Below are 135877 nucleotides of genomic sequence, written 5' to 3'. Positions count from 1 at the left end.
CCAAGTGAAAAATGGGCCAAACAAAAGAAGCAACAGCTCACAAAATGTGTGATACACAGAAGAAAAAGATGAATCTTACAAATAAGCAGATGCCTCCAAAATTAGCAAGGATTTAACAAATAATACTATTAACAGCAGTCAGGTGACTGATTTGATCCACTGATGAGTGGAGTGTGAATTTGAATAGCTTCATTGGAAAAGTATCCAGATAAAGCCCTGACCCGACAGACCCTCTGCTTTTTATAACACGGGGCTGCCACCTGCTCCAGCTGTCTTGATCAGGTGACCAGAGAATCCAAGGAAATAGTGAAAGTACAGAGGTGACATAGAAAATGCTATTCAAACCGAATGCTATTCAAACAATCAAAACATGGATTGGATATTGCCACGGTTGCCGTGTAGGAATCTGAGATTCCTACCTTTTCACACTCCTAAACCAGGACAAATCATCATTTTCTAGCATGGCTTAGAACTGCTTCTGTTTGGAACCGGGTGCCACGCAGAATCCCTCCCTCTACACTTCATGCCTTACACCTGTTCCGTTCCCAGCGGGGAAGATCCAGTCAGCCCACCGCAGCTGGCACGGCCGGCATGTGCCCTGGTTGTTTGGAGTCTGTTGTGTGCCCGTTATTACATAATTTGATGATTGTTCCTACCTCCAGGTACTGTGCCAGAATGCAGGCTACCTCGACACCGGGGTGTGACAGGTGTGTCCTGGGAAAGGTAGAGTCAGGTCAGACTGGGGCTGGCCTTGAGTACTTGTATACCGATTTTTCTTCTGCGGCTGCCGTGAGCCACGCAGGTGTTTGGGCTGGAAGTGGTCCAGCTCATATACAGAAGGTGGTTTCAAGATGGGATGAGGAGGCGAATACGGGAACCAACTCAAGAGCCCAGAGGACAGAGGGCTGCAGCGATCCGGGTGAGGGTGAGGGAGTTGGAGCTCTTTAGGAGACAGGGCCCAAAGCGATTTGGGGTGGGGAATAAGGAAAGGGAGGGTATGGGATGACTCAGGATTCCTGCCCGGTTTGTGGTGGCCCGAGGGGTTGCCATCCGCCAAGACAGAGAACGAAATAAGAACAGGGTCAAGTGGGAGAAAATAATGAGCAGGTTGCTTTTTCAATACTTTTTCCTCATTGGAAAAGTAATATATATTTAGAAAACATAGAATTTTAAAAAGAATATTGTAAGTCACCTGGAGTTCTTTTAGAAATAACTTCTCTGACTTTTTGGTGCATTTTTTGTTTCAGTCTTTGGTCGCTCTCTCTTTTTTACCCTTCCTTCAATTTTTTTTTTTAAGCTGAAGTATAGTTGATTTACAGTGTTGTGTTAGTTTCTGGTATACAGCAAAGTGATCCAGTTATACATATATATAAAACTAAATATATATATATATAACTGAATATATATATATATATAACTGTGTGTATATATATATATATATATATATATATATTCTTTTTCAGATTCTTTTCCATTATAGGTTAATATAAGATACTGAGTATAGTTCCCTGTGCTATACAGTAGGTCCTTGTTGGTTATCTATTTTATATACAGTAGTGTGTATCTATTAATCCCAAACTCCTAATTTATCCCTCACCCCCCTTCCCCTTTGGTAACGATCAGTTTGTTTTCTATGTCTGTGAGTCTATTTCCGTTTTGTAAATAAGTTCACTTGTATCATTTTTTTTTTAGATTCCACAAGTAAGTGATACCATATATTTTCTGTATGTGTTTGTGTGTGCGTTTCTGTAAATGTAGGTGTGCATTTAAAATTATTGATCTCACTGCATAGACAGTTTATTTTGTTTTTTCTTTTAATATAATGTAATCATTTCCTGACCTTTAAATTATTAAAATGCAGGCAGACGTTTTATTGCACTTCATAGATATTGTGTTTTTTTACAAAGTGAATGTTTGTGGCAACACTGCATCAAGCAAGTCTGTTGGCACCATTTTTCCAATAGCATTTGCCAACATCATGTCTCTGGGTCGCATTTTGATAATTTTCACAACATTTCAAACTTTTTCATTAATATTATATTAGTCGTGGTGATCTGTGATCAGTGATCTTTGATGTTACTACTACAACTCACTGCAGGCTCAGATGATGGTTAGCATTTTTTAGCAATAAAGTATTTTTTAATTAAGGCAGGTATATTTTTTAGAGACATATGTTGTACATTTAATAAACTACAGTATAGTGTAAACATAACTTTTACATGCACTGGGAAGCCAGAAATTTTGTGTGACTCGCTTTATTGTGATATTTGCTTTGTTGTGGTGGTTTGGAACCAAACCTGTTAACATCTCCAAAGTCTGCCTGTATATTTTTAATGGTTGCTGGGTATTCCACCCTATGAATGTGTAATAGTTACTCTATTTCTTTCCTGTTGGACTCGTAGATCACTTCCATTTTTTCCACCTTGAATAACACAGCAATAAATATATTTGTATTAAATCTTTACCCAAGTTTCAATAAAAAAGTTTAAAAACATTTAAATAACCAAACTCAACATTCCTGTAGAAAAAACAAACAAGCAAACAAAAACCTTAAATGGTATCAAAATATATACAATGACAATGGAAGATTGGGGAATTCCCTGGTTAGGACTCCATGCTTCTAATGCAGAGGGCACGGGTTCAACTCCTGGTCAGGAAACTAAGATCCCACATGCAGTGTGGTGCAACCAAAGGAAAAAAAAAAAAAAGAAAAAAAAAAACCTGGGAAGACCAGACATCTAGTATGAACATGGGCATGTTAGATAGCAACCCTCCCTGCTTCTCTCAGAAGTCACAGAAGAGAAACCAGAAAAATGAAACAAAAAATGAACTTCATGCCCTGAACCCTGCATTTTCAGTGTAAGTAGGAGGGAGAGAGAAGCTGCAGATGGAAACAATGTGTAGAAGCTGCCAGAAGTAGCTGAGAGAGGGCAGAGGCCATGGGGAAGGAATGAAGTGATAAAGAATGGGCAGTGATGACAGGTTCCAGCAGCACCCAGCCTCAGAAGGCACCAGAAAACATTCATTTCCCCACACGAGGGGCTCACACTGAAGTGTGAAACCTGTTCCTTCTTTTCAACAAGGGAAAAGGGAAGGAGAGGGACCAGGGCTGTTGGCACTCCTGGGAGAATCAGAAGAACCAGGGCTGTGAAACTGCAAACACACGTTCCACATTTCCAGAAAACAGTCCACTTATTTGGCAGCTGAGAAAGAGAGAATATTAGAATTGTGAGACTCTGAGTTTGGATGAAACCTACACTTGCTGCTCCATTGGAACCTCCAGCAAGTAGCTGTTCTACAATTCCATGGTGAGTGAGTGAGTGTCTGATCTAAAAAAGCAACTCAAGCATAATTATGAGCAGGTGTTATTTTTTTTTTAAAGTGTGAAAAAGAGGAACAAAACTTACCATCAAATGAAGAACACTCACCAGAAAAAGGTCTTCAGAAAGCAGGTAAAGAACAGAAGCATGTGTTTCATCACAAATTAAAAAAAAAAAAAAAAACAGGCTTCCCTGGTGGCACAGTGGTTGGGAGTCCACCTGCCAATGCAGGGAACGTGGGTTCGTGCCCCGGTCCGGGAGGATCCCACGTGCCGCGGAGCGGCTGGGCCCGTGGGCCACGGCCGCTGAGCCTGCGCGTCCGGAGCCTGTGCTCCGCAACGGGAGAGGCTGCGGTGGTGAGAGGCCCGCGTACCACAAAAAACAAAAAAACAAAACAAAACAAAACAAAACAAAAAAACCCCAAAAACAACTCATTGAAGCAATTCCTTCCATGAAGGAGGCCTATATGAAGATGTACAAAGATTAGGGGAAATAGCAAAATCACTGGAGGAGATAAAATTCAAGCTGACCAAACTCAAGAAAGACCTGGGAGAAAAAGGTGAAGTCACTCAGAGAAGCCCCAGAGAAAATAAATGCTTATGAAAACCTAGTAGGAACACAGTAGACAGAAATGAGGCAAGTGATAAAGGAGTCAAGATGTTGGAGGACTAGGAGGATGTGCAGTTCATCTCCCCACAAACGCATCAAGAATATATCCACAAATGGAACAGTTCTCACAAAGCACTGCCTGAACACTAGCAGAGAACCTCGGACACCTAAAAGATCCCTGCATAACCAGGTAGGACAAAGGAAAGAAGAAGGGAAAAAGAAGAGGAGAGGAAGTGGAACAGGACCTGCGCCCCTGGTGGGAGGGAGCTGAAGGAGAGGAGAGATTCTGCATCTGGGGAAGACCCTCTCCAGCGGGGAGATCAGTTGGGACAGAAGGGGAGCTTCGGCGGCAGTCGGAGGAGAGTGCAGCAACTGGTCTGTGGCAGGCAGGACACAGTGAGACCTACCCAGATGGTCCTGCCACAGCCCTGTGAGCCCCAGCCTGAGATGGGTGTCCGCTGGTGTGCACAGGTGCTGGGTGCTGGAACGTGGGGTTTGGAGGGCAGACCCAGGGAGAGGACTGCTGTTGGCTGCAAGGAGACAGCCTGAGGGGACAAGAGTGAGGAGCTCTGCAACCAGGAATGCGTGTGTAGGAAACCCAGACTGCCATAGAAGTGAAGCGCCTTTGTTGAATGATGTGCAAGGGGTGGGACCGCCACTGCAGCCTCTCCCCACACACCGGCTGCTGCCTCCCCAGGCACTAGGAAGGGCTCCCGCCAGGGCCTGCTCTCTTGTGCCCATGGCTGCAGGCTCCCCTGCATGACCCATCCCCACCGGGGCTCCCACGACCCCAGCTGCTGCCACCTCCTCCTCTGCAGTCTGTCCCCACCACAGTGGGCACTCTCACAGCCCAGCCACCGTCACCTCCATGTCCCCTCCTTGCCAGGGAGGAATTGCGTGCTCCGTGGCAGCCTCGGGAACAGAGCCCTGTAGGTGGCCCCCATTCAGAGGTGGGGCTGAAACCACAGCTGAGCCCCAGGGGCCGTGCGACTAAGGAGGAAAAGCTGAAGTCTCTCCTCGCAGCTGGGCAAACCGCAAATTGACACACAAAGCTGTGAGCAGCTTTGTAAACCCAGCACTTACAGAACATCTGAATGGACAATGAGTGCTCCCATAGCCAAGATGGGTCTAGCTTTAGCAGCTGTAGACTTTGTGGGCACGCACACATGAGGGTTGGGCCAGGCCAGAGTCTGAGATGCTCCCATCGTGCCCACGGTGGGTCCAGATCCATGATTACTGCAATCCTGGGACCCGACTTCAGTGGAGCTGTGCTGGTGGCCTGGTGAAAGCAACGTCTGCGAGATGCCAGGGCCAATTGCTGGCATGCCCATGGTTAAGGTGGGGCTGAGAGCAGGCCAACAACAGTGTAATCTGAGAGCTTGCACAATGGTTGAAAGGTGATACAACAGAGCACACCCACAGGTGAACAGTGCTTCTCTCCCAGTGGGAGTGCTCCAATCCCAACTACCTTGTACCACAGATCAGAAACACAGCTAAGAAACAGATCTGAGGACCTCTACTCCAATAGCTAGGGAGCAGACCCTGCCCCTGACAGGCAGGGACAACCACAGAGCAAAGGAGAGGCCCTGTTCAATATCCAGCGTAGGCTCTGGTCACCACAACGTCAGTCACACCTCCTATCAGAGGGGATAATGGCCAGCATACACGGAGGAAAGAGGTGGCAGACATCTATACTAAAAACAACCCTCACACCAAAAAATATTAGATCCACGCAGGCTACACAGGGACACTCCCACAGAAAAATAGCCCTCCAGGACAGTCTGAGGGTCTGGCATTGGGTGGAAGAACCCCCAGAGCATTTAGCTTGAAGGTCAGCAGGGCCTAAGGGAAAGAGATCCTCAGGGCCGGTGGGGGGGGAAAAGAAACTCCACTCTTGGAGGGTGCACACAAGGTCTCACGTGCACTGGGACCTAGCACAAAGCAGTACCTCCATAGGAACCTGGGCTACACCTACCTAGGGAGAGTCTCCTGGGGAGGCAAAGGTTGACTATAGCTCACTGTTGGGGCAAGGACACTGATAGCGGAAGCCCCAGGGCATACTGATTGGAGTGAGCTCTCCTGAAGGTCCACACTTCAGCACCAAGACCCGGCCCCACCCAACAACCTGCAGGATCCACTGCTGGAAAGCCTCAGGCCAAACAACACAGCACCACCCATCAGAAGACAAGCTGCATAAAGTCGTACTGGGTTCACAGCCACCTCAGAACACACCCCTTGACACGGCCCTGAGCATCAGAGGGACAAGACCCAGCTCCATCCACCAGAGGGCAGGCACCAGTCCATCCCACCAGGAAGCCTGCACAAGCCTCTGGACCAACCTCACCAACGAGGAGGCAGACACCAGAAGCAAGAGGAACTACAATCCTGCAGCCTGTGGAAAGGAGACCACAAGCACAGAAAGCTGGACAAAATGAGACAGAGAAATATGTTGCAAACGAAGGAATAAGATAAAAACCCAGAAGAACAACTGAACAAAGAGGAGATAGGCGATCTACCTGAAAAAGATTTCAGAGTAATGATAGTAAAGAAGATCCAAAATCTTATAAGAAGAATGGACACACAGACCAGGAAGACACAAGAAATGTTTAACAAAGAGCGGGAAGATTTAAAGAACACAGAGATGAATAATACAACAACTGAAATGAAAAATACCCTAGAAGGAATCAATAACAATAACTGAGGCAGAAGAACGAATAAGTGAGCTGGAAGACAGAGTGGTGGAAATCAATGCCAGAAAACAGAATAAAGAAAAGAGAAAAAAGAATGAAAAGAAATGAGGAAAGTCTCAAGAGACCTCTGGGACAACATTAAATGCACCGACATTCTCATTATAGGGGTCCCAGCAGGAGAAGAGAAAGAGAAAGGGCCTGAGAAAATATTTGAAAATATTATAGCCCCAAACTTCCCTAACATGAGAAAGGAAACGCTCACTCAAGTCCAGGAAGCTCAGAGAGTCCCATATAGGATGAACCCAAGGAGGAACATGCTGAGACACATATTAATCAAACTGACAAAAATTAAAGACAAAGAAAAAATATTAAAAACAACAAGAGAAAAGCAACAGATAACATACAAGAGAATCCCCATAAGGTTATCCACTGATTTTTCAGCGGAAACTCTGCAGGCCAGAAGGGAATGGCACAATATATTTCAAGTGATAAAAGGGAAAAACTACAACAAAGAATACTTTACCCACCAAGGCTCTCATGCAGATTCTACGGAGAAATCAAAAGCTTTACAGACAAGCAAAAGCTAAGAGAATTCAGCACCACCAAACCAGCTTTACAACAAATGCTGGAACTTCTCTAGGCAGCAAAGAGACCAGCAACTTAAAGCAACCTTGTACATATATAGACTGCTATATCAAAACTTCATAGGAACAGCAAACCCCAAAACTGCAATAGATACACACGCGTGAAAGGAAAAGCAACCCAAACACAAGACTAAAGATGGTCATCAAACCACAAGAGAAGAGAACAAGAGGCAGGGCAGAAAAAAGACTTACAAAAACAAACCCAAAACACTTAAGAAAATGGCAATAGGAACATACATATTGATAATTACCTTGAATGTAACTGTATTAAATGCTGCAACCAAAAGACATAGACTGGCTGAATGGATACAAAAACAAGACCCATATATATGCTGTCTACAAGAGACCAACTTCAGATCTAGGGACACATACAGACTGAAAGTGAGGAGATGGTAAAAAATATTCCATGAAAATGGAAATCAAAAGAAAGCTGGAGTAGCAATTCTCATATCAGATAAAATAGACTTTAAAATACTGTTACAAGAGACAAGGAAGGACACTACATAATGATCAAGGGATCAATTCAAGAAGATAGAACAATTGTAAATATGTATGCACCAAACATAGGAGCACCTCAATAAGGCAAATGCTAACAGCCATAAAAGGGGAAATCAACAGTAATAGTGGGGGACTTTAACACCCCACTTACACCAATGGACAGATCATCAAGACAGAAAATTAATAAGGAAACACAAGCCATAAATGACACATTAGACCAGATAGACTTAATTGATATTTATAGGACATTCCATCCAAAAGCAGCAGAATACAATTTCTTCTCAAGTGCACATGGAACATTCTCCAGGAATAGATCACTTTTTGGGCCACAAATCAAGCTTCGGTATATTAAGAAAATTGAAATCATATCAAGCATCTTTTCTGACCACAATGCTATGAGATTAGAAATCAATTAGAGGGAAAAAAAAACTGTAAAAAACACAAACACATGGAGGCTAAACAATATGTTACTAAACAACCAATTGATCACTGAAGAAATCAAAGAAGAAATTAAAAAATACCTAGAGACAAATGACAATGAAAACACCACGATCCAAAAACCTATGGGATGCAGCAAAAGCTGTTCTAAGAGGGAAGTTTATAGCAATACAATCTTACCTCAGGAAACAAGAAAAATCTCAAATAAAGACCAATCACAAGTACTGAAATTGAAACTGTGATTAAAAAACTTCCAACAAGCAAAAGTTCAGGACCAGAAGGCCTAGCAGGTGAATTCTATCCAACATTTAGAGAAGAGTTAACACCCATCCTTCTCAAACTATTCCAAAAAATTGCAGACGAAGGAACACTCCCAAGCTCATTCTACAAGGCCACCATCACCTTGATACCAAAGCCAAAGATATCACAAAAAAAGAAAATTACAGGCCAATATCATTGATGAACATACACAAAAATCCTCAATAAAATACTAGCAAACCGAATCCAACAACATATTAAAATGATCATACAACATGATCAAGTGGGATTTATACCATGGATGCAAGGATTCCTCAATATACATAAATCAATCAATGTGATACCTCACATTAACAAACTGAAGAATAAAAACCATATGATCATTTCAATAGATGCTGAAAAATTCAACACCCACTTATGATAAAAACTCTCCAGAAAGTGCCCATAGAGGGAATATACCTCAAAATAATAAAGGCCATATATGACAAACCCACAGCAAACATCATTCTCAGGGGTGAAAAACTAAAAGCATTTTCTCTTAAGATCAGGAACAAGACAAGGATTTCCACTCTCACTGCTTTTATTCAATATAATTTTGGAAGTCCGAGCCATGGCATTCAGAGAAGAAAAAGAAATAAAAGGAATCCAAACTGGAAAAGAAGAAGTGAAACTGTCGCTGTTTGCAGATGACATGATACTATACATAGAAAATCCTAAAGATGTTACCAGAAAACTACTAGAGCTCATCAAAGAGTTTGGTAAACCTGCAGGATACAAAATTAATGCACAGAAATCTCTTGCATTCCTATATACTATCAATGAAAGACCAGAAAGAGAAATTAAGGAAGCGATCCCATTTACCATTGCATCAAAAAGAAAAATATACCTCGGAATAAACTTACCTAAGGAGGCAAAAGACCTGAACTCAGAAAATTATAAGATACTGATGAAAGAAATCAAAGATGTCACAAATGGATGGAGAGATATACCACGTTCCTGGATTGGAAGAATCAATATTGTCAAAATGGCTATACTACACAAAGTAATCTATAGATTTGATGCAATCCCTATCAAATTACCAATAGCATTTTCACAGAATTCGAACAATTTGTATGGAAATGCAAAAGACCCTGAATGGCCAAAGCAATCTTGAGAAAGAAAAACAGAGCCGAAGGAATCAGGCTTCCTGACTTCAGACTGTACTACAAAGCTACAGTAATCAAAACAGTATGTTTCTGGCACAAAAACAGAGATACAGATCAATGGAACAGAATAGAAAGTCCAGAGATAAACTCATGCACCTATGGTCACACTAATGTATGACAAAGGAGGCAAGAATATACAATGGAGAAAAGACAGTCTCTTCAGTAAGTGGTGCTGGGAAAACTGGACAGCTACATGTAAAAGAATAAAATTAGAACATTCTCTAACACCATTCAAAAAAGTAAACTCAAATTGGATTAAAGACCTCGATGTAAGACTGGATACTATAAACCTCTTAAAGGAAAACATAGGCAGAACACTCTCTGACATAAATCACAGCAAGATCTTTTTGATCCACCATCTTAGAGAAATGAAAATAAAAACAAAAATAAACAAGTGGGACATAATTAAGCTTAAAAGCCTTTGCACAGCAAAGGGAACCATAAACAAAACGAAAAGACAACTCACAGAATGGGAGAAAATATTTGCAAATGAAGCAACCAACAAGGGATTAATCTCCAAAATATACAAACAGATCATGTAGCTCAATATCAAAAAAACAAACAACCCAATCAAAAAATGGGCAGAAGATCTAAGTAGACATTTCTCCAAAGAAGACATACAGAAGGCCAAAAATCATATGAAAAGAGGCTCACCATTGCTAATTATTAGAGAAATGCAAATCAAAACTACAATGAGATATCACCTCACAAGAGTCAGAATAGCCATCATCAAAAAATCTACAAACAATAAATGCTGGAGAGGGTGTGGAGAAAAGGGAACCCTTCTACACTGTTGGTGGGAATGTAAATTGGTGCAGCCACTATGGAGAACAGCATGGAGGTTCCTTAAAAAACTAAAAATAGAGCTACTATATGATCCAGCAATCTCACTCCTGGGCATATATCTGGAGAAAAACGTGGTTCAAAAGGATACATGCACCCCAATGTTCACTGCAGCACTGTTTACAGTAGCCAAGACATGGAAGCAGCCTAAATGACCATCGACAGATGAATGGATAAAGAAGATGTGGTACATATATACAAAGGAATATTACTCAGCCATTAAAAAGAATGAAATAATGCCAGTTGCAGCAACATGGATGGACCTGGAGATTATCATACTAAGTGAAGTGAGTCAGACAGAGAAAGACAAATATCATATGATATCACTTATACGTGGACTCTGAAAAAAATGATACAAATGAACTTATTTACAGAACAGAAACAGACTCAGAGACTTAGAAAACAAACTAATGGTTACCAAGAGGAAGTGGGGGGAAGGATAAACTGGGAGATTGGGACTGACATATACACACTACTATATATGAAATAGATAACTAATAAGGACCTAGCGTATAGCACAAGGAACTCTACTCAACACTCTAATGACCTATATGAGAAAAGAATCTAAAAAAGTGGATATATGTATATGTATAACTGATTCACTTTGCTGTACACCTGAAGCTAACACAACATTGTAAATCAACTATACTCCAATAAAAATTAATTAAAAATATAAAACAATGAAAATTTAAAAAAGAAATGAGGCAAGTAAAAATGTATGGAAATAAAGGAATATTTGAAAATCCTATAATAATGATAGCTAGAGAATGCAGTCAAAGCTGATCTAACATGTAAAATTTAAGTCCACATAAAGAGTGAGGGGCTAAAGCCATGGATCAGAAGAAAGAGTGAACTTTCCTTGTGCCAGGAAATTTGACCCCAAATGGTCAGCATAAGTCACATCCTTGAGTTACAGGGCTTTAAAGATAAAAAAAAATCTTTTGGGCAGCTGGGAAAAAAAATTAAATCACTTAAAAGAGGAGGTGGTAGGGAAGGGATGTAAAGCTGGCCTCAGTTCCCCCCGAACATTGTATAAAGCCAGAAGGCAGTGATGCCAGGCCACAGGCTGCTCAAGACAAGGAAGGGCCAGATGAAGCTTTTATACGTGGCCAAATAATTTTCACCAGCAAGGATTCAGGAAATACTGTTTCTCTAAGTCCTTTCTGAGGAAACAGAAGAAAACTTTAACCAATCAAGAGGCAAGTGGTGACACTTAGCCCAGTATTTTGTAATGATAACACCCAGAGTGTGGGTTAGGGTTAGGGAGACAGAACAGAATGTAGCTTTTATGTGTCCTGGACAAGGCAGAAACAATAAAACTAACAAAACTCTCAAGTGAGCAGGAAGGAAGGCAAGAGGTGGAATAAACTCATTGATTCTCATCTACAATGGCTGAGAGCCAAAAGACATCAAATAGAGCCACAAGTCAATCAAAAGTAGTGTACACATACACCACAGTACAAAGATGAATATTAAGACTGGCAAAATCAGGTGATGGCAGGGGTAGGGGAGCAGGAAAGAAATGCTCATCTGATCATTGCCCACGGAGGGGAGCTAAGTGTCCATCGACAGAGGAATGGATAAAGAAGATGTGGTACATATATACAATGGAAAATTACTCAGCCATAAGAAGGAACAAAATTGTGCCATTTGCAGAGATGTGGATGGATCTAGAGACTGTCACACAGGGTGAAGTAAGTCAGAAAGAGGAAAACGAATATCATGTATTAACACATATATGTGGAATCTAGAAAAATGGTACAAATGAATCTATTTGCAAAGCAGAAATGGAGACACAGACGTGGAGAACAAATGTATGGACACCAAGCGGGGGAGGGGGTCGGATGAATCGGGAGATTGGGACTGACATATATACACTACTATGTATGAAGTAGATAACTAATGAGAACCTTCTGTATAGCACAGGGAACACTACTCAGTGCTCTGTGGTGACCTATACGGGAAGGAAATCCAAAAAGGAGGGGATATATGGATACATACAGCTGATTCACTTTCCCGTACAGCAGAAACTAACACAACATTGTAAAACAACTATACTCCAATAAAAAAAAAAAAAGTAAGACTAAGGGACTCTCTCTCTGCCATCATATAAGCCATAAGTATAAAAGTAACCACCATACTAAAAGCACACGCTTTCCTGGATAAAAGAACTACACACACACACACACACACACACACACACACACATATCCCTCAAACAAAACAAAACAAAGAAAACACATAGAGAAAAAGAAAAAAATGATACGAATTGAACATAAAACATAATAGTAAGACAGATACAAGATGACTGTCACGAGAATGAACGTAAATGGAATTAGCTTATCTATTTTAAAGATTTCTTGAACGGATAGACAGAAAAACTCCACTTTGTGGGTGATTCGGAAAGGTTGGAAATAAGAGTTGGGCACCTCCCAGGAGGCTTATGCAAGCAGTAACATGAGGTCTGCGGTCTTAATACCAGTCAAGGAGGAATTTAAGCCAAAAGGCATTAAATGATATAAAAGGAAGCACTTTGCCTTATTTGTTAAAGGGACAATTCCTAATGAATATATAATATCATACCTATGGACAAAGTAAGACAGTAGCAACGTTTCTAGAACAGATTAGATGAGCTCTATGGAAACAGATAGGAGACTTCAAGTCCTCCTGTATTAGTTTGCTGGGGCCGCCAGAACGAAATATCACAGGCTGGGGGGCTTAAACAACAGAAGTTTATTTTCTCACAGTTTTGGAGGCCAGAAGTCCCAGATCAAGGTGGCAGCAGAGTTGGGTTCTCCTGAGGCTGCTCTCCTTGTGTCTTGCAGACGGCCACCCTCCTGCTGCCTCTGTACATGGTCGTCCGTCTGCACACGGGGGCCTTTGGGGTCTCTTCCTCTTCTTGTAAGGATGCCGGTCATTTTGGGTCAGGGCCCTTCCAGGGGTCTCATCTTGCTGTAATCACTTCCGTAAAGGCCTTATCTCCAAATATGGGTACATTCTGAGGTGCTGGGGGCTGGGATTTCAACATATGAATTTTGGTGGGGAGGGGACCACAGTTCAGCCCGTAACACCTTCTCTTAAAAAGGAAAGATGTGAAAACCCACATAGCTTAGTAAAGTAGAATTGATGGATGTAGTTCAAATTGTTTGCCATGAGGGAAAACAAGCATCGTCTTTTCGAGCACCCATAGAACATGGAAACTGGCCTGCATTAAACCACAAAGAAAATCTCAGTCAGTTCCAAAGGCTGGACATGTTACAGGTAAAACTGACTGATCACAGAGCAACCAGAGGGGAAACTATTAGAAAGCAAAAAGCCAATTCCACGGGAAAATTTCAAAAAAAAAATCTCTCTGACTCCCTTTGGTGAAAGAGGAAATAAACCGAAAAATTATAGAGTTTTTAGAAAATAATGATAATAACACTATATGTCAGAATGTCTGAAATATAATTAAGTCAGCACTCAGAGGAATATTTATTGCCATAACTGCTTATTATATCAAGGAAACTGAATGAAAACAAATTATCAATCAAAAACTAAGAGGGAGAGATTAATAAAATTAAAAGTGGAAATAAATAAGAGCAGTAAACAGTAGAACTAATCAATGAAAACTTATTTAAAAATAAATCCTTAGAATAAACAATAAAATGGATAGGGCATGAGCTACCTGATGCATATTACAAAAGCACACATATACGCAACATAGGAAATAAGGGGAAAATAACCACAAAACAGGAGACATGGGGAAAAGAATCCATCGTAAGACTGTGGGGCTTTAAATAAAATTTGGAAACTTGGATTATAGTGGATAATTTTATATGAAATATAATTTATCAAAACATTTTAGTAGAGAGAGAAAATCTAAACAGAGTATTTCCCCAGAAGACAGAGAAAGTTGTCAAGATTCCAGCTCCTCAAAGAACACTATGCCTAGGGAACTTCTTAAGAGAATTCTACCAAACTCTTAAAGAGCAGCTACTCCATTTCTGTACAGAAGCTCTTCCTGAGCACAGGAAAAAGGGTAAACATCAAATTTCTTTTTAAGAAGTGAATGCGGCATTGATAATAACACCTGACAAACTGCAGAAAAAGGAAACTACAGACCCACTACACTTGTGAATATGGCTAGAAAATGCTAAGTAAAATATGATCACACAGAATATAAAAGCATGTTAAAGCAATAATACATCATGATCAAATAAAGATGATTCCAGAAGCACAAATGGTTTAATATTAGGAAGTCTCATAATATAACTCACAATGTTGTTAAATCTAAGGAGATAAAACATGATATCCTCCACAGAAGATGAAAAGGCACCTAACAAAATTGTAAGATTTATGATAAAGTGCTCAAGAAAATAGGAAGAGATGGTACGTGAGTCAGGGTTCTTCAGAGAACCAACAGGACACAGATTTATTTTCAGGAATTGGCTCCCATGATTGTAGAGGCTGGCAAGTCCAAAATCGACAGGGCAGGCCAGCAGCCTGGAGACCCAGGGAAAAGTTGATGTTGCAGCTCAAGTCCGAAGGCAGTCTGGAGGCAGAGTTCTCTCTTTCTGCAGGGACCTCAGTCTTTTTCTCTTAAGACCTTCAACTGATTGGATGAGGTCCACCCAATCACATTACAGAGGGTAATGTGCTTTACCCAGCATTCACTGATTTAAATGTTAATATCACCTGAAAATACCTTCATAGAAACACTGACACATAAAATTAACCATCAGAGATAAATACTTCCTCAACATAATAAAGTGTATCTTTCTCAGCCATTAGTGTCAGTTTTTAAAATTGGGAACAAAGTAAGGATACGCTTTACTGTTTAGCTCTCTACTAAAGGTACTGGACAATGTAGTCAGACAAGACAAGGGAAATAGAGGTAGAAAACTGGAAAGAATGATATGATACTATCACTAATTGTATACCTGCAAACCCCCAAATACTCACCTGAAAAGCTCAGACAAAAGAATTCATGAAGATAGCATGATACAAAATTGATACACATAAACCATCAGGTTTCATATTCACAAAAAATTAACCAGTTAGAAGATTTAATGGGAGAAAAGATCTCTTGCAATAACAAAAAAGATTAAATGCCTAGAAATAAATTTAATAAGAAATTGGCAAGACCTATGTCAAGGAAGTTTAAAAATGTTCTGAAGGAACAAAAATGATGTAATTAACAAATAGAAACACATTTCCTCTTCTTGGATAGGCTATCTCAAGATCAGAAAGGTGTCACCTCTCCCTAAGATAAATTATGTGTGATCCCCGCCAAATCCTAATGTGTATTTGGGCGGGGGGGCATCTATATAAGCTGATTCAAGTGTTGATATGAAAAAATAACTTTGAAAAAGAAGGGTAATGTGAATGAAGTAGCCATGATGACTATTAAAACTGTTAAAGGTTTAAAGTTTTAACACCTGAAACAGCAGAGTTCCAGCAAGTGATGGGACAGACCAATGGAGAAGAAATATAAATGGAAGAAGAAAGTTCAGAAACAGACCCAAATACACACAACAATTAAGTATGTGATGCCATTTTAAAGCAGTGGAAATGAACTATTTAATAGATAGTGTTGACATAACTGGGTAAACCATCCAACAGAAAAACCATACCCCACATCTTGCACGAGCATATATTCCAAATGGATTAAAGATGAAATGTTTTAAAAAACAAGCCATAAACACACTAGAAGAAAACATGTTTATAAGTTCCTTTATAAAGTTGGAGTTGGGTAGCCTTTTCTAACAGACTCAAATCCAGAAGACTCAGTAAAAAGTGTTTAGTAAATTTGAATATGTGTGTGTATACACCTTTCTCAAAGGCAAAAACAAAACCAAGAAAACCCCAAAACCAACATAAGCAAAGCCAGAGGACATGACAAACTGGAAACAAAAACTGCAACTGATAATCATACCCCTTAAAATAATTAATCATCACATACGGTTCTTCTGATGTGATAGGCATTGAACTAAGCACTTAAAAAGATCAGCTCAGTTAAACTGCACACCAACCCTGAGAATTATTACTAACCTCATTTCACAACTGGGAAATTCAAGCAGGAAAGGTTAAGTAATTTACTGAGGTCAGAGAGCTAGTACAAAGAGACCTTCATATATGAACCCTGTAACATGTACACCAATATATAGGATTCCCTAGAAATTGACCAACAGCCCAATAGAAAAGTGGGCAAGAGATTCGAAGAGTTCATAAAAAAAGAACTCCAATTGGCTCTTACGTATATGAAGACGTCTAAATTTGCTCATAATAAAAGATATGCAAATTAGAACTTCACTAAAATATCATTTTCCACCTATTAGCTTGGCAAACGTTCAAAAGCTCAATACTCAACTTCCTGATGAGAAAACAGGGAAAAAGGCTCAGTCATCGATTACTTGTAGGAGTGTCAACTGGACCAATCCCTAGAAAGGCAATTGGACAACAGTTCCCTTCCTGGAAATGAATCCTACAGATGGAGCTGCACACATAATGATGTTTGTATAAGGTTATTCATTGCAGCAACGTTTGTGGGAGCAAAGATGGGAAACCCAGATGTTGTCAACATGGGACTGGTTAAACAGAGAATAATGCACCTGGAAAAATGTATGGAGCAATCTCCAAGGTAAACTACGTGAATTTTTTCTTCCTTTTGAAAGAAAGCAGCCCAGCATACATAGTTCGCCACCTTTTATGGAAAAAAGAGGGAAATAAGAATATATGCCAATCAGTGCCTAAAGATATATTGAAAGTCTACATGACAAACTCATAACAGGTCACCTTGGTAGAGGTTGGGGGGAAGGGGTTGAAACTAGATAGATGAGGGGTCAGTAGTGGGAATGAGATTTTTCACCACATGTTGTTTTGATTTTTGAACTTTGTGAATGTATAACCTATTATAAATTAAGTTAAAAAAACTGGCTTAAACAGCGTGCTATATGCCAGGATAGGCATTAAAAAAAGAAGAAAGGAACAGAAAATAAAAGGTGCACATATTACAAAGGAGATAAGATTACCATCATTTGCAGATGACATCATTTTCTTCTTGGAAACCCCCAGAAAATAAAAGCAGGGAAAAAAACTTGTTAGAAACAATAGTTTACTAACATTAACCTTATTTTCTATGTTCAGTTACAGGACACAGAAAAATAGGTACTTTCAGATATATGAGCAATAACCAATTTTAAAATGTTATAGAAAAAAAATACCCCACCCGTAGTGACAACAGAAAACTCAAAACCCTTGGGAATTAAATGATCAAGAAATAGGTATGGATCTACATGAAATAAACTTTACTGAGGGATGTGATAGATGACAGATATAGATAGAACTACACCATTCCATTGAATTCGAAGGCTCTGTTTTGCACAATGTAGATTCTCCCTAAATTCATCCATGAATTTAGCATGATTCCAAAACAGATCCCCACAGGATGATTTTAGAAACATTACCCAATATTTTTAAAGGACATCTAGGAGACTAAGTATATGATAATACTATGTGAGATGACTAACTGCAGGATATAACATATTAATCCTATTTCAATATTAATTAATTATATTTTTCCTCCTATGCATTAAAACCACATCAACAGTGACAGTAACTCAAACACTGTTGGCAATTACTCAATCAACAGAATCAAGTCTGTTGGCCGATCACGTAGCAAACACAGCATGAACACGTCGTTTAGAAACATGGAAGTTAAGTACCAGGGCAAACAGGACTGAAGGCTGCCTCTGCAAGTAGCATCTAAAGGTGGGTAGGGGTGAGGCAGGTGACCACTTTTTTTTTTGTGATAAGCCTCTCTTGAGATTATCTGAATTTTTAATAATGACGTAAATGTGTTACTTGAATTAAAATAAAAATTAATTAAAAAAACCCTAAGCCATCCCTTTCCATTCATGATCCCCACTTGTTGGGGTAACAGGTTAGTGTGAATTTCATAGACTCCCTAGACTCATAGTTTATACCCTCACATTCCCATTAATATATTTCTCTTCAAAAATGGACGCCGTATTAGCATATTTTTCAGCAAATTGCTTTCCTCGCTCTACACTATTTCCTTGTCTGTCCACATTTGTTTCTTTAGAATAGATTTCTAAAAGAAGTATTGATTCAGCCATGACTTGGACATTTTAGGGCTCTCTCAAATGATTTTTCCAATTCACACTTCTCATCAGCAAAAGAGGAGATCGCTGACCACTAAGGCAGCTTCTTTGTCATGGAAAACTTTGCTCATTTGACTTTTAGCTACTTAACCATTTATCCTTAAGACTGGACGCTTGCAGGTTTCTCGACCATATTTGTCAGCTCTTGTTCATAGCCTTTGCATGGTTCTCTCCCGGCCTCTCATGTTCTTTTTCTTTGGTGATGAAGGGTACCTTGGTTTTGCTTTAACGAGCTAAGACACGTGGCAGCGGAAATGACTGTCACGAAGGAAGAAGTTTGTTTCACTCACAGATCCCTAGAGACAGGAGGCACAGCGTCCCGTGTGGGCCACCCAGGGAAGCACCAGGCCAAGGGGGCATGCGGAAGGGGGAGGAGGGGAGACAGCAAGAGCATTTCTTGTAGTTTCCACAGGAAGCAGTGGGCAAGGCAGGGTAAATAGGTTTAGGACTGCCCAGACTGAATCATTTCAGCAGGCTCTGGGGCATGGGGGCTGTCCTTAATCATCTGGTACCGGACCCTGGGGTGATTAGGGCAGTTGATGGTGGCCCAGAGTGTGACGGTCCATAAAGGGCAAAGGAGATCTTAGGGATGCAGGCTCTGGATTGGTTGCTCTGTATTTGAGAGACACACACCCAGGTGAGTAGTTTGCTTGCAGGGGAGTTGCTTGCTCTCTCTGGGAGTTGGCCAGCCCTGGGAGTCCCATCTCTCCAGGGTCAGCAAGGAACCGGATTTCAAAGCACCAGAATATTTAGATTATTTGTATGCAATTTTTACATGCGAAGGACCTTTTCAGTTTTGTTTTATTTATTTACCACGATGACACACTGGGTTGAGACCTTCCTTTCTCTGTACCCTTCGATTTCTCTGAGTCTGTGATCTCTGGGTTCCCTGCCTACAATATTTTGTAGTAATAATGTGTACCTGATGGGGCGTCCTGAGGATGAAATGTCATAATGCATCTAAGATGCCAGAATTGGCTGTTCAATAAATGTTAGCTTCTCTCCTTGTATTTGTGACAAATATTTTCCCCAGTATTTTCCTTGATAGCATTTTTTCTTAGCATACATCTTAATTTTTAAAAATAACTTTCCTTTCAATTTCCAATTTTTAACCTTACCAAGACAGTATCTTAATGGTTGACATCATAGGTCGGGTAATCAGACAGGCTGGTTTTTCCAGTCTGGACTCTGCCACCACACGTGGTGACTTTTCCGCATCTCCCTAACTCGGTGTACTTCTCTGTAACAGAGCCAAGTTCTCCCGCCACGGCAGGAGATGCGTCTTTGGGGACTGCCTCCAAGATTTACTGCACATCTGGCCAGTATATTTGGCAGAGTCTACTTTGGAGAAAAATGGAGTGGATACTCTTGATAGTTGCTGGATGTAGTTTAATTACAGACACAGTGGATAAAAGTTGTCTGTGAAACCACACAGGATGAAAGAAATAAAGGCACAAACGTCATTCCGCAAAGTTTCACAACAGCACCACCTAGTGGCAAGCATGGAAAATGACATTTGCAACGCCACCCGCAAGACTGGTGAACCTGGGAATGTAGCATAGAGAAAAGTGAAAACTGAAATCAATAATCTCCTTTATTATTAGAAATTATACCTCCTATTCTGTTTCTCCAGTAACTATTGCTTCCCCTCCTAATGGTCTGACCCTCTTTTTTTTTTTTTTTTTTCCTTGCGTGGGTATTGTCAACCCCAAAGTGTCTAGTCCCTGAAAGAAGTGTACTTTTCAAGTGTTGCTCCTGGCTCAGGGATGATGTCTGTCTCCATAAAGTATTTCTGCTTCGCCTGAGTTGGCGCACACCCCTCTTTAGAGACTGACCCATCGGCTGGATCCTGAGGCTTCTGGAAGGTGTGATTTAGCACGGCACCTGGGCGGGAGAGTGTCGTGCAGTCCTGGAAGCTTTGCTTTTGCAGGTGGACGAAGCTGGGTCCATTCCCAGGGCAAACCCTTTGCCTGCGTCTTCCTGGGCATGTGACTTGGAGCTGGTTTCTCATCTGTAGAATTTGGAGAATGCCATCTCCTTGCTGGGTGACTGTGGCAGTGGGTCCGGAGCATATTCCCAATCCGGCCGTCTTCAGTCCCCGTATGACAGCCCTGTTAAATTCCTGACTGTTTAGATGTGCTTATTTGGGGGGCTTTTCTATAGGCGGGTTCTCTCCACTCCTCCCCGGGACGGTTCTCTTCTCCCATTTCCAGCCTATTGTATACCTTAACGGCTGGACTTGGCCCCTGCCTTCATTCGGTTTTCTCTTGGATACTTTCCAGGAACCCACATTAAAGTAGGGGAGGTAAGCAGAGCGTGACACGTCACCGACAGTAATTTCAGAAGTGTGGCTTGACCCAAGTATTTAAAAAAATCCCAAGCCCAACAAGTTGGAAGTATTATTTATTCAAACAGACCAAACTCTTTTATTTCCTTTTCAATGGTACATATCTCAAATTGGAACAGACAGGTAGAAAAATAAGATTATTGTAGAAAATTCCACTTTTGAGGCGCATAACAGTTTGGATACCGGTCAGTCGCTAAGATAGCATCTTCTCAGCATGAATACCTCTGTAGTCCAGCTCCTGGTCCTATCACGATTTTGATTTAAATCAACATGATATACTAAAAATAGAGGAAAATTTCAAAAGGGAAATGTAAAATAACCTGAAGCATTTTCAGAAATACGAGTTACACTTACGCATTGTGTATTAAAGGATGTAAATGTGAGATACACACATACGTACATTTTCTAAAGCACTACTTTCAGCACTTTTTTTTTAGAATACAACGCTTGCAGCTCTTCAGCCAAAAGAGAAACACTGCTGGTGCAGAAAAGTCACCCTTTTTGAGAAGAAAAAATGAGTGGCTGCTTTAAGTGACTGAACATAGGGATTTTACATTTTAAGTATATTTAACGGTGCGAATTAACAGATATAGCAGGAAATACATCATTCTAGATTACAAAAATTCATCTCATATTAGCACATGGTAAATCTCATTCATTCTTTTCCCTCTCGTTATGCTAATTCCAACCCTAACCAGAATTTCCAGCCTCACTGGTAAGAATGTGTAACATTACATCCACAATTAGGAAATGAGAAAAAACAATTCCAAGTTGTTAATACTAGCAGCAAAGGACACAAAACTGTAAAAGAAACTGGGGTTATGGAACTTTATTTTTGGTGATTTTCATTATAAGTGAACAAATCCTTAATTAGCTTTGCTTATTTTTTATCTCACAGAGATAATTTTTGGAGGTTTTCTTAGCTCGCACTCAGAAGTGTTGACTAGCAGCAGGACGTGAGGCGCAGGTGAAATGAAGCTGAAACCTTAGTTATATTAGGAAACGTTCAACTACCCTCACATGGAGCGTGTAAAAAGAAGAAAAAAAAGCCCTCTTGGAGACACTTGCCTTCTCATGCGATTCTGATCCACGCGTGCTTCATGAATAAAAACACAGTTATTCCAACCAAAAGGAAGGAAGTTGTATGTAAAAACATCAGTGTCAACTTAGGCTAGGTTTCAAAGATTTTTAAGACCTCAAATCTCCTTTCAGTGATATCATTAGTAATGACAGCTGTGCTTGTATTCAAACTCTATTTAATAAATCTGTAATTTATAGTCATATAATTTATAAATCTACACTGGCAAAAAATATTCTATTCAGGCTGATACGTGTGGGGTACACCTGTGTGTTACGTGCAATTTAAACTTTACCCAGGTGATCCTCTGCAGGTAACTCTCCACCTGCAAAAAGAACTGCCCGCTTCTCACTGCTGCTCCCAGGGTACCGGCAAGCCCTGACCAGCCGATATCTAGAGGTGAGACAGATATTTTACCACCACACCCTCTCCTGTACCCTGAGATGCTAGCTGGACACATCCAGAATCCACGCTGTGCCGGTGGTGTCCCAACAAGTACCCGAAGGCTGTATGGGACACGTGGAGGCCTTTGAGCACCAGAGATCAGGTGCTGTGGAGTCCCTTGTGCTGCGGGCTGTATCTGAGTTTACCGGGAACCTTCATGTGCCTCTGGCCAGCCTGTAGGTACCGGGTGCCCTTTAAGAGCACGTGTGCTGTGAGGTCACACAGTACAATGCAGTTTAGAAACACTGGACGTCTGTATGCAATATCTGATTATAAGAAACCCAGAGAAAGCTGAGAGATGGGGGGCGGGGGGGAACACTGTACTGATTGGTCACATCTTGTCCTTGAGACACTCCTACTCGATCCTACTAACGAGAGGTTTCGCAGACACACTGCATCACCAGGAGGCCCGGCTTTGCTCTCACGACCACATCTCACAAGGTTGCTGACCTGGCGCATCGGGCTGTTCCCACCCGCCACCCCCGCCAGGGAAGGCATTCTCACCGAGTCTCCCAGGGAGCCCGGAGCCGCACGGATTCTGACGCGGACTGGCGCGCACTCGAGGATGCTGGTGCCCAGGCTCCGCGGGGACAACAGTGCCCCAAGGGGGTCTTCTGCTGCCCTCAAGCCCTTCTTTCTGGAAGTGTACCTGACAGCAGGCGTCCCCAGAGGAGCATGGTCAAGAAGCTGCAGGACTCTTTCTGAGTCGGTGGGCTGGCCAGCAGGGCTGGGTGGACATGGCCGTGTCTGAGTTTTCTGGCTTCCAGTGCAACTACCAGGGTCGCTGCAGCCAGGAGGCCTGCCCACACGCTCAGATCCCAAACTCTGCCAACCTCCCTCTGGCTCCAGACCCTTGACCCTGCCCTATGAACTTCCCAGTGCACAACTGCGAACCTACAGCCTAAGGACAGGGTCCTGCTTGGGAGTTCAGGTGTCTCTAGTTTTGTGAGAACACAGGTGATGGCTGCAAAGCAAGTTTCTCTTTGACAAATTATGCATCCTGAGGGAACGGTTCCTTTGGAAAATTCCTGAAAAATGTAGGCCGTGCCAAACACGCAGGGAAATGAGTTTCCTGCGACATCCTGTGTTGTTTTTAGTTAGTGCAGACCTTTGCAGTCATCTGCTGACCAAGGGATACGACTTCTTACCCCACCACCCTTCCCAGGTTCTAGAATTTTCCCAGTCCCAACCATCACCTACTCTGTACTCCTTGGATGCCCCAATCTTCACCTGGATCCGTGTTAAGTGTAAGGGGCCACCTTTTCTCACTGTTTCCGTGCTGACACCTGACACACGACTCCAGCTTGAATGTTCTTGAAGTTTGGGGTTTGCGGCTGTGTGAACTAAATCACATCTCCAACTGCTTCAAGCAGCTTTAAGGGTAAAAGAAATCTGAGGATTCCTGGAATTGAAGCTACTTTTCCAAAAGAGCTATTCTGCTTATGTTGTTAGCATACTTTCGATTATATTTTTATGTTTCCCTCCCCACTCTCAAAATGTATTTTTCCATCTTGCTGTTTAATTGGTGAACTGCCGTAAGTTCGAATCTGAAATTCTTAAAACCCACTAGAAATGCACACAATAACTTCTGTTGTGTGGAGCTTTCTTTGCACTAGAAATCTAGTATCCCTCTTGGCAGAACCCATAATTTTACATTTTATGGTGTTTAGTTTTTTTTTTTTTTTTTCTAGTGGCAAGTTTTCCCTCTGAACAGTTCAGTAATAAATTCTAGTAAGTTTGTGCAAGAGAAAAATGCACTGGAATTCCACTCAATTATTTGGTTTCTACTAATAAGGATAAAGTCTATGAAACTCAATTATTGTTGTTTATGGAAACAGGCTGTCGGGCAGTGATTTATTTCCAATGACATCAAGTGGCACTAGGCCAGAACTTGGAACTGAACCATGCCTGGCGACCCCCCCGGTGGGACTTGGTAAGATGGATTTAACAAATTTCCATTTGAGAGGAGAACTTATTAAATAAAGAAATAATCCTTCCTCTCCTCTTAAAGGAGATGACAGAATCCCCAAATCAAAACTGCTTTGCAAAATCTACTACCCAAAGCTCTGTGAAGTTGTTAATGCTGCATTACTGTGAGTTACTTTCATAGTTTTGCACTGTAATTGACCCCAAATTTATCTCTGACCTAAGCATCGGCATTACACAGAATCAGGTAAAAAAAAAAAAAAATCCTTACAAAAGTTTGGGAGTGGACTGCGTTCAGGGAGACCTTCCCTGTTGTCACACACAAGGAACCTGTTTCTTTAATGCCAGGTACTTGTTTTTTGGTTCACGAGAAATACAAAATTGTTCACCATGGTAAATGCCATAGTGATCAGACACCAATCACTTGTGGTTCTTTTAAATTCCAGAGGAAGAGAATAGAATCAATCCCCATCCATTACTAGTTTTCATAAACAGTTTCAGTTTCTGAAGACAGGATTTCATTTCAGGCTTCTGAATAACTTATCAAGAATATAAAGCATCAGCCTATTAAAAAACAACATTGTTCGTGTAGAAGCATCCATTTTCCATCAGGGAGTTGACAAGATTTTGACAAAAACCTAATGCTAATTTTCGTCTTTCAGGAGAGGACCGTCGTCCATAACCTTCCACAGTATGCTGTGAAGTAAAAATGACACCCCCAAAGGATTGCTACCCCCTTGCCTGTTCAAAGCGAGCCTCCTTGAAGGTTTGCCAAGCTAAGTATCAATTTACATAACTGGAGGAGTTGAGTGTCACTAACAGGGTTTTGACTCAAAGTCCGATTTTCAGCAGCAAGGTATGCCAGGAGAATGTCCTACTTTCAGTTGTCTATTTCATTCTTGTTGCTAAGTTATGCTTTTGTAATTTAAGCATTTCCATTAAAATGTCACATCCAATGACATCTCAGATGAAAAGGTAGAGAAATCTGATAGGAAATACAGAGCATTACAACAAACTTCATTCAAATACCCGAGCTTGAAATCTAACTTGCCGTTATCAAGTGTTCTGGGAACAGTGCCTGCGAGTCTGCAGCTAGAGAAATGGTCCCCAGCTCGGAAACAGAACATGGGAAAATGAAACAGAAGATGCCTGAGTGAAGAAATAAGTAGCAAAACTAACCGGGTCATACTTGCAATTCCCTCCTTTTATTTCAGGGGTTTGGATTTTTCACACCAAGGGGAAGGCACTGTCTAGGGTTGTTACCTTCACATCTAGGTAAAGTGGCCCACAAAATAGGAACCCATGAAAAAGCCAAGAGGGCAAAAAGAGCATTGGAATTCCAGATTCCTATCTCTGAAATGTATTTTGAAACTATTACCTCTCAACTAGCTGAGAGTGGAAATGATAATGAGCTTCTGATAACAGAATCTCCTATCATCCCATTTCAAGAGGGCATCGTTCCCACCACGGCTATGCCTGAATGAATCTTGAAGAACACAGAAGATCCCTGTTCTAAGACACAACTCAAACCTTCTTCACAAGAATCCCACAGATTCTCGTGGCTTCTGGAGAGTCTGTGAGGACACCAAGGCATGTATAAGTGGCTCCACATCTCTTTGCCATGGTCACCTATTTCTCAGTATGGAGGTGACCTGGGGAGACAGTGTGCAGGGCAGGTGGCTGAAACATCCACAGGAAACCTATTTTGAACACACATAACACTCCAGCCAGAGGAGATACTTCAGTTAGTCCTTCCAATGGGGTTGTAGTATATATCCAACCCATCCCAATAGCAATGCAAAGGGAGCCCTGAACTTGGCACACAGTGACAGAAGGGATATTGGCTTTAAACCCTTCTTCTAATGACATCACATTAAAGTCATCTGCTTTTCTTTTGCCAAAGCCCTCAAATACATGACAGCAAGCGTGGATTGCCCCAAATAAGGAGACCACTGCACACCCAACTCATCACCAAAGACTGAACACGCCAAAGGGAAGACGCACGTAGGTCAACTGTTGACGGACTTGGTTAAGCTGTTTCGGTGGGTGTGCTCGAGCCTAGGGAGTCCTGCAAAGAGAAGCATGTGGTTCCAAAGCACAGGAAAAAGTAGAAATTCCCTAGCATCTTTTGCATGTCTTGTGCCTTCCTTCCGCGGAGAGCTGGTCAGGAGTACGGGTATTTAGCCATTTCTCTATTTCCCAAAAGAATAATCAGCAACCTACCTTCAGAGGAGAACTGGAAAAAGAAACAATTAAGCTAGTGAAAGAGAATTTGTTTTTCTCCTTAATACAGTGTTTGTTCATTTTAAGTAAGAGTAAGCTTATGTGATGGTAACCAGCTTGGTGACAGAACGTCTCCAGGTTGACATGTGGTTCAGCACCTATTACGTCTCGCCTGCTGGAAAGAGGATTCTTTAGGTGAGGGCAGCGGCTGGAATCAGGCTGCCTGTACCCCCATCAGGCTCAGGACCCTGGGAGAAAGTCTCAACAGAGGTAGTTTTTACTTTTATACCCACAATACTATGGAAGTATTGAGTACAAAGAGTAGGTTTCCTTCCCACTCGAAGGCCTTCCATCTTCAGAAGAGGCTGGTGAAGACTTGAGTGATCATCTCTCCCTAGTAGAGTCCAGCTCCCGTTCAGAGCACAGAGAGACCCAGAAAAGGGGCTGCTGCTCTTTTTCCAACTCGGAAGCAGGCAGGATGGTTATACCATCCGGCCCCAGACTTCTTCTGCTGTCATACCATGAGCCTTCTTGTACCACGCTGACGCAGGCCAAGCCTGGTACAAATTACCCTCAAATGTGATTAATACAAAAAGCTTCCCATTAGCTAAGAAGAGTTATAAACTATATGCACTTATTTCTCCAGAGATAGGAGGGAGGAGAGAATAAGCCAAACAAGCAAGGCTCTTGGTTTTCTTTTCTTTTCTTTTCTTTTTTTTTTGGCGGGGTTGGGGGGGGTGGCACACCTAGATAGTTTGGCATAGCCAGCTACATAAAGCCTGAAGCCCAATTCACTCTGTTTTGATTATGAATGAGGTGTCTTTTATTATCATTTTCCTTGGAAGTAGGAGAGTAGGAGGAAGCTTTTAAATCAAGAATCAAAATACAGTGAATCTGGAAGGCATCTGGGAGCAGAACAGAGACTTAAGACTAATGGACACAGGAAGAAACCTTGCCTTATAACCCCTGCCTGCTGCCCCTTGAATTGTCGTAATCCTTGAGTTCAAGGTTGCTAGAGTTTAGGCTTTTCTCTTCATTTCCAGCGATGCCGGACGAGAGAGGACTCATCGTTGACGACCCCGGGATCCGGGGGTAGATGCCGGCACCGGAACGGAAGTAGCAGCAGGACGATTAAGATAAGAAGGACGGCTCCACACACGCTCATGAGAGCATAGGACACGATCCACAAAATGGGCTCATTCAAAGGCAGGGCAGGGACGCAGTTGCTGGCTATGTCCTCCGTTGAGAAAGGCCCAGAAATTTCAGACACTGGAGCACCTGCGATTTCTGAGGAGACAGAAGGGGGAAAATCCACAGCTATGAAATGAGCAGTCCATCTCTATCACCTGACAAAGGAGAGAACCCCGTGCTTTACCAGCCCACGTCAAGTCACATGGGCACTCAGGTTCCAAGGGCCCAGGCATCTGAGCACGCACCGAGGGAGGTCTCGGTGGCCACATCCCTTCGGAGGGTCCAGTCCCCTTCGCACTGGAACGACAGCAGGTTTCAAGGTCTGCAGGTGTTGGACCCACACGGTGGGGAGCAGAGGGCCCATGCGGAAGCGCCAGGTGATTCGCGGAGGCTGGCAAGGCTGGAGCGCCATGCAGGTGAGCGTGTGTCAGTCAGAGCCCGTTAGGAGCTGTGTGGCTGTGCTTCCTCAGTGGAGATGAGCAAGGAAGAGTAGGGCAAGGAAGTAGGAAGAGAGGTAGCGTCTAGAACAGAAAACTCAGCCGTACCCGCCAGAATCACAGGGATTTTCCCCTGTGGAGTCAACCCGAGTGCGTGCTCCGTGGTGGATTCCCCAGTAGGTAACGTGCTCACATCAGCGTGACCCACATTGGTTCCAAGACCAGCTGGGTAAGCCTGGCCCAGGAGACCCTTCCCCATTGCACTCTTGTCCTATGTCACATCTCCAGTGTACACAGGACCCAGAATCAAGAGTGGTTAGTGAGTGCAACAGCAGATTCAGGGCATAACTGGTAACCAAGAAAAAACACAGCTACAATTCATCCCGTGACTTTTGCAAACTGACTCTTGAAAAATGTTCTTCCTGGAGAAGGAAGTTGAAGTGATTTCCTGAAGCACGTTCGGGATTTGCCAGTATTTCATTTGTCTCTACACTAGCCTGATCCGCTCCTTTCAGAAGCATAGAATTTGCTTGGCATCTCAAGTTTTACCTGGAAAAAGAAAAAGGCCTCATGACCCATTTACCTGTATTTAACTGCAGAAATGAATATTTAGGTGCCAGAAAATAACACTGCTAAGCATTAGTTTTCCTGTAAGTAAAGCCTCAAGATCCTAAGACCGGCCAAGTAAGATCTTTTTTTTTTACTGAGGAAAGAAAACGTCAAAATAACAGTGAAATAATAGTTAAAAGTATGGTTTAAAATGTGGGAAAAGACAAACTCAAATAGTTTGCAAAGAGGTTACATTTTCTTGGTACAAATGTGGATTCTGTTAATGTGGATCCATGGCTTTTTCTAAATGTGCTGGGAGAGAAGAGCAAGGAACAGAGCCTGCAAATACCTATGAACAGAGGGATGCTGGCCTTCAGTTAATCTAGACACCCAAATGCCTATAGCATCTTCAGCTACCGGCAGCCGGCCAGGTCCTTTTGAAAAAAATCAAGTTTTGTTGGAACACAGCCACTTTCATTCATTTATGTATTGTCCATGGTTATTTTTGTGCTGAAACAGGAGAGTGGGACAGTTGTCACAGAGACCATCTGGCTCATAAACCTAAAATATTTACTATCTGCCTCTTCGTGGAAAAAGTTTGCCAATACCTGGCCTATAGCACTTAACAAACATTTTAAATAACAAAAAATAACTCCACTCTTCTTATTACAAAGGCGATACATACATACAGTAGAAGATTTGAAAATATAAGTAAATAAGGAAATAAAAACTCATAAATTCACCACTCAGAAACGTCAATATTCACAGTTTAGAGTATAATCATGGGCATCAATTTTTTAAACAAAGGTGGGATCATGTAACACACGCTGTTTCATACACTGTGTGTTCACATTACATGTGATAAAAATCTTTCGATATCACTTAATTTTCCACAATGCTATTTTTATGACTACGCAAAAAACCCAACTATAGATGTATCGAATTTGCTTATCAATCCCTATCTGTGACTATTTAAGTGGTTTTCCATATTTCCACCATTATAAACACTGATATATGAAACATACTGTACCTAAATCTTTGCCCATATTCTTATTATGTTTCAGAATGAATAAATAAAGTAAAATATGGGTCAAGGTAGGCTCAATTTTAGGCATCTGCATATATGCTGACAACGTGCCCACAAGAAAGGCTGAGCCACTGTGCACACATGCCCACCAGCATAGGATGGGGGTGCTACTTCCCACTCTTGCACCAGCATCTATAAGAAGGAAGAACGATGGTCCTCGATCCAAGCTCATACTGTTTACAATTCTTTGATTACTAGTGGGGGGACCATTTGAAAAATACACTCACTGGCCATTTCTATTTCTACTATAATTTCTATCTTTTTCTCATGGATCAGTAAGAGTCGTTTATATGGTAAAAAAACTTTTTTTTTTTTTTTGCTGCAGATGTCTTTCCACAGTAGGTCATTTGTCTTTTCAAAGATTTATTTACTTTGTAAATAGAGAAGCTTTAACAAATGCAATTATGAGAGTGAAACAGGCTTAGTGCAAAGAAAATATCTTAATAGAGCAAAGCACAAAGAAATGAAAAATCACTTGAAACCACTTCTGCTTCTAGACAAGATGGAAGAGGAACCAGATTTACCCCCCCGCCTGAAACAACTAAAATAGACCCCCCAAAAAAAACAACATGAAAAAAAAAGACTCTGAAGATATTAAAACTTGAACAAGGAGAGACAGTAAATCCTGAGAGATGGGAAACAGATGGTGTGAGCCGCACAGGTGCCCTTCTTACTACTGCCTGGAGAGAGTTTCCGGGTTGTGGCACAGAGAAGGGTGACACTGGAGGAGTATGGTGACCTCCCCAAGTTGGGGAGACAGGGGCAGAAATCCAGAGAAGCAAAGGCTGTTAGAGTTTGCAGGGAGAGGGACGCAGAGGAGACAGCTACGCGGAGAAATGCCACACATCTCCAGAGGGCCACCCCTGAGCCTCCAGCTGAGTGCTGACCGTACAATGAATGAAGGCCAGTGAAAGAACTACTTGGAAGGATTAAAAGAAACAGTGCTTGGAGTTCACACAGGGCTGAGAATAATGCCTATTGCCAGTTACTTCCTGTTCACTCTGTTTCCCACAGTGAAAAAAACAAACAAAAACAAACAAAAGCCCAGAAAAACTCACTCAATTCACAGGGTACTTAGAGTACTAAGGGTCTTTCCTCTGTAATAGGAAAGATTAATCATAGACTAAACACTGCTCTGATCCTTCTGATAAAGCTTAAAAGCAAGACAAAAAAGGATCAAGCTCTTTCTAAGGAACTTAACTGTGACCCAGAACAAATCTCAAGAGTATTTTAGAGAATACAGACATATTCAGTGCCCAACAAGGTAAAATTCACAATGTCTGGCATCCAATACAAAATTACCAAGATGCAAGGAAAGAGGAAAACACAATACGTGGCAGGGGAAAACTAATCAACTAAAACTTAGCAAGAAATGACACAGGTGACAGAGTTATTAGACAGGATATTAAGACAGTTATTATAACTCTATTCCACTCAGGAAACTAGAGGAAGTATTAGCCATGTTAAACAGAGACATACAAACTGTATATAAAAAAAAGACCTATGTCAAGCTTCTAGAGATTAAAAACTGCATTACGTGAGATGAAAAATACACTGAATGGTGTTAATAGCAGATAATACACTGCAGTAAAAAGACAAGTGAACTTGGGCTTCCCTGGTGGCGCAGCGGTTGAGAGTCCGCCTGCCGATGCAGGAGACACGGGTTCGTGCCCTGGTCCGGGAAGATCCCACATGCCGCGGAGCAACTAAGCCCGTGAGCCATGGCCACTGGGCCTGCGCGTCCGGAGCCTGTGCTCCGCAACCGGAGAGGCCACAACAGTGAGAGGCCCGCATACCGCAAAAAAAAAAAAAAAAAAAAAAAAAGACAAGTGAACTTGAAAACATACCAATAGGAACTATCGAAATGAAACAAAGAAAGAGCAAAACACTGAAAAAAATAGAAAATCAGTAAACCATGGGACCACCTAAATGAGAGGAGAGGATGGGAGACAAAAAATATTTGAAGAAATAGTAAACAAAAATTTTCCAAATTTGATAGTATAAACCCGCAGATCCAGGAGGCTCAGAGAACCCCAAGTATAAGAAACATGAATACACCAGTGAATTGCTAAAAACCGGTGATAAAGAAAAAAATCTTTAAAGCAGAGAGAAAAAGAAATATTATGTACAAAGGAACAAAGAAAAGGATTACAGAAGATTTCATGTCAGAAATAATACAAGCTACAAGATAGTGGAGCAACATCTTTAGAATACCAGGGGGAGAAACCCTGCCAGCCTAGAATTCTATACAAAGCAAAAATATTTTTCAAAAGTGAAGATAAAAAAGATGTTTTCAGACATAACACGAGCGGAAAGAATTTATCATAGGCAGACACGCGCGTGCACAAACACACACACATATATGCATAATGAAGTATTATTCAGTCTTAAAAAATAAGGATATCTTGCCATTTGTGTAACATGGATGAGCCTGGAGGACATTATGCTAAATGGAATTAGCCAGACACAGAATGACAAATACTGCATGATCCACTTGCATGTGAAATCTAAAAAAGTCAAACTCATAGATTCAGAGAGTAGAATGGTGGTTGCTGGGGGCTGGGGGGTGGGAATATGGGGAGGTGTTAAGGCACACAAAGTTGCAGTTATGCAAGAAGATTAAGTCTGGGATCTAATGTACAGCATGGTGATTATAGTTAACAATACTGTATACATGAAATTTGCTAAGAGGGTGTATCTTAAGTGTTCTTACCACTACCAAAAAAAAAAAAAAAGGAGGAAAGAAAGAAAGAAACTACTAACTATGTGAGGCAATGAACATGTTAATTAGCTTGAGTGTGGTAATCGTTTTACAATGTACACATATATCAAAACATCAAGTTGTATACCTTAAATATGTATAACTTTTATTTGTCAATTATATCTCAGTAAAGCAGAAAAAAAAAATAAAGAAATCATCACCATAGAGCTGCACTATAAAATGAATTAAAGGAAGCCCTTCCAGCAGAAGAAAAATATCAGGTGGAAACACTGGACCTACACACAGAAAAGAACACTATAAATTGTAACTATCTAGGCAACAGTAAAATCTTCATTTCTAACTTTAAATATTTAAAAAAGATAACTGATTAAAGCAAAAATAATAACAATATATTATAACACACATCTAAGTAATATGTATGATAATAACTGCACAAATGACAGAGGGGGGAAAGGGAAGCACACTGTGTAGGTTCTTTTACTACAGGAAGTGGTAGATGTGATAAGGTAAAGGTGGATACTACAAACCCCAGAGCCACTAAAATAACATAGCAAAGAGTCATAGCTAATAAACAAGGGGAAAAAAAGGCTCAATTCAAAAGAAGGCACAGGGGCTTCCCTGGCGGCACAGTGGTTAAGAATCCACCTGCCAATGCAGGGGACATGGGTTCGAGCCCCACTACGGGAAGATCTCACATGCCGCGGAGCAACTAAGCCCGTGCGCCACAACTACTGAGCCTGCACTCTAGAGCCCGCGAGCCACAACAACTGAGCCCACGTGCCACAACTACTGAAGCCCGTGTGCCTAGAGCCCATGTTCTGCAACAAGAGAAGCCACTGCAATGAGAAGCCTGCGCACCTCAACGAAGAGGAGCCCCTGCTCACCGCAACTAGAGAAAGCCCGCGTGCAGCAGTGAAGACCCAATGCAGCCCAAAAAAAAGGCAGAAAAAGAGAAAAAAGGGAAAGAAAGAACAGATGAGACAGAGAAAACACATAGCAAGACTGCAGACTTAAACCAAACCATATCAATCACCACATTAAATATAAATACTCTACACTAGGGGTTTGTGGACTTTTTCCATAAAGGACCATGTTAACATGTTAGGTTTTTGGGGTCATACATGATTTCTGTCACATATTCCTTTCAATTTTTTTTAAACAACCTTTTAAGAATGTAAAAACCAGGCTTCCCTGGTGGCGCAGTGGTTGAGAGTCCGCCTGCCGATGCAGGGGACACAGGTTCATGCCCCGGTCTGGGAAGATCTCACATGCCGCGGAGCGGCTGGGCCCATGAGCCATGGCCGCCAGGCCTGTGTGTCCAGAGCCTGTGCTCCGTGATGGGAGAGGCCATGGTGGTGAGAGGCCCACGTATTGCACCCCCACCCCCCCCAAAAAAAGAATGTAAAAACCATTCTTAGTTCATGGGCCATAGAAAAGCAGGCTACGTGCCAGATTTAGCCTGCTGGCTGCTGTTTACTGAAGTCTGGTCTAAACACCCCAGTTGAAAAACTGAGATTGTCAAACTTAGATAAAAAGCAAGACCAAACTATAGGCTGCTTACAAGAAGCCTACTTTAAATGTAAATACTCAATGATGTTAAAAGTCATAGGATGGAAAAAGATGTATCATGGTAATGCTGATAAAAAGAAACCCAGAGTGGCTATATTAATATCAGACAGAGTAGATCCAGAGCAGAGGACTATCAGATAAACATGGTAATTTCATAATGATACAATGTTCAATTCATAAATATGACATAATTTCTGCCTCTAGCAACAGAATTTCAAAATATGTAAAAGAAGAATGGTAAAAGTACAAAAGGAAGAATAGACAACTTCACAAATATAGTCAGAGATTTCAACATCCTTTTTCTCAATAATAGAGCAAGGAGACAGAAAATAAGTAAGGATATAGACAACCTGAACTATTCTATCAATCAATTTGACAATTACAGAATACTCCACCCACACAGCAGTATGTACATTGTTTTCAAGAGCACATAGGACATTACCAAGATAGACCATATCCTGGGCCACACTACAAGTTAAAATAAATTTTAGAAGATTCAATTCATACTATGTTCTCTGGCAACAGTGGAACTAGACATCAACAACTAAAAGATAGCTGGAAAATCCCTAAATATTGGGAAACTAAATAACACATTTCTAAAACTATAAAATGTCTAGAAAAAGCACAGGAGGAAATCTTCGTGTCACTGAGGTAGGCAAAAAGTTTCTTAGCCCTAACACCAAAAAGCACAATGTATAAAAGAAAAATATTGATAAATTTTATTTCATCAAAATTAAGAACATGTCCTCTTTGAAAGATAATATTAAGAGACTGAAAAGCCTGGGAGAAAATATCTGCGAGTCACATTTTTGATAAAGGATTTGTATTCTGAATATAAAGAACTCTGAAAACTCAAAAATAAGAAAACAACTCAGTACAAAAATGAGCAAGAAAATTTGAAAAGACACTTCACCAGAGAAAATGTGTAAATGGCACATAAGCGCATGAAAAGATGTTCGAGTCCATGAGTCATTAGGGAAATGCAAATTTAAACCACAATAAGAAACCACTAACTACCTATTAAAATGAAAAAGATGGACCATATCAAATGTTGGTGAGGATGTAGAGGCACTGAAACTCTCATACACAGCTGGTGGAAATGGAAAATGACACAGCCATCTCTGAAAAACAGTTTGGCAATTTCTTAGGAAGTGAAACCTATCCCTCTCCTATCCCAGCCATTCCACTCCTAGGTATTGACTCAGGAGAAATGAAAATTATGTCCAAGGACTTCTACACTAATTTTCAGAGCAGCTTTATTTATAATAGCCAAAAAAACCCAGAAACAACCCAGAAGTTCAACAGGTGAAAGGGGTAAGCCAATTATGATATATTTATGCAATTGAGCGTTGCTCAGCATAAAAATGAATGAACTACTGATACGTGAAAAAAAGAAATCCATCTCAAAATAATTATGCTGAGTGAAAGAAGTCAGACAAAAAGGAATGCATGCTATGATTCCATTTATATGATATTCTAAAAAGTGAAAAGTAATCTATAGTGACAGAACGCAGATCAGTGGCTACCTGGGGTTGGGGTCGGAGGCAGCAAGGGCTGGGGGGCAGGAGGGACAGAAAAGTACAAGGAAACTTTGGGGCGCGATGAAAATGTTTATCATCTTGTGTGTGGGGATGGTTTTTAGGTCGCACACCTAATGTAAAACTTACCAAATTGTACCCTATAACACAAATGGCTCATTTCATACCAATTATATCTCAATGACGCTTTCAAAAAAATCAAAAGAACGAGGCAGTCAAAAAAGTATGTCAAAGAATAACACGTGAAATGATTGCATTTAGGGTAAAAAAGAAAAACAAAACCAAGGCCAGCTCTGCTAGGTACCTAGGGATTTTAGTATTTTAGTATTGTCCTTCAAGTGGAACGCCCAAGTTCATACGTTTCCATATGAGACACACACGCATCTGCCTAGATTTATGATGGGGTTACAGCCCAGTAAACCCATGATGAGTTGAAAACATCATTAAGTCAAAATGCATTTTATACACCTGACCTACTGAACATCACAGCTGAGCCTAGCCTACCTTAACAGTGCTCAGAACACTTACATTAGAACACTTACATTAGCCTACAGGTGGGCAAAATCATCTGATACAAAGCCTATTTTATAATAAGGTGTTGAATAGCTCCTGTAATTTACTGCATACTATATTGAAAGTGAAAAACAGAATGGCTGTCTGGGTACAGAATGGTTCTAAGCGTATCACCGGTTGTTTACCCTGGAGACCGCGGGGCCGACCGGCAGCTGAGGCTGCTGCTGCCCAGCCTCCCAAGAGCATCGACAGCATATTGCTAGCTCAGCCGAAGATCAAAATCCACACCTCAAAGTAAGCTTTCTACTGAATGCATATGGCTTTCACACCATCATAAAGTCAAAAAATCTCAAGTCAAACCACCATAAATCTAGGACCATCTGTACATATGTATAAATACAATAAAAATAGTAAAAAAAAACCCATCATCATCAAATTTTCTTTAATGTACATGTATTATTTTTATAAGCAGAAGTTATGTATTTTTTTAAAAAAGTTTTTGAGAACTAGCCCCAATTTAATAAGGCTGTCAGACATAATGTATTATCTGGAAAAAACAGCCTTCTCACATGTGCTAACCAGCCACCCAATGTTAAAGGAAAGTTGATTTAAAATTACTTCTGGAGAATATTTTCTAGAAATGGCATTCACTGAAAAGCCTGTGCATTTATTACACATACTACTAATTCTGTGGTCACAGAACAGATTTTCACTTTTCACACTGGATCTATTTATAAGAGGCCACAGTGTGCCGTGGCTAAGAGCCTGGTCCCGGGGGTGCAAGCCCTAGTTGTCGCTTAGAAGTTCAGAAGTTACTGAACTTCTTTGCCCCGCAGTTTCCCCATCTGTAAAGTGAAGCCAATAATAGCAGAGTCTTGTTGTACAGATAACCAAGTCAATAGGAGTTAAGCACTTAGCAGGGTGCCTGGACTAAGGTCAGTGTTTACTAAATGTCAGCTGTTAATACAGTTACTTTAAATTCTTTCATCAGGGGCTTGGGTTACAATTTTAATTATGCATTTTCTGTCTTGTCTCCTAGAAGGTCAGGACCCGGCTGATAATGAGTGCCTGAGGAAGACAGCTCCTTTACCAACTATAAAAATTATAGTAGTCGGGTCTTTTCCACCACAGCATACAAAATGAAGTGACCCGTCCCCTCCCATGGATTAGTTGGTACTGAGATGCTTTCTGAGTGGGCGTGGTTTACTTGGAAGACTGTCCTGGAGTTATAGGACCCGGTGCAGGGGATTCAGTACCGTTTTGCTCTGAAACCACGTGAAGCCACTCACCATCCCAAAGCCTCAGTGTTCTTTTCTGTAAAATGAGGAAGCAGGGCTGCCTAATCTATGTCTTTGGGGGCCCTTGGCTTTGGCATCTTTTGGTTGTACTCTAAGTAGATGGCAGAGGCATATCTCTGAGACTCTGTTCTTAATAGCTAACTTTCCTATTTTTAAACATGAACCAGAATATCCAGTTTCAACCTGCCGCAAAGAAAATTCACAGCTCCACGACTGCCACAATCCATGATGTGTCTCAAATTGTCTCAGCTGAAATCTATACAGTTCTTGGGTGCTAAATGTCTCCATCTATAAAAAGAGACGGGTGGTATTTCAGAAGCTTTGGATACATTAAGAGAAAGTTGTCAGTTTTAACACGCTACTATTTTCCTAGCTATAGGACGTTTGGTCCGGGCAACAGAGAGGCAGGTGAATGTGCTCCGGTCCCCGGTACCTGTTCCAGGTATGTGCGACTGTGTGCTGCAGACCCAGGCTGGCCACCTCCACGACACACCACTACTGCCACCTTGTTTATCTGGCTCTGATCTGAGACTAGAATAGTGACTGTCCGTAGGAGTGGAGGGTGAGTTGAGGAGAAGCAGGGGCAGCAGAAGAGAAGCATCTGGGGATCTTTTTCCAAAATACCCATCACGCACCCACCCACCACCATTCTTGTATACCTTGGCTGAAAAAGGAGGTGAGGATGTAGACCATGCATATTTTAAAAAGCTCCCCAGGAGATTCTAATCAAAGAGCTCCCACTCACTGCCCTCTTTCCCACCCCAACCCTTATAGAGAAGCCTAATCCCATAAGCTAAGTGTTGTCTGACAAACACAGATTATTATGAAAACCAAAATAAAGACGCTAGGGGAGAAGGGCAGCTCCCAAAGATTTTCAAGTTCTGGTTGGTGCAAAAGTAGAACTTTTTCCTGCTATAACACACAGAAATGAGGACAAAAACAACACTTAATTTTAAATTTGTAGCTGAGCTCAGAAATAGGCCTTAGGGCTAGGTTCTAATTCCCAACGAGTTGGGGGTGGACAGAAGACTTGACCCCAGCACCAAGGACAGAGGTGCTAGAGATGACATGCCAGCAAAAGTCTGGCCCATCAGTACAGGGAGCCAGGAAAACTCTACCAACAAGGAAGCCTAACTCTGTCTGAGGTTTGAGGAGGGTGGAAGCTGAGTGCAAGAAAGACTGTCCCATGAGAAACAGAACCTCAAAACCAATACCTAAATCATGGCTGGCATCTAAATTTATACAACTTGGTGTAGGAAACACTATACTTCTCATGGTTTGAAAAACACTCAACAGAAAAATGCAAATTGCTTTATAGGAACATTTTTACAACCCAAAGTGCACTGAACTCTCTCAGATTGGAAAAAAAAACAAAACAAAACACTCTCACTAAAGATAAGCTCGGGCTTCCCTGGTGGCGCAGTGGTTGAGAGTCCGCCTGCCGATGCAGGGGACGCGGGTTCGTGCCCTGGTCCGGGAAGATCCCACATGCCGCGGAGCGGCTGAGCCCGTGAGCCATGGCCGCTGAGCCTGCGCTTCCGGAGCCTGTGCTCCACAACGGGAGAGGCCACAGCAGTGAGAGGCCCGCATACCGCAAAAAAAAAAAAAAAAAAAAAAAAAAAAAAGATAAGCTCACAAGAAAAAATTACAAACCAAGTGAGAAAAAAAATCCACCAGGAGAGAACAGTGAGCAGACACAAAAACAAGGAGATTAGCTCTCTATCAATGATAGAAAATACAACAATCTGCTTGCATTATACAACACCTGTGTTTAAAGGGATTAAAAACTCACTAAAATACCAACAAGATTATTTCTTTAACTAAACGCTGATTCAAAAGTTCATAAAAACCATTGTAAAGCAAGTATACTCCAATAAAGATGTTAAAAAAAAAGTTCATAAAGGAAAAGAAAATTAAGACTAGCAGGGAAGTTTTGAAAAAAGAACAATAAAAGGAAACTAATACTATACAACATATCAATGGAACAAGATAGGGAACCCAGAAATAAATATATATCTCCCAAATAGTTACTCGAATTTGGTGTGCAGTAATAGTGGGATTTCACATTAGTCAAGAAAAGATAGATCATTTGATAAATGTTATAGAAACAATCTGGTAGTCATCTTGGTGAGAAAAGATTTAATCTGTACATTCTATGCCAAGGGAAACCAAACATAGAAGTATATACTTAAATAACTCACAAAATAATTTTAGTGAGAAAGGTAATTTTCAAAGGGACATTAAACCCAAGAAACTTAAGGCAAAAGATTGATATATTTACATGCATAAAAGTAAACATTTTTTACACTAAAATTCATCAGAAGCAAAGTTTAAAAATAATTTCCGATTTAGATAAGAATTTTAGCTTTTCTTCCTCCAGACAAATGAAGACATAAACAGCTCTTACAAATTGACACCAAACACTAAAAACCCAACAGAAAAAAATGGGGAAAAGATAGGAATGTATAGATCACAGAAAAGGAAAAACAAACACCCTTAGATATATGAAAAGAAACTCAACCTCACACATATAAAGCAATACAATTAAAACTGCACTGAGATGATCTTTTTTCACCTATCAGATTGGCAAAATTCCCCAAAGTGCATCACTATGTTGGTGAGTCTGACTGGAGAAACAGGCCATCACATACATTGCTAGAGAACTAGTACAGTCAGGTATAAGCGAGTATAACCTCTATGGAAAGTAATGTGACAATATTCACCAAGATTACGAATTATATACTCTTTCACTCAGTAATTCTACTTCTAGGTATCCAACCTGGAAGTATACTTTCTTATCTGTGAATAGACATATATAAACGGTATCCATTGCAGCACTGTTGTAACAACAAAAGATTAGAAACAACACAAATGCCTATCAATAAGGATTAATTAAACAAATTAGGAAACACCCATACAATAGGAGATCATGAGGCTCACAAAAGGAATAATGAGGGAAGATTTTATGTACTCATGTGATTGAATCTGAGAGAGTGGGGTGCTGTATAAATCACTGTACCTTTTGAATATTAGCCATTTAAAAAAATTAAATAAAAAATGATAAAGGAGATAAATACAAGCCACAACAAAATTATTACAGGCCACTACAGAAAAGTAAACTAGTACATTTGAGAAAGTACAAAATAGAATTTCTGAAAATGAAAAATACAGTCAATATAATTTAAAACTCAAAATAGTTTAAATAGATTGAACGCAGCTGAAGAGAGAACTAGACCAATATAAGATGTACCTGAGGAACCTACACAAAACACAGCACAGAAAATCTGAATGAAAGGTCAAGGGTTATGGAGGAAATAACGAGAACTCCCAAAATTTTATTTCACAGGAGATTAGACGAGAGTAGAAGAGTGGCTGTGGAGATACAGCTGAGAATTTTCTAGGGTTGATGACAAACAACATGAGTTATCAGAATCAGAGAGCACAGTGAGTCTTGAGCAAGATGAAAAAATATATCTAGATATATCATGGTGTAAGTTCAGAACGCTAAACATTTTAAATAAAAGAAGTCTCAACAGCACCCAGAGAGAAGGAATAGATTACCCTTAAAGGTATAACAACTGAAACTCACTGGAGTCTTTTCACCAGCAATTATGATGGTAGGAGAGTAATAAAATAGCATCTCCAGGACACTAAGGGAAAACGGTTGACCTAAATTCCACACACAGCTAAATTATGATTCAAGAAGTGTGGCAAAATAAAAATTACCTTTCACGGACTTTTATAAGAGAAATCCTAAAGTACATTCTGCAGCAGAAAGAAAATTGCTGTGTCGTGTCCCAGTGAATAGAAAGATGACCATTTATTTATCCATTCTCCTTTGAAGGACTTTGGACTGTTTTTAGTTTGATGAAAATGATAGTTTTATGTAATTATCGTGACTGCAGCACTTTGGTTAGTTTTATGAATAAAGCTGTTTCTGGTCAAGTCTTTCAGTGGACATATACATTCATTTCTCCTTTGCATAGAGCTAAGAGTGAAATTTGCTGGGTCATTGAGTAGCAGTATGTTTAACATTAGTAGAAACTGTTGAGCAGCTTTTTAAAAAAATTCATACTAAACAATGTCAGCAACTAGGAATCCCTTAATTGAGGATTGGAAGGGACTTCCACAAACCTAACCCATCCATTATGCTCAATGGTGAAGTATTTTAATCACCCCCATTAAAGTAAGGAGAAATGTCCACCACTACTTTCTATTCAGTAGTGTCTCTAAAAGCATCAGAAAAAGAAAAATAACTAAAAGATAAAAGATTAGAAATGCTAAAAAGCTATTATTTGCAGATCATCTACCTTTCCAAAGAGAATCCAAGTGATTCTAACAACTATTTAAAAAATGGAGAATTCAGCAAGGCAGCTGGACAGAAGATTACTACACAATAAAATGGAAAGCCTGTATACCAAATAATCCATTAGAAAATACCACTTTAAATAATCTCATCTATAATAACAGTAAGCGCTAAGAAGTATCTAGTAATAAGTATACGTGTAAGACCTTTTTAGAGAAAACCACAGGACCTTGCTGAAGGACATCAGAGATGACCTAAACAAATGAGATTTAGCAAATTCATGGGGGAAAGACTCATACAGTAGAAATTTGATGTCTTCTCAAGTTAATCTATAAATTCAATGTAGTTCTGATCAAAATCTCAATATGATTCTTCAGGGATCTTGACAAGCTGAATAACAGGATAAAAGTAGCCAGGACAATTTTAAAGAAGAATAAGGAGAAGAGTCAAACACCTACCAGATACTGAACCTTACTATAAACTACAGAAATTAAAACCATATGTTAGAGCACAGAGATACACAACCATCCCTGTTGGGACAGAACAGAATGCTCAGAAATAGACCCAGATATATATATATGTGACAAAGAAATTATTAAAATTCAGGAGGTACCTTGCAAAAAATATTTAACCTGAATCTAATCAAGCCTCTAGTCCTAAGTTTCCAGGAAATATGAATATGATATTAAACAAAAATGTTAAATGATACCATCAGGAAATACTCAGATGAATCTGAGTATGATACATTCTATAATACAACTGGCCTTCAAAAACAATAAAAGCTGAGGAGAACATTTTGGGGACATGTTTGAATATGGCTTAGGGGAAAATTTGAATATGGCTTAGATATTATATGATATTAGGTAAATACTTTACTTTTTAGGTGTCATACTGATATTATGGTTAGGTAGGAGAATGTACTTATTTTTAAGAGATGAACAATGAAATATTTAGGGGTGAAATGTCATGATATATGCAACTTATTTGCAAATGGTTCAGCAAAAAAAAAAATTATATATATATATATATATATACACACACACACATACTGATACATGGCAAAATGTTAAAATTAAGTCTAGATGGTCAGTATGCAGGACGTTATTGTATTATTTTTAGTATTTTTTGTATATTAAATTTTTTAAATAAAATATTGAAAAAATCAGTGAGAAAACATATATTCAATAAATGATGCTGAGAAAACTCAGTGGCCTCATAAAAGTTAGATTCCTACTTCACATTTTAGAAGAAAATGAAACAAAAGTATTAAAGTACCTTTAGAAGAAAAATAATCTCTATTTTTTTAGAGAAAGGAAGAATTTCTCAAAGTACACAACAGAAGCTATATAAAAAGGGATTAGTAAATTTTACTTCATTAAATTAAAAATGTAAAAAAAAGACACAGAACCCAAGAAAAGCCAGAGAGATTAGGAGAAAATATGTGCCATGCATACAACCCAGAAAATTAGTATCTAAAATATATAAAGAACTTAGTATGTCAATAAAAAATAATTAGAAAAATGTGCACAAGCTGTTAATAGAAAAATTCACTATCAGAGAACAAGCTTAACCATCCCATAAACATATCAAAAGTTATGTCATCTCAGGAGCAATTAATTATAGCACTATTAATTAATTAATTGTAGCACTATTTCACACCATATTGGCAAAAAAGAAAACAAAACAAAACAAATATGTAATACTTTGAGGGAATGAAAATTCTTGTGTAACTTTGGTGGTCCAGCTATTTGGAAGACAAATTAGTCAGCAGGCAGTAACACTGAAGGCTGGAATAGCACATCACCTAGAAATTCCATTTCCAGAAGATCTCACTCACGTGCACAAAGATGTTCAACACAGTTGAAATATCAGAGATGACCCAAATGTTACTCAAGGCCAGAGTGGGTAAATAATCTGGGTATGTTCTCACAATGGAATACTACACAGCAGTCAGAATGAATGACCTAGTACTCCTCTCAGCATGGAAATTCTACCAAATGTAAAGTTGAGCAAAAAGAGCAAGCTGACAAGGAATACGCACAGCACTAAAGCATTCATATAAATTAAAATATGCCGAAACACCAAAACAAACCAACCTACGTTTTGGTGTAGGTACTTATTTACTAGGCAGCCCTGCTGCCTGATATCTACTCTGTGTAGTCCCCTCCCAAGTAGTATAGAACCAGGGCTGCCCTGTGTGACCAGAAGAGTAGGCAGAAGTGATAGCACGGCACTTCTAAGATTAGGTTATAAAAGGGCTGTGGCTTCTGTCTTGGGGACTCCGTTGCATGCGCTCTTGCGCTCTCTCTCTCTCTCTCGGTTCACTTGCTCTGGGGTGATCAGTGTCCTACCTTGAGGACATTCAGGCAGGCTGGTGATGGGGTCCAGATGGTGAGGAAAGAGGACTCCTGCCAACAACCACGTGAGTGAACTTGGAAGTGGACCCTCCAGCCTTTAGGTGGCTGCGGTCTCACAAGAGACCATGGGCCAGAACCACCAGCTAAGCCCCCTCTCAATTCCTGGCCCTAGGCACCTGCACAAGGCCATGGAATGCCGCTAAGTTGGGGGTAATTGTGATACAGCAATGGATAACTAATCCAAGGTAGTTATAACCACGAAGTGAAACTCTAAAAGTTTGCGGTAATTAGGAGAAGAATATACACACATTTCAGGATAAAGAGTAATTCTGGGGAAGGCAGTGGCATGGGGCTATATTTACGTTTATTTCTATGAAAAATTTTTGAAGAAAACATAACAAAATGTTAGCATTTGCTAAATCTGGGTGTTCCGAAGTGTGCGCATAATACATGATTTCTTGCCATTGAAAACATGCTATAACTTAAAAATAAACACTTTTAAAGAGAAAAAGAAAGGCAGGGTATCGCTTCCACTTACTATGGTGCTTTATTTAGACCACAGTCTAGCTCCTAATTGCTGCCCTGAGGGAAGCAATTACTTTAATGGCTAAACAATTTGCACTAAAGAGGAGACATATCAGAGTATATTCCCACTGCTGGTAAAATCTAATGTTTAAGTACCAAGACCTTAAGTACATTAAAAAAAAAAATAGCCACAAAAAAAGTTGTATAAGAGCACCTAACAAAGAATTCATGATGAAGTGCAAGAGATGGTCTGCTTAGAGACACTTAATATTAAACTATTTCCAACAGTAATTCACTTGGGAAACAGACGGTGATTATGCTCTCTGAGGTATTAAGTAAAGGGGATGATATAACAGCTGTTGCCATCGTAGCCTATACGTTAATGGTATTTAACAAGAGAACAGAAACTGTGGGGAAAGTGCTGTAGTTCTTAGATTCTCTGGGTTAGAAGAAGGGATAGAGTCACAGTTGGGAGATACGGTGGTGTTCCAGGTTATACAGTCCCAGGTAATGCTACAGAGAAAGCTCTCTTTCAGGGATAATCTAACAGGTTTAAAGAGTTAGTACACAGCTGAAAGGTAAACATTTACTCATGACTAAGATAAAAAGAAAATGTCATAAGTGGTGACGAAGTGAGAGAGTGGCAGGGACATATACACACTACCAAATGTAAATTAGATAGCTAGTGGGAAGCTGCCGCATAGCACAGGGAGTTCACCTCTGTGCTTTGTGACCACCTAGAGCGGTGGGATAGGGAGGGTGGGAGGGAGGGAGATGCAAGAGGGAAGAGATATGGGAACATATGTATACGTATAACTGATTCACTTTCTTGTAAAGCAGAAACTAACACACCATTGTAAAGCAATTATACTCCAATAAAGATGTTTAAAAAAAATAAAGTTAACTCAGTATTGATAAGTTTCAAAATACACAAATAAAGTTGTATGAATCATTAAAAAAATATATATAAAGAAAATGTCAAGTCTCAAGGATTCCAAGCCTGTTCACTAATACAAAGAAATCTGCACTGATATTTAAGAAGATATATTGCAAGATATCAAATATGTACCTGGGGTTAGATGATTTTATTTATATAGAATATGAATTGGCCTAATACTTAATTTTTCCATTGACTATTTCTCTTTTTCTGTTCTCCAAATTGTTATTTTACTTCGTGGGAATAGACAGCATGTTGAAACAAGAATATGAAGCATCACTTACCTGCTTTATTTACAGGGCCTCTATTTTACGACCACGATTCAGGTAGTAAGAAATAAGAACCGAAACCTCACCTCCTGAATAAATCAGCTGTGATCGTTTGGCATTTTGCCTGTGTACCCTCACCTCCTCTGCTTGCCTCCAACCCCGCCCCCCCCCCCCCCCAGCTGCTTTCAGATCAGAGTGAAGGTCTGGTCCAAGTACAGGCTACCAGCATGGTCAGCCAGCCTCCCTGCCTGTCATACAACTACATCTAATGTCTAAGACTTCTTTCTTCATCAAATTCATATTTCCTTTCCTTCACTACACGGCAGTCTTGTAGTTCACTACAACCCTTGATTTTCCTCTGTTTTATCTTTTTGTTGTCAGTTCTTTTTCTACCTCACATTTCTTGTCCTCCCCCTTAGCATATGTTACCAGTACAACTCGGGGACTCCCTTCTGTTCCTGACCCCAAATCCAGTGTACTGGGACATTTTCAGTCCTCTGAAAGCCTATCCTGAGTGCGGCATCTCTCTCGGCCTCCGCCCCGGTGCACGCGCTCTCTCCATCTCTCCAGCAACTCCACCTCCTGCCACTCCTGTGATCTGCCTTCTCCTCGCGAGCCTGGGCCACAGCCTCAGCCAGAAGTACCTGCTCCTCTCCCTCTAAACCGCGGACTGTGGGGACACTTCATTTCAAGCAAGCTGCTAACTCTGACATTTCCAAGTGGAAGGGGTTTAACCCTCCTATCAACTTTCCTGTGCTCTCCTGGTTTCTCTGAAGATCCACCCAATCCTCAAGCTAGACTTCACCGAATAATCCGGCTGTGTCTCCCTCATAGCATCTCTTCAAAAACGCACTAGGAGAAGGATGCACTCACGATTTTAGGATTTCTAGAAATAGCAATGACAGGCATTTACCTCTGATTTCAGAATGAGGATATCTTTACGGAAGAAAATGCACACAGCTTATCTATGCATTTTCTTTTTTATTCATTTTGCTTTTCCTGGCCAAAATCTGGAATTCATCCCCAAGGCCCCATAGAGTATTTTTATTCCTGGTATGAGATGCCGTTTTAAGTTTAATATGAGAGATAACTGCAATGACTAACATTTATGGCACATTTGCCACGTGTCAAGCACTGGACTGAAAGTTTGACATGGGTTATTCTCACTCCCTCCTCTCCGCAATCCCCCAGTACGCTCTGAGGGTAAGACTTTGACCTCTGAGATAGGCATGAGTGAAAGAATTCAACGGCAACTGATTCATCATCAAGAACTGCTTCCAAGTCAGTTATCTGACATCAGGAGCTCTTGTGAGGGCCCCCTGTCCGATTCAAGCATCGCTTACCTGCACAGGGGCTGGCTGCAAAGCCCACCCTCTTCCGAGCTCTGTCAAAGACCACATAGAAGCCCTCCATCACGGCAGCACCGATCACCAGCGCGTTTGTGGAAGGCGAAATGCCGAATCGGTAACATTCATAACTCAAGCCAGCCCCCATCATGGGCTGAATGTAAAGCTGTTGAAGAGCAAAGAGCAAACGAGACAAAACACGAATCAGGCAATGTCACAAAACCGTTGAGGCTGCTGTGTGCTCGGACTCTCCACGGTGCCCTGGGAGCTACGGAGAATGGAGAGGACGCCGCCAGCCCTGCCATCCAGGAGCTGGGGCCACGTGCCTGGCGATGAACGCTCCTGAAGTGCTAGGGACGTGCACACCACCTCTGACCGTACACAGTGGTACACCCATCCGGGAGACGTCTACCTGTCCGTCCGTCCGTCCGTCGTCTACGCGCTCAACACTTCCTGAGCACTTCATCAGGCCTAGACGCTGTCCTCAGTACCAGCAATACAAGGATGAATCACAGCACACGCTCCCCGCGTGATCGAAACGGACACGTGAGGAAGATGGACATCGGCGCGCTTGCCACGTGCAGGGAAGACCGGAGGGAAGGGGGTCTCGGGGCGGGAAGGTGAGCAAGGACGCGCCAGCACTGTTCCCAGAGTCATCGCCTGCTGGACATCAAGCAGCTGCCACGTCGGGGTGGTGGGTCCAGCGGCTGGAACCCTGCCCTGACTGACGTCTGTCTGTAAACCCTACTTCAAGGCAAGGAATCATGCTATTCTGCACCACAGTCTTGGCACACAGGCATCTAGCATATGCCGGGCACATAGTAGGGCCTCAGCAAATGTGTATTAAATGAATGAGCTTGAGCAATGTGATGAAATAGACAACTTCTCCTGAGGGTCAACGTCAATTAAGAAGAGGTGGCGGATACATTTGGCTACCACCGGAACACTTCCATCTAGGGCTCTGTAAGCAGGTCCTAGAACACACACACACACACACACACACACACACAGTCCTACCTTTGAATGAACTAATTCCATAATAAAAGCCCCCAAATCACCAAATAAAATGCAAATGATGACACTGCTACAAACATGATGCAAACTGAATTTGTATCTTTCCCTCTGTCCTTTCTGTGTGTGTGCCAGTTGACTTCCAATAAAAATTCCAGACTGTAAATTCTGTAACATGTTGGGAAAGCTCCAGTACTGCTGGGTCTCAGAATAAAATGCCTGCCTTCTAACTAAAATAGCACAAACAGACAAACCGGTGGTATTTAGACTGAACTATTTACGTTTTTAGGATTATATGAGAAAAAAAAATCAGCATTTGCCTGAGGGCTGGGCTTGGGGGCTGCTTTTTTAGACAGGCCAAACAGGATTGAGCCCATGTGTCTCTGGAAAATAGTCTGGGGATGGACACGCTGTGTTTGGGCATATGACTCTTCTGCACTAGCAATCAATTGCTCATCTACTGCTGCTGACGCCTGAGGTCCTGGGTAGGGGCCTCATCCTAAAACTTTGGTGACAAGGAGCCTTGGTGATTGCCCTGAATGTTAGGAAAAGCTTCAGTTGGGCAGAGCTGGGGTGCTAGGAGGGGACCCCCCAGCGCTGTTCCCAGGGCTGTGCTTGTGGGGTTCTCATCGGGTAATGGTTCATAACTGCCATCCTTTCTCAACAAGGCAATGCAAAGCAAACGGGACTGGGACGGTGAATAAGAAATCAGGAAAACACGGGCAAGCCGATTTTTAAAAAGTGAAAATGTGGACATGTCAAAGTTAACCTAAAGATATCTACAGTCTTATAAGTGAGAAGAAAACTGAATTCTTATCCAGAGTTATGCAAATTAAATGCAATGCTCTCAAACATCCCTCATTATATCTTCACGCTCACCCAGTACTCAGCCCTAAAAGTGGCTGATGGTCCCCAGCGCACCTTCAGCTCTGCCTGCCCTGGACATAATTATAGATTTCCCCCCGAACGCCTGCTTTCCTCCTACTTCTTATGAGTCCCTGACTGTCGACTCACCCACATGCCATTTGTTCTCCAGTTCACATTCACCTTTGTCCTCAAGCTGGGTTTCAACTTTAGTTACAAATCGCACTGATGAAATAATGTCCACATTTTGCTGTTGGGCTGACCAAAATGTAATCACAAAGAGCACATTATTTTAAAGATGCTGAAGACATATCATTCTAACATCACTCTAATGCAGTGCTGTTCATCCCAGGATATTGCACTCTTCTGAAAACGTCTTTGGCAAGTATTATTATTTCTCTTTTAGAGTTAAAGAGACTGACACAGAAAGGGCTAAGTGATTTGTTCAAAGTTATAGTGTGAGTCAAGGGCAGTGCTGAGAATATAACTCAAGCTTCCGGCTCTCCGCGTATGTGTCCTCTGTTGGGCTGTATTTCTCATAAAGCTTTCAATCCTTTCCCCTACAACTCTCCATTGCTGGAATGCACTTCCCCCCATATCAAGTTGAGAACGGGGAAAAGCCGAATTATCATTCACTTGTTTCTTCTGAAATGATTTCTCTTTCCCTATCCCCCAGTCCCACTCCTTTATCCCAAATTCAGCAAATTGCAACAGAGACACATTGATCTGTCCATTCAACAAACAGTTATGATTATGCACCACCCTCTACCAAATGGCAGCGCTAGGGCGGGGAAGGATGATCTTCAATCTCACGCTTCTCATCTTCAAGGAACTAAGAATTTAATGGGGGAAGAAATATAAGTGTGTGTGTGTGATTAGAGAAAAAAGAAGTCAAATGAAAAAGCCAAGGGCATAAACTCTACCCTGAAGACGTGATTCCGGGCCAGATGAGGAGACTAGAAAACATGCATTATGAGTCTGAAGGGCGAGCTCACAAACGCGCCATTCTGCTCAGCAGAGGTTCAACAAAGAGGGGTTGTTTGCACTGGGTCTTGAAGGATGGGAAGAATGTGGATAGACAGATGGAGTGGGGAGGAGGGGGCATCTCAGGCAGGGGGGTTGGCGGAAGCAAAGGCGAGGAGACGGCAGCGGGCACCCAGTGCTGGAGGAGAGCCGCCAACAGTGGAGGGTCAAGGGTGCGGCGGGAAATACGCCGAGGAGTCAGCACGGGTCCCGTGAGGTCGTGGAAAGCCACACCGGTGAATGAGGCCTGCAGGACTGCAGTAGTGGGCTGGAGAGCTGAGGCTTAGCAAGATGAATCTGGCGATAGCTTTAGAAGGAGGAGAGGGTGGGGTTGTGTGGAGGGCATGCTGGAGGGTCCTGAGGTGGTAGTGAGAGGGGATGTGAGTGAGGGCTGTGGGATGGAGAGGGGGAGGAAGAGGTGAGACACATGACGGGGGAAGATGGAACTTGGTCTGTGTAACAAGATGCTTAGGATGAAGGAGGAATCAACGATTTACTGAATATGGAAAAACTGATGTTTCCATCTCTGAGCATCCAGTGTTAGTCTCTATTCATAAATAAACCAGAAGTAAACATATATTGACGTTGTGGTAGATTCTGCAAAAATGGCCTCAATTCTTGGGCTTCCCTGGTGGCGCAGTGGTTGAGAGTCCACCTGCCGATGCAGGGGGCGCGGGTTCGTGCCCCGGTCCGGGAGGATCCCACGTGCCGCGGAGCGGCTGGGCCCGTGAGCCGTGGCTGCTGAGCCTGCGCGTCCGGAGCCTGTGCTCCGCAGCGGGAGAGGCCACAACGGCGAGAGCCCCGCGTACCGAAAAAAAAAAAAAAAAAAAATGGCCTCAATTCTTAACTTTCCTTGTAGCCACACCCTTGTGATGTGACCTTACAGCTCTTCCCATTGGGAGGTGGTGTCTACGTCCCCACCCTGGTTATCTGGGCCGCCCCTGGCCTGGTTTGGGAAACATTGTGCAAGAGGTGGTGGCCAGTCCCAGGGTCCTCGAGTTCAGGAGCACCTGCGGGTTTCTTTTCTCTCTCACAGAATCCTGCTGCCACTGTCTGAGGCAGCTGCTGGGTGGTGAGACAATGGCCCCATCCCTCCACCAATCGAGCCACCAGATACGCAAGTGTGGCCGTCGGAGATCATCCGAAGCCAAGGCCAACCTATCCCAGGCCAACCACCAGCTGACCAGAGACCATGTGAGCAAGCCGGCCGAGACCGGCAGACCTGCCCAGACTCACGAGCAGAAATATAAGCTCACTGATTAAAGCCACTGGATTTTGCGGTTGTTTGTTACGCAGCATTATCGTGGCAATTGCTACCTAATACAGCTGTGATATTGAAATGCTCTCATTATGCACGAAGTGCTTAACTTTTGCACGTTCTATGTTAAAAAGAGAAAACACAGTCCAAGTTCATACCTGAGGCAGGATAGTTATGCGGAATGATCTGCTGGAGTTCTCGTCTCTCAGGTAGATGGAGATTTTAGGGAAATAAGACCAAGGTGTTTCAGAATTTGTCCAGCATGCCAGCTGGGACCCCGTCCAGAAACCATCAGAGAATTCTGGGATCTAGACAAAACAAGATCACATGACAAACAATGACGAGTCTGGCCCAACAACAGGAAGCAGCTCTCAGCTCTCCTCATTACCTCGCCAGAGGCCCATCGTGATAAACACTGCTTAATTTGGACGCAAAGCAAGACATCAGTCCTCTGGAAGAGTGATGGTGAGGACAAAATCACAACTATTAAAACTACCGAGGCATGTGGAAGACTTACTGGTATTAGGCACACTGCTAGGAGCACTTCGCAGCGCTAAGTACTTTAATCCTCAAACACCCACCTCAGGGCAGTAACGTCATCCCCTCCACTTTACAGATGAGGAAACCAACGCTCAGAGAAGTGAAATAACTCGCCCAAGGTCACACTGTAGTAGGCAATACCCTTTAGAAGACAGACCAGATCTTAAATGTGGTGCTCAAGGCCCTTTTGGGAATTAACTTCCCTATAAATTCCCTGAGCCCAGTAAGCTTCCTACTGGTGCAGAGCCCTGCGGGGGCTCTCTGCTCTTCTGGAACATCTTTCTCCTCCCCCAGATCTCACCTCCAATGCCACCTTGTCCAGGAAGCCTTCCGTGACTTCCCCCCACAGTGCTGGTACTCCACCATGTATCTCTCCTCCTTGGCCTTTCTTCTTGTAGCAGTTTTAATTTTAAATTTATTGGTGTGATTGGTTAACTTCCGTTTCTTGCACTGGAATCTGATTCTTCTAATGACACAGGTGTGCTGCCTGCCCCCCCAACTCCTTCTCATAGACTTAACACCTGGCCCACAGGAAAGACCCAGGGAATGTTCGCGGGTAAAAAAAGTGAATGGCCGAGAATGCAGAATGTTTGTTCACCTGTGCCTCTCATCCGGGGACCAGAAGGGCAATGCCAACCATGCTTTTCCACTAACTGCTGAATCTGCAAGTTAACTACAGATTACTTCTGTGCCTTCTCAGCAGGCCCAGTGAAGTTTCCAGAGCAGGCCTGCCCTGTTCCCGCCAGCTCCCCGAGGGAAGGACTATGTTGGATGTGTCTCTTTTAACACACCCAGCACACTGCACTGCTCAGGTCAGAACTAGAGGAGGATGTGATGGGGGAGGAGCTAGGAGGACATGTGATGGGGAGGAGCTAGGAGGGCATGTGACAGGGCGGAGCTAGGAGGGCATGTGATAGGGCGGAGCTAGGAGGGCATGTGACGGGGAGGAGCTAGGAGGACATGTGACGGGGAGGAGCTAGGAGGGCATGTGACGGGGAGGAGCTAGGAGGACATGTGACGGGGAGGAGCTAGGAGGGCATGTGACGGGGTGGAGCTAGGAGGGCATGTGACAGGGAGGAGCTAGGAGGGCATGTGACAGGGCGGAGCTAGGAGGGCATGTGATGGGGGAAGAGCTAGGAGGGCATGTGACAGGGGAGGAGCTAGGAGGGCATGTGACAGGGGAAGAGCTAGGAGGGCATGTGAAGGGGGAGGAGCTAGGAGGACGTGATGGGGAGGAGCTAGGAGGGCATGTGATGGGGATGTGGGGTGGAGCTAGAAGAGTGTTGACTGGGAGGAAGGGGTATCTGTCAAGGTCCCTGAGGAAGAAGCACATGAGCTGAGTTGAGGGGCAGGTGGGCGTCAGGCACATGTGGTGGGGAGAGCAGGCAGAGCATGGAACCTGTCCCACTAGACAACGTGATGGCCATGGAGGCTGGCGCAGAGGACAGGAAGGGGCAGGAGATGAGGCTGGAAAGGACCTAGGGGCACCATCGTGCATTTATCAGAGATCCTTTATCAGGGATCCGAGCGCTGTGGCACATGGGATGGGATTAAGGCATCCAAGCGGGATTTGTGTAGGTCACTGGTGCTTTGAGTCTAACCTCCAGGGAATCAGCCTGGGCTAGACAGATGCATGTGAAAGTCAGTGACCAATGGATGGGAAGTGATGGTGTGGCCATGGATGGGATGGCTTAGGAGAGGGTGCAGGGAGAAGAGAGGGGCGTAGCACCCACCCTGAGAAAGGGACCAGCAAAGGAGACCCCCATGAAGAGGAAAACAGGGATGAGATGAGGTCCTGGGAGGAGGTGTTACAGAAGCTGAGAGAACAGGTAAGGAAGGCGAGCAGGGGCGCTGCAGAGGTCAAGGAAGATAGGAAGTGAGAAACCTGGGTGTCCCCGGACGAATACGGACTGAGAGCTGCCTGCTCAGGACCTCGCAGGCACATGTGCCGCCGCCCTCGGGGCAGACCACCAGGAGGGAGCTCCTGCGGTCTCTTCACCCATCACAGGTTCTCCACTGAAACTGTCAGTGCTGATTTGCAAAGTCTCTGATGCTGGCCTTCATAGACCTGTATATTTTATAAGAATGAAGCCAGTTTGAAATATGTATCACAGGGAAGAACCCCTTGCTGGATGAGTTAAGAAGGGGTGGGGCAGTCATTTTGCTGGATTCCAGGAAAAGTGAAGCATGGCTAGGGCTGCACAGAGGGCACAGAGCTCCAATTTCCAGCTAAAGAATGAGGCTCAGAGGGGCCAAGTAACTTGCCTAAAAGGCACAGCTCAGGACTGGATGGGGGACCGTCTGCCTCCAAAGAGGTGCCTGCAAGTCTGCAAAGCCTCCCTGGGGGACAAGCCTTGTGTCCTGGGGGAGAGTTTGGACATTCAGATCATAGAGTTGAAAGTCAGAAGTCAATTTGCAGCAGGTGTCATCCTACTTCTGGGTTTTACAGAGGGAGAAGCACTGGGCCTAACCTAACAAGGGCGCCACAGCTGGGCAGGAAGGAAGCCCAGGTCCCCGCCAAACACAGAACTCCCCACCAGGGTCATTTACAAATACAGACCTACAGGGCTTCCCTGGTGGCGCAGTGGTTGAGAGTCCGCCTGCCGATGCAGGGGACGCGGGTTCGTGCCCCGCTCCGGGAAGATCCCACGTGCCGCGGAGCGGCTGGGCCCGTGAGCCGTGGCCGCTGAGCTTGCACGTCCGGAGCCTGTGCTCCACAACAAGAGAGGCCACAACAGTGAGAGGCCTGCGTACCACAAAAAAACAAAAACAAACAAACAAAAAAAACCAGACCTACATATAGCACAGGGAACTATATTCAATATCTTGCAATAACCTATAACGGAAAAGAATCTGAAAAAGAATACATGTATGTGTATAAATGAATCACTTTGCTGTACATCTGAAAGTAACACAACATAGCAAATTAACTATACTTCAATAATACAAAAGAACTACAGACCTACCAACCATTCATTTCTAAAATCTCATCTGAAGAATCTAGGCCCAGAGACAGAGCCCGGCATTTGTGTGATGTTTAACTCTTCAAAGCCAGTCCTCTCCTTAACTAAGAAAGAAAACCCAAGCCAAGAGAGCCAGCTGAGATGAACCTAGCAGAGAGGAAGAACACGCACGTCTCTGGTCCACGCACAGTGAGACAGAGACGGCTCCCACCCTTGTGGCGCTTTCCCTGCTCAAGACAAACATCCTGCCCAGGCCTCTCCCTCCTGATGGAGGCACTGAAATCAGAGGATAATTTTAGACTAGGCAAACAAATTTTGTACTCGCGTTCCTTCTCATGCTTTAATTACAGTCAGGCACCGCCGAACACATGCTGTGCCCACCTCAGGAGTGCTAGCGCCCCTCTGGTCCCCGCTGAAGTCACGGACTCTGCAGAGACCCAGGCTGGTCACGGGCTTGTTGAAGTCCCACGCTGCTGCTGCCAGAATGTCCCTGGGACGGTTGTAAAACACTCAGAGCTCAGAATATGAAATCTGAAGGTGCTCGTGTTAATTTCACCGAGGACATTTTCACTCTGTAAAAAGCAGCAGATTGCTCTGCGTTTCCAGCCCAGTTTTCTAAATTTAAGGCACTAAAAATGTTACCTGCCATTTTTTTCCGATTCAGCAGATATTAGACACGCAGTGGACAAAAAAGGCATATATTGCTGTGCCTTTTTTTGTCCTCTGCTCCCTTGACCTTTCAGTTCACAAAGGGCCTCGGTGTTGTTTCTTCCTGCTTTCCCCTCTGTATTCTTTTGATTTCCCTGCTGCTCTTCCGACAGCACTTTCAGACTTTTCAAGTTCGGGTCCAGGACGAGCAAAACCCTGCCCCATTCCTTCCCCTGCTCCGCTGTCACCTGTAACAAAGCGACTGCCGTGTGTCTCCTATCAATCGTTCTTTGGATTCGGCCAGCCCGGTGGAGCTGCAGGACCGTCAGCCCCAACTGGGGTCAGTGCCAATATGAAGACTTTGTGCAGGAGACGCTCATTTTCGGTCACTTTGCCAGGGCAGCCCTGCGTGAACAGATGCTTCTGAAGACACCCACGAAGTCGAGAGAAACGTTCATCTTGTGCCGAGACAAACAGTAGTAGCTCTGTGGTTTGGACGTGAAACAGAAGCTCTTCTTGACCGAGCACATACTGAGCCAGGCTTTCAAGCCCGCCCCTCGTCACAGCCCCACGTGGGCTCTCAAGGGGCACAGGAGCCCTCCCCAGGCACTCAGCGAGCTGGAGGAAAGTCAATTCCATTTGCCCTTGAAGGCCGCGGTCCTTCCACACCATGCCCTGTGGTCTCTCCTGTTGCCTTGAACTAACTGGAAAGGTGGGGCCGCACTGGGAATACTGTTAACCAGGCCCTCAAAAGGCATGTTGTCCTTGACCGTGATTTTAATGGTATTTCAAAGCATGGCCATAAAAGAATGATTACACTGGAGGACTGCCCTCCATCTTCGGTGAATCTCATTCTTTTACAGAAGGAGGAATTACAATCCCAGCAGAGCTTGCAGGAAGGCCAAAAAAGGGAGTGCAATTTCTGGTTTGTTTTGAAGCCTACAAACATATTCCTGGTTTACTATTTACTTTAATATAGCATATTACCAAGTGGTTCTTTGCCCCCTTAGATTACACAAGTACTATGCTAACTGCAATGTTATTTGAAATACTAAAAAGCGTCGCCCCTTCAGATCCAAGGCCTCTGGGGTTAACGTGAAGGAATCATTTGCTGGCGAATATCAAAGCATAAGACTGTGAACTGAATAAGTAATCATTAAAAGAAAACCCCCTCAAAATCCTCAGAGGGAGACTCTCAGACTACGTGGTGGTAACTCCCCAGTATGCGGTCATGACCTGCTGTGACCTCCGAGGCTCACCCAGCATCCCGAGGACTCACCAGAGACGTGCGGGCCACAGCCTCGACCACGGCGTCAAACACCTTCCGTGGCAGGCGCAGCAGTGTGGTGCCACTGTCCACGATGGCCTTGTCCGCGTTGTACTAGAACGGGAGAGGGGGTGGGGGGAGCGCACATGAGCGACAGGGCACCCGCGTCGGTGCACGGCTCCAGCCCGCCGTCCCCGTGGATCTGTGATACGCGCGCTCGGCTGTCACGGTACCTCCACCCAACATTCTCATTATAGACAAAGAAACCGAGGCCAGCAAAGGGCAGCGACATTGACCGAAATCAACAGCCTAATTGCAGGGCTTCTCTCTCGCTCAGCAGTGGCCAGATCCTGTCAAGGGTCCCCCGAAGAGGGAAGACCCGTTTGTCTTTAGAGGTTGAAATGATACATTAAATGTCCTTTATACAAATCATGAGAAATCAAGTCTCTAGTACCCTGCTACTGGAGAAAGAGGGGGAAGGACAGTTTTTCAACAGACACCCCATATTTGCATTTAGCATGGAACCAAAGCCACATTCAGTAAGAGAATCTCACACACACAGAGGCATCCCCAGCCCTGCCCCCGCCTCTGTCATTCTTTATGTGGCCAAGGGGGAAGAATGGAGGTCAGTGGGCCAAGCCCAGAGCAGTCACCCAACCTCTAGCGACATAACTGTGCGAGCAAGGCGGCCCAGGAATGGACTGAGTCGTGGGCAACTTAATCCTCCTGCTTCTACGGCAAAAACCCATGAGTCATAGGACCAAATACACCAAGCAGGTCAAAAGGAAATAAGGATTTGTTTAGGTAGCAGGTGGGAGGAGTGAAGAATTTTGAGAAATTGAAATACAGCAACTGATCCCTGTTTTTTCAAGTGTAAAACTGATTTCAGTTTAGAAACAAAGTTAATTTAAATATAATCTAGTTTGTTCGCACTTGTACGTGTAAGAAAAGCTCGCACACTGAAATGCTGGGGGGTGGGGTGGGATGTTCTGGGTTTTTTTGTTTGCTCTGTGTGGCAAGCTTGGCTGATTGTGGGGGGCAGAAAAGAACCAGGAATACGAGAATCAAACCTCCAAATAAATGCTTACACTCTCCAACACACACTCTCGCACACAAACACGTACACACGCGCACACGCACGCACACACGTGCAGAGTCTGTGCTTCATTTTAGGCCCTCCCATCTGATTCTATCGTTGGACTCTTCAATGGCAAATAAATGCCTCTTGACAATAAACAGATTTGTGGACTTAGGACTGAAGCACCATCCCAGTGGAATGGACCATCCCTTTATCAAGCTTTGGCTGTGTTTTCAGAGGCCTCTGCGTATATGAGAACTTACGGTACCATGTGACGGTTACACTGAAAGGCAGTGATGACAGGTAAGAGTACAGTAAGATGAAATGCTGGTGGTTCTTGTAAACCGTTCTGAAAATACTGTAGGGGACCAAGTCTCCCTCAGATCCTCATAAGCACGTCATCATGTGCCACAAACAAGCCAAACTGCAGCAAGAGGCTGTGAACGAGGTCAACGAGAGATGTGGTCTCCCAGCTCTGCCCATGTGCCTCCTTTGAGCACCATCAAAATCCATGCACATCTTTAGAGCACGTTTCTTCGAGTGAGAATTGTATACTAGGGGGAAAGGGGGATTAGCTGTGAATGGAGGATGAAGCTGATGATTTACTTCTGGTTTCATTTTGCTTATTTTTAGTCCCATTTTACACTGATAAAACCCTGCTTCCTTCTCGTTGTCTAGAACAGAGATCAGGGACCATCAGGCCAAGATGATACGGATGTTCTCTTCACTCACCATTTTAGGCTAATTCCTCTCTATTAAGAGAAGCAGTTGAAGGGAAGCAATTTTTTTTTTTTGGGGGGGGCGGATCACTGGTATAAAATCATCTACAAAAAGGCCCTGTAACTTTTAATGTCATGAACTTTTGATTTATCTTGCAATGTAATGTACCCTCTGAGTTCATATTCAGATCCCAGCTGTAATATTTAAGTGACCCAGGCACACACAGACAGGTAGACACAAAGAGATCACACAGTGGAAATACCTCTCTGCAGTCCAGATTAAGGTTCTGGCCTCCGATTTCCAATTTCAGAATTTCTATCTGATAATACCACTCCTCCTTAATAGGGGTATACCAGATGTCTCCTTTGTACAAGGTTGGTTCAATTCCACCCAGGACCTGGGATGGAAAATATTTACAGGTATAAGAGAAAAAAATATACAGGCATGTAACAAGTTACACAGAGAAGCATGCTCTTATAAGGCAAAACTTCACTAGAATTAGTACTTTTAATTTATTGGGATGTTATAAATAAATACATACACCTGAAAATTAAACAGGGAACATTCTGGGGCCATGTATCCAAAGATCAAAGACTTTTATACCCTAGTCTAATCAGGATGCTTTGATGGTTTCCCTTATCTAAAGTTAGTACATACAGTTCCAGTTCCACAATATTGAGATCCTCCCCTCCAGCCCCCACCCCGGCCACTGGCAAAGAAATGCAGTAAAATTGTAAACCATACAGACTGACAAAAATTTAGTTCCTCAGAAGACAGAGGATGACTTCCCGCCCTGCACATTTGCATGGAAAGCAGAACAAAAGAGCTTCCCTAACCAAAACTTCATTTTGCACACCTGTATAGCATGATCCCACAAATCTAGGCTACCCTCTCCGCTGAAAAGGTGATTAAAAAGGTGTGGAGAGCAGGTGTATTGTTAGCAATCAAAGTAGATGAGCCTGCTTTTCATAGTTGGAGAGCAAAGGGGTCAACATCACCCGCCCTGGGGGGGCCCCTTCATGTACATTCTCCCCATCACCTCCTACTTTAGACGTCTGGGTGCAGGGCCCATCAAGAGGACACTTGGGTTATGGCATGTTCACAGTGTTGATTCTGCTTCACTATGTGTGTGCTGTGTATGTGCATGTGTGTGTATGCATGTGTATGTAAGTGTGTATGTAAGTGTGTATGTGTAGGTTTGTATAGCTGTGTGTGTGCATGTGTGTGTATATGTGTGGGTCTGTGTGTGCATGTGTGTATGCATGTGTATATGTGTGTATGTAAGTGTGTATGTGTAGGTTTGTATAGCTGTGTATGTGTGTGCATGTGTGTATATGTGTGGGTCTGTGTGTGTGGGGGGGTCTATGTGTGTATGTGTGTGCATGTGTGTGTATGCATGTGTGTATGGGTATGTGTGTGTGTGTGTGTGTGTGTGTGTGTGCATGTGTGGAGAGCGAGAGAAAGGATGTACAGGTGTCCCCGTCTCCCCACCAAATTTATGAAATCCCAGTCCTCCCCCTTTGCCTCCCCTCCCCAGCAGTAAGACCCACCTGCCACCCCACCCCACTGGTTCTCATGGGCCCCTGCCACACCCAACAAAAACAGTTACCTTTCCAAGGAACATTTTTTTAAAAAGCTTTAAAGGAATTTGACTTTAAGCAACAGTGTAAGACAACTAGACCCCAATTGAGAAAAAAAAAAAAAAAGGTATGGGGATAAAAAAAAAAATAAAGGAATTTTGGGAAGCAATGAGAATCATCTTATGAGATGGCAGGATGATTAGGAAAGATAAAAATAATACCTACTTTTATCCATTTTTAAGGGCTCTCAAACAAGGAGTATTAATATCTGACAGTACCTATGTACGCCTACATGTCTAGTATTTCTATCAGGATCTTAATAAAGCAGAAAGAGCAGCCCCACTGATCTTTGATGTTCCCCCTTTGAGACGAAAAGATACCCACGAGACGGCCTCCGTTGGTACCAGCTCCAGCGACCGGCAATCCAGCCCCACACATCTGCATGGAGAAAACGTCGGGGATCTTTGCTTGCGCCACGAGGGAATCAAAGAATGTCTCCAGAGAACTTGATGGCTGCAGGAGGGTCGGGGAAGAGCACACAGCTGCTTCAGGACTCACAGTGCAGACAAGGAGTGACCCCATGCAGGCACCAGGCACGGTACACAACATGGCATTTCTTTATATTTAGTATTTTCAAGGCTAAGGAATCAACAAGCTTATGATTAAGTACACTGATTCAGAAACCTCCAACAGAACTCCCTAAGACTTGGTATTTTTCCTTCTGGGATGGCGGCTCTGTTGGAAAAATAAGATAGTATTTCTGGAAGCTGTTAAGAGGCTGCCCCATTTACCATCCTGACTGCCTTGTGAGGCAGGCGTGAGATGTGGAAGTGGGTTACCCAGGTAGGTGGTGGAGTCTAATCTTAGACATTTCAGAGTAAGGAGAGAAGAGCGTCTCCAGGAGCTGCCTTTGCAGCTTCAGAAAGAGTTTGTATTCACCCCTTTCAGCTGCAGTCGTCCGTCATGCAAATGACAGGTGCCTGACCCATGAGGACAGGTCACATCCCAGATCCCGGACCCTGGGAGGCGGCTTAGCTCTGCAGGCCGTCTCCTGAACTCTGGCAACCGGGAAACGAACGATGCTATATTCTCCCGCAGTTTAAAAGCTCATTATTCCCCATTGCCCTATGTCAATAATGTCCTCTGTGCTTCGGTCACATGTGACCACACCTTCAGAGACCAGCCGTATTTCTCCGGGACTGAAAAGGAGGGATGGTCTGTGAACAGGTCTTAGCTGGGGGTGGGTCACAGGTGCTGGTGGTCAGGAAGGAAGGTCAAAGAGCTATGTTTCGATTTTGGCTTTGACAACTGAGAGACATTAGAGTTGGTTACTACGAACGGTTAGTTCTTGATGAAAAAAACTGTAGCAGCATAGATGCTTGGCATCTTCTGAGCACCTACGGTTAATATAAGGAAGGATTATTTATAATCTGTAAGAATTAAAACTCTAATTCTAGAGGGAGTGACAGGAGTGTTATGACAGACAGAAACCTTCCCATTTCTTTAGTTCATCTGTATTTGGCCTCCTATCTGCTTCTTCCCCAGCCGCTGTGGACTCTCTTGCAGAATTCAGTACACTCTCTACGTGTAACCTTGTCTAACTAGGTTCTGTCTGGGTCAAGGAATGAGACAAAGCCCCCTGTTGAAACGGGCTGGGTCTGGTGATGGCCCAGAGTCTGTGTCCACCTTCTTGAGAGGCAGTGAGATAAACACTGCCCGGAATTGAATCCTGGCTCCACCACCCACCTGCTAACCGTGTGACTTGCTCCTTTGTTTCCTTATCTGTAAAATGGGGGTCACAGCCACATCCCAGAGCTCTTCTGGGGCTTAAATGGCTCGGTACACACAGAGTGCTTTGGAATAGTGCCCGGCACACAGGATAGGATCTATTATTATTCTGTCAGGTCATTCTTCAGTAGGACTGGGGATCCTTCAAGGTTGAAAAGCACACAGCTGCCCAGGACCAGCCCAAGAGAACCAGGCAACGGTTGTGTGCCAGACCCCACAGGTGGTTCTGACCACATCCTTGATGAGAGGCTCCTGGCATCGGCCGGGGGCCACCACACACTATGACCCCACTGGGTGCTCGGGGAGCCTATTTCAGAAACCCCTTGGGGCCCACCAACCCAGACCGCCCTGCCAGTTCTGTTTCTAGCCGTGCTTCACTTCCTACAAATCCTGTTACCGTCTCCCCAAACCTAGGAAGTGAAGACAGTTGGCAATCTTGGAATTTCATGGGTGAAAAGATAAAAAGTCACGTGGGGAGTCTGGACACCCCAAAGGACCTCAAAGCAGTCTATTCTCAAGGAAGTTTTACATACTGTTAATTCCAGACAATTTAGCTTCACACCACCCTCCTCTAAATAACCAGCATCGAATCGATCATACATCTTTTATTTTCAGAGTCACAAGAAGATGAAACATTTTGCCTGAGGTCACCTGGTCAGTGAAAAGCACTTAGGAAAGTAAGTTGCTACAAGCTTGGGAACTCATATGAAGCTTTTCCTACAGTGCTGAGCAAACAAACGGCTCCAGAAGCCATCTGGGCTCCGTAGGGGGGGCTCTACGGAGGGGGGCTCTACCCCAGCCCTAGGCAAGGGGTAAACCTCTCTGACCCTCCGTCCACACGTCTCTAAAAGGGGGATAACAGGGGCCTACAAAGTCTGTCTTGTGGGGAGGCCTCAGACACCTTGCAATGGTCTCAGCCTAGGGCGTCACAGGCTGCCTTCTGTCCTTGAGAAGCCACAGTGTTGGGAAACGGCCCCTGCCTACTGGCCCATCTCCACCCCGTCATCGCTGCCCTACATCGCTTGCTAGTAAACTTGAGCTGGAACAAATGTCCTTATGGAGAGAAAGCAGGCCTTTCTGCACCCACGATTCTTTGTTCCACACTTAGCTCTGGCTTGAAGCCTAACTGAATGAGGAGAGGCCGAGCCGGGGTGCCCGCTTACAGGCCAGGAGGGGCAAGCTCTCCTCAAGTGTGCATGCTAACCTGCCCTGGTCTCCCGGAGCCCAGGGGACACCGTCCAGGCGGATCCGCCTGCCCCTGGCATCCCTTCCGGGTGGACATTTCCCAGCCCACCTCACCTCCTGCTCATGAACACTGCTTCCTTTGGGTGGGGTCAAGGACAGATATAACTGGAGAACATTCAATCCTGTTTTTCCCTGTTTTGTGACGGTTCTGACGCTGATGAGAACGAGGGTCCCGCCATCTCCCCGCTGCATCGCTAATTCCAGCGGCTGGCGGTCCCGCAGGGCGCGCTGGCAGGCTGCCTGTGCTCCCGCCGCCGAGTCAGGGAAAGGCAGCGCGGTGCTCTCTCTGCCTGGTGGGACACCTCTTCCTGCCGGGGTTCCGGGGTCACGTCTTTATGTGAATGTATGAATTTAATAAATGTGTTTACTCTTAATCCTGCCCAAATAAAAACCCCTAAACAAACACCATAATCAAAGTGATTCAGCTTTTGTTAACACCTGTCAACTCGACAAGTAAAATAAACGAAAGGCCAATGAAAAAAGTGATGCTATGAGTGTACCTTGTAGGAAGGTTCGAGAACGTCACCGTTCATCTTAAATTGTAAAAATGCGTCGAGATAAAGTTAATTGTGCGAACACCGACCCTTCGATCATATGCGAATCTCACCGACTGCCTCGGACAGCTGGGCCCGTCTGTTGGCCCCTCCAATGACTGGCTTCAGAATCTTGTCCCATCAATCCATTTCCTTAGATCCCCGCCCATTATTCTCACCTTGGCCAGGGTAGCATAAGCCAGTCCAAGTATCCCATTCCATTTAATCCCAGGCAAAAAGAAATTCTCCGACTCAAAGATAGTGGCAATGTTGACCAGAAAAGAACTGTTGAAGCCTTTGGGGATGGTGACAACGTCCTCCCCAACGAAGCCAGTCCAGCTCCCTTGCGTGTACTTCACGGTGACATCAAAGCCCTTGGGGCGGTAGGTGCTGGACCTGGAAAAAGAGAAGAGGCATCGTGTCCTGTAACCCGTGCACCTGTCCCTGTTCTGACCACATGGCGGTCCCGGCTGCAAAGACAGCGGCCCTACGCCCAGAAGATCTGCGTAAGCAATTCTTCATAATTAAGACTCCTCACGCTGACAAGGTGACATTTCCCATAAAAAAACAATCGCTGACATTTGGGTAATGGCGTCTTCTGCGCCACGCATAGCGAGTACTGGGGTCAACGTGCAGCCCCAACTTTAACTCTTCTCTCTGCCCAAGTCCTGCCCCGTAAGCCAGATGTCGTACTTAATTGCACTGGCCTGGGACGCCACAACTGGGGGTGGGCGCCGCCTGGCCCTCTGGCTCTGCGGGGACCCTGCACTGCTACTCTGTGAGAAAGGGAGGGGCTGGCAGCCCAGAAAGAGCGGCCACCAGCTCGTGGCCTGGGGCTCAGATTCACACAAAGAGCCAACGTGATGAATCAAGATCAAGCCACACCCCCCCAGTACCAGGGCTGTCCCTCCTCAGGGCCCGCACGGCCTCCTGGGGTCACAGGTTCCTCTCAAGGTCGTCCCTGTGACCCAAGCTGATTATACTCGCATCAAAACATGAAGGCGGATGCTGACGAGTCACCGTGACGACCCCACAACCCCGAAGGGTGAGAGTTACTGAAACGGAATAACGTGAACAAGACCAGACAGTGGGTGGGGTAGACCGAAACCCTGCTCTCGGGATTTCAGAGACAGACAGTAAACCAATGAACCCCTAGAATTCCAGGCGATGATAGAGTGATGAGTCACCCAGAGAAGAGAGCAGGGTGAGGGGAGGGTGGTCACTGAGGCCTCTCTGAAAGAGGACATTTGTGTAAGACCTGCCTGAAAACAACAAGTCACGGGGCTCTCTGGGGGGGGGGCATCCTGGAGAGAGAACAGTAGGTGTCAAGGCCCTGGGGTGTCCAATCCTGTGAGGTCATTCTTATACCTAATTGAGCTTGAAAACTCTATTCATTACAGGCAGGAACCCAAGGGACATCTCTGAGCAAATATCTGGGCATTCAAACCAGGCTTCCCCTAGGAAAATGAGCAGATTCCTAAGAGAAGTGTCAAATCACCAAACATATCATTGGAAAGTGTTCCTGCTTGTCTGCAGTTTTCATTCCATTTTGTTTTAACATTAAGTCTTTGAACATTAATACATGTTACTAAGTGTTTGCTACAGGATTATATGAATTTGCGGTATGGATTATATGGTCTTTTTGGGAGTCAGGGAGAAAGTTAAGTCAGGGATGATATGACTTTTTTTGGTACATCTCATAAGCTTTAAAAATGGTAACAGTCTTTAACTCAGTAATTGCACTTCTGAGAATCTGATCCTAAGAAAACACCCATGATGCAAACAGAGATTCATGAACAAAGACAGTCATTATGTTTTATTTATAACAGCAAACAGTTGGAAACAACCTAAAAAATGCCCAGTAAAAAGGAAATAGTTTAGTAAATTATGGTACATCCATATGATGGAATATTAAGTAGCTCTGAAAAATGCAGTTGAGTAAGACATTTTCAATGACACAGTAAAAAAATAAGGTAAAAGAAACATTTGTATATGTGGCAGAAACTTCTTCCAAAAAATTTAATACACTCCAATATTAGCAGTGCTACCTCTGGGTGGTGGGGTTTTGTAGGGGAAACTCTCATTCTTGTGGTTAGATCCTTCCATATTTTCTGCATATATAACTTTTTATAATCAGGGAAAAAAGGTTATTTTTAAAATGTCTGGCAGACACATTTTGGAGAAATTTAATTTATTCTAACTTCATAATGGGATATGAAATATGAAGAATATTTAATTTTAACACTTTCTGACTATTTTACCTAACTCCACCATGATCTTAAAAAGAGAGCAGCATTAAGTGAACATTTTATGTACAGACGTCTTCTGACAAGGGCAGGCACAGACCAAAAAGTACGTGTGGATGGACCCCAGGCACATGGAGCTCTAAGGGACCTATCAGAAATTACACATATAAAGCGCATAGTCAGGTCATTGAAATGCAGGCACTTGAGGGCTGGTGTTTTAGTGCCAAGTTTTAGTGCCAGCATCAATTCAGTGATGCCTGGCACACAGCAGGGGCTGCACCCGTTTAGGATGAAAAGCAATTAAAGTACTAAATTGTCAGTCCCTTTTGACAATTTGGGGCCATTCCTCAAGTTTAAAACTGCGCTACTGCTGGGGGTATAGATCAGTGGTAGAGCATTTGACTGTAAAACACTACTGCTAATGGAAGAGGCTAATTATTTTGAAAGGCTTAGAGCATGTGATCTAGCACAGGGTTGGCAAACGTTTTCTGTAAAGGGCCAGAAAACAAATCTTTCAGGTTTTGTGGGTCACATGATTTCTGTTACTACTCCACTCTGCTAGTGAAAAAGCAGCCACATATGACAGACAAACAAAAGTGTGTGTCTGTGTTTCAATAAAACTTTATTTACAAAAACAGGCAGCAGGTTGGATGTGGCCCGTCAGCCCTAGTTTCCCAACTTCTGATCTAGAAGATTATTATCTCCCCAAACATTCTATAGTACCATGACTTGCTTTTGAGAAGTTTTTTTATTTTTATTCTGTCCAGACTACAGAAAACTCATTAGAATCTGCCAATGTTACTGATAAGATGGACCAGGCTGACCATCTAAGTAGCATGTCCTCTGCAGTGTACTGACCAGCTTGCTATCTCCCTCACGGGCGAACATTCTGGATGTTGTGGTGCCATTTACAGAGAGAGGAGAGGTAGGTGGAGTTACACTGCCTGCTGTCAAATAGTACTTCAACCACTTAGGAGCCATGTGTGACCCTAAGTCAAGTTAATTAACTTCTCTGCACCTCAGTTTCCTCAGCTAAAAAGTCGGGACAAGTACAGTACCATACCTCATGGGGTTAATATGAAGCATTAGGAGAGTTAATACTGTATACCATTTAGAACAAAACCCTGGAACACAGCAGGTACACATAAAAATAGCTGCTATTATTATAATTATCTAATCACTTGCTACCTTTATTCAATCTATGGACTGCTATTAGAAAATGTAAGATATTTTTTCTAGAAAATGTTCCTATAGAGATACTCTTTCTGAATATCCAAAACTGTCTCATTCTGAAGTCCAACAACCTACAGGAAAAGGGACAAGTCTTGGGTAAGATTGGGTTAAAATGATCCAGGGAGCGGAGGAACCTTCTAGGTTTCTCAAAGATGGAGCTCTTCTATGTTCTGGATCAGGGCTGTCCAATAGAACGTCTGCAATGACAGAAATATTCTCTACCTATGCATCCAATACAGTAGCCACAAGTGGCTACAGAGCACCTAAAACGTGATGTAGATCTTCCTCAAGATACGATGGGGCTACATCCTGATAAACCCTTGTAAGTTGAAATTATCATTAAGTTGAAAGTGCATTTGATATACCTGACCTACTGAACATCCTAGCTTAGCCTAGCCTACCGTAACCATGCTCAGAACACTTATATTAGCCTATAGTTGGGCAGAAAGCCTATTTTATAATAAAACATTGAATATCTCCAGTAAGTTACTGAATGTTATACTGAAAGTGAAAAACAGAGTGGCTGCCTGGGTCCAGCGTGGTATCCGCTGTTCACCCTCATGATTGCGTGGCTGACAGGGAGCTATGGCTGCTGCTGCCCAGCATCACAAGAGAGGATCGTCCAGCATATTGCTAGCTTGGGAGAAGATCAAAATTCAGAATTCAAAGTACAGTTTCTACTGAACGTGCATTGCTTTTGCACCATTGTCAAGTTGAAAAATCCTAAGTCAAGCCATCATAAGTCTGCGACCGTCTGGACAGTTTGAATAAAGAACGACTCTTTATGCAACATTAATTAATTTAAATTTAAATAGCCATGAGGATCTTCAAGATGGTGGAGGAGTAAGACGTGGAGATCCCCTTCCTCCCCACAACTACATCAGAAATACATCTACATGGGGAACAACCCCTACAGAACACGCACTGACCGCTGGCAGAAGACCTCAGACCTCCCAAAAGGCAAGAAACTCCCCACGCACCTGGGTAGGGCAAAAGAAAAAAGAAAAAACAGAGACAAAAGAATAGGGATGGGACCTGCACCTCTGGGAGGGAGCCGTGAAGGAGGAAAGGTGTCCACACACTAGGAGCCCTTTCATGGGCCGAGACTGCGGGTGGCGGGGTGGGGCGGGAAGCTTCGGAGCCGTGGAGGAGAGCGAAGCCACAGGGTGCGGAGGGCAAAGCGGAGAGATTCCCGCAGAGGATCGGTGCTGACCGGCACTCACCAGCCCGAGAGGCTCGTCTGCTCAGCCGCCGGGGTGGGCGGGGCTGGGAGCTGAGGCTCGGGTTTTGGAGGTCAGATTCCAGGGAGAGGACTGGAGTTGGCAGCGTGAACACAGCCTGAGGGGTTAGTGCGCCACGGCTGGCCGGGAGGGAGTCCGGGAAAAAGTCTGGAGCTGCCGAAGAGGCGAGAGACCTTTTCTTCCCTCTTTGCTTCCTGGGGCACGAGGAGAGGGGAGTAAGCGTGCTGCTTAAAGGAGCTCCAGAGATGGGCATGAGCCGTGGCTATCAGCGCGGACCCCAGAGACGGGCATGGGATGCTAAGGCCACTGCTACCGCCACCAAGAAACCTGTGTGCGAGCACAGGTCACTCTCCACACCTCCCCTCCCGGGAGCCTGTGCAGCCCGCCGCCGCCAGGGTCCCGGGATCCAGGGACAGCTTCCCCAGGAGAACACACGGCGCTCCTCGGGCTGGTGCAACGTCACGCCGGCCTCTGCCGCCGCAGGCTCGCCCCACCTCCGTGCCCCTCCCTCCCCCCGGCCTGAGTGAGCCAGAGCCCCCGAATCAGCGGCTCCTTTAACCACGTCCTGTCTGAGCGAAGAACAGTCGCCCTCAGGCGACTTACACGCAGAGGCGGGGCCACATCCAAAGCTGAACCCCGGGAGCTGTGTGAGCAGAGAAGAGAAATGGAAATCTCTCCCAGCAGCCTCAGGAGCAGCAGATTAAATCTGCACAATCAGCTTGATGTACCCTGCATCTGTACAATACCTGAATAGACAACAAAGCAACCCAAATTGAGGAGGTGGACTTTGGGAGCATCTGTAGACTTGGGGTTTGCTGTCTGTGACTGATCAGTTTCTGATTTTTATGTTTATCTTAGTTTATTTTTTAGCGCTTGTTATCATTGGTGGATTCCTTTATTGGCTTGGTTGCTCTCTTCTTTCCTTTTCTTTTTATTAATTTTTAATTTTTTATTGTAATAATATATTTTTAAAACTTTTTCTTTTAGTAACTTTATTTTATTTTATCTTTTTTTTTTCTTTCTTTCTTTTTCTCCCTTTTCTTCTGAGCCGTGTGGCTGACAGGGTCTTGGTGCTCCAGCCGGGTGTCAGGCCTGAGCCTCTGAGGTGGGAGAGCTGAGTTCAGGACATCGGACCACAGAGGCCTACCAGCTCCACGTATGTCAATCAGCGAGAGCTGTCCCAGAGATCTCCATCTCAATGCTAAGACCCAACTCCACACTCAACGTCCAGCAAGCTCCAATGCTGTAAACCCCATGCCAAACAACTAGCAAGACAGGAACACAACCCCAGCCATTAGCAGAAAGGCTGCCTAAAATCATAATAATTTCACAGACACCACAAAACACACCACCAGACACAGTCCTGCCCATCAGAAAAAAAAGATCCAGCCTCATCCACCAGAACACAGGTACCAGTCCCCTCCACCAGGAAGCCCACACAACCTATTGAACCAAGCTTATCCACTGGGGGAAGACACCAAAAACAACGGGAACTACGAACCTGCAGCCTGCGTAAAGGAGACCCCAAACACAGTAAGTTAAGCAAAACGAGAAGACAGAGAAATACGTGGCAGATGAAAGAGCAAGGTAAAAAGCCACCAGACCTAACAAATGAAGAGGAAATAGGCAGTCTACCTGAAAAAGAATTCAGAGTAATGATAGTAAAGATATCTAAAACCTTGGAAATACAATGGAGAAAATATAAGAAACATTTAATAAGGCCCTAGAAGAACTAAAGAGCAAACAAACAATGATGAACAACACAATAAATGAAATTACAAATTCTCTAGAAGGAACCAATAGCAGAATAACTGAGGCAGAAGAACGGATAAGTGACCTAGAAGATAAAATAGTGGAAATAACTACCGCAGAGCAGAATAAAGAAAAAAGAATGAAAAGAATTAAGGACAGTCTCAGAGATCTCTGGGACAACATTAAACACACCAACATCAAACTATAGGGGTCCCAGAAGAAGAAGAGAAAAAGAAAAGGGACTGAGAAGATATTTGAAGAGATTATAGTTGAAAACGTCCCTAATATGGGAAAGGAAATGGTCAATCAAGTCCAGGAAGCCCAGAGAGTCCTATACAGGATAAATCCAAGGAGAAACACACCAAGACACATATTAATCAAACTATCAAAAAATAAATACAAAGAAAAAATATTGAAAGCAGCAAGGGAAAAGCAACAACTAACATACAAAGGAATCCCCATAAGGTTAACAGCTGATCTTTCAGCAGAAAATCTGCAAGCCAGAAGGGAGTGACAGGACATATTTAAAGTGATGAAAGGGGAAAACCTACAACCAAGATTACTCTACCCAGCAAGGATTTCATTCAGACTCGATGGAGAAGTTAAAACCTTTACAGACAAGCAAAAGCTAAGAGAATTCAGCACCACCAAACCATCTTTACAGCAAATGCTAAAGGAACTTCTCTAGGCAGGAAACACAAGAGGAGGAAAAGACCTACAATAACAAATCCAAAATAATTAAGAAAATGGTAATAGGAACATACATATCGATAACTACCTAAAATGTAAATGGATTAAATGCTCTAACAAAGACACACACTGGCTGAATGGATACAAAAATAAGACCTGTATATATGCTGTCTATAAGAGACCCACTTCAGGCCTAGGGACACATACAGGCTGAAAGTGAGGGGATGTAAAAAGATATTTAATGCAAATGGAAATCAAAAGAAAGCTGGAGTAGCAATTCTCATATCAGACAAAATAGACTTTAAAACAAAGACTATTACAAGAGACAAAGAAGGACACTACATAATGATCAAGGGATCAATCCAAGAAGAAGACATAACAATTGTAAATATTTATGCACCCAACATAGGAGGACCTCAATACCTAACGCAAATGCTAACAGCCATAAAAGGGGAAATCAACAGTAACACAATCATAGTAGGGGACTTTAACACCCCACTTTCACCAATGCGCAGATCAAGCAAAATGAAAATAAATAAGGAAACACTAGCTTTAAATCACACATTAAACAAGATGGATTTAATTGATATTTATAGGACATTCCATCCCAAAACAAAAGAATACACTTTTGGGCTTCCCTGGTGGCACAGTGGTTGAGAGTCCGCCTGCCGATGCAGGGGACGCGGGTTTGTGCCCCGGTCCGGGAGGATCCCACGTGCCGCGGAGTGGCTGGGCCCGTGAGCCGTGGCCGCTGAGCCTGCGCTTCCGGGGCCTGTGCTCCGCAACGGGAGAGGCCAAAACAGTGAGAGGCCCGCATACCGCAAAAAAAAAAAAAAAAAAAAAAAGAATACACTTTCTTCTCAAGTGCTCATGGAACATTCTCCAGGATAGATCATACCTTGGGTCACAAATCAAGCCTTGACAAATTTAAGAAAATTGAAATCGTATCAAGTATCTTTTCCAATAACAACGCTGTGAGACTAGATATCAATTACAGGAAAATAACTGTAGAAAATACAAATACATGGAGGCTAAACAATACGCTACTAGATAACCAAGAGATCACTGAAGAAATCAAAGAGAAAAGCAAAACATACCCAGAAACAAATGACAATGAATACACGATAACCCAAAACCTATGGCATGCAGCAAAAGCAGTTCTAAGAGGGAAGTTTACAGCAATACAATCCTACCTCAAGAAACAAGAAACATCTCGACTAAACAACCTAACCTTACACCTAAATCAATTAGAGAATGAAGAACAAGAAAACCTCAAATTTAGCAAAAGGAAAGAAATCATAAAGCTCAGATCAGAAATAAATGAAAAAGAAAGGAAGAAGACAACAGCAAAGATCAACAAAAGTAAAAGCTGGTTCTTTGAGAAGATGAACAAAATTGATAAACCATTAGCCAGACTCATCAAGAAAATATAGGGAGAAGACTCAAGTCAATAGAATTAGAAATGAAAAAGGAGAAGTAAAAACTGACACTGCAGAAATACAAAGGATTATAAGAGATTACTACAAGCAACTTTATACCAATAAAATGGACAACCTGGAAGAAATGGACAAATTCTTAGAAAAGCACAACCTTCCGAGACTGAACCAGGAAGAAACAGAAAATATAAAAAGACCAATCACAAGCACTGAAATTGAGACTGTGATTAAAAATCTTCCAACAAACAAAAGCCCAGGACCAGATGGCTTCACAGGCAAAATCTATCAAACATTTAGAGAAGAGCTAACACCTATCCTTCTCAAACGCTTCTAAAATATAGCGGAGGGAGGAACACTCCCAAACTCATTCTACGAGGCCACCCTGATATCAAAACCAGACATGTCACAAAAAAAGAAAACTACAGGCCAATATCTCTGATGAACATATATGCAAAAATCCTCAACAAAATGCTAGCAAACAGAATCCAACAGCACATTAAACAGATCATACACCATGATCAAGTGGGGTTTATGCCAGGAATGCAAGGATTCTTCAATATATGCAAACCATATTAACAAACTGAAGGATAAAAACCATATGATAATCTCAATAGATGCATGAAAAGCTTTCAACAAAATTCAACACCCATTTATGATAAAAACTCTTCAGACAGTAGGCACAGAGAGGACTTACCTCAACATAATAAAGGCCATATATGACAAACCCACAGCCAACATCGTCCTCAATGGTGAAAAACTGAAACTATTTCCTCTAAGATAGGAACAAGACAAGGTTGCCCACTCTCGCCACTATTATTCAACATAGTTTTGGACGTTTTAGTCACAGCGATCAGAGAAGAAAAAGAAATAAAAGGAATCCAAATCAGAAAAGAAGAAGTAAAACTGTCACTGTTTGCAGATGACATGATACTATACTTAGAGAATCCTAAAGATGCTACCAGAAAACTACTAGAGCTAATCAATGAATTGAGTAAAGCAGCAGAATACAAAATTAATGCACAGAAATCTCTTGCATCCCTACACACTACTGATGAAAAATATGAAAGAGAAATTAAGGAAACAATCCCATTTACCATTGCAACAAAAAGAATAAAATACCTAGGAATAAACCTACCTAAGGAGACAAAAGACCTGTATGCAGAAAACTATAAGACAATGATGAAAGAAATTAAAGATGATACAAACAGATGGAGAGATATACCATGTTCTTGGATTGGAAGAATCAACATTGTGAAAATGACTATATTGCCCAAAGCAATCTACAGATTCAATGCAATCCCTATCAAACTACCAATGGCATTTTCCATAGAACTAGAACAAAAAATTGCACAATTTGTATGGAAACACAAAAGACCCCGAATAGCCAAAGAAATCTTGGGAAAGAAAAACGGAGCTGGAGGAATCAGGCTCCCTGACTTCAGACCATACTACAAAGCTACAGTAATCAAGACAGTATGGTACTGGCACGAAAACAGAAATATAGGTCAATGGAACAGGATAGAAAGCCCAGAAATAAACCCATGCACATATGGTCACCTATTTTTGACAAAGGAGGCAAGAACATACCATGGAGAAAAGACAGCCTCTTCAATAAGTGGTGCTGGGAAAACTGGACAGCTACATGTAAAAGTATGAAATTAGAACACTCCCTAACACTATACACCAATATAAACTCAAAATGGATTAAAGACCTAAATGTAAGTATAGACACTATAAAACTCTTAAAGGAAAACATAGGTAGAACTCTCTATGACATAAATCACAGCAAGATCCTTTTTGACCCACCTCCTAGAAAAATGGAAATAAAAACAAAAATAAACAAATGGGACCCAATGAAACTTAAAAGCTTTTGCACAGCAAAGGAAAACATAAACAAGATGAAAAGACAACCCTCAGAACAGCAGAAAATATTTGCAAACAAAGCAACTGACAAAGGATTAATCTCCAAAATATACAAGCAGCTCATGCAGCTCAATATGAAGAAAACAAACAACCCAATCCAAAAATGGGCAGAAGACCTAAATAGACATTTCTCCAAAGAAGAGATACAGATTGCCAACAAACACATGAAAGGATGCTCAACATCACTAATCATTAGAGAAATGCAAATCAAAACTACAATGAGGTATCACCTCACACCCATCAGAATGGCCATCATCAAAAATCTACAAACAATAAACGCTGGAGAGGGTGTGGAGAAAGGGGAACACTCTTGCACTGTTGGTGGGAATGTAAATTGATACAGCCACTATGGAGAACAGTATGGAGGTTCCTTAAAAAACTAAAGATAGAACTACCATAGGACTCAGCAATCCCACTACTGGGCGTATACCCTGAGAAAATCATAATTCAAAAAGAGACATGAACCACAATGTTCATTGCAGCTCTATTTACAATAGCCAAGACATGGAAGCAACCTAAGTGTCCATTGACAGACGACTGGATAAAGAAGATGTGGCACATATATACAATGGAATATTAGTCAGCCATGAAAAGAAACAAAATTGAGTTATTTGTAGTTTGGTGGATGGACCTAGAGTCTGTCATACAGAGTGAAGTAAGTCAGAAAGAGAAAAACAAATACAGTATGCTAACACATATATATGGAATCTAAACAAAAATGGTTATGAAGAACCTAGGGGCAGGACAGGAATAAAAATGGAGACGTAGAGAATAGACTTGAGGACACGGGGAGGGGGAAGGGTAAGCTGGGACGAAATGAGAGAGTGGCATGGACATATATACACTATCATATGTAAAATAGATAGCTAGTGGGAAGCAGCCGCATAGCACAGGGAGATCAGCTCGGTGCTTTGTGACCACCTAGGGGGGTGAGATAGGGAGGGTGGGAGGGAGATGCAAGGAGGAGGAGACATAGGGACATATGTATATGTATAGCTGATTCACTTTGTTATACAGCAGAAATTAACACAACAATGTAAAGCAATTATACTCCAATTAAGATGTTAAAAATATTTAAATAGCCACGTGACTAGTAGCTACCCTTGTAGAAAGCACAGTTCCAGATAATGTGAGAAAAAAGTAATTCTAGCTCATATTCACTGGGCTCCTCAAACTAAACCTCAAAGAGTAGAAACCCCAGAGATGAACCATAAGCAATTCTGAGGGTTATTAATGTATAGTTTCCAGTAGACTTTTTTTAAAAGTGCATTCCTCCATCTTTATGTTCTAACATCCCCCCTCTTGGGCACTAAAATGCTTTGGCTCTCAACTGTTCTGCATATATATTAACTATATTGACAGCGAACCCGAGATTGACTGCTTCTTTGCAGCATCACTTCTGGGTGCACAGAAACAGCCATCCATGAAGGATGTGAGTAGCCAGGAAAACGTCCACTCACAGCAATAAAATCACTTTGAACCGAATTCAGGAGACATTCTGCCTCTGATGAGAGTGTTCAGGGAATGCAGGATTGAAAAGTGAAATCAATCGAACTGAGGAGAAAAGAACCACAGAACATTTTATTATTTTAAAGAAACCCAGAGAACAGACAGTGAACAGGTGAAAGGGCAGAATTCAAAAGAGTCGAATCCTGGGGTCGCTCTGGTTCCCGCAAGCCACCCCACGCAGGGAACGCTGAGTCTCCTGAAAAACTCTGCCCAAGACTTCCCGGGGCTCTTCTGCACATTTCAGAGTTTTGGGTCTACCTTTGGGGTGGACCAGGTGACCAGATACCCTTTTTGCTCTTGTAAGGTCTGGAAGTGACCAGATCAGAGTAAATGGGGCCACTGACAGCCCAGGGACTTCTGTCCATCCTGGAGGGTCACCAACATCCTCAGCAACGCAAATGCTTCAGGGCTCCAGTAGGCAAGACCTCTCCTGGACAAGCAAGCAATGGGCAGGCTCAAGAAAGTATCTAAATAACCAGGCAAAAATGTCTGTCATCAGCACATGGAAAGATAAGGCATTGGGTCTCAAGGCTCCAGTTCAGCCTCCTTAAGGAAATTAGCTGGTAATCTTCTAGTATCCCAATTCTTCATACAAGCACCAGTCGAGGAAAAGAAACTGCTCTCTTGCCACAGTTACTCTGTGGGCTTCACCCCAGATGGAGTAGAGGAGGAGGAAACATTTTAATGAAAATATACTTAATTTCCTGAATAGATTAGTATAAGGTCAGGGGGGATGAGTCTTTTGACTCTCTCATGAAGCCAATTGACTACAGGCTATTTTACTGGCTAAAAAAGAAGTACATCTAAAAAAAAAACACATGATAGTCTTTTTGCTATATAGTAATTCACTGGAACATTCACCACCATGAAAAGAGGGCTTCTGGTGGGACAAAGCTACACAAATGGCTTAATGGTAACCTGATGTCTGATTCCATAAATCAAAGAGATCTTGTCAAAGTACCCCAAGTCCAATCTCCAATTACTGGGACATGTTTCAGGAAGCATGAAACCTGAATATCCAGAGACTGGGGGACTTGAATCAGAGGCAGACAAACCCAACCAGAAACCTTATTATAACTATGAGAGATCAGAGCGACAAGCAAATACAGAAACATCACAAGGCAGGGAGCTACATCTCAGAAAAGAAACCTTTGTCAAAAATTGAGAAAGGACGTAGAACATTCCCTCGGCTTCCATCAAATACAATGGTGGAAGGTGTACCTTAGGCCAACTCTAAAGTTATCTGAAAGCATCAGACAAATTAATTGTACATAATTTACTATGTAAACTATAGTTCATGTCTTTGTAATAATAAATCTGTGCTGACATAAGCCTATGAGAAGCACGGAGAAAAAAAAAAACAGAGGAAAGGAGAGAAAGAAAAGTTACTATAAATTTAAGCAAGTATTTAGCCTACAAAACACATGCGTTAGTAGGGAAGCTGTTTAGGAACAGAACTTGCCTAACGTTCAGAAATGCGATGTTTCACATTTGATTCAGTTAAGAAGAAACCTGACAGCCCTATTGAAGAAGAGATCTCCTTACGAGAAAGGCAGTACCAGGGCTAGAGGTCCAAAATGGGTCACGTTCTAAAGGTATTAAGTAAATGTCAACCATACTTGCAAATGAGGAAGGCAGGCTGAAGTCTGAATGGCGAGGTGCCAATGGGATGAAACTGACAATACAGGGGAGTCTGGGGCTTGTCCTGAATGTTGGCAGGTTCTGTCACGTCTCTCTTTCTTTGCTCAGGAAGGAGAAATAGAGGAGAACCTTGAGTGCTCAGAAATCTGGGAGGGAGCCTTGAATTCTTCTGTGGGATTAGCAGGAGGGCGGGCCTAGCCATCATGGGAGCTATGCACGTTCCCAGGAGTCTTCACATTAAATCTGGTGCAAAAGAGCCGGAGGAGCTCAACCTTTAAGTGTGAAAGACAAAAGCCATCTGCCACCTGAACCCCAAACTGGCTAGCAGGAAGCTTAGAAGGATGTGTCCCACTGAAGGCTGAAAGAGAACCATGGTGCAACACGACAATGAACAAAGTAGAAGGCAAATGAGAAAGACAGCCAGTTGTCTGCCGTCGATTAAACATTGTACGCTTACTAAATGACACTGCACGCAATATTTGTAATGGTGACTATTATTTACCCTTGTACATTTCCATAACTGCATCTGCATAGCAAAAGGGTAACCGGGTTGAAAGCACACTCTGACCTTTATTGACCCCTGGCTGTGCCACTTACCTACTGGGAAGGAAATAGCCACCCATGGTGTTAGATTTACACATTTAAATCCATACAGTGGATGTGCACATGACCCGAACGAACGTGGCTTTACTGTTGCTTTATTGTGTCATGTGTCCACAGATGTGTGATGGAAAACAAAATTGCTCGGGGGAGGAAAACTGTTAAAGACGTAACTGAGCTCCAGGGATGTCTGTTCTGTCTCTACGGCAGGCAGAGCCCCCAGTAGGCGTGGGGAAACTGCGTGAATGTGTAGACTAGGAAGAGCCTTGGAGTGGAAAAAACACAGAGCTGGAACTGCCTTGCCACCGGGATAAACATCTCTTACATAGTTTAACATAACACTGCGTTTTCTAGGAACGCAGCTACTGTGTAAATTGAGGAAGGTGATATTTTCAGGGGGAAACTTTACTAAGATTCTTCACCAATCTGGGAAACTCACATCACCAAACCAAGCTGCTCTGTGTGGTGTCTGAGTCTATTTTAATCCAATCTGTCAGTCTGCACTGGGCGCCCCGTGTCTGGGGTGATGCTCACAGGCTCAGGCATCCTCCAACTTCACGTGTATCCTACCCAGGGTGTTGACACGGTCAGGTACTCATCCTGTTCCTGTGAATTCCCTCCTTTTCCCCCGCACCCCCAAACTCCTGCATGTTGCATCAGTGTGTTTAGAATCACTGATGAAGATAAGTTACACTACCTTTGCTTTTCAGTTCAGGGCATTGCAAAGCACTCACTCTACAGAGGGGGTGCCAGGGCTCAAGTTCGGGACCTCTTGTCCTAGAAGCCCGAACCTGGGCCAACTTCTTGGTTCCTGGACCTCCTGTGCTACGTGAATAAAAATGAGCGCTTTGGACTGACTTCTGTTCCACGATGAAGTGGGTGAGGGGAGCGGGCTGTCTGGGGCACAGGATTTGGACAAACCACAGTCTGAGTGGGAAAAAGGGCAAAGGGCAGCCAGCGATCAAAAGTCAACCTCCTTCCCCTGGCAGTACACCCCTTGCCCCAAGTTACAGGCATCTGACGTCACAGTAACGACTTCAGAGCACATATTAGACTTCACAAAGCAATCACAAGCCAGGAGTTCCTTCCAGAATTTCAGTGATTAAAGGTTACCAACACGCTGAGTCATAAACTAAGCCACAGAGTCCCTGAAGGAGGTGCCAACCAGATATCACCGTAGCCCCAGGGGCCCATGTGGCACCAGCTACCACTCCGTCCAGCTGGACACACAGGAGACCACACCTCTTTGTGCCACCAAAATGGAGACCAAGATGCACGGGCAGAAGAGAGATGAGCATTTCTGTATAACGTCTCCTTCCTTATTGATGCTGCCCGGGATTTGCTGACCCTTCCCATGTGTTACTTTCCCTCATATGTTTCCTTCCTTTTTTTTTTTTTTCCCCCCCGAACTGAAGTTGTTGGGGTTTACTCCCCGGAACCAAAGACTGTGAGTAGGGAAAGTGAGAAAGGAAAGACAGGAAGAAGATTTGCAGCAGGGAAATGTGATATGCCAGCTCACGACCCTAAAAAGCAAACCACACGTCAGCTTACTTCTCTTATCTGTTTTGTTTAGATTCTAGGGTCACAAAAATAGATGTGAAATTAAAATGTGCACAGCATTAGGGCAGCAACAGATACCCGGGGGATAGGGACTCTGACCCCATGGGCCCCTCCCTCCAGAGATGAACAGTGACCCACACGAGTCCCAGGGCCTGGACACACAGACTGGCCTTATTCCAGAGACTTCTATCTGGGCTCCTCCCTTCCTCACAACCCTTCCCACAGCTGCTAGCTTGCAGCCCTGCCTCAGGCCTGAGTGCTCTGTGCTCACAATACCTCCTTTCCAAGTGAATCATGGATTCCTCTCGTCAGAAACACCTCCTGGCACAGAAATTGTTTCAGTGAACCACACCTTGGCTCGATGCACCGACCTTCATGGCAATGCAAAGGTGGCTTTCCAAGCAACGCCAGGCTGCTGCCCGAAACAGTCCCACACTCACCTCCGATGTCCCCTGCCCTGCTCGGGCGCACCTCCAAGTTAGGGCTAGAGGGGCCCAACAGACATCAAAGGGTCACCTGCTCCCTGCAATTCAGGTCTGACCACAAAACTGTGTGTCGACTGAGTTTCTATAAAGCGGCGCTCATGAGGACACACCAAGGCTATTAGGAGAATCCTCCCGCGGATTCATCTGGAATGGATGTACACATGTACGCATGCATATGCACGTGCCACACCCGCACACCAGACACACATATGCACACCACCGTGTGCACGCACACACAGATACCTCCACATACACAGATATACACACACATACACAGACCACCGTGTGCACGCACACACAGATACCTCCACATAGTTACACACACATACACAGACCACCGTGTGCACGCACACACAGATACCTCCACATACACAGTTACACACACACATATACAGACCACCGTGTGCACGCACACACAGATACCTCCACATACACAGTTACACACACACATACACAGACCACCGTGTGCACGCACACACAGATACCTCCACATACACAGTTACACACACACATACACAGACCACCGTGTGCACGCACACACACATACCTCCACATACACAGTTACACACACACATATACAGACCACCGTGTGCACGCACACACAGATACCTCCACATACAGATACACACACACATATACAGACCACCGTGTGCACGCACACAGATACCTCCACATACACAGTTATACACACACATATACAGACCACCGTGTGCACGCACACAGATACCTCCACATACACAGTTACACACACACATATACAGACCACTGTGTGCACGCACACAGATACCTCCACATACACAGTTACACACACACATATACAGACCACCGTGTGCACGCACACAGATACCTCCACATACAGTTACACACACACATATACAGACCACCGTGTGCATGCACACAGATACCTCCACATACACAGATACACACACACATACACAGACCACCGTGTGCACACACACACGGATACCTCCACATACACAGTTACATACAGGAATATATCCCCCTCAAAATGAAACAGCGCTGCAGTGACTTTCTCCCAGTGTGTTCTCAAGTGTTCACGCGGTGCCCCCAAGCCCGGCCACGCCAGGTACGGAGCTGTCACTCACCTCTCCGTGTCAAAGTATGAGTCGATGTAGGGATGCGAGGCCCCGGCCACGGCGAAGTTGCTGCTTCCAGTGTCAACAAGTATCTGCAGCTTTAATTTTTAAGGGAAAAACAGAGAAACCATCAGGTTACTTGAATAAGGCAACACTCTTGACTACGTCTTTTAAAAATTAGGTACCATGAACAATGTATTACTTGGAAAAAACTAATATCGATTAGAAATATTTTTAAAAAGCTGTTGGAAAACTGAACCCTGAACACAGTGTGTCGTGAAGCTTGCGCGGGCGAGGTGGAATCAGTTTAGCCTCAGAGAGGCACCAAACCTTAAAAGAAGGTAAATTCAGTGGAATAAGTGGGAATTCCTTTTTCAGCTGCCGGCACTCGGTAACCAGGCGGAGCCCTTTCTCACCCTGGGCTCTTGGCCGGGTTTGTCACTTGGCTGGGGTAGCCTTCCTCCTGCCTTTCCAATCTCACTTGGAAATCCTCATGCACCCCCTCCTCTCCCTCCACCCATCCAGGACGCTTTCCCAGACTCTTGGCAGAGGGCATCCCTCATCTCTGCTGCACAGCACCTGGGAACACCTGTCAGAGGTACCACTTTTTTTTTTTTTTTTTGCGGTACGCGGGCCTCTCACTGCTGTGGACTCTCCCTTCGCGGAGCACAGGCTCCGGACGCACAGGCGCAGCGGCCACGGCTCACAGGCCCAGCCGCTCCGCGGCACGTGGGATCCTCCCGGACCGGGGCACGAACCCGCGTCCCCTGCATCGGCAGGCGCACTCCCAACCACTGCGCCACCAGGGAAGCCCTAGTCGTTTCTTTAATTCCAATTGTCACTACCTTAAATCAACCTCACCATTCTCATCTGTATTACTGCTATCATTTTTAACCTGATATTCTTATTTTAAAAATTTAAAATGTAGATTATTATAATTTAACTATATTACATATATATGCAAAAACGCCTGTATAACCCTCCCAGTCTCTTTTCCCATCTTCCTAATGAAACCACCATCCTGAGTTTGGTGTCCACCTTTCCCATTCATTTCTTCCCGGACCGGGGCACGAACCCGCGTCCCCTGCATCGGCGGGCGGACTCTCGACCGCTGCGCCACCAGGGAAGCCCTTTTTTTTTTTTTTTAGTTTTAATGAGTCAGCATTTACTCACAAATAAAAACGGAAGATCCTGGATTTTCCACTGGTGAGTTCTGGCGCGGTGTTCTCCCAAACCAAGATACACGAATTCCTCTTATTCCTCAAAGGTCCCTTTATGCCCCTTTCCAGTCAATCCCTCCTGTTTCTCAGGAGCAACCACTTTCTGAATCCTATTACCAGGGGTTGATTTCGGCGGTTCCTGGACATTATATAAATGGAATCACGGGGGGTCTTTGTCGGGGGGGCGAGAGGAAGGTCTGGCTTCCACTCAACATGTTTTGGGGCTTCTCACACTGAACAGAGAGACGATAAACGCCCCTTTATGCCTCGTAGCTTTAGGAAATGAATTCTCTTAATTCCGTTTACGAGCACAGTCACTAGAAAAGTTGCGGGGCCTCACTACAGAGCTGTGTGGATTGATTTCAGGCAGAACGCAATTAACAAATTATATCATCTCGCTCTCCATTCAAATATTTGATGTTCAACAGCCCAAGCTCCCAAGCCACAACTTGGGTTGGATTGGGTTTCACCTGAATTTCACATGAACATTCCAAGGGCACCAACTAAATCTGCAGGAGCCTGGATTTTACAGGAGGGGAGCTGGGGAGGCCCAGCATTCCTCACATGGACCACTGAGCAGTCAGTTAACAAGGACGAAGATCTGTCTGCAGGCCCCCGGGGCCGGGCCAGATAGTACCACCCGGCAGACTTCTCCCGTTCTTTCTGCTCCTAAACGCTCTAATTTTCAGTGGGCACTCACATCAGAATCTCTGCATGTTTTTTTAAAAAAAATCTCCTTAACTTCAATTCTTTTAAGAGATGGGTTTATCTCACTTACATCCAATTATACACATTTTCCTTAATCCTATCACTTCCTCTGTCACATTTTCTCTTTGAATCCTGCCATTTAGGATTTTTACGGATCTGTAGCAATAACTGATTAAATCCTTAGCCATTGGTGACTGATTCAACCTCCAACCCGTCTCCCCTCCCTGGAAATGAGGCTGAAAGTCCCAACTCTCTCCTCTCAGGGTTGGGTCCCCACCCTTCAGGGCTTTCCCAGAGCCAGCTGACTGACATTACACAGGTGTGGTTGGAAGGGACTTGCTATGAGAAACAAAAGACACTTGTATCACCCTTATCACCCAGGAAGTCCCAAGGGTTTCAGGAACCCTGAGCCAGGAACTGGGACAAAGACCAAATACATATTTCTTTGTGTGAACGTGTGTTTCTTCCCATAAATCACAAGATCACATACGGAATCAGAAAGCTCCGGAACCTCACCCATCCCCGGCATGAAGCTTGGGGTCCTGACGGCAGACATAGTGTCCAAGCTGACCTAATAATATATGTAACTCACATGGCCTGGCGTCCCCAGTGCCGTCTCCATGTCCTGCATTTAAAAGGTTCCTGAAGGCAAGATGAGCTTTTAAAGTTGCTTTGGTGAAAGTAGTAGAGAGATGAAGAAGAAAGGAAAAAAAAAACCCCAAAGCCCAGAATTCCAGGCTCACGGCATCACGAAAGCAGGCCGTTTTTTACAAGCCCTTCCTGGGTCTCACGGGCAAACACGCACCCAACAGCCCAGCAGGACGCCTGTGGAAAGGCCGGTCCACCTGGCAGCTGATTCCCAGGCTGGCATTCCACATCCACACACAACGCTCCTGCACAACCAGCCCCAGGACCGCTGTCCTGCGCACGACGGCCCCATCCATTCTCTGCAGACACTTCACTCCGCTCTCCTGGGTGTGGAATCCCCCCTACAGCCTCTGCATCGTCGCACATCAGAACCAAGTGCTCTTATCCACTCCCCTCCTCACGCCTGCCACGCTGCACATCATCCCTGCTCGCAGAGGCAGGCGACACGAAACAGAAAGTTACACCCAAACATAGACGGCATTGTTTTACACAGAAGACTCCTAACTGCCAGGCGTTTGGCACAGTCATTCTCCCCAGCTGTTGCAGCAGAAGCCAGCTTTCAAGAAAATTCAATGTGGAGTCACGGCGAGACCAAGCTGGTCAGCACCTCGGCTGCTCCTAGAGGATAAGATTTGAGGCGGGAGATGGCCCCGATAAATGAGGCAGCCACTAAGCCAGGTAAGGAATGGATTTCTAGAGAGCAGTAAATGCTCTGAGTTGGGCTTCAAGTAATGTTTCTGAGCTGCCGACACCTTTTTTTCTGTGCGATGACCTGGAAACGGACTTTTCTCACATTGACTTCTCGCCAGGGCCGTGAATTTCCCTTTGCAAGTCCTAGTCTCAACTGCAAAGGAAAAAAAAAAATACAGTCGCTTGCCCTGTAAATTTGCAGGATCCACCCTGAAACCACTGACCGGCAAAGGCTCAGGGCGCAGAATTCTTCTGGATGCTTCACCCCTCCTCCACTCCCTGCACGTGCCCTACTGCGTCCTTATCCCGGGAATTTCCAACATCATTTCCTGTCTCCTTGGGTTCAGCTCCAAGTACACACAACAGTCTAACCACAGAGCATGTCGTTCAGCCCCGTAAAGGGACACTGAAAATACATACAAAATCGGGATACGCTTTGCACTTTTGAAGCACAACTGAAAACGATTCAGAAGCGTGCAAGAAACATCATCTCTGCTTTACAAGAAATGCAGAAAGGCCGCCAAGAGATGGAAGTCCCCACTTCCTTCCCTACGCTAAGCAGCCTCCTGTAGAACCCACGTGCCATTTCTTCCAGAATTTAAGAACGCAGACAAAAGTCTGTCTCCACAGGGAGCGAGCGTCCTGTATCCTGATGGTCACCGGCTTTTCACTGCTCCCGTCTTTTTGCCAACCTCAGGGCTCTTTTATGGAAGAAGCGGGCCCGCACCGTGCATCGTTTTCACACTGGAGCCTGTCTTCTCCAGAGAACATCCAAGCACAGGGCACCGCCATGCGAGTGGGGCCCACGTGAGGTTCAGCAGCCTTTCTCCAGCCAGCACCTTGGACAGTGCCAGGGTGATTCAGGTGCTCGGTGAACAGCTGCTGAATAAATGAAAAAGTAGGGGACCCAGAGACTTCCACTGAATGGAGATCACCACATGTAAAACAGAGAGCTAGTGGGAAGCAGCCGCAGGGCACAGGGACATCAGCTCGGTGCTCTGTGACCACCTAGATAGGTGGGATAGGGAGGGTGGGAGGGAGACGCAGGAGGGAGGAGATATGGGGATATATGTATACGTATAGCTGATTCACTTTGTCATACAGCAGAAGCTAACACAACAATGTAAAGCAATGACACTCCAATAAAGACGTTAAAAATAAATAAATAAAAATAGGAAAAATGCACATTCCAGACAAACGGAATGTGATTATTGACTTATAAAAGCAACCTACATGGTGCACTGACCAATTCTACACAAAATGTGGAGAGGGCAAAAGATCTTAGATGACCTTTTCCAGAAGACAAGAAAGACAAGGTGTGAAAATCCCATTACTCTCTAAGTGAAGACTTTCTTCTTTGAAGGATGCTTCTTTGACGATATTCCCCCCAATTTTAGCAGCCCCACCCAAATTTGCAGAACGAAATTTTATAAAATAATCCTGAAACAAGGACAGCCATTATGCACAAGTTACTGCTGGGTGGGAACCGGACAGCTTTCGATGGTGGACAGATTCTTCTCCGTGTCAGGAGGGCGGTCCTGTCCTCACGTCACTGTGGCTCTTCATTTTGCTGGGCAGTGACAGAGCACACAAGGCCTGGGGGACCAAGACCAAGTCCTCCTCCTCCTCCTGTCCTGTCCCTCTGCTGCCTCATGTGGGAAGGGGGCGACCGACCCCTTTCACAGGAAGTCTATGAGGAGTAAATTCAGTCATACGAAGCGAGTAATAAATGCTAGTGCTGATCGCACACGCAACTTTCAGCAGGAGGTGGGGAGACAGGTCAGTCATCGGTGGCCATTGCCACAAACTCCATGACACTCCAAGGAACCTCTGGCCAGGGCCGGTTCTGTAGCGATTTGAAGCTAACAGATTCTCCAGGAAGATCCCTTTAGGGGACAGTCAGGACTCTATAGCACCATGCCCTGCTCTGCCTAGACAAAGCTTACTTGTTTTTTTGTTTGTTTGTTTTAAATTTATTTATTTATTATTTTTATTTTTGGCTGCATTGGTTCTTCGTTGCTGCACAGGCTTTCTCTAGTTGTGGCGAGCAGGGGCGACTCTTTGTTGCGGTGCGCTGGCTTCTCATTGAGGCGGCTTCTCTTGTCGCGGAGCATGGGCACGAGGGCTCAGTAGTTGTGGCGCACGGGCTTAGTTGCTCCGTGACACGTGGGACCTTCCCGGACCAGTGCTCGAACCCATGTCCCCTGCACTAGCAGGCGGATTCTTAACCACTGCGCCACCAGGGAAGCCGCTTACTTGTTTTTAAAATGGCACATCTTATGGGGTTTTATTTTCCTCCTTTTGTTTTGATGCAATTACGAGCCACCTCTCATGCTCTCTGCCAGCCAGCGGAGGTTAATTACAAACCACACACAGTGCTGTCTTTGAGACATCCTCCAAAAGGCCTTTCAGTGGCGGCCCTGATCCATTCCTCTCCTCTGACAGCCGTGCCCTGATTTTTGGCCCCCTCCCTTGTCCGATGCCTTTTACTGGCCTCTCATTTCTCCGAGGTGCACAGGTTTCCTCTCGGTGAGCTTGTAAGTTGCTTGAGGGCAAAGCCCTTTTTCTTAGTCTTTGGAACCATCTCCCTAATGACTACCTCTGATAGGAATTCGATAATCACCTGGTCCATAAGATAAGGAGGAAATACACAAGAACTCCACCTAGGAGTGGAAAGCCGATAAAGAAGGCAAGCCTGCCAAGAAGCTGGAGAGAATTCACCCGGCCAAACTCCTGATACAATTGTGCACATACTTTATTTAGCTTTTCTAGAATTGGCTAGAGTGCCTAACTTAACTTCCCAGTTCCTATATGATCACCCGAAGCTTCCTCTTAAATATCCAAGGCTAACCAGAGGCAGGAACAAGATGACGGGGTGGGGGGAGTTTGTCGGTGCCCGTCCACCTGGCGCCACACTCACTCCAGCTGCTGGGGCTTCCAGCATCCAGGGTGCGGTGTGGTTCCTCCCCAGCCCTGTCTGATTCCCAGTAAAGCCCTAGTCATACCTGCAAAAAAAAAAAAAAAAAGGAAGAAAAAAAAAGCCCTCCAGCATCCATGTCAGGCCTGAGGTGCCCGGGAAGGAATGCTCGCTGCCGGGCACAGCCCTGAACCCCAAATACACAGCTGACGGATGAAGCTTCCACGTCCCGATCCCCGGGCGGACGGCTCTGAGTGCGCCCTGCGCCACCTCCCGGATCCCCGGTAGCGCTGCCCTGAATTAGTCTCCTCCCTCCTGATTTGCTGCCCGGCCCCTACCAGTGCCTCCAGGTAGAGAGAACAGGGAAGGCTGACTCACACAAGCCTCGCCTCCTGTGCCCCAGAGAGACCAGACGTCTGTCGGAGGAGCTCCCCGCCCACAGGTTCACCACCCGTGGAAACCTCCAGACTGTGCACGGTTCCCACTGTCCGTTCTCAATTCTCGGCTAATGCACTGGGCAATAACCCCACAGAAAGCCGCCTGCTAATTTGCTGCAATAAGGAAAAAGGCGGCATTAAGGAGAAGAACGAGCTCCGAGTCTAGTTAGCGATGAGCAGCCGGAGATTTCTCAGATGTCGCTGCCTCTTTTTCAGCAGGTTAACAGATAGGAAAATGAGCAGATAATTTCAATAATGGCTCACTTAACACAACGATTCCTAATTACATTAGCAGCCCATCTGCCCAAGTCCGCCAGCAAGCAGAACGCACAGCAGCGGGGTCCTCTGTGGCCTGGCTCCGCAGGACTGTCGGCACACAGTTGCGACATGGGACTGTAGGGGCCGATCTTGTTAATCAGGTTCTCTTGCGGCTTCAAGTCTGGAAATGAATCTCATTTACCTAAACACGCCTTGTTGAAGGAAGCAAGAATAATTGCCACGCGCCATTTCTCCACGTTCTAAAATTAAGGTTTTTATAGAGAAGGAAAAAAAATCATTTTCGAAGGGCTCCACTTAACACAAACAGATGTTACCGAAGTTAGCTACGAGGGGCCTGATTATACAATCTATTCAGGCTCTGTGTGTGCACGTGTGTGTGTGTGTGTGTGTGTGTGTGTGTGTGTGTGCGCGCGCGCGCACGTGCTTTCCTCTCGCAGATGGGGCTCTTGCTGGAAAAACACAGCCCAGAGACCTGCGGACGGCTTTTCCCTGGCTCCTGGGAAACCTCAACTGCCAAAAGGATGCTGGGGAGGAGGAGGGACACCATCTTGGCTGTCTGATCTGAACGTGGTGGCAGTTTTCCACTGAACGCTTCGGGCTTGGCAGGTTGAGGCCGGCTGCAGAGGCTGTGGGCTGTACGAAGGTTAAGTGTGGCGGTCCTTGTTCTAGGAAACTAAAAGTCACCCCGAAATCAGAATCCTTCTGGACACGGGAGCTGCCACTACCTCTGCAGCTGAAACCTGTCACGGGGGTGACGGGACAGTTACTGGAGGGAGGGGCTGCCCTGTGATTGAATTTTCTAACTTTTCAAACAACCCATCCCCGTTAGGACGAGTGGAAAGGATGGATTTCCAAGGTGGAGGGGGAGGAGATTTTATCACACACCATAGCTGACGTCCTTAAAATGTGCTGCCACTATGTCCATTCATGGGATGCTGGTTTCAAGTTCACTTTCTACCTGTGGTCCCAGGATACATACACCCTGCACTTTCTCTAAAGCAGAGTAGCATGAAAAATATCAGCTTTAGAGTCTGTTAGACCTGGATGTGAACCCTGGCTTAGCCTCCTGTGAAGGAAAAATATCACCTGCCATCTCAGTAAACAAAGGATGTTGCAGCCATCGAGCCATCACATTACAGCCTGCTTGACGGTGAGCCCTGAGGAAGCTCAGGATGAGAAAGCACAGGGTACCGGCCCCAGGGAGCTGAGGTGCCCAGCAAAGGAATGATTTCAGTGAACCCAGACTCTCGCCTCTTCCCATACACAGAAAAGCGCTAAATCCGTTAAGTTGCGATGTCTGGTTTTCTTTAATTAACGATAATATTTTGCTGCTCTGACTAGCTGGTCTTTGCTGCAAAAACTCCTGTAATACTCCGGCTCCCCACCTGCCTCTTCAGAGCAGTTCCTCAGAGCGATCTGAGATGCTGTGTCCCGGGCTCAGGTCCTCAGTTCTGTCCGCCAAATAAAACAAAACTCTCCACTTTTATGTTATGCTTTATTTTGTTGCAGTTGACACTCCTATTGGCCGTGGAACCTTAAGTAAACTAGTATCTCTGAGCCTCGGTGTCCTCACCTGTAAGGTAAGATGATAGATACAGTGTTGCTCTGAGGGGCACATGAGACGCCCCTCGTGTGTGTGTGACACACCCAGAACAGGGCCCGGCGCATCGGGCTGTTTCCGTCTCTCGGAGAGGGGCGGTGTGACTTGTTTTCCTCTGGCTACAGGGCTGACTTCTCAGACACACCCCCGTGCCAGGCCACACACGCATCCAACTCCCCAGCAGACTTTCACGCCAGGTCTCCGCGCTGCAGCTGGTGTGGACGCAGCCCAGAAGTAACGTGCATAAGCTCCAGAACCGGCACCCCTGTGTGTTTAGCAGCCTTTCCCCACGCACCGTGGCCGGTCCTGCCACAGGTGACGCTGAGACGGACGTGACCACGCACTGAAACATTTGGGGGGGCCCTGTGTCGGCAGCACCTGCACTTGGCCGGAACTAGGCAGAGACCCATCGGGGCGGGGGGGGGGGAAACGCTCTAATCCCAAAGCCAGGAATGCAGTTTTCACTCACTCTGTCTTTTCCTCCCCACCATGGAGTCAGTACGTCCTATCTATTCTACTTCCAGAATGTTTCTAAAACTGTTCATGTTCCTCTCTCCCCTTCCACCTCCCTGGCTCACCCCAGTGTCTCTGTGTCGCTGGCTCTAAGCATAGTGCCTGGCACACAGTAAGTGCTCAATAAAGCTTTTGCTGAACGAATGAATGGTGCCCAAACATCACCGAGGGCACCCTGTCACAAGAGACTTCAGTCCAGTTACTTTCTGCTCTCTCCGGCCTGGGTTTTCTCAGGGTCCAAGCCCTCCCTGGGTTTTAGTGAGTTCCAGGGTCTCCCGGTCGCAGCGACTCCTGGGTTCTGAGGACAAGTTTTAACAGGGGTGTAGCAACAGCATTAGCGGACACCTGAGAAAGAAAACAACGCTCTAAGGCCCCTGCCCTAACGAAGCTGCACCTGTGGGCCTCCATCGCTGGGTCTCATCCTTACACGTGAGAGTTGACCCTGGGTTTGTTTCCCTTAATATTCCGAGGCTCCAGCCATCCGTTCAGGCTGCTGAGAATCAGAGACAACATCTGCACTCAAGTCCAAGGGTGTGATCACGCAGCCAGGGCCAGAACGCGGAGCCACTTCACCTCTGGGCCCAGAGCTCACAGAGCAGCTGCCATCACACCTGAAGAAGGTACTTGGTTGTCTGCCGAGGGCTACGCGTGGCAGCACAGTCTCCCGGGATCACGGACCACAAGGGGAGCTGCTCTAAGCGGGCTCGCGTCCACCAAGCTTCTGGAAGTAAGAGCTGGAAGCCAGAAAGTACCTCGATGTTTGCAAGGGGCAATTCGGAGACAGGTAGGCTGGATGCTTCCACCTGCTTGGCCAGCCCCTCCCTCTTTGCAGGCAAACTCGGCAGCGGGCTAGGGAGGCGAGAAAGAACACAAGGGGTGCCCTTTCGATGGAGGATGTCAGGGCCCCAGGGACCTCCCTGGGCTGCGGAGTTCCCCTCAGCCTCTGAGCTCACACGGTCCGCCTGCTGGCAGGATGCAATCCCACCGACTGAAGAATGAAAGCGGACATTTAAACAGACACGGATGAGAGTCACAAGGCTGGATGGACCTCATCCACTGATGCCAATAAACATGATCCTTTTTCCCACAGAAAGGAAAATTCACGCCGAACTGCTTCTCAGAAAGCACTGTGAAAAAGGACAAAAGCAGGTCTGTCTCCTTATTTTGGTGATTGTGGGGGGAAGGGCTAAATAGGGAAAGTGCTATTAACAGAGGGCAAGTCCGCCTTTTCTTCCCCAAAGAGATGACTACAGCCGCTCTCTCCAAAACCCCTTACACATTTCCAGGGATTTTAGGAGACGTCATTCTGTCTAAAAATCGGTTCTTCCTGCACATTTTTCAAAAGTGTTTAAACAGATTCTCAACAAAGGCGTAATGTCTTAACCCTCAAGGCATTTCTGGAGTTTCACTAAATTTTCCCTTTTGCTCAAGAGTTGATAACTTTGATCGGAAAGCCATTTCAGATCTGAACTTGCAGAAATAAAGACATGGGATTAACTTCATCCTGGCTCCCAACATTCAAATATTGTTACATTTTCAGTAAACGTGAAAAAAAATAAAGCATACATACTCACTGCAGCAACGGGCAAGATTTTCAAGTTACTATTACTATAAAACGGTTACTCCTCACTATTATTCTAGGTATCAAGATTCATTTCGTAAATTGTAGTAAAATACACAAAACATGAAATTTAGCATCTTAACCACTTTTAAGTGTACAGTTCAGCAGAGTTAAGACATTCACATCGTCGTACAACCGTCACCACCACCATCCATCTCCAGAATTTTGCGTCATCTCCAACAGAAACTCTGTACCCACCAGGGACCTTCCTGATGGTCCAGTGGTTAAGATTCCGCGCTTCCACTGCAGGGGGCCTGGGTTCGATCCCTGGTCGGGAAACTAAGATCCCGCATCCCACGCGGTGCAGCCAAAAATAGATAAATAAAATCTAAAGAAAAAAAGAAACTCTGTACCCACTAAACAACTAACTCTCTATACCAGCCGCTGGCAACCACCATTCAACTTTCTGTCTCTATAGATTTGACTCCTCTACGGACCTCATGTAACTGGAATCCAGTATTTGTCCTGGCTTATTTCACTTTGCAAAATGTCCTCAAGTTTCATTCATGTTGTAGCAGGTACCAGAATTTCCTTCCCTTCTAAGGTTGAATAACATTCCGTTGTATGTATATTCCACTTTTTGGGGGGGTCCATTTATCCATCAACGGACACTTGGGATGCTTCCAACTTTGGCTACTGTAAATAATGCTGTTATGAATGTAGGTGTACAAATATCTCTTCGGAATCCTGTTTCAGTTTTCTTGGGAAGATTCATTTCTTTTCAGTGAATAGTTATTGAGTGGTGACCACATGTCAGGGCCATGGAGACAGAAGATATGGGCCCCTTACGGAATTTATCACCTAACGTTCAGACCCAAGACCAGCCTTCTCTTCTGTAATGGGTTTCAGTCTCTGTTGAATTGGCTATAGGACTGGTGAGGAATAAAGCACAAATAACTGTAGTTGACTTATTTCAGGTTTTTCCACTGAATTAGAAGTTTAATTTCTAAGCCCTTTCTCACTCCAATCAACACTCTTAAAGAAAAAAAAAACTCCCCCTGCTTTTGATCTTTATCAAGGTACTATAATCGATTTCAACACTGTGTAAAACACAAAAGAATTAGGAAAGTAAATTTCCTAATAGGGAAATGGACTGCCAATCCTATTATTTTGCATTTGAGCATACAAATGACTGCATCATAACTGCACTGAATCTGAAACTGACCTGGCCAAATAGCTTTTCGAGGTTAGCCTCTCGGAGTTTGTTTGAAATGAACTCCATGTACGCGTAGTGAAAATACACGTACAATGCTATCATTAAGTGCTTTGAAAGCAGAAATTGTGATTGAAGTCCTAAGTATCACAAGGGTGCAAACACCTTCTAGCAGCAGTGATGACTGTACATGGGTATGTTAACCGTAATGATTGATAATCTAAGATTCCTCATATGCATCTCTGTGTGAAATGCTGTGACCTGGCCTTTAGGGCAACATCTTCTTAAAATCTCAAATGGTATCTCCATTTTACAGAACCTCTTTGCATGCTGATCTGATGGGCCCAAACTTGGAATGTATAACACAAAAATGCCATTGTTTTCAGATTTGCTACCCTTCGCTAATTTCAGTCCAGCCATTTAAGAAACAGACATTTCTATGTGCTTCCTAAAAGGTTTTGGTTTTTTCTTCTTATTAAACCCATGAGGGAAAAAAATATTTTAATAGGCATATGGCGATCAAAGATATCATTCTCTTCTGGAAAGATTTTTTAAAGCCCTTCCAAGTAAATTCCTCTCAGGAAAGACATTAAATCTCCACATTATTTATGGTGTCCAGATATTTTGAAAGAATGTTTAGCCCAGAAGAGAAATGACGGACGCATCCCTCTTTTGCGTCTGTGCCAGCAAATACAGATGTTTTCCTAATTAGGGTATAGAACAGCCATACGGAAACCTTCCAGAACATTTTAGAGATGGGAGAAACTAAGACCTAGCGAAAAGAAAAAAACTGCAACGTATTAACCTTGGCAAAATCTCCAACACACATGTGACTGCTCTGGGGTATCATCATCAAATATGGCAGATGCTGCACAAGTAGAGACAGATCCACTGCTTCCTAATTCCAGCCTTTTCCACGGACAGCGGACCCACACCCCGTTGACCACGCAGGACAATACACCCCCAACTCCCTCATCTCTCCTCCACATCGTCAGTGTTTCCCTCCTCGACCAGGACCACACCCACCTTATAAGCAGGTTGTGACATTTCCCATCTTAAGAAAGACGACACCGAACTTTGTTCACCCCACACCTTCCTCCCACCTCGGCCCCATCTCTCTGCACTCCTTTTACAATAAAGCCCCTGAAAGAGTTGACGGCGAATCCTCTCCTCCTATTCCCACTGGAAGCCACCACCCGGTGGGAACAGCTCCGCCCTACATCAGCCAGGATCCTCACGTTGCCTAAGTCAACCCTTAAAGCCCCCTCCCTGGGGCCGCTGGAGGATTTGTCACTGATCACGATGACGCTGCTTCCCTTGGCTTCCAGACACACCCTCTTCTCGTCTCCTCCCATCTCTGCGGCCTCTCAGGGCCCTGGCAAGCCCCTCTTCCCCTCCCCAGCCTCTAAGTTTTGGGGTGTCTCAGTCCCCATCCTTGGAGCCCACCTCCTCTGTCTAGACCCACCCCACGGGGAATGCATCCAATCTCAAGACGGTACACATCTCCTCTGCCCAAGCGACTCTCAAATTTAGGTCTCCATCTGGAACCTCTTGCTTGAACTCCAGATGCAGATCCAGCTGCTCCTGGACCACTCACCTTGGATGTTACAAAAGGCATCTCAATTTGGCTTTTCCAAAACTAAACTCCTAATGTACCTAGTAAACCATGTCACGCTCATCCACAACAATCCCAGCCCCCGCTTTTCTCTGACCCTCTCTCCTACAACCCGCTGGAAGCTCCTTGGGGTTCCTCCTAACACAGGCACACACTCTTCCCAAGAAGGGCCTTTGCACTGGCTGTTCCTCCTGCCGGCAACACCCCTCCCCCACGTACCTCACTCCCTCTTTCTTCAGGTCTCAGCTCCCACGTCAAAGGTGCCTTCCCCAGCTATCTTACATAAATGAGTCACACTCTCAGCGTGACTTTGCCCATGTTTTAATATTTTTCATAGCCTCTACCCCCATCCAAATACAGCACATTTACTGGATTTGTCTGTCTTTCCTCACTAAATGGTAAGATGCGAAGCGGCAGGATTTCTGGTTACCACGTCTCACTGCTGCAGCCTCTGTGCCTAGAAGAGGGTCAGGCAAGTATTCAGTGCACATCAAATATTTATGGAATGTGTTTAGTCGCTTGTGAATTCTAGTAACCGCCGTAACAAAACAACAACCAAACTCAGTCACTAGATGAGATATTACAAAACACAAAAATTGAAGAACTGAAATGAACCTTAGGGGGTCATTGTTTTGTCCACTGGAATCACTCCAGGAATTAAAAAAGCATACGGAATCTCCAATCCAGAGAAGGAAGGCTGGAGTTCATGCACTTAACAGAATGACTAGTAACCAGCCAGGTATGGGGACCACCGATGTGGTCCAGCCTCCCCGTAACGCGGCGCTGCTGTCTAGAACCACCCCGACAGGTGGTCAGGTTTCTGCCGGACGCCTCAGAGATGGCAAGCTCATTACCTGATGCCCCAAACTTGTCACAGGTTCAGGGTATTCATTTTGGAATGCTCTTCCTTGCTCAGTTTAATTCAGCAAATATTTTTTTAAGGCCCTACCCTGTGCCAGGCATGACACTCCATCCTGGGATGACGGGGTAGCAAGAGGAACTCGGGGCCTGTCCTCAGGGAGTTTTCAGTCAGCTAAATGGTTCACGGTCCCCACTGCTTCCCAGGAGACCTCGCCTGCCCTCTGCAGCAGCGCCCTCTTCCATGAAGCAGCCTGTTGGATATCTGAAGTGCAGTGCAGTGTGCCCTACATAGAGCCCGTGGCATCCCTCCTCTGGGATGGTGGGTGGGCAGGAGGTATATCTCCCTGGAATCCTCCAAGCCTTGGTCATATGACCTGACTCCCTGCCCCTTCCCCACCATGGTAGCTCCTCTGGGACCCGCTAAAAGTTAATATCCAGCCTCCATACGAACTTCCAACGATCCACTAATCAATCACCTAATGATCAATTTCCATACATGTCAACTCAGCATTACCCACGCCGTGATACACACAACAAACACCGAATTGCAGTCACACCTGCCCACTTAGCACAAAGACCTGTGAAAATAATTCATCGTAAAACTTGCATTACACGATTTCACAGTTCCCTAATACATCAAAAACTATAGAAAAGCCGACTTCGGACAAAGGTGGGATGTGAACTTGATAAAGATTTTTTTTAGAGCTCCAATTCACCCTGCTCTGTCCAATCAAGGCCTCTGACTGTTAGAAGCCAACTGAAGTTTTAAAACAATCAAGTTTTAATCCTTGACCACAATCCTAAAAAAGGCTGGGCTTGCAAGTTTGGAAAATATAGATTAGTGTCTGAAACTGCCAAAATCACCTCAAACTTTATCTCCTCCACGGACAAAACAGATTTCCTGCAGAAATGAGTGTGAGTGCAGACTTTGGAAAGAAAGTTCCCCACGCCATTTCCTGGACTCTGATTTATAAGAAGAGCCTCGCAGCCTTACCACCGAGTATTAATATGTGCCTAATGAGTGCGCCCGCCACACCTCTTGGTTTCTGGACAAAAGGGAGATTTGAGCTGCTCAGTCTTAAATCTTCTCTCCCTGGAGGAGGCTGCCAGGTTTGGAGATCAATGAACTGCCCAGATGGAGATGAGACCATAAGAGTCACGGCTGAAAGCCTCAGATGCTTAAGTGCCAGGTTTTGTACAAAACATCCCAATCCTTTCGGTTTCAAGTGCTCAGAAGGGCAGGCAGCGAGATGGTCTTAGCCTTTGGATAAGTGGCTATAAAAGAAGCCACAATTTTCTGATTCACCCGAATGTCACGATTTTGCCCCGAGCGGATGCGTCTTGGTTTGTGAAAAACAAATAAACTTAACTCTACGAAATGTGTTTCTCGTAGGTCTACCTTCAGTGCAAAAGAGAGCTGAAGAGCGCCCGGCAGGCGTTCAGTGTGTTTCTGTCATATTAACATTCATTTACTGAAGAACAAAAGACTTAATAGCACAAGTATTTTTTATGGTCCAGATGGGATCTTACAGCATAGGGACGATTCTAGCCCGGAAGGTCCTCCTCTCCTCATTCCTGCCAACATAAAATGATCCGAGATGTTGGGATGGGAAGGGTGGGGGGGGCCTGGGACGCTGGAAACCTGTGGAATCTGAGTGAGGGCTCGGGGCCCAGAGCTGGAACGGCCGTCTGCATTCGGCCCCCATCAGGAGCTGCACACAAGCAGGAGCTGTTAGTTTGCTGGCACGGCCAGTACAAAACACTACCGGCTTGGACGCTGGAACAACGGACGTTCACCTTCCCACAGTCCTGGGGGCTGGAAGTCCAAGACCAAGGTGTCAGCAGGGCTGGTTTCTCCTGCAGCCCCTCGCCTGGGCTTGCAGACGTCAGCCCGCTTGCTGCCCCTTCATGAGCTCATCCCTCTCCGCACGGGCTCCCAGTGTCGCTCTGCGTACCCCCATCTCTTCTTTTTGTTTTTGTCTTTTTTTTTTTGCGGTATGCGGGCCTCTCACTGTCGTGGCCTCTCCCGCTGCGGAGCACAGGCTCCGGACGCACAGGCTCAGCGGCCACGGCTCACGGGCTTAGTTGCTCCGCGGCATGTGGGATCTTCCCGGACCGGGGCACGAACCCGTGTCTCCTGCATCGGCAGGCGGATTCTCAACCACTGCGCCACCAGGGAAGCCCCATCTCTTCTTTTTGAAAGGACACCAGTCAGATGGGATTAGGGCCACCCTAACAGCCTCATTTTAATGTACTCTTCGGAGGCCCTGTATCTCCAAATGCAGTCACATACTGGGGGTCAGGGCTTCAACGTATGGATATTGGGGACACAGTTCAGCTCATAACAGGGGCCAGGGCAGCACAGGGCGGGGATGAGGCCCCGAGACCCCTGCAGACCACACAGTTTCGATCCAAGGCCCTGCGGGCACGGGAACACTACGTCCAAATCCAGCGGAGGAGGAGATGGCGGTGAAGACGGATCGGACACTTGGCCAAGTGTGTGCAGCTCAGTCTATTCAAGCAAACTGTGCAAACCACATAAACCGAGGCCTGGATATAAAGGCTCAACAGATTAGGACAGGCTCACAAACACGTGTCACTCTCACCGTCAACACCACCAGCTGCCCTGATGTCCTCGCCACCAGAGCCCAGCAGGAGAGGGGATACTGATCCAGGCTCCGGGGGAGGAGGCTGGAAGCAGGGCCCTCGTGGAGTGGGGGGCAGGGGCGAGGGTCAGCACGGGCCTGCACGGGACCCAACGGCAGCCATGGGAACCTTCCCATCCCGGCTTGAAGGGCAGGCCGGGAGCCCAATCCCAAGCCAGAAGAGAAGGGAGCTTGGGCGGTCCAGTTACGGAAGCTGGTCACCCTGATGGAGGACAGAAGGGCCGTCCCAGGAAAACTCCCTACTCCTCGAGTCTCTGGGCGATGCCGCTTTCATCCGGGCACCCAGATCAGAGGCCTCCCGCTGTGCGCTCGGCAGGGCCTCCACCACCCACAGAGGCGTCTCCAGCACCTTGCTCCCCACCGGCCTCCTCTGGCCTCCTCCTCTCTCTGCTTTCCACTGGAAGCCAACCCACCTCCCCCACGACACACACAGGCGGCCAAAGAGGGGCAGCCGCCACCTTGACCTCTGAGACTGTCTCGCGGGCACTGCTAAAACTTAAGCGGTGTAACTCCTACAGGCTAGTTGGAAAGAGGGGTAAGTATGCACACACAGGCACCGCCTGGCAACCACCGCTGGGAGTTGATATTCATGGTTTAGATAAAGCTTTCAATTGTCTAATTCTATTCTGGGACTGCTCTGGCGGAGGAGCTTATTAAAGAAGGCAGCCGGTCCATTCCCCAGAAGGCCAAGTGTCAGGGACAGACAGGCAAGTGAACAAATGAAAGGCTATTTTCTAAGCATCTGTGCTTTTCCAAGAACTAGCGTGAGGAGCAGACACACTGGCTCAGCTCGGCAATGGGCAGCTTCTCTTGGATCGGCCAGGGTCCGCCGTCCCTTACAAGGCTCCTGAATTCTCACAGACCAGTAAGATTTCTGGATAAACTGCCCCATCAAGGAAGAGATATCTATCTGAGTATTCAACCCCTGTGTGTGTGTCTATCCGTAGCTTAGGTGCTAAGAGGCAGCTTGGCGAAGTGGTTCAGAGCACAGGGTCTGGGACCAGCTCACTCATTTTGAAACCCTGGCTCTGGCCTCACGCAGTGTGTTGCCCCAACACTGTGACCGCCTGCGCCTCTGCTTACTCATCTGTAAAATGGGGACAGTGGATGGTAACCCTTCATCCTCCCGAATGTCCATAAGTAGCTCCAGCAAACCAACCATAAGGTACAACTTATCTCTAGGTTGTTATTTTTCTTTAACGCTGAAATTCTCTGGAAGATTTTTACCCAGGCAGAAAATTCAGTTTCCAGGTCAAGGGTTCAAAAATATTTTTATAGGTAGCAAACTTATATCATTTTTGGTAGTAGAAACCAAATCATGATGGAGACATTTAAAGATATCATCTTCGAAAGACTCTCTATAGCAGAAGTTTCTGTTGAAAAGTCGTTTCCAGCTCAGGGTTAATCCCTGGTGGCGCAGTGGTTGGGAGTCCACCTGCCGATGCAGGGGACGCGGGTTCGTGCCCCGGTCTGGGAAGATCCCACGTGCTGCGGAGCGGCTGGGCCCGTGAGCCGTGGCCACTGAGCCTGCGCATCCGGAGGCCACGACAGTGAGAGGCCCGCATACCGCAAAAAAAAATAAAAATAAAAATAAAAAATCCATCCCTGGTCCAGGAAGATCTCACATGCCCCGGAGCAACTAAGTCTGTGCGCCACAACTACTGAGCCTGCGCTCTAGAGCCCACAAGCCACAACTGCTGAGCCTGCGGTCCACAACAACTGAAGCCCGTGCGCCTAGAGCCCGAGCTCTGCAACAAGAGAAGCCACCACAGTGAGAAGTCCTCACACAGCAATGAAGAGTAGCCCCTGCTCGCCTCAACTAGAGAAAGCCCACTTGCAGCAATGGAGACCCCACACAGCCAAAAAAAAGAAGAAGAATAAACAAAATAAAATTTTAAAAATATTTTTAAAAAGAAAATAAAAATATCACCTTAAAGGACATGTTTTAGTTATATCTGTTATTTTTTTTCAATACTTATGAAGTAGCATGCTGCTGACGGCCACTTATAGTTGCAATAAAAGTCAGCAAATCTGGAACTGTGGCTTTCTGGGAAATAAAGGCACGTAACTCATCTCCAGAGGTCTTGTCTTTAAAAACAAACCAGACCGATGATATGCTGAAGCCTGAAAACTACGGCAGCCTCTGTAAGAAGAGGAGTGTGTGTGCGGGAACAGAGGCTGTGCTCATATGGCTGCAGAACCTGCTCAACGTTGGAGACTTCTGCCCTGGACAATCTCGAGAGAGAGGCACCTGCGTGCGCTGGATCCAGTTTCTTAGATGCACTCTGGCCTCTCTTTTCTGCACCTTGCTGTCCTCACTTGAAGCTTTTAAAGAGCATCTTCGTTTCTTTGCGGCCGCCTCACGTTCCATGGGACAGATGTGCCATGGTTCACACGCCCAGTCCCCTGCCCATGAGCATTTGGCTTGTTTCCAATCGTTTGGTATTACAAGTAACTTTCCAAACTCTCGCTGCTGTGGCCTCTCCCGTTGCGGAGCACAGGCTCCGGACCCGCAGGCTCAGCGGCCACGGCTCACGGGCCCAGCCGCTCCGCGGCACGTGGGATCTTCCCGGACCGGGGCACGAACCCGCGTCCCCCGCATCGGCAGGCGGACCCCCAACCACTGCGCCCCCAGGGAAGCCCTGCCCAGACATTTCTAAACTTCCCTCCACAGTCTCTGCAGGATGGGATAATATTTTAGTAGAAATTTCTGTCACACAAATGCCTTCAAACAAGCTCTGTAAATTGCTCTTCCCCATGCTTTAGTGAAATCTTAGCCAAAGCTATATTTTTCTAATAGCTTTGTGGCAATAAATTTATTTTTAGGTATTATAAGTCCCGTCCTGTTTAACGTCAAAGCTTCTTTCTGGCACCCAATATAATGGGCCTGCCTGAGGCTCAGAGATACAGAGGGCAAGGCGAGGTGCGCTTGGATTCATTTCCATTTCCCCACCTTGATCACACTGATGCCCCAGATTTCTCCAGGACTGAAACAGGGGGAGCGGAAAGGTAAGGGGCAGGAACGTTGTTATTTGACCTCATGGATGGTAGATTCTGGATGTGGCTGATGTCTACATGCAGGGGGCCCCTTAGAACCACCGTCTCCTCCTCCCCATCCCCACCACGGATGGCTGCCACCTGCAGCTTCCTGCAGTGGGCAGAAACCACTGCTAGCCAGTTGGTCCTTACTACTCCCTCCTTAGTCTCCAGCACCTGACAGTCCAACCCAGAGGTCAGCCAAGTTTTTCGTATAAAGCCAGAGAGTCAGGATCTCAGACTTTGGCAAATGGTGTCTGTCTCACGCACTCAACTCCATCCCTGTAGCATGAAAGCAGCCCCAGAGGACATGTGAACAAATCATATGGCTGCGTTCCAATAAAACCTTATTAAGGAAACCGGGAGACGTGGCCCACAGGGCTTAGTTGGCTGATCTCTGGTCTACCCCATACAAATTCCCTCTGGTGGTCCTCTTTTGTGGGGTTCCTTCTGTGGTGACCAAAGCCTAGATTCCTGTAACAGGGACACACCCCGACCACTGGAGGAAATAAGTGCCTTGTCCATAACACCAACAAAGACAATAGCGGCAAGATTTTTAGACGTGTTCTTCTCTTCTTTGGAGAGTTCAAGGAGGGGAAAAGAAGGACAGATTGCCCTAAATTATTTTTAAATTATTATTAAGCTATTATTTCCCCCCAAAGATATGACGATGCATCATTTGGAATGCTTTGGGCTGCAAGTAAACAGAAAACTATAGCTTTAGAGTAGCCCAAACATGTAGGGGTTTATTTTTCTCCACATCAAGAAGTCTCTTGAGAAAGTTGGTGTTAGATAAACATCTCAGGGAAAGTCAGTGTCAGACCTCTGCTGTTCTCCCTGACCTACTGTTCAAGGTCAGAAGTTGGTTTCCCCTGTGGAAGGCCTTGCATTTGCATCAAACACAGGAGGGAGGAGAAATTATAATCCCAGCCACACCTGCCAGCTTCATCAGGCACACATACACTTTCCCTGAAATCCCTCAGGAGACCCCATTTAGATCTCATTGTCCACAGCTGTGTCCTTAGTCGCAAAGGATGCTCCAGTGAACAGATTCAGGCTGGAGACAAGAGACTGGGGAAAGCGTTTTAGTTTGAGATCACTTGACTGAAAATATCTGCCACAGGTCAGGTAACAGAATCAGTACCACTGCCATGTTTCAAAAACTAGACATGGACACACGTAATGAGAACATACTCCATACCCTGTGTACACACAGCCTTGAACTTCCAATCAGCCTTGTAATGTTTCTCTTTTAAATACAAAAAGACAGCCACAATCACCACTATTTGTTTGAGAAAAGCCTCTAGGTGAGACACAGAGACCATGACAAACATCCTGAGGAAATGAATTCAGAAGTTAAGGCAGGAAGCTGAAAGAAAACTTCAAAGGAAAATCCTAATTTTCTCAGAGTAATAGAAGGTATGCAACTTTGAAACAGGAGTAAGGCACAATCAAAAGAGAAACATTCAGAGAAGTGTTCTTGAAAATTAGAATTAAGATAGCAGAAATGAATATAGAAAGTAGAACCAAAAGACAAAGAGATGGGAAATAGGGAGAGACCACACAGGATGGCCCCAGCATCTGGATAACAGGAGGTCCAAAGGAGAGAACAGTTACTAAACAATTTCTCAGAACTGAATGTCTCGAAATTCTAGACTGAAAAGACTCACCGAGCATCCAGCATTAAAAAAAAAAAAAAAAAAAAAAAGACATCATCATGAAGTTTCAGAATACCTGATCTAATAATAACACATTTACAATATCTCATGTATAGTTCATATACACTTCATAGACAAAAATCAGAAATCACAATGGCATTGGGCTTATCAACAGCCTCAAGGCAGATGACAATGTAAAATTAGCTTCAAGACTGAGGGTACTCTACGTAGAAAACCCTAAAGTCTCCACCAAAAAACTATTAGAACTAATAAATGAATTCAGCAAAGTTGCAGTATACAAGATTGATATTCGGTTATCTGTTGCTCTTCTATATACTAATAATGAACTATCAGAAAGAGAAAGTTTTAAAATCACATCCAAGAGAATAAAATACCTAGGAACAAACCTAACCTTACCTTTCAGACTTAATACTCTGAAAACTATAAATATTGATGAAGGAAACTGAAGAGAACACTAAGAAATGTAAAGATATCTTGTGCTCTTGGAGTGGAAGAATTAATATTGTTAAAATAGCCATACTACCCAAAGCAATCTACAGATTTAATGCAATCTCTATCAAAATACCCACGGCATTTTTCACAGAACCAGGACAAATGATCCTTAAATTCATATGGAACCAGAAAAGACCCTGAATTACCAAAGCAATCTTGAGAAAGAAGAACAAAGCTGGAGGTATCACACTCCCAGAACATTTTCTCCTACCATATACAAAAATAAAGTCAAAATCGTTTAAAGACGTAAATGTAAGACCTAAAACCATAAAACTCCTAGAAGAGAACATCAGCAAAGCACTCTGACATAAATCGTAGTCAATTATTTTCTTGGCTCTGTTTCCTAAGGCAAAAAAATAAACAAATGGGGCCTAATTAAACTTAAAAGCTTTTGCACAGCAAAGGAAACCACTGAGAAAAGAGAAGACAACCCTTTTGGAAGAGGAGAAAATGTTTGCAAACGATATGACTAACCAGGGGTAATATCCAAAATATATAAACAGCTCATGCAACACAATGTGAAAAAAAAAAAACAACCCAATCAAAAAACTGGAAGAAGACTTGAATAGAAATTTTTCCAAAGAAGTGATATAGATGGCCAATAGGCACATGAAAAGATGCTCAACATCATTACTCATGAGAGAAATACAAATCAAACCCACAATGAGATATCAACTCATACCTGCTAGAATAGCCATTATCAAAAAGTCTACAAATAACAAACACTGGTGAGGATGAGGAGGAAAGGAAACCCTCCTACACTGTTGGTGGAAATGTTAAGTTGGTGAAGTCACTATGGAAAACAGTACGGAGGTTCCTCAGAAAACTAAAAATAGAATTGTCCTATGATCCAGCCATTCCACTCCTGAGTATATAGCCAAAGAATAAGAAAACACACGCACCCCAATGTTCCAAACAGCCCTATTGACAATAGCCAAGATACGGAAGCAATCCAACTGTCCATCAATAGTAATGGATAAAGAAGATGTAGTAAGCATATATATATATATATATACAGTTGGAGAGAGGAAAGGGGGAGGGGCAAGATCGGGCTAGGGGATTAAGAGATACAAACTACAATGCATAAAATAGATAAGCAACGGGATGTATTGTACAGCACCGGGAATTATAGCCATTCTCTTGTAGTAACTTTTAACGGGGTGTAATCTGTAAAAATACTGAATCTCTATGCTGTACACCTGAAACTAATACAGTATTGTGAATCAACTATACTTCAATAATAAAGAAAAAAGTCTCTGAGGGATACATCAAGGTGCTGTTGGCCAGAGGAGCCGGGACTGCCCGGGGCTCCCGTGTCTCCACGCACTCTTGGGTGGGGCTCGGAGGTGGTGCTGACTGAAGGACCGGCAGGAAACGGGAAGAGGGCACCAGTGACCACTGGCTGCGCTGACCCCCAGGAGCCCCCCACAGAGCTCTGGTGAAGCTGAGCTGGGGCATGAGGCTCGGATTTGAGGTTCAGCAGGTCCCTGCCTCCCCGGAAGCCTGAACACAAAGAGTGGGATTTCTCAGTTCTCCGGCCAGCCTCACGGTTCATAAACCCAGGACAACAAGGCGTGCGTTCGAAGACACAGAGATGAGCGGGCTCCAAGCGGAGTACCTGCTCAGACGTGGAGAGGAAGGTGAGGAATCCACCCCTACCACCAGCCCAGCCTGAATGGGCACTGCAGCATCTCCTATTTGGGTGAAGCAACCAAGGAGGTGGGGAAACGGAAGTCACCCACGTCCTACAGGGTAAATGAGCCAAAATGTACATACACTTACTGATCAGAGGACAACAAAAAAATATTTTATATATTTTTGAAATTTGTGTATACTGAAGAGTTGATGTTATGGAGACTATAAGCAAAGTTATCAGGCAGTGAATTTCTTTTGCACACAGGGGAGCTACACTTGGGTCAATGTGGTTATGGATTAGATGACATGTCAGTGTCCCTAGATCAGGAACTTGGCAGCTTTGTGACCTCTGCATCCCTGCTTTTCCACATCACAAGGCGCCAGCCACTCAAAAGGTTTTGAAAATCCCTAGGCTCAGAGCATTCGATTTTCAAAGGAGGTTTTGTGGTTGTTTTTAACCTCAAACGAAATCTCTCTTTGCCCCCCCAACCATTTTCTCCCAGTGCTTCTACACATCACATCTTCCTTTTCCAGAAAAAAGTTCAAAGTACACGCAGCAATGAGAGGCTCGCTCCGGACTGACTCACAGAGGCTTTCGTGAGTTAGATTCTAGAACACTCCGGGAAGTTAGGATTTTCAAGCAGAGCTTTAAAACTCTGCTTTGTGACTCGTGGGCCAAAATGACGCTCTCAAATACATTCCGCGGTGGAGAGTAATCACTCCTTTATTCCTCAAACATTAGCCCAGCCCGGGCCAGCCAGGGCTCCAGGCGGGAGAGATGCCGCGGCCGCAGTACATTTGCACTGATGCCGATAACTCTGTGCCCCTGACCCTAAAGTCTCGGGGGACTCTGCCCGCCGGCTTCTCTTGCCAGCAGCTGCAGGACCACAGAGCTGCCCCCGTTAGCCCTCACCCGGGACCGAGCGGAGTGGATGAGAAACGTCTGGCTCCTTCATCCTTCAGCTGGGGGCAGCTGAGTCTAGGTGACAATCCCTCTCAGAGATCCCAGGGGACTCGGCCCCCTGCTCACGCCTGCAACCTTTTCCTCACCCACGCTTGCCCTCCCCTCACTGCCCCATCCCCTTCCAAATGGACTGTCCGACTCACATGCCCGTCTCTGTCTGTTTCTGGGGAAACCCAAACCAAGACACAAGTCTAAGTGGTCTCCTGCACCCCACCGCCCCTCGCACCCCGAGTTTAACTTTCCTTCCTTATTCAGAAACTCTCCCTGACAACGAGGCTTAACTCCCCTCCCCCAACTCCTCACACCCTGCACACACGTGACCTAGAAGCACGTAGCATAATGTTTTCACACTCTGCAAGGCCTTGGTTCTAATGAAATCGAACCTCAAAGCACAATTTTAAAGTAGGTGAATAAGCAACTGCTCCAAAAGCCGGGCATGTCAGAGCGGCTCCCTGTGGCCCGTTGTGCTGGTGCTGTATGCCCTCCTGGTATCGGCTTTGCCTGCCTGGCTTCATGCTGGAACATGGGTCCCCCTTTCTAAAGGGTCTTTACCCACGCCCATCACCAGCCTGTACTGTCTCTCTCGGTACCCCTCAAAAATTCTGTTTACTTTCCTTACTATCTGTCTTCCCAACAAGCACGCAAGGTTCTAGAAAAGCAAGGGCCAACTTCATCTAGTTGCCTGTTGCATCCCTGGGCTTAGGATAGGGCCTGGCATACAGCAGGTGCTTAATAAATACACAGAATGAAGGAACAAAGCATGCTCATCCTTTGAGTCTAGTTCAAAATTCTTTCACCTCTTTAGTCGCCGACCACTCGTGTTAGAAGTGCCTTACTGCATCTGGGAGAAGAACCACGTCACTGGAACAAGACAGGACTGCAAAGATCCACAGAGCCACGGGGGTGGGCCTGCTGCCCCTCCCCACTGGTGCCCGCACAGATGCTTCTGACGGACAGCCTCCCTCCCTGCTCTGGGCAGGATCTCAGATCCCTGGTACTGCTGACACTGGGGGGCAGGTAACCTTTTGTGGGGTGAGGGGCTCTGTCCCGTGCATTGTAGGGTGTCAAGCAGCATCCTTCGCCTCCACCCACCAGATGCCAGTGGTACCACCCAAACTGTGACACCAAGAATATCTCCAGAGCGTGCCCAATGTCCCCTGGTGGATTACAATTTCCCTGGATCGGGAACCTCTGAGTTAGACTTACTTGCTACCCCTAGGATAAAGCTCTATACCCACCCCCTCCTGAGGAGGCTGAAAGCCGAGAACCCAACACTCACATTTCCTTTTTGCTTTAGTGAAAATGACCACTGTCCCGCTAAAGACAGGAGGTGGCAAAACAAATGTAACTGGAACCACTTGTAACAACTTCTAACTTGCACTCCATGAATGCCCTGCTGGTGGCACCCATCCACAAACAAATGGTTACCTGTCAGCAATAAGGTAACCACAGGATGGGGGAGAAAACCCTGGAAACTTTGAGATCAGCTCCAACAGAAAACCGGATGTCCGCTGAACCTAACAATTTAAAATATGGCTCTTGTACCTGTATGTCTTTTAAACTTTCCTTTTCCTGGTAATTCATTTTCATAGATTTACAAATGACTGATAGGGACACACTGGAAATTTTAAAAGGACATAGTCAGCACAGAGACTTTGAACAGCAGGGCCCTAGAGCTCTTGCTCTGAAGAACGTGCACTCCATCTTTCCAACCTGCCAAGTGCAAGGAAGCTTCTGGAACCCAGTCTGCTACAGGTAGAGATTTCCTAAATGGGCAGAGTTAACACTTAATCAGACAACAGCCTTTAGGAAGATGAAAGAACCTACCCATTCCGTTCAGGAAACCACCCAGCAGAGGAGACTCTGGCCTCTTCGTGGCCTCCAAATAGTGTCCAAGGCATGGGGTCAGGCTTGCTGCTTAAGTGGCGGACGGAGTTGACAGATGTGATAAAATGCAGATTCTCAGGCCCCGGTGCAGGCTCTCTTGCCCTGTCAGCCTGGCCTGGGTCTTGGGAATCTGTATTTGTAACCAACCCTACAAGGTGTGCTTAATCCTCCCTGCAGCCAGCTGGTTTGCGGAGCAAGGACTCCAGTTCTGCCCTTGGAGCCAGCAGCATCCAGCCTCCGCGCCGCCCCCCCTCCCCGCTCCCCCGCCCCCCCCCTCCCCAAGGCCTGAACCAGATTCTGCATCTTAATAGACCCCCGGGTGATGCACCTGCATGCAGCTGCCGAAAATTAGGGCTATCGGAAGCTCTCACCAACAAAATGGATTATAATCACTTGAGTGTCAGCGCTTCTAGGAAGCATCTCTGGTTACCCGGTGAAATTCCCTGTTTACAGACGAGGAAACTGAGGCCCCGAAAGGCTGAAGAACTTGTTCGCCCCCATCAATATCTGGCAAGCAACCCACCTGGGATCGGCACCGGAAACGCCTAATTCCCGAAGGCTGTGACAGACGCGCTGACTGCGTGCCCCTTGGTGGCTCGCCTGACTGGGAAAAGCTCAAGAATTCCCCCAGGAGGCAGGCTCAATGTAGCGAAAAGGGCTCTGGAGGCCCCCTCCGGGGCTTGGAGTCCACACCCACCTTCACAAAGCAGCAGCTTCCCTTCTGGCAATGGATCCTGCCTTGAAAGGGGGTCAGGCCCGATTATCCCGGCCCCCCTAGGCTACCTGGAAAACTTTTTGGTTCAGTGCTTTCCACCCCACCCCCACCCCGCGCTGCCCTATTCTGAGGGGGCTGCCTTGTGGGTGTTTCTCTTGGGTTTCTGGCAGGGGGTTTGCAGGGCAGACACACTGCAGTCGTTCTCGGGCCACACTGCCAAGAAGTGCATTTATCCAGCACGGGGCTGGGGAGGGCTGGAGGTGCGCGGGGTTCTTGGGAGGGCCGGGTAGAAATCCTCCTCCCAGTGTGTCCTCAGTCTAGTGTGAAACGGAGGGAGGGGTTTTCCGCGGCCCTTTATGGCTCGCGGGCACGATGAACCGGCCCAGGGCACCACCCCTTTACACCGCAGACAGCCCTCTTCATCTTCCTAAAATGGCAGGGCTGAGACTGTGTGCTTCTAGGTACTGGTATATGATGCGCCGTATAATGAAACTAGAAAACGTCCAACCTGCGACCCGTGCGGGGTAGCAAGCGTTAACTCAGAAACAAACCTGGAGTTTTGTTTCCTTCCTGTGGTGAATGTCGGCTCTCCAAGAGTCTCTTTACCTCTTTGAGAATTCCAAGAGCAAAAAAGCGACTTTTTTTTTACTGAGTAGCGATAGGCAAAAAAAAATCAAATAGTCCATCTGGGCCAGGAGAGGATGAAGGGAAGCCACATGACAGCCAGTCCAACCAGGCATCACACACACATTCGCCACAGCCCGGGAAACTGGCCCAGAATCTGGGACACACCCCCCCTAACTCACACCGTACTCCTCAGTATCCATGCACGAGGCACAGAAGCCGAGCGGGGCCGTCCACCTGCCTCACAGGTGGGTTCTGTTTCCCAGGTGGTATCGCTGTCACGAACAAACAATGAGGTCCACTGTCAGCAGTCAGCCTGGGCTGGGCGAGCAGAACAGAGTGCGAGGAGGAACCTGTGACAGACGGCAGGGGGGCCAAGTGTAAGCAAGGCCCATTGTTAGCCCTAAAAGGAGGCCCTTAGGCTCCAGGGAGAAGTGCCTTGCTCAGCATCAGAAGGGACCCGACGCCCACCCCTGCCGCCCTCTGCTTGGGGCTGCAGCCACCAACCCCCATCCTCAGCCCAGGTGGACCCTGAATCCAGGCTTGACCTGCTCCATTCAGCGTCTGGGATATAAAATAACCCCCAGGGCGTGCTGTCCCACAGCCCAAGGCAGGGAAAATGCCGCCTCTAAATTCCTCTCCGCAGGTCTGACAGAGCCACCGTGGAGGAGAAATCCCTCTGGCACTGGCTCACCTCGACCTTTTCCTTTTGGTTTTAGTTAGAACGGGGTCAGCAATCGTTCTAGGAGGAAACAGGAAGCCCAGAGGAGGTCAAGCCACCTACCCACAACAAAGGAAGTCAGGCAGAAGTCAAGAAAATGCTGGAGATGCTTGAGGGGAAAAGGCGTGTATTTCATGTCAAACAGATTCCATTGAAAAGGGGTGACAGATGCCTTACAAAGTCTTTAAAACATGAAACACGAGCTTTCAACACGAGTATTTGTGAGTCATAGGTATTTAAATACCAGTGATCTGAGCTTGTCTAAGTGGGCTTTTCCCAGGCTATGCAATAATTACAGCAATTCTAGAATTCATGCAACACGACAAAAGACATTTTAAAAATGTAAGTGATCACTCTCTAGCGAGGAAACTGATACCGAAATCCAGAAAATAACCCAAACCTTCCCCTCCCCGACCACCCCCCCACGCCCTGTCCCCAACACAATATCTTGTCACAGACTCTGTGTCGACACAACACCAAAACCACCATGTGCTGCTGCCTTTGATGAAAATTATACTTGAATTCCAAATTAAAATTATTGGCAATTAAAAGATGGGATAGAATGAAAGAAAAAAAAATCCACAGAATGATAAACTTAGAATAAACTTATTATGGGTTAATTGTGTCCCCCGAAACCCCGCCAAAAAAAAGGGATGCTTAAGTCCTAAACCCCAGTTCCTGTCCTGATAGATGTATCAGAGCCACGATGAGGTCAGAATGGATCAGGACGGGCCCTAATCAAAAGGCTGGTATCCTCGTAAGAGGAGGCAAATTTGGACATAGAAACATGGGGTTGGGGGGAGAATGTTACAGGAAGACAGAGGAAGAGCTCGCAGGGATGCAGTAAGAGCCAAGGGACACCGAGGACTGCCTGCAGCCAGCAGAAGCTGGGAGAAGCAGGAAGGATCCTCCCCAGAAGCCTTCAGAGGGAGCGCAGCCCCACAGACACCTTGACTTTGGACTCCTGGCCTCCAGAACCGTGAGGGAAGTATGTTGCTATTGTTTTAAGTCATCTAGTTTGTGGTCATTTATTACAGCAGCTGCAGGAGGCTAAGAAGAACTTAAAAGATCGTCAACCAATGCGGAAAAGGAAGCCTGGGGAGGTTGCCACCTGCCTACTGTCCAGTATGTAACGCCACTAGGATCTGGGACCCTGCAGTGGGTCCGGGACGCTTCCCGCTACCTCCAGGTCATTCACAGATAAATAAAGATGGTTCTTTTAAGAAAAAAAGTCACTGCGACTCAAAGAGCAGCATGCAGAGTGGTGAAGTGCTTAGACTGCGGACTGGGGCAGACCTGATGGATAAGCCCCGGCTGTGGCACTCATCAGTGTGACTTGGGACAAATGACTTGGCCTCTCTGAGCCTCAGTTTCCCCATCTGAAAACCAAGTCAAATAACCGTACCTACTTCGGCATGTACATGCTGTTGTGGAGAGAAAATGAAGTGGAAGTGATCCAGGCAGAATGCTTATTAGCATGGTGTCCAGAACCCGAAAAGCCTGAAATTAAGGTTAGCTATTAATACACAGTTGTTAACGATTCCTCAGACTCTGTCTCTCCAAGTTGTCTGGAGTGGATTCCTTGGCTTGGCCTTTCACAGTCCTCCATAATAAAGGCTTTGATGTTGAATGATTGCTCCAAAGCTCAGGAGGGGCACCTTCCTCCCAAAAGGAGCTAGTGGGAACCCAGCTTTGACTTTCTGGCTCTTTCCATCCCAGCGATCCATTCTTTCTTCATTGTCCTTAGCCGTTTACCATCTCAATTTTTTTCCATCCAATTTCTTCTTGCCGACCCTTTTTCAGCCTCCCCTGCAGTGAGCTGAATGTAATTTGAGGACACTGGGTGGCTTATTCTGAAAAAGACAAACTTTCAAATTGTGTATGACAGATACATATCTTCAATCCAAAATCTTCCAGAAGACTGTGTACTAAGAAGCAAGTGAGCCCACGTGCCATGATTAAAATGTGAGCCCCCCAAATAATTCGTTAGCTCTTTACGTACATTCCAATGTTTAAGTCCGAGACGCCTTTTGCTGTCTGTTTTACCTCTATTAGTGGAGATGACAGAAAATCTTTCAACAGAAACCCCAAAAGACTTTTTGAAGCCATTACCAGGTATATAGCCTCGGACCTTCAGCTTTTTCAGTTGGATTTATTGTGTCAACGTGGAAGTCTTTTTTAAAAAAAAATAATGGAAATTGCTGTAATGACAATCACTTTAGAACACCATTATTATTATCAATAAGACCAAATTACATGGTTCAAGCAGCTTCTGGTTCTCCACTGTTAGAGAGAAATCCCATAATGCTATCAGAGCCCCCGCACTCATCTCCACGCCAACGTGAGGCCGCTCACACACGGCCCTCCGGGCACGTGACTGTGATGTCTTGAAGGGTGTCGGGCAGAACGTGGGACCCCCGTTCTTGATGAAAGCATTCAGGGAGTGAGCACATTTCCAACAGCTGCCTTTCCCATGGGAGAGTAGGGGTGGTGGGGCTCGGGTTCCCGTTGAATCTTCCCACGCGGTCCCTCCGGTGCACACCTGGATCCAATTATTCATGATGCTGAGCCTTGAGCTTTGCCTGGAAGGAAGGGGACTCGATGGGGGAAAAGGCAGGGGCTGGGAGAGTCCAGTTTGTGTCAGATGTTAAGTTCCTAATACCTTGCGGTGTACGGTTCAGGGATCTCTGGCTGAAAAGGGTGATAGGAGACCAAAAACCAAAGAAAAGAAGTCAGAAGGGAGGAAGGGAAGGGACCAGGTTATCTGCCAGGTCACTGAGAACTTGGGTTCTGGAGTCCAGCTGCCTGGGTTCAACTTCTGGTGCTTTCCTTTTTTCTTGTGCCGTTGCCCTGGGAAAGTCATTCAACCTCTCCAAGTTTCAGCTGTCCCATCTCCTCAATCAGGGTAAGAACTTGGAGCTGTCGTGAGGGTTTCCTGCAGTGGCACATCAGACACGCGGCACAGTGCCAGCCACAAGGCGAGCCCTCCACACTCGCTATGACTATTATTTAATTTTCAAAAAATTCTTGACTATTTACTGCTTGAACGTACAATTCCATTTTCCTCTCCACCTAAGCAAGTTTTATTTTAGGCTTCAGAGAATCAGCAGAGAACATATGCATGACGCTTGGCGATTAACGGAGCAGGAAAAAACTTCCTTCAAGTTCAGAAGTCATCCCATGGCTGCCCCCTCTTGCCTGCTGCAAATACCTGGCTGGTGGTCGGAGATGTTTCAGGGGGAGGTAGGTAAGAAATGAATCCTGATGCACTCACTCGTCATTAACACCTAAGAGTTTACAGTAGGCATTTGAAAAGAGCACACATGAATTCTGCTATAAAGCAGCTTATTACTATATCAGGCCAAGAAGGAGGCACAAAATATTTCACTTCCCATCAAATGTAAAAATTAAATCTGGATTGTTAAAAACAGCCCTCCCTGGAAACATGTGAATGTGTGTAACAGAACTAACCTTGAATGAACTATTTCCTTGGCCAAGGTAAAGATATCAGTATAAGATACTCAATACATTCTTGTTAATTCAGTAAACTTCATTATTTCAGAGTAAAGATCATTGGATTTAATTAATAAAGACAAACTATTACTTAGGAAAGTTGGTTTGTTTTTTTGCAAGCCCAAGAGAAATATTTTCTCGTTCTTCTAGATGCTTTTTTCCCTTCCCCTCTTCTCTGGAGGAAGACAGGCGTCAGGACCCAAACTGCCCAAATTTACTTTATTTTAGTTGCAAGAATTCCCTTCCACTCAAAACATCAAGGCACACATTTCCCAAGTGGTGAATGATTTAAGGCCTGTTCCAAAAGATTATCCTTAGGCCACAAAAAGAGGTTCATACTATCTCACGAAATCTTGTTAAGAGTGAAATGTACCAGGTTCTCACCACCAGCGCGTGTTCTCACGTGGTGACTTTTACCAGCTCCAACCTCTCGTCAAGTTAAGCTTCCTCAGCTGACTCTCCCCACCCCACCCCCCACCCCCGCCCTCCCCCTGCTCTCCAGCCACCATCCACCCGAGGAGATGCCAAAGCCAGCGCTTAGAAGAAAGGCAACTAGAATCAAAGTTTTGAGCCGAAATACATTTTTGAAGGCTTTTCTTTTTTAAACTAATTAAACAAGTTTAGAAGTTATTCAGTAGAGTTTCTTTTTTTAAAGAGATTAGCATGGCATGTCTTTCCTCTTAAGAAAGTCTTGAATAATTTAATTAGAATTACACCAAAGTCATGAGTATGTGCTATTTATGGGGGAATCATGGCTGAATTAAAACCCAAATGACAATGTTAAAAATAAAGTATCTTCACACACCGTATTCTATGGATAAGAAAAACTTGACTTCAACTCACAGATTAGGTAGTTTGGAAGGAGGAGGGGGCCAAACCAACTCCTGGGATTTTGTTTTTCTTAAGATGACCGGGCCTGGGCACATTTGTTTCTTGCTACAGAAAGTGCTAATAATTGAAAATGAGGATAAGATCGCTGTTGGATTTTATTTTTATTTTGTCACTGGGAGACCTCTTGGTCCCCGGAAGCCTGGCTCAGCGCATTTTTTTCCCCCAGTCCCTTTACTGCATTTAACACGCTCCCCACACGTGTGTAGACTCTTTGACCGGAACAGAGGGGCTGAGCAGCCAACCCCGACAGAGGCGAGTGGAGCGGGGGAAACGCTGCTCCCTCCGCGGGCAGCCAGCGAGCGAGCCTCCTTGGACAGGGTTGCTTTGAGCTGAGATAAAGCAAGAATCCCTTTGAAAAGGTACTGCGCCTTTGGAGGCCGTTCACGAGCCTCCTTAGCGATGAGACAGCGCGGGGGTAGGGGGCGGGAATATTAACGCTCAGTGATTCCCGGGTAACAGCAGCATCGCTTCCTGGGCCCACCGCAAGGTCTCCAAGCTGAAAAGGCGTGTCGCTCGCCAGAAGGCAATCCCATTAGAGGCAAGTTACAGGTCTCTCGCCTCGCAGCCACACGGAGAGGGAGAGCTTAGCAAGTTCTGAAGCGCCTGCACACACCCCCGGCTGCGCCCGGGGCAGGACTGCCACCGCTCTATGTCCCGAGTGCGCGCGCCCCGGCTCCCGGCCCGGAGCCCCTCTGCGTCCCCAAGACCTGCTCTCCGGGGACAGCTGCTGTTTTGGGGGACGACGCTAAGCTGCGTGGAGGCACAGCTGGGCGCCCCCAAGAGCCCCCGGCTACAGGGCGCCCGGTCCGAGCGGGCTGGCGAGCGCGCACCGACCTACCTTCTGAGGGGGCGTCCCGATCAGCATCTCCAGGTAGTAGCCGCGGCCAGAGTCCCCCTGCAGGTTATCCACCATGGCCATGAAGTTGGCTGCACCCCCGGCGGGCTCCAGGGCGAGCGCCAGGCCGTCCGCGCGGGGCTCGGCGGGGGGTCCGGGCCTAGGGGAGGGCGCCGCCCCGCGGCTGCTGGCCGATGCCACCCGGAGAGGCAGCGTGAAGGGCGCGGGGGCCGGCGCCGGGGCCGCGCGCAGCAGCCACTGGGCCAGCAGCGGCAGCAGCAGCGCCCGGGCCAGCGCGCCCATGCCCGCGGCGGGGCTCGGGGGGCGCGCCTGGCCGGGCCCGTCCCGTCCGGCGACAGCGGCTCAGCGACTCTGCGGCGCGCTGGGCTGCGGGGCAGGGCTGGGCGCGCAGCGGGGCCGGCGGCGGCGGCGGACGGGAGGAGGACCGGGGAGGAGGTGCGGCAGGAGGAGGAGGCGCCGGAGCCGCTCCAGCCCGCGCCAAGTTAAGCAAGTTGGTCGCCGCTGCCCCCTCTGGCGGGCAGCGGCTGCCCCGCAAGGGCCGGGCCCCTCCCCCCTCCCCGGCCAAGGTCAAAGCGAGGCGCGGGGTCCGCCCAGGCCTGCCCTGTTCACCCTCGCTCGTCTCGGGCCGCGCCTCTTCTCCGGGAAACTCGAGTCCCCAGTTTCCTCGGAACGCGCCCCGGCTGCCACGGCCAACGGATATGACGAGACTCATCGGATACCAGGGGGGAAAGTTTCGGGAACCCTTAAAGGGGCAGCGAAAGCCTGAACTGGCTCCCTGGCCGCGCGCGCGCGGCTGCCCCGCCGGTGCTCCCCGGCCCCCTAGTGGCGGGGACTTCCAGGGGTGACGTGGGGGTCACGTAGGGAAACGCTGAAAAGCCGCGAGCATCTCTAGGAGTGAAAGAGTCGGCGCCTCCCCTCGCCAAGCACGTCCCTGCAGCCCCCCACCCCCACCGGGGTCCTGCTGCTTCTCGGGGCCTCTTCTGTGCCCACCCCCTCCACCCCCGTTCCTGCCCGTTCCCCGTCCCCAGCTCGGGGCCCCTGAGTGATTTTGAAGAGGTCTGAGTGGAGGCTGGGAGAGAGGCAAGGGTTGCGGGAGCCCGGGGAGGACGCGAGAGCTTTGGAGACTTCTCTCTAGAAATCTGGGGGAGGTAGGGGGCTTGGCTGCTGTAGCTGCACCAGCCTCGGTTCTCCCTTCGCGCCCACCGTTTGAGCCGGGGAGGTGGCGTCCGCAGCTGGCTTTGAGCCTGGGCTTCTCCGCCCCCTGCTCGACCGTAATGCAGATGCGATGCTGCCAGTAGCTGCTCCTTTACCTGCCCAAGGACTCCCTCAGTCCACCCAGCAAGTTGCAGACATCATCCAAAATCGGGGCCATTGAATTTACAGCTCTGCCTCCACCCCCCCCCAACTTCCCGCTCCCCCCGGGCTCTCCGCGGATAATCTAATTAACACTTGTTTAGCCACAGACACCAAGACCCAGAAATGCATTCAGTAATGCAAGCCGCAAGGGTTATTATTTTATTTTAGATAGTAAACGCAGGGGGGGACAATTCCTTAAGCTAAAGTCCATCGATTTCTACGGAAACAAGGAGTAGAAAACTCTACCTCCTCCAGCTGAATTGCGTTGGCTGTTTTAAAAAAAATACAAGCCCATCTTCAAACAGCGGGGAGGTTGGAGGAAAGCTTCCCTTCTCCCTGCAGTTTCCAGTTACTTCTACTCAAGATTTGATTTTTATTGCTGTCTTCCCAATTTTAGAATCAGGTCTAGCTCTGCAAGGGACCCTTATGTCAGAGATCTTCAGCTGTATTGATTTTCAGATGGCTTTAACTATAAATCACATTTCCCCAAACTATATCCCAACTTTAACAAATCCCCAGCCACACAGAGAAAGGCCTGGTTGGGTCCCCTGACATAACCTAAGTTGATATTCCCCATAAATCTGCAGAGTTATCCCAGAACTATTACATTCATATATTCACATTTCAAATTCAAGGTTGTAGAAGAAGTGTAATTTTTTTTTAAAAAAATGGTTATTTATACTCCTCAGTGTGCAGTCTTGTGGGGTTTCCAAAGACATCCAGACAGCTCTCAGAAGATTGTAACCTTGTAAAAAGCCCGTGAAATTTATTAAGGACATTGACATATGGGCTACAAGACATATAAGTTGCAACATAAGAGACATTTGCTCTAGTAATTAAACAGCACAAGAGAAGTTTTTTAAAAATCCAGTCTAGTTAAGGTTTGTCCTTCAGGAAGCTCCTGACTCCATCTAGTATGAGTATCCATGAGCTTTTCATTTTAAGAGGGCTAGTTTAGGTTTGTGAGTGAGCAAGCGCAGTAAGATGTAGTCACAGAGAAACTTGTGCAGTTTTAAAGGAGGGCAGAGCTGCTGTATCAGAAAATGGTGCAGGCAGGAGGGACAGCCTCTGGTGACTGTACCCTTTGTGGTCTCTGTTTTTATGAATGGTCTTAGAGTTCTTGATCCCTACTCAGACTATGGTGTTGGCTGGATTTGGGAAACAATCATTTTACCTCCCAGGTGTTTTAACTGAAATCATATGTGGCAGTCTTCCCGTTGGCTGGCTTCGGGCATCTTTTACAGCATCCTTGAAGGGCTTCTCCAAGAAAGAAGCCACTTTCCATGGTGTTGGTGACCAATGCAGTGCGGAGGGAGGAGGTGACCCCCTCACTCCTTGATAGCGGCCCCACATCCTCTCCGTACTGGCCCACACTCTCTCACCGTACCCATAGCCTCCCCCCTCCTCCCCTCCCCCTCCACCTCCACCCCTCCTTCTCCTCCTCCTCCTCCCCTTCCTCCCTCCAGCCTCACCACCTCCATTTTCAGCCATACACTTCCTTGGTCCATTCAGGAAAACCAAAGCCCTACAGTGAGATGGGCCCTCCCTCCCTGCAAAGAGCAAACACCATCATCATGTCCCTGGCCAGCAGGAGGTGAGGAAGGGTCTCACCTCCCAGCCCAAGGAGCTCGCCAATACGAGGCGTGCTTGGCCAGAAAGATTGTCATTGATGCGTATGTTGATGTTCCCTGGCGCTTACGACTAGCTGAGTTCCTTTTATACCAGCAGTTCTCAGACTTTTTGCTCTCAGGCCCCCCTTACACTCTTAAAAATTGAGGACCCCAAAGAGCTTTTGTTTATGTGGATCATATCTATCAATAGTCAGCAAATGAGGAAATAGAACTGAGACATTTTAACAATATGTAGTAATTCATGTAAAAATCAAAACAAACCCATCACACAGCAACATCAATAACATTTTAATGAAAACTAACTTCTGAGAAAAATTAGAAGTGACATTATTTTGCATTTTTGCAAATTTCTCTCTGCCTTAATAGGAGGCAGCTGGATTCTCATATCTGCTTCTATGGTACATTCAGTCTATTATGAAGTTTCTAGAAAATTCTACCAACAGGCAGGAGAGAATGAGCATGAACAAGGCAAATAACATTTTTGTATTATCATAAAAAGAGTTTGGGGGCTTCCCTGGTGGCGCAGTGGTTGGGAGTCCGCCTGCCGATGCAGGGGACGCGGGTTCGTGCCCCGGTCCGGTAACATCCCACATGCCGCGGAGCGGCTGGGCCCGTGAGCCATGGCCGCTGAGCCTGCGCGTCCGGACAGGCTCCGCAACAGGAGGCCCGCGTACAGCAAAAACAAACAAACAAACAAAAAAAACAAACAAACCACACTTTGAGAACTGTTGTTTTACACTAGCTTTCTTTGGTTTCTATGTTTGCTCCTTAAGTCCTTTTCAACATATAAAGAGTCCTTTGTACCAGGCACTGTGTCAACAACTGGGAGGAAAAGGCAAAATAAGAGCTGGTCCTTAAGTTTGCAGACTAGATCGAGGGGCACTTTCTTTTTTCCTAGTGGCGGCCCCCCCAGACTTAGCAGGAGGGGGGCCCAGGCCACCTGCAGCCCAGAGGAAGCTTGTGGATTTATCTCTTCATTCTCCTGCAGCTTCATTTCCCAACTGCCCCCAGGCTCCTTCTCAGCAACTAAAAAAGTTTAAGTTAAAGGCTCCTCTTCTCTCGCTTTTTTTTTTTTTTTTTTTTGCGGTACGTGGGCCTCTCACTGTTGTGGCCTCTCCCGTCGCGGGGCACAGGCTCCGGACGCGCAGGCGCAGCGGCCACGGCTCACGGGCCCAGCCGCCCCGCGGCACGTGGGATCCTCCCGGAGCGGGGCACGAACCCGCGTCCCCTGCATCGGCAGGCGGACTCTCAACCACCGCGCCACCGGGGAAGCCCTTCTCTCGCTTTTCAAACCTGTCCTGATGCTGCCCTTCTGTGGCTACTGCTCTTGAAGCCCCTTCCACTGAAAATGCTGCCTGCACCCCTCATCCCAACTTCCTCCCCTCCCCCACTCACTCCTCACCTACAACTCTCCGCCCACACATTGACAGGCTCTGTCCCTGTGGACAATTCTCCATCCTTATCCCTACCCACCCCCTTGGCAGCATTGCACACTGGGCTCTTCATCCACGCCTGGCATTTTCAAGCCTGACTCTTCGCTAGAATCACTTGGGGATCCTGCCTGCGCCTTGAGGCAGGGCTCCAGAATTGCTAGTTTTCAAAGCTTCCAGGAGAACCTGGAATTTGAGCCTGGGAGAAATGAGATAAAATGTCACGTTGAAGAGGCTCAGTGCCCTCATAATCCTGAATTGATTTGGAAATTTCAGTATGCATCCCTGAGGTCTTTCATATTTAAAAAAAAGATTCCTCGCTGTGTTGACTGAAAAGACCTAGCAAAAATGAGCATCCCCAGTGCCTGAATTAGGGTTTCTAAATATCGTTTCCCTCAACACCAGGCCTCCTTGGAGAAGGCTGACTCCAGGCTTGGAACAGAAACCCAACAAGATGACCCAGGGACATTCTGTCATACCAGAACGTAAGGATGTTATCAAAGATTCCTGAGGTCCTCTCAAGAGCTGCGGCAGAGCTGCAACAATATAAACATCGTTAAAAGTAGTAATTGCAATGGCTCAGAACACTTCAATTATGTTGAAACTTATTCGTTCATAATGTTCTTTTAAAAAGTCCATTGTTTATCTTTGCAGAATGCTGAGGAACCCAATTCATTGTTTTTCAAAACTGGCAGAGAAAGGAAAAGAATCAAGCATTTATTATCTTGACTTTCTTGTACAAACCATGCCTCAGTGGAACCAAATAACTAATGAAGGGAAATTTCTCTATAGAAGTATTGCAGCTAGTAAGTGAAGGAATGATTGAATTAGACTGTTGTCATTTTGCAGCCCCTAAAGAATGTATGGATCTGGGCACTGAGCATATCCACAGCTGATAACACCACACAGCATTCCGTGCCTCCTGATGGAAGGCCACCATGCCCCCTGTGAAATGTTCTGGTCAAAAAATCAAACCTGAATCTGATTAAGCCTCTAGACCACAGGTTGGCAAACCATATCCTGGGAGCCAGATCTGGCCTGCTGCCTGTTTTAGTAAATAAGGCTTTGTTGAAACACAGCCACACTTGTTTGCTGAAGTAGTTGCAACACAGACTGTATGGCCCTTAAAACCTAAAATATTTACTGTCTAACCCTTTATAGACAAAGTCTGCCAGCCCTTCTCTAGATCACAAGAGTCCCAAGACCCTTATCAATCAACTGCAATTTAGGGACTTTATTTGGATCCTGATTTGAACATATTGAAAAAATTACTTATGAGACAGAGACATCTGAACAGCAGCTGGATGATGTTGTGGAATTATTAACATTTCAGATGTAATAACGGCGTTGAGTGTGTGAGGGGGGGGAGTTCTCATCTAGCGGTGGCATATGCTGCAGTGTTTATGAATGAAATGAGGCGTCTTTCAAAATAATATGGGTTGGTGGGGAAAGTACCAGTCAGGGTTCTTAGTGAAATAGATAATCCTAATAACTAACCCTATCCACAGACATCATTATCATTCCCATTTTACAGATGACAACCGAGGCACAGATTCAAAATCTGAGTTCTGATTTCAGATCCTGTGCTCTTCGTCACGGGGCTTGGGCCACCCCTTTGACGTGGATTTTCTGAAGATCACAGGATGGTCGAGCTGGGAAGGACCTCCAGAGGAACATCTGCCGGGGACAGCCTACCAACAGCGTCCACGGATCCACATCGCTCCTTTAAAAGACACACATTGGGCTTCCCCGGTGGCGCCGTGGTCGAGAGTCCGCCTGCTGATGCGGGGGACGTGGGTTCGTGCCCCGGTCCGGGAGGACCCCACGTGCCGTGGAGCGGCTGGGCCCGTGAGCCGTGGCCGCCAACCCTGCGCGTCCAGAGCCTGTGCTCCGCAGCGGGAGAGGCCACAACGGTGAGAGGCCCGCGTACCGCAAAAAAAAATAATAATAATAATAAAAGACATACATTGAGTGCCCCTCTGTGTCAGATGCCACATTACAGCCAGAGCCACATGGACCAATAAGACCAGACAGCCCCTTCCATCAAAGACCACAGACAGACTTCTTTAAAATATACTTCTTTTTTGGAGACACCACTCCAGCTTCTGGGTGGAGGAGAGTTGGGGGTGGTGAGCCTGGAGACGGAGACCAATTTGGAGGTCATGGCAGGAGTCCATGAGGATGGTGGCAATGGGCACTGAAAAGGAGACTTTAGCGTTTCATGTTGAGAAGTTAAATCTGCACAACATAGTGAAGACGGATGATAGGGCTCAGGTTAGGACACAGTATACAGACATCTGTGTTATCATTGCTTCTGTCTGCCCGTTGCTGGTGCCCGTCAACTTTCCGAGCTGAGCCACAAATCCCATCTCACCTTGATCCTCAAACAGTGGGGGGGGGGGGGGGTGGATGTCCCTGTTTATGAGGGGACATTGAGGGACAGGAGCACTGAGCTCCCACCACATCCTGGACACTCTTAGCTCTAACTCACATCCTCTGACTTGTTCTCCAAGGTGGGCATCCTATGCTCAGGCCATGGAGGAGGGCAGCCAGGCAAAGTCAAAGGTCTGCCTGAGATCACGGCCAGTAAATAGCCAACCTGATATGAATCTGGTCCATAAACTGTCCAAGCCTATGTCCTTTTCCTAACCCACATTGCCTTCTTTATTTTTAAAAAATTTTATTGAAGTATAATTGATTTACAATGTTGTGTAAATTTCTGCTGTACAGCAAAGTGATTCAGTTATACATACATAAACATTTTTTTTTTTTTTTTTTTTTTTTGCGCTATGCGGGCCTCTCACTGCTGTGGCCTCTCCCGTTGCGGAGCACAGGCTCCGGACGCGCAGGCCTAGCGGCCACGGCTCACGGGCTTAGTTGCTCCGCGGCACGTGGGATCTTCCCGGACCAGGGCACGAACCCGTGTCTCCTGCATCGGCAGGCGGATTCTCAACCACTGCGCCACCAGGGAAGCCCATAAACATTTTTTTAAATATTCTTTTCCATTATGGTTTATCACAGGATATTGAATAGAGTTCCCTGTGCTCTACAGTAGGCCCTTGTTGTTTATCCATTCTATATACACTAGTTTGCATCTGCTAATCCCAAACTCCCAATCCTTCCCTGCCCCTCCCCCCGGCAACCACAAGTCTGTTCTCTATGTCTGTGAGCCTGTTTCTGTTTTGCAGATAGGTTCATTTGTGTCATATTTTAGATTCCACATATAAGTGATATCATACGGTATTTGTCTTTCTCTTTCTGACTTACTTCGCTTGGTATGATCATCTCTAGGTCCATCCATGTAGCTGCAAATGGCATTATTTTATACATTGTCTCCTTAAAATGACTCATCAGGCAGATCTTGGGACACAGGGAAGTAAGGGCTCACTTCCGACTTCCTTATACCAACGTTCCCTCATGCATTTAAAACAGGTCATGGCTTTACAGAAAGCCATGTACACTTGGAGGAACACATCACTTGGATAAATAAGGCCCATCAGTATTATATTACATCAGCTGGGTTCTACCTAGGCAAGGCTCTACCTAGAAAGGTAGGCTGCCAAACTCGTGGAGGTCTCCAAATGTTTGTCCACCGCCAGCCCTGCTCTTTGAATGAGTGTGGAGGTAACAGGCGAAGGAAGGCACAAAGACTCTGAGCCCAGAGACCTGGGGTCAACTCCTGCCACAGGCCACTGGAACATCCTCAGGCAACTTTCTTCTGCTCTCTGAGCCTTGGTTTCTAAGGAACACTCCTTAGAAATCCTTTAAATCAGGAGTGTGTTTCTAACACACTCCTCCAGGGGTGTGTTTTCACAGAATCAGCATGAATGGCGCCCCCTGGAGTTGTATATCGGTATGGTTTTGCTTGCTTTATTAGGCTCCCTTGATTCTCTTTGTTCGCATTGTAACTGCTCCAAAGCCAGGATGCAGATGCTAGTCACCTGAGAAGGCATGCATTTGGTTATGATTTCTGTGCCATGAGTGGAAACCACTGTCCTTGGCATTTCAGTTGCCAGACCACTTAAGGATCATTTGAGAAAGGTGCATGAGTCTTGGGATTGTCTAAAACTTTTCTGTTGTTAACGTCCAGGAAGCCCAGCATAAATGCTTGCAAAAAGGTGTCAGGGGCTGGGGGATCCCTGGGGACCACAGTAGGAAACCCCTGTGGTGGCAGGATAATGGTCCCCTAAAGATGGCCATGTCCTTGTCCCTGGAACCTGGGAATAAGTTACCTTGTATGACAGAAGGGACTTTGCAACCCTATTAAATTAAGGCCCTTGAGCTTGGGGGAACAGCCTAGATTATCCCAATTTCCTAGCTGTGGTCAGAGGGAACCATGATTAGGAAAGAACTGTCAGAAAGATGCAATGTTGCCAGCTTCGGAGAGGGGGCGGGGGGCACCAGCCGAGGAATTCAGGTGACCTGAGAGAGTTGTAAAGGCAAGGAAATATTCTCCTTCAGAGGCACCAGAAAGGAAAGCAGCCCTGTTGGCACTTTGATTTTAGCCCAGTGAGATCCAAGTCAGACTCTGACCTTTAGAAGTATAAGATAATAAAATTCATGCTGTTTTAAGCCACCAAGTTTGTGGTCATTTGTTACAGCAGCGATAGGAAACGGACACACCACTCTTAGGAAACTGTATCACTTCATACTTTAATGGCACAGAGGTTGATTGTAGGGAAAAACACAGATATTGATGACTGTGAGGCCAAAAAAGATTCAGGAGAGTTGGCTGGAGTATGAAAAAATTTAAGAATAACTTACCAGCTTATTTCACCTATATTTTATGTTTATATAGCAATACCTAAATTGGGCCGAAAACCTCTTTTCTAGGCATTAAACAAAATACCTAAGTGCTAAGAAAGTATCGTATAATGATTTAACGGTAACATTTTTTTTTTTTTTTTCTCAGTGGTGCATGAAACAGTGGTTCTTTCCGCGAAGGTGTGTATCTTACGGTGAAATTGACGACACTTGTGGAAGTCTTTGCTACCTAGTAGCCACTCAAGAAATGCTGTACCTTTCCTGAAACTGTTTTCTTAGATTTTAAGACTCTGTCCCCTTGGCTGCGTATATCTGGGATTTGGGGGAGCGCCCATCTTCCCTGTCATCCTTCCTGTCACTCGGCTCTAGGGCGCGGTCGGCATGCCTCGGGATGCCCTCCCTCCCCCTCTGCGACTTCGCTGCTCTTTCCCATGGCACTAGGAATGGTCTCCATTTCTCATTCAAGAGACCGGGACTCATTTGGTGATGACGGCACAGGTGAGAGGGTGGAATCTTCGCCGCACCCAGCGAAGCTCTGGAGTTCAGAGCTCCTGCAAGTTCGGTGACTTTTGCATCATCGTAATTAATTACTATTCGTGCCAATACAGGCAGAGTCCTTGAGTGGTGAAATCAGAAGTGGGTTGCCGGCCACGGACCGACTCATTCTCTGCACGAACGTCTTCTTGAATGTGCTGTTTTTACTTCAGTCACCGTCTGAAAGACTTAATCGCTTCCCTTTCCTGGTAGAAGTCTGGAGGAAGACAAATAAAGCTAGTGCCTGCAAAAGCATCTGTTTTGACAGGGGCCATTTAGAGCATGGGACTGTCTTTTATGTGGATTTATGAGTTCGTGGGAGGAAAAAAGTAAAAGCATGAAGAAGGGAGGGAGTGAAGGAGAAAGAATAAGGAAGAAAGGGCAGGAGAAAATGTGAGTCAGATTGCTGTGGTTGTGGGGAACGGCTGGGAAACCGCATCATCGACCCCTCCCCCTCCCAGCTGATTACCGTGCCCAGTGGAGTGTCAGAGCCCCTGGCTGGTCCAGTTTAAATCAGATCAGCTTCATGTCGCACAGGAGAAAAAAGCAACATGGGCCCCAGAAACCACCCTCTCTCTCAAGCTCGGGGCACAGGATGCCCTCCCCCGCAAGCTCAGGGTGCAGCAGCCCATGTGAGACATCGGGGTGGGGCTGGAGGAGTGAAGGAAAAGGACCCCAAGAGGCGAATAACAGAAAGGCCCTTCTTCTCCAAAAAGCAGCTAACGCCGGCACTTGACCTCAGATTGCCCCCATGGGTGGCGTGCTGTGTGATGTGGGACATCTGGTCTGGCAAGGTCCTAGCAGACAGTGGGGACCCGGAGGGCAGTTCTGCATTTCCTTGTAGGATGCCATTGTCAAAGGTGGGAGCAGGGCTCCAGGCCCGGCCCCTGCCCGGAGCTCCCGGGCCCTTGTCTCTGCCCTGCAGAGACACCGATAAAATCCCACCAGCAGAGACGCTGGAAATGGGGTGGGCAAACCCAGAGCAGTTATGGGAGAACTCAATAAAAATCTCAGAAATTCCACCAGAGCGTCCCATATAGGGTGACTGTCCAGCTGTGGCCTGCGGACTCGGACTCAAGGACCCCTAGGCACTGCCCATCCCCCATCCCCGGCTCAAAATGGCACCCCCCCCCCCCCCCGCGCACCCTGGTTCTCAGGTCTGGGCACCCGCGCCCATCCTGCCCCTGCTCCATCCCTAAGAGGAAGCACATCAGCTGACACCCGGCCCCCATGCCATCCTCTCCTCTCCCAAGGACTCCCACTAAACTGGCTACAGAGACAACCTGTACTACTACCAAGATTCATCAGTCTTAGCTTTTCCTTCCCGATCCGTGCAGACGGTGAGAAGTTCCCAGACACTTGAAGAGAACCAAGAGCTGAGCCACTGATCGGAGGGGGCAGCGGAGAGCTTAACACAGAGTTCGAAGACTTTTTTCCTGAGGGAAATTTCAGGAGCTATTCTAAGAAGGAAATAAGAGCTTTTACTGTTAAAAAAAAAAAAAATGCAAGTGGAGCTCAAAAAAGAATTCTTGGAGACAAAAACATAATTTTTGCGAATAAAAGAAAAACTCATAGAGGCAGGCAGTACATGGTAAAAGGGACAGAGCTGAATTCTGAGGTGTAAATGAGCGGCTGAATGTAGGTCAGGGAATGGTGGTCAGCCCCGGAGTAAAGACCGTCATGAAGAAGTGGGGACCACGAAAGGATAGATTTATGGGGAAGGGGATCTAGGGCACTTTTACTTTCACGTCACAAGTTTCAGGAAGGTAGAACTGAGATGATGGAGGAGAAGCAAAGACCAAAGATACAAACATTCCTTGAGCTCAAGACATCAGATCAAACATCCTCACCAAATACTGGGTGCAGTTATCGAAAAGGACACTCGGGAATTTCAACGATAAAGAGGAAACTGTTTAAACTGTGTATCTGGCTGGCAGGGGAGTGTCTCCAGAAGACTGAACGGCGGTACCAACCAATCCGAGGTGAACGGGGCGGCCCCAGTGTGAGCAGCTTGTGGCCGAAAAGAGCTCTCTGCTCCAGGCCCCTCTGTCTTGTCACTAACCTTAAACTAGGCACGCCCATACTCTACTCATCTTAGACTGAAGTGCACTTTTCAAATCTTTTGCTCACGCAATGCTTTGCCTAACTTTTGGATTCCTTCTGTAGACCAGAGAAGCAGAAATGAAGAATAATTAGCAGATGGCCAGATCTCTTCCCTAGCTTCCCCTTCAGTAGTCTCGAGAACAAACTGTAGGAACAAGGTCACACCTAAAGAAAGACCACAAGGAGTCAACAAGCCTGCACACAGAGGGGACGGTGACCACTTTGACCCCCCATCTCAATGATTAACTGACATGACTTCCGTCCCGCCCCCCCCCGGGGGGGGGCCCGCTTATTTATTTATTTATGGCTGAGTTGGGTTGCTGTGCGCAGGCTTTTCTCTAGTTGCGGCGAGCAGGGGCTACTCTTCATTGAGGTGCTCTGGCTTCTCATTGCGGTGGCTTCTCTTGTTGTGGAGCACGGGCTCTAGGCACATGGGCTTCAGTAGTTGTGGCTCGTGGGCTCAGTAGTTGTGGCTCACAGGCTTAGTTGCTCCGTGGCACGTGGGATCTTCCCGGACCAGGGCTCGAACCCATGTCCCCTGCATTGGCAGGCGGACTCTCAACCACTGCGCCACCAAGGAGGCCCCCCCACGCCCCGCTTTTTTTAAAGATTTTTTTTCCGATGTGGACCATTCTTTAAAGCCTTTATTGAATTTGTTACAATACTGCTTCTGGTTTATGTTTTGGTTTTTTGGCCACGAGTCATGTGGGATCTTAGCTCCCTGACCAGGGGTCAAAGCCACACCCCCTGCATTGGAAGGCGAAGTCTTAACCACTGGACCACCAGGGAAGTCCCCCCCCAACCTTGTTTCCCTTTAAAAGCTTTCATGGCTGAGCAGAATCTTCGGGGGTGGTTTTGGGGAGACACTGAGTCTACCGTCCCCCCCAGATTGCTGTCTTTCTGATTAAAAGCAAGCTTCCTTTCTACCTACCTTTGCCTGCCTCGAGGATTGATTTTTGAGCGGTAAAGCAGCTGGATCTGTCGGTAACAACAGGATTCTCTTTCCTTTGCGAGGGAACGGGGAGTGTAGTGTGCCTTCCTGTGCCACTTCTGAGAAAGATCTTACTCGTGAAATACATCAACCAAACGGAAAAAATGAATTAGAAGGAGGAATTCAAGAAAAGGAAGGCGCAGTGTATAAGAGACAGTGACCAGTGATGCAGTAAAACTCAGAGCTGAATCTGAACAGCTGTTGAGAATAGGACTGAAAGACTTAACGCAATTGTTGAGGAAGGATTCTTTTTTTTTTTTTTTTTCCTGCGTTACGCGGGCCTCTCACTGTCGTGGCCTCTCCCGTTGCGGAGCACAGGCTCCGGACGCGCAGGCTCAGCGGCCACGGCTCACGGGCCCAGCCGCTCCGCGGCACGTGGGATCCTCCCGGACCGGGGCACGAACCCGCGTCCCCTGCGTCGGCAGGCGGACCCTCAACCGCTGCGCCACCGGGGAAGCGCAAGGAAGGATTCTTGAAGCAGAGGAGGCAGAATGTGAAAAAATAAAACTGCTCCACAACCGAGAACCCAGTGTCCTGATGATTTCGCCAAGCTCTTTCATTTGGGCGGGGAGGGGTAGGGCCGGGCTGAGGGGGAAGGGCGCTAGCCTGGGTTAGGGTGGGGGTGGTGGGAGGGGGTGTGGGAAGGGCTACTTGAGGAGAGAGGGGAGATGCCCCGGGTCCCACCGCAAGGACTGAACCTGAAGCAGGATATTCTCTACTGTGTCCCGTCTTCACGCTGCCTTACCCTCCTTATCTGTAAAATGGGAGAGAAAACCCACTTCACCGGAGACGGTGAAATTAGTACATAACAAATGCCAATCACTTCATCCAGAGCTGGCACATTTTAATTGCTTGATAGTCACGAGCTTTTATTTTCATAAATAACAATGATTATTATTACTGATGTGATAGAAAAATACAGGTTCAACCACGTGTAAACATTTTTTGTTTAATTTCAAAACGTAGAACTTCATTTATGCCATTATAAAAACTTACCAGAAACGCTTTCAACGTGTATACTCTGGGTTTGGAATGTTGACACTCCTGCCCTGGTGAGAAACGTGGGCGCCATAGCGTCCTGCGGAGGAAATCCCTTTCTAGAGACCTGGGGCAGGCGGGTGTGGTGCCCTGTCCCTGAGTGAGCCAGGCAGGTGGACCCGGCCAGGCTGACCGGCTTGGGTTGGGTCTGGAGGGTGGAGTTTGTTTGCTTTTTTCTGGGAGGTTGGGGCCACTCCCCCTCGGGTGGATGGGGGCCAAGCCTACAGCCAACAAGAAAGCACCTGAAAAAGAAAGTCACGGGAGACTTCTGCCTCCGGGCAAAGAGCAGGATGTGGACCTGTGTACAGAGGGAGATGGTAACTATTCGTTTTCAGACCACAAGAATAGGATTTGAATCACAAGCCAACAGTGCACTCAGGCTCCCTTCAGCCAGCCAGACTCCTGCAAAGGGCCTTACTGCCCTGCGTGAAGAGGAGAAAAGGTCAAGAGCGACCTCTCCCACGCACCTGGGGTCCAGGTGTTCTCACCTGCGTTCCCGTCCCGTAAGCGTCACTCAGGGGGTTTGGTCAGGGAGAGTGGATCCAGAGCTCTCAGTACTGGACTTCTGGGCTTCCTGGGGGCCTGGGGGATGAGGACCCCTGGCGAAACTTATCCTCTTGGGAAGTGTTTAAAGCCAGACACTCACCATTATAATAGTTACTATTCATCAGCCGCCATATGCCAGGCGCTTACGTACTTTGTCTCATCGAATGCTTAAGCAACAGTGGGCAGGGAACATTATCACCCCCAGTTTACGGGTGATGCAGTGGAGACCCGGACAAGTTAAGGAACTTGCTACATGGCAGGTGGAGAGGATGCTGGCCCCCAGGCTGGAGTAACAGGTTCACTGCATGGCTTCAGGAAGAATTTGAGGGCAATATATTTCCTTAGGCTTTTCTTTCATCAATACCTGTCGATTACGTCCATCTGAGTGAAGCTTTCCTTTGGTTTTGAAAGAAACTACTGTTAACGCATCTGTAGTTTATCAGGGTATCATGGAGCCAAGCCCTCCCCACCTGCACCCCGTGAAATGGAAGCAACCTGGCCTTATCGGGTCCTGAAGGCTGGTGGCTTTCTATTTACGCTTGAGGGTGGTGAACTTGCCTTTCTGCGTGGGGATGTGATGGCTGCAGCGGCTTTCTTTTTTGAGCTCTTTTTGCGATAGCCTTGGGCTGGGGCATTTTGTACTCGAAGCTCAAGGCTAAATAAATAAGCTCCTATCCTTGAGTCTTGTTTTCACCACATTGGACCTTGAACTTGATGGAGTCCCTTGATGAAAACCAAGCATGAACCCTAGGGAGAATCTTGCACAACCCAGGAAGGACAATCAAGGGTAGGAAAATGATCTTTGGCTCCGAGCCCCAAAGGGGAGCTGGTGAGTTCTCAGGTCCCATCTGACCTGAGCCCTCAGAAGCGTTTGATTCAGGGCTGACCTTTCCACCTTCACTCTTTTTTCTACTGATCTCTCTGCCATCTCTCCCCTGCTTTTCTTCTCTTCTCCCTGTTCTCTCCTTCTCAGGTTCTGGTTCCTCCCTCCCCAGCCCTTTAGTGTTGGAGATCCCGGGGTACCGTCCTTGGTCCACTTCTGTGCTCTCGGGGTCTCATCCAGATCGTGGCTTGAAATATCACGTCAGTTTTCAGTATCAGTTCAGCCCTCTCCTCGACTCCCAACACTAGGGCCCTAGAGCCTCTGCCTCCTTGACAATCCACTGGGATTTTTAATAGACATCCCAAGTTCAACATGATCAAAACAAACTTCTGCTTTATTACCCTGCCCCTCCCCCCTCCCCCAAACCATCTACATGCTGTGCTCTTCACCTCAGTTAATATCCCACCCATTCTTCTAGTTGTTCAGAACACAAATTCAGGAGACACCCTTGATTGTTCTTTCCCTCACACCCCACGTGCACGCATCGGGAATCATCTGACTCCACCTTCAAAATTCATGAGAAACTGACCGCCCACCTCGCGTTCCTCCACTGCTCCCTGGTCTGGGCTACCATCATCTCCCACCTGCCCTAGCCTCCCAGCTGGTCTCCTGGCTGTCACACCCGTCCTCGTAGTCTGTTCTCTGCCCAGCTGCCACAGTGACCTTGTTAAAATATGTCACATCATGTCACTCCTCCGTTCAAACCTCTGCAATGGTTCCCGGGGGCTAACGTCTAGCAGTGACTTGCGAGGCCCTCTGGGGAGGCCCCTCCTCCTGGAACCCTCGGGGCATCCAGCCTCATTGCTGTTCCAGGGAATGCTCAGATGTGCTGCACCCTTAGGGCTCTCTGTTGCCTGTTCCTTCTGGAGTGTTCGCCCTCACTTCCTTCAAGCCCTTGCTCAGAGGCTACCTCTCTATTCCCAGCCACGACCAGCCCCTTCTCCCCAGGCTGGCCCAGGGGCTCCCTGACCCTTGCCTGCCTCTACTTTGTTGTCTTCCAGCCTTCCTTTCTTTTCCCTCCCTCCCCTCCCCTTCCCTCTCCCTCCCCTCCATCCCTCCTTCAGTTCCTCCCTCCCTCCCTTCCTTCCTTCCTCCCTCCCTCCCTCCCTCCCTCCCTCCCCCCTTCCTTCCTTCCTCCCTCCCTCCCTCCCTTCCTCCCTCCCTCCCTCCCTCCCTCCCCCCTTCCTTCCTTCCTCCCTCCCTCCCTCCCTCCCTCCCTTCCTTCCTTCCTCCCTCCCTCCCTCCCTCCCTCCCCCCTTCCTTCCTTCCTCCCTCCCTCCCTCCCTTCCTCCCTCCCTTCCTTCCTCCCTCCCTTCCTCCCTCCCTTCCTTCCTCCCTCCCTTCCTCCCTCCCTCCCTTCCTTTCTTCCTCCCTCCCTCCCTCCCTCCCTCCCTCCCTTCCTTCCTCCTTCTTTCTCTCTTCCCATAGCACTTGTCACTTTATAACAAACCAGACAAATGAATCACTCATTCTGTTTGCTCTTTAGTGCTCACTGTGTATCTCCCTGCGTACCCCCCTCCCACTGCTCGTAAACTCCACATGGGCGGCAATCTTTGCCTATTGTGTTTGTTAACACATCTCAAATGCCTAGGACAGAGGTTGGCATGCTGTAAGTACTCAGTGCATACTTGGGGGAGGAAGGAAGGGAGGAAGGAAGGAAGGAAGGGAGGAAGGGAGGGAGGAAGGCAGGAAGGAGGGAAGGAAAGAATTGAAGGAGTCCCACGGTTGCCCCCAGGGCCCCTCTTCCTTCCTAGAGTCCCAGCATGTCCTACAGCCTGGGTAGCCCTTAAAAATTCTCCTGGCTGAAGTGGTTCCTGCCGCCGTGGGCTGCACTCGGGGCGCTGCTGGGGTCACCTCTGCTCTGCTGGCCACTCTCCAGTGACATTGCTCTCGCGAGTGGGAGGCTGTGTTCGTTCTTAGCTGAGCTGAATTGTCTACTAAGCTATGAAATGGCGGTGCCTTGGGCCCAGCACAGGTGGTTGTTACCCACTCTTCATCTTCTCCTGGGCGGGAGAGACTCCGGGTGCAGACCAAAAGAAACATCTATCAAGGAAAGGCTAGAAGTAAACAACAAAGTCCTACTGTACAGCACAGGGAACTCTATTCAATATCTTGTGATAAACTATAATGGAAACTATGTGTAACAATCACTTTGCGGCACAGCAGAAACTAACACAACTTTGTAAATCAACTAGACTTCAATAAAAATAAATATTAAAGGAAAGGCTAGAAGAACAAGCTGAGGACATCAAAATTCTTGTTTGGTTTTTGCTGATATTAACAAGAATATCCTAGTAAATAAAACTTTGATTAAAAATGATGTCATGGGGGTTTAAGTCATTTTAAAGTGAGTGGGCACTGAAGCTTCTAATTTTTGGCAAAAGATTGATGAGATAATTTTTCATCATTTCTGTCACTAAATATTTAGGATATATATATATATATAAAACTCATCTTACACATGTCATGTAAACCCAGTTGATTCCCAGAATATATGTATGTTAAACACTTTTCTAAGGCATGATGCTTTTAAGTCCATTTATTTCTTACTACACCTATTTCCCATGTTTTATAGTTTTGCACTAAAATGCCTTTACAAAAGTTATTGTGATATGTTCCCTCTATACCAACTTCAATGAGAGTTTTTATCATGAATGGATATTGAATTTTGTCAAATGCTTTTTCCATGTCCATTAAAATGATCGTGTGGTTTTTATCCTTCCTTTTGTTAATGTGGTGTATCACATTGATTGATTTGAAGATATCAAACCATCTTTGCATCCCTGGAATAAATAAATAAATAAATAAATACACACACACACACACACACACACACACACAATGGAATATCACTCAGCCATAAAAATGAATGGAATTCTGCCATTTACAACAACAGGGATGGACCTAGAGGGTATTATGCTCAGTAAAATAAGTCAGACAGAGAAAGACAAATACCTTATGTTACCACATATGGAATCTAAAAAAAATAAAACAAACAAATGAATATAACAAAACAGAAGCAGACACAGATACAGAGAGCAGACTGATGGCTCCCAGTGGGGAGAGGGAAGAGAGGAGGGGAAGATAGGGGTAGGGGATTAAGAGGTATAAAATACTATGTATAAAATAAATAACCTACAAGTGTATGTTGCACAGCACAGGGAACATAGCCAATATTTGATAACAACTTTAAGTGGAGTATAAAATCTATAAAAACTTTGAATCACTATGTTGTACACCTGCAACTAACATAATATTGTAAGTCAATTATACTTCAGTAAAAAAAAAGTCACTGTGTTGTTTGGGAGTTCAGATTCATAAACTCTGAAATAATAGTGTTAATGTGAGTAGACCTGGATATGGACATAGTTAATGGTTTTCAATTATACTTCTAGCCAGAGACAACACAGTAAGATGTTGGGTTTGGCCCCAACTCTATATGCTGGGAAATTCTGCTGGGGAGGAAATCAAAGAGGAAAATGGAAGCATGTTACATTGTACTTGGAGCCATGTGAGGTCTGGTTACCTTTCCCATACATGGTCTGGTTGGTCCCCTCTCTTTCCTTCTTTCCTTCTCCCTTTCTTTTTCTCTCTTCCTCCCTCCCTCCCTCCCTTCCTTCCTTCCTTTCTCTCTTTCTCTCTCTTCCTCCCTCCCTTTCTCTCTTTGTCTCTCTCTCTTCCTCCCTCCCTTCCTTCTTCCTTTTGAACTTGTCACTTTCTGAGGTTCACTTTCATGGGTATCTTCTATCAACCAGGCCAACTGACCCTGGAACCTCAGGACCAAGCATCTGAAGTAGAGCACAGAACCTGCCCAGGAGACCAGCTTGGGAGGCTGTCTAACATTTATTGGGAACTCACTGTGTACACAGGTATAGACACTTAACTTTTTAAAAGTTGATTATAAACCATCAACCCTGTTTCACAGAAGCAGAAACTAGGGTGCAAAACGGTTAGGGCAGCAGCCTGGAGAGTAAGTGGTAGGTAACTTGGATGAGATGATTTTTCATCTGAGAGTATTTTGCAAAATGTAAAACCCTATACAAACCTAAAGCAAGCCTCAGGGCTTTGTTACTTGTGCGTCTCTAGAGGAGAGGAAGGATAGATTATTCCCATGCCTGAATAAGATATTTTACTGCAAGAATATTTCACAATAGTAAAATAAGAATATTCCAGGGCACAGTTAACGATATCATTAAGGGCTTCACCGGCAACTCTTTGGAGCTCTGGCTGCCTGACAGGAGCTTTACACGCATCCTAACTCTCACATCATCACGTCTCACGGTGAGGAGATCTGGGATCTGGGCTCAGTTACCCACCAGCCAGTACTCACCTCCCTGCATCTCGTTGCCCAGGGAGATCTGGGTGGGCTTTCCTCCTGTTTGGGGAGCACCAACAAGTCCTAATGCACTTGGAAGCTTCCCAGGCCACCCCGGTCCACAGTGACCCCTGCCCTCTGCCATCACACACACCACATACGGCACACACACACACACACACACACACACACACCCTACACGCACATACACATCCTACGCACACACACACCCTACATTCACACCCCCCACACACACCCTACACACACACACCCTACACACACACACACACACTACACGCACACACACCCTACACACACACACACACCCCCTACACGCACCCCCCCACACACACCCTACACGCACATACACATCCTACGCACACACACACCCTACATGCACACACCCCACATACACACACACCCTACACACACACCCTACACGCACACACACCCTACACGCACACACACCCTACACGCACACACCCTACACACACACACACCCTACACACACACACACACCCTACACGCACACACCCTACACACACACACACCCTACACACACACACACACACACACACACACACAAGCAAACAGACCACCTATTGATGGCTCATAAGCCACGAGCCCCTGGGCATCTGCTCTCGTGGGCGAAGGTCTCTCCTGAGCCTGCCCGGCACCTGACTCTGGACAGACTCCTCTAGAACAAAAAAAGAGGGTTCTGCCCAGAGCATCAGCAGCGACGGGCTGCCGTGAGCCTCTCCGGGCACTGGGGACGTGGTTTGGAACCCAAGGGTCCTAATCCTGGCGGGCTCTGCAGGCTCTCTGGGGGGACAGTCCCCTGAGAAGCCATGCATTGGCCCTGCAGAGGAGGGGTTCAGTCCCAGCCCCCTCTGTGCCCTGACCCCTGTCCCCTCTCCACACACCCCCTCCAGCCAAGGCAGCTCAGTCAGGGAACTCGCGTGAAATGCCCTGTGTGTGAGGAAAATGAACAGTGTTGCTTATCCCACGATAGGAATTTATAAACCTGGGAGCACATTGTGTCTGCAGGTAGTTCTCTTTCCTAATCAGTTGACAGAGGTTTG

At 45.7% G+C, this 135877-nt stretch overlaps 1 protein-coding gene across 2 annotated transcripts; it reads right to left on the bottom strand.

Annotated features, from left to right (window-relative positions):
• Window positions 1–27487: 27487 nt before the first annotated feature.
• On the bottom strand, window positions 27488–115486 carry BACE2 (beta-secretase 2). Of its 2 annotated transcripts, XM_059064708.2 has the most exons (9): window positions 115187–115486; window positions 81273–81361; window positions 64030–64246; window positions 60669–60797; window positions 58967–59101; window positions 56919–57020; window positions 51647–51796; window positions 47330–47498; window positions 27488–27975 (listed from the first exon to the last, which is right to left on the bottom strand). In XM_059064708.2, exons 1-9 carry the CDS (start codon window positions 115484–115486, stop codon window positions 27722–27724), a joined length of 1545 nt encoding a protein of 514 aa, XP_058920691.1. In that variant the 3' UTR covers window positions 27488–27721. The 2 variants fall into 2 exon arrangements, with proteins under 2 accessions (XP_058920691.1, XP_066891247.1); XM_067035146.1 differs by lacking the exon at window positions 47330–47498 and having other exon boundaries at window positions 27828–27975.
• Between the last annotated feature and the right edge of the window lie 20391 nt (window positions 115487–135877).

The sequence above is a fragment of the Kogia breviceps genome, chromosome 5 (genome assembly GCF_026419965.1).
Source record: "Kogia breviceps isolate mKogBre1 chromosome 5, mKogBre1 haplotype 1, whole genome shotgun sequence".
NCBI classification, from domain to species: domain Eukaryota; kingdom Metazoa; phylum Chordata; class Mammalia; order Artiodactyla; family Physeteridae; genus Kogia; species Kogia breviceps.
The sequence above is the reverse complement of the archived record's forward strand: the minus strand, read 5'-3'. Positions and strand labels throughout refer to the sequence as shown.

What these genes read in the sequence shown, in the direction of transcription:
- BACE2 (XM_059064708.2), bottom strand. Translation starts at nt 115,486, where the DNA reads ATGGGCGCGCTGGCCCGGGCGCTGCTGCTGCCGCTGCTGGCCCAGTGG. An exon ending in TTAATCTGGACTGCAGAGAG is followed by an intron (nt 57,021 to 58,966) that starts GTATTTCCACTG and finishes CTCCCGTTCTAG; the next exon opens with TACAACGCGGACAAGGCCAT. An exon ending in CTGTGGCCCGCACGTCTCTG is followed by an intron (nt 51,797 to 56,918) that starts GTGAGTCCTCGG and finishes TGTTTTGTCTAG; the next exon opens with ATCCCAGAATTCTCTGATGG.